Source organism: Prinia subflava, chromosome Z, assembly GCF_021018805.1.
Source record: "Prinia subflava isolate CZ2003 ecotype Zambia chromosome Z, Cam_Psub_1.2, whole genome shotgun sequence".
Lineage (NCBI taxonomy): Eukaryota > Metazoa > Chordata > Aves > Passeriformes > Cisticolidae > Prinia > Prinia subflava.
Window position 1 is genome coordinate 71,615,460 of NC_086283.1, and position 133,802 is coordinate 71,749,261.

At 39.7% G+C, this 133,802-nt stretch overlaps 3 protein-coding genes and 1 long non-coding RNA gene across 5 annotated transcripts in view; all 4 read left to right on the forward strand.

Annotated features, from left to right (window-relative positions):
• LOC134563823 (uncharacterized) overlaps positions 1-3,548 on the forward strand; it is an 8,146-nt gene extending 4,598 nt beyond the window's left edge. Inside the window, exons 3-4 of the long non-coding RNA XR_010083427.1 lie at positions 2,185-2,331; positions 3,478-3,548. This is a non-coding gene — a long non-coding RNA (uncharacterized LOC134563823). The remainder of the gene's footprint in view (positions 1-2,184; positions 2,332-3,477) is intronic.
• Positions 3,549-10,301: 6,753 nt separating this feature from the next.
• Positions 10,302-19,340, forward strand: LOC134564048 (protein-glutamate methylesterase/protein-glutamine glutaminase 2-like). 2 transcript variants are annotated; one of them, XM_063422647.1, is made up of 5 exons: positions 10,302-10,468; positions 11,681-11,797; positions 14,843-14,984; positions 16,486-16,590; positions 17,496-19,340. In XM_063422647.1, exons 1-5 carry the CDS (start codon positions 10,439-10,441, stop codon positions 17,549-17,551), a joined length of 450 nt encoding a protein of 149 aa, XP_063278717.1. In that variant the 5' UTR covers positions 10,302-10,438; the 3' UTR covers positions 17,552-19,340. The 2 variants fall into 2 exon arrangements, with proteins under 2 accessions (XP_063278717.1, XP_063278716.1); XM_063422646.1 differs by having other exon boundaries at positions 16,486-19,340.
• A 31,529-nt stretch (positions 19,341-50,869) lies between these two features.
• Positions 50,870-119,158, forward strand: FREM1 (FRAS1 related extracellular matrix 1). Its single transcript, XM_063423055.1, has 37 exons — positions 50,870-51,248; positions 56,072-56,580; positions 61,762-61,856; positions 62,853-63,154; positions 63,664-63,860; positions 64,526-64,849; positions 66,250-66,358; positions 68,208-68,339; positions 70,591-70,935; positions 71,620-71,762; positions 72,323-72,519; positions 73,642-73,732; positions 74,777-74,944; positions 75,476-75,684; positions 76,467-76,560; positions 76,935-77,187; positions 78,937-79,134; positions 80,355-80,540; positions 81,528-81,724; positions 82,501-82,729; positions 84,327-84,471; positions 86,830-86,971; positions 88,464-88,659; positions 89,746-90,010; positions 95,071-95,485; positions 96,701-96,902; positions 97,361-97,505; positions 100,011-100,140; positions 101,539-101,611; positions 102,512-102,661; positions 103,874-104,112; positions 104,809-104,856; positions 105,129-105,284; positions 105,477-105,602; positions 106,285-106,400; positions 113,645-113,730; positions 115,097-119,158. Exons 2-37 carry the CDS (start codon positions 56,350-56,352, stop codon positions 115,294-115,296), a joined length of 6,534 nt encoding a protein of 2,177 aa, XP_063279125.1. The 5' UTR covers positions 50,870-51,248; positions 56,072-56,349; the 3' UTR covers positions 115,297-119,158.
• A 5,313-nt stretch (positions 119,159-124,471) lies between these two features.
• CER1 (cerberus 1, DAN family BMP antagonist) lies at positions 124,472-127,121 on the forward strand. The gene is made up of 2 exons (XM_063423745.1): positions 124,472-125,741; positions 126,588-127,121. Exons 1-2 carry the CDS (start codon positions 125,214-125,216, stop codon positions 126,879-126,881), a joined length of 822 nt encoding a protein of 273 aa, XP_063279815.1. The 5' UTR covers positions 124,472-125,213; the 3' UTR covers positions 126,882-127,121.
• Positions 127,122-133,802: the final 6,681 nt, after the last annotated feature.

Below are 133,802 nucleotides of genomic sequence, written 5' to 3' on the forward strand. Positions count from 1 at the left end.
AAATTAAGATCAAACAGGGTAGTTTGGAGGACTAAACCTTTAGTTTGTGTTGTGTTTGTGGCACATCTGTAGTTTGAGTGGACATATCTCTGAACACAAAGTGTGTGAAAGAGAGGTTTTTTGCACATCTGTGCATATGTTTCATGACAGAGATGGTTTTTAGATGGTAACTCATATTAAAAAATGAGACTTACTGTGGAGACAAAAAGCTTGTTGGTTGTTTTAACTTAAATGATTGGAACAATGCTTTTAAGCCTCCTGGAAGTTAATGATCAAAAATGATGGAAGTTCATGATTGAAAATAAAGATACTGAAAAATGATAATGAATATGTTATGCTTAAATCAACTTTGTTAATCCAAAGCGCATCTCTCTTTTAAGTTCCTGCTGCCACATGTCTCGTATCTTTCACAAGAAGCAATTCTATATAATCCTTTCTTCAGAGAGCAATAGTAAGATGAAAACTGCACAAAGTAAACTTACTTATGTGAATATTTAAAACTCTGGGCCCATGACTGGGTAATTGAAGTAGAGAAGCATTCAGACTTCAAAGGAATACTCAAGGTTTTTGAAAACACATTTTTCAGCTCAGGTAGTGATATATAGGAGTCACAGTTACCTCAGGATAGAAATCCGTCAGAAATGGATGCTGCTGAATATTTGAGAGGAAAACACCATGAGCTTGAGAAAAAATACTTGCAATTAACCAGTCAAAACAAGCCAGAGTTAAGGACTTTGCTTGTTTCTTTGCTTTATTTTATCATTGCCATAAATGTAATTTGCTTCCTTAAATGCAATTTTTTTCCTTGAAATAATCCTCTCGTCGGGTGACTCCAAATCACAGTCACTAGCTGGGAAAAAACAAAGAAGTAGCACTGTACAGACCTCTCATGCCAGTGCACAGGAACTGATCCCACATTTAGTGTCATTGCTAATAGTTAAAGTTGCATGTAGGAAACTTGAGCACTGCACAACAGCAAAGTCATGCAGAAGAATATTTTGCACCCCCAGCTTTGGAATTCTCAATGTAAGATGTGGTTGATTTGTTGGAGTGTTTGAATCCCAGTAGTTCCAGGGACCCATTTTACAGAATCACCCCACCATTGATGGAGCAATGGGAGCACAACAAGAGCAAGTCATTGCATAAGAAGCAGGAATCTCTAGATCAACAGCTATGGAGCAACAAACTTGGCTTATTGGCTGTATTTAATCAAGAACAGATGAATGAGCAGCCACATCAGCTGCCCCTAACAAACTGCTAAGAGCAGAATTGTTACTTAGAGCAATAATAATAATTCAAACAAAAGGAAATTTTCATGAAGTATTTTCTCACTGCTATTTCTTTTAGGTACTACTTTGGCGCAGGAGTATCAAGGAAAAGCTTTGTAATGGTTGGATTTCTTCCATTTATTTATTTACTTACTTTGTTTGCATTCTGAAGGGAAGAAACCTGTCTTGCTGGACATGCAAAGCAAGAGGATTAGCTTAAATTTAGTCAAATTCATATGGACTACAGGGATTTTGCAGCAGTGAATTCACGGAGCTGCAGAGTCCAGTAATGTCGGTAATTCTCCCAGCTTGTAGCTTAGTTCAATTTCTGTATGCCGAAAATGACGTGAGGACCAGCTGACTGTATTCTACTGAGGACTTCATATTTCATGAGTTTTTGAAGTAATTCAGTTTCTAGATGGAAGAAAAATCCTTTTCAGAATAGCAGACATTAAAATTCTTTAGTCGGTAGGATTAACTGTTTCTGAAAACATCTGATTTGAAGTTTTAGCAATGAAAATCAGGACAAAAACGAACTTTTGTCCGTATGCATCATTTCACCAAATGCACCCTCTATCATTGCCATTAAGTTGGGAGACAGAAGAGATTGGAAGGGCTGTAGTCTTTTAGGGAAAGATTTCCTGAGGAGATCTGACTGCAATTTTAGTGTTACCACAGAAGGTCATGTTCACAGTGGTTTTTGAGCCAACACAGATTTCCTGGTGGTGAATTAAAAGTGTGTCTGCTGTTGGGTAAACATTCCTGTTGACATGGGCTGGCATCTTAGGTTCTAAAATTCTAACATCTTCTTCTGAAGCAGTCTCCACTCCTCTGTTGAATTCTCTACTGCAATACTTGATCTTGGAAAAAGTAGCTCTAGATGCATTTATTTGTCCATTTACCTATTTATCTTTAGGAAATGAATGCTGCCCGGCAAGACGTGCTCGGGCGGCTGATGGATGTGGAGGTAGAGCACGATGACTGCAGCGAGATGCTGGAGCTCCAGACCATCCTTCTGGATATCAAGAATAAAAGACAGGAGAGGCTCGTCGGGCAGCTGGAGGTAAAGCTCTCTGCCTGCTGCTGGGAGTCTCAGCAGGCACTGAGCAGTTTCATTTCTGAGGGGTGGAACCTCTGAGTTAGGCTATGAGTGTCTTGTGTCTGATGAACAAAATGCGAAGTGTCAGTTTTGCAGGAAAGGTAGATTCACAGGTGAATGCTGTGAGCCTGACCTGGGACTGGTGTTTGAGCAGCAGGTGGGAGAGGTTTATGTCACTGGGAAAATACTCATAGCAATATGGAGGTATAGGGGGAGTCTTTGTGCAGGATTTGTGGTTTTTATTTTTTAATTAAGCATGTTAAGCAGATAAATCTTGTGGGAGGAGGCAGAGCTGAAGCCTTTTGGCTGATGTTGTTGTGGAGCAGGTTTGGTAAGCTCTGTGCTGTTGCTGACTTTAATCGGCCTTGCACAGATCTTTGTTTCTCAAGATTATTTCCTTTTGTGAATGTGTGAGATTCTACAGAGTTGAACTTTGTTGCCAACAGCTTGTATTTTAAATTCTCTCTTTCTTTCTTTCTTTTTCTGGTAATGTTTCCCTAACTGAAGTGCTTAGAGTCAGGATTCAGTCTCACATCTCACATACTTGCTACTTTGCTTTAGCTGTCCAAAATCAATGACTTCACAGGTATCTATGTAACCTTCAGTGTCTTAGTTGACTTTTAATAGTCATGTCTTTTTCTTGATCTTTGTCGCATCACTTGAAGGCAGGAATCATTTTGGGGTGTCTTGTTCTTTTCAAATCAGTCATTGAGCTTAGTGGAAAGATTTTTTTGATAGAAAACAGTGTAGTTAAAATTACATGTGAATTCCTAATCTGTAGTTACTGCTTTTGCTAAAAACATTTTTTCAATTGAAATTCCATGTCCAGACCTTTATATGGAGATGGGCATTTGTGATTGTAAAATACGCAGCGAGAACATAATCTGACCTCGATTTCTTTAACGAAACAGAAAATATGATTTTAATATTCTGGATAGGTCTTTTTCTTTATTTATTGACATGAGTTTTCCCAGTTCCTAAGTGCAAGTAGTTCAGATATCACAGGCTGGTTTATGGTTTAGGTTGGCCTAAACAACTGAAGAAATACAATTGTCTTTGCATGATGTTATCATCTTTCTGGACTTAAATATTTTTAAAATGTACTTTTAGGCAGCTATAGAGAAAACAAAGGAACTTCAGGAAAACGCTGAAGCTGCAAGACTAGCACAGATAGAATGTGAACAAAAGACACCAATCATGCAGGTAAATTTTTTATCAAATATTTGGTAGAAGTTTAGAGTAAAACAGAAGATGAACTTGTGTAGGTACAATCGTCGAAAAATGTCAAGGCCTCCTTGCCTCAGTGAAAACACTGAGTAGATGTTTTGCAATGGGTGTCAAAACTGTAAAAGATAATAGAAAATACCTGCTTTTTTTTCAGGGAATTATCAAGCTAATAGAATAAATATTTTTTAAAAAGTCACATTCTTATGTTGGAGTATTCAAAGTAGCATTGAAATGGTGAGAGGAAAGGAAAGGTTTCACAATAGCTAAACAGTTAAAATGTCCTGTCCTATATCTTTGGAATGAGCACTTAGGTGATTTTGGAGATACAGTGAATACAAGCAGAGTCTCTAAGGTGTGAGATACTAATGCATCCTGAGATTGCAGTTCCAAACGTAGTTATTCAGATGACATTTCAGCTTCAAAGTTATTCTATCTGCAGTTACCAGAGAGGTTAGAATATATGAAAAAATGTAATATGTATACTTGAATATAAAATTCTTGTATTTTTAAATGTTATCAAACAGGGTTTAATCCACTAAAGCAGTTAGGGTTTATTTTAAAAAGCAAGGGTGAGAAACCTGTAAGATGAAAAATCAGTAAGATCTCGTACTGACTGACAAAGCCTTCACACTGGATTTTTGAAAAATTAAATGAGAAAACAAAGAGGAATTTCATCTTTTTTCTTCTTGTTTTCTGAGGAACACAAATAAGCATGGCCCTTCTTCTGTCAGTTCTTTTCTTGTGACCTGCCCTAAGTACAGGCGCTTAGATTTCTGAAGTGGTGGTTAAGTAAGCAGTGATAATTTAGTTTTCTTGATTCCTGCTCAACTTTTAGAACATACAAAGGAACTAGAAGAGTAGCATTACTTGAAGTTAGAGCTTTATCTTTTATGAGTGAAGAACTGGTAAGGTTTTCTTCCTTGTCTATGTACATGAACAACCTCCAGGTGAGGTTTGTTCTGAGTTCAAGTGTAGCTTTTCCTGTTAATCTCAGCCTTTTGCGAGTCTACTTAAAGGCAATAGAATTCCCCTGGAAAACTTCAGTAATATAAGTAATTGAAAATGGGAAAATCCAAACACGGTGAAAGGACAACAAAATGTGGTTTTGGTCAGCATATCCGTTTCTCTCTGGTTTGAACTCTAGGTATTAATACATTTTTAAATGTGTTCAGTGCTTTCGAATTCCATGTAGAATCAATAGAATAGATTCACCTGTAAAAAGCCGAACAAAACAGCGAACAGCATTAAAAACCGTGGTAGTCTTGCCTAACGTCCCTTAACTGTTTTCTTGCCACTTGGTAGTTAAGAATCCAAGAGCTTGAAGATGCTTTGAAGGAAGAGCAAAGCAGGAGGAGAAAAACTTTCTCAGTGGTAGGAGAGAAAGATTTCAGAGAGTCAGAAAATGCACGTGAGAGAGGAAAAAAAGTGTAAGTTTCTTTTTAAAGCCATTGTAAAATGGGAATAAACAGCTTGAGTAGAACTTGCAGTTTACATTGACTGCAATTTTCAGTCAGCATAAAATCTAGTGCAACATGCCAAACCGAAGCGAAAGTTCAGAACCAGGCAGTCCATTGACAACAGGCCCATATCAGATACCAAAGCTATTGTGAATGGGCACGGAGAGTAACTGGTCTGTTGCACATTATTTGCCAAACCAACAATTTTGAAATTCAGAGTTATGGTAGGGTCCATCTTCCAGCAGTGGTTGGGTTGAGTGTAGGAAAACATCTGCAACAGGTCCAGAAAAGATGGGGTTTTTATATGCACTTATGTTATGATGAAAGCACTGTTTTCCACTTCAGTGAGCCAGCTGAATCTCCAAGACTCTTGTCAAGAAGTTGTGTATCATTTATAGTGGGTAATCTTTGTTTTCAACTTCTGAATGGCTGTAGAAAGCTTTAAGAGGTTAAAAAATATTGAAATAAGTGAGAGCAGAGGAAATCACTTGGGATATGTTTTCTGCCCAGCACAGTCCACTGTGTCTGTGGTAACAGAACTTGGGTGACCTCTCTTTCAGCCTAGAACTGGACGGGTCTCTATACACAGGTGTTTATGTTGACTTATTCACACAAGGAGTGGTGGAGAATGAAAGAAACTGGCTTTCCTGCAGGAAAGGATGTTTGTGGCCTGAGCAACTCATTCAAGAGTTATGGAGTTGTTTTTAGTAAGATACTTAAAACTTACAGAAGAAAAAGAACTTTTGTCCCTGTGCATCATTTTACAGCTCAAAACTTGGGCTGTAAACACCTTTGTGATCCTTTGCAAACATCAATTTTAAGCAAGCTTTTGGCTTTCCTGACACCACGCCTGAATACTCAGGCAATCTCGTTAAGTTCTTCCTTGGATTCCTGTCTCCGCTTCTGTCTCCGTTAGGCTGTTGTTTGGCCTTGTAGTTTTCTCATCAGCTACCTGTTTAGTCATGCCAGGCTCTTGATAGATCTGTTTTCCTGACAGACAAGAACAGATTAAAATTCTGGGTAGTCTGCTTTAGAAGTTATGTCAGAGTAGAGTCAGCATGTAGAAACCTTAGGAGCAAGAACTGTACTCGAAGTCAGGGTTGATGATGCAAGATGTGACATGGTCTCTCTAAAGAGAGCCACGGTGTTCATTCAGATATGAAGAATTCTGTTTGTTATGTGCAATTTCAAGGCGATATCCAAAAAACCAGTTGAATTTCATGACATGAGACTTGATAACTGAGAACATAACCACTTGAAAGGTCCTGCTCAGAAGGAATACAAATTTCTTCATTCACTTAAAAAGGACAAGCAACTTCAGAAGCTATGTGGTGTGCTAACGTGGTATCTGCCATATTCATTGATTATCCTTTAAAAGAATATAGTGCATTTAATACAAGTAATTTTGGTTGAAGTATGTTATTGTGGAAACCTTCCAGCTTACAAAGACAGCATTCAAATGTGCAATGGAGAGAGGGGGCCGAGGAAACTGAAGAGCCCTCTGGGAGATTAGTGAATGCTGCAACCAGCTTCAGCCTGTCTGAAAGCCCACTGGTAAGGAAAAAAAGCCCATGGCACACATTGTTTAGGTTTTCTTTAACGTACTGTCAAAATATTTACTGTGCTGAGGATTTCCTGCCTTTGCTGTGCTGAGCTGTGGAAGAACTCTGCCCTTCTCTTACCCTGTTTGTTATTTGGTGGTGTGCTTTTTGTTGTTGTTGTTTTTTTTTTTGTTTTTTTTTTTTTTTTTTTTAATTATTTTTATTGTTTGTACAAAAGGAGTACAAAGGGAGGAAAGCAACTTTCTGCCCTAACTACAGATAGTAATTAGCTGAAATTATTAAATAACTATTTATAACTACCAAATAAAATTACAAGCTGAACATATTCTACTAGAAACCTTAAGTGCTTGCTAGCTGTTACTGTGGCAAGAGTTTTCCTTTTTATTTGTATTCCTTAGTAAAATATATGTTATATATGAGAAGAATTCAGGACAGGGTTGCATGCTGTTGTTGCTAAAATTTATTTATAACCTGAATCAATTTGTTATACCACTGATTCAGGTCACTGTAAGTGAATGAGGCATGGCTTGTGGAGTTTGAGGGTTGGAGCTGTAGGCCTGTTTTGGGCCAGCTATTTAATCATACCTAATCCACCCAAAACAAATTTTTAAAATAACTTTGAGTGTGTTGTGCTGCCAAGCCAACTGGACAATTTTCTGTGGGCTGTGCAGGTGTTGGGTCAGTTTGAATGCACCGGAAAGTATTAACGTGGGTGAATGAATTGCATCCACTAAGACCACGGAAATTTTCTGTTGCTGATTGACTTACTGAAACTGAACTGTGGCTTACTAAGGGTCTACAAGGGTTAATAAGCTATCTGCTAAAAATTTGAACATTGATCTGCATATTTTTCCTTCTAAATATTGAAGGTTTGCATCCTGAGGTGCTATTTGACTAGAATAATAAATGCTGGGACTTTAGATGAATGTTCTTTATAAATAACGCAGTCATTAATTGGTCTGCCATTTTATTGTTCAGTGATCTGTCTTTGTGTTAAAAAACCTCAATACCAATCCTGAACATGCATTTGTTTTAGAATTTGGTATGTTTGCAAGTGGGACTCAGAAAGTCAGGCAGGGAAACCACTGAATATAGTCACAGAATCAGACACAACTTATTTCTCTTTCCAAAAACTAATCACCCAAGACAATATACAAGAGGAATTAGATAACGCTTTGCAGCGTGAGCGTGAGACAGGATTGCTTTTACAAGAATTGGGGCAACAGCTTCAGGAGTTGAGTGACAGACTGGTATTGCACTCGAGTGAAGACACATGTAGATGCCAAGAGTCAAATGTATCTCTGACAGTAAGGTTATTCTTCTGGAACAGAAGAGCACCAGAATTTCACCTTTTGTTAAACAAGCCAAATAGTGCAGTCCTTGTGTAAATAAAAAAACACAGGAGTAAATACATACGCACTTCTCAGTCTGCTGGATTTTTAGGCCACCGAGAAAACACTTCAAAGACTTTTTTTTTTAAAATTCGAAGTGATGGATGTTTTATTCTTAAAAATGTAAGAAAAAGTCTTCAATGAGGGTTTGTTTTGGGTTTTTTAGCCTACAATCATTTTGTTTTCTAAAACACATTGGTACCTAGCAAATATACTAAAAACTGGGGGGGGGAGTGGGGTTCTGAGCCAGTAATATTTTTGCTAGGAAATTCATAAAACCTTAGTATGCAGTGGTCCAAATCTACTTCCCAATCAGTTTGTCTTCCACGCTGGTCAGTAGGCAATGCATAAAGTGCATTTCTTGGGGCTGATGAGTAACTCCACTCTCTGTCTGCTGGCAGAGCCCCTCTAAAGCAACAGAGGAGCTGAGGAGAAGAGACCAAGTTCTGAATCACCAGGAGAGACTCCTGGAAGACATGGAGCAGGACTGGCAGCGGCTGAGGGAGACTCTCCAGAAGGCAGAATATGCCCTCCAAGAGGCAGCAAAGTGAGCCCTGGGGCCTGGGGGATGTCACACAAAATGAACAAAAATTTCAATTCCTCCTTCCAAGACCTGGCCAGTGTAAGGCTAGAAGAGAAAAGTACATCAGCCCCTTTTTTTTAAAATTCAGGGATAGTCTTTGAAAACCAAAATTGTTAGTTCAAACTACTAGGTCATACAGTTTTTGCAGTTATCCCCTAATAGTGCTCCAAATTCTGGGTGCTGAAAGAACCAGCAAACAAAATGCCTGTGCTTTCTTACGGATCTGACAACATCTTTGGCAGATCCTTAAAGTTCTGGTTTTTTACGAAATGTGGGTTTCTTCTCTGTGTTTCCACACCATCTTTTTATAGACAGATACCATTTATTTATAGTCAATACAGAAGCATCAGCTAAGGGACAGGTCTTAGCTGCCAAAGGGACTGAAACCCATTCTGGACTGAGCCTTTTTTGTGGGACAAGATAGATCTTCCAGCTGATTCCAGGGAGTTTTGGATTTCGACCCCACAACATTCACATCATAACCTGGAGTGGAAAGAAAGGCTCAGGCACTGGTCTTGAAAAGACTGGTAGTCAAAAGAAGCCCCCTTGACTTGAAGGCATTTATTGCTGACCTATTCTTACAGTCATAGGGCCAGATTAAAAAAAATAAATCTTTGCAAACTTTGTTCCTCAGAGTATGAATTATGTATTATGAATATTGTTGTCCTGTGGGTAGGATCTGAAAAAAAATTAATTAAATAAAATTTCTCATCATACCTGGGATCATTCACTCTCTGAAGAGCAACACCTGAGAAGCTTTAAGGGTTTTAAAGGGAAATGCCCCAGGGAAATAATGCAATTTGTAGAGTCCCCAATGAAATACTTAGCAAGCTGAATAAAGTGCCAAATGTTCTTTAGTATGATTGGATCCAAGCAGGTGTGACCTGCGGAAGGATTTGTTCTAGAAAGCTTGCCCTTTTCGTCCTGCTCCAAGCTCTTTTGGATATTTTAGTCAAGACCCTTCTTGTGGCCATACATGTATCCGGAATGGGTTATTTTAATGGGAATTGGCTTTAAAACTGGCTTATTTCCCCCTGTATATAGCAGCTGAGTATCAACAAAGAAAACTACCCTTCCCTTCCTTCTAACAACTCTTCACAACAATTAGAGTTTTTTTCTCCCTTTGGAATATATAAGCAGAGCAGATGAAATAAGCAGAATCTGTTAGTGTTTTCCAATACAAGAATATAATACCATGCTGCTAGAGTCTTTTTCTGACCTCCATATCCAAACTATGATAGGTGTTAACTGGTAGGCCTAGAATTACATCCATTTCAATTGCTTATCTTCAACAGAAGCATTTTTCATATGGGAATGCACTAAACAGTGGTACATTAACTACTTTTAGGGTTTGCATTAGAGAGATGAAAAAGAAAGGAAAACCCTAACAGTCTGAGTTACCAACAAATATTTTACAAGACATGGTAGCCATAAAGTAGCAGGAGATAAATTTCTACATTGGTAGAGCTTCAGTTCTATAAAGTTATTGCACTGATCTTTCCCTTTCCCTTTCCCTTTCCCTTTCCCTTTCCCTTTCCCTTTCCCTTTCCCTTTCCCTTTCCCTTTCCCTTTCCCTTTCCCTTTCCCTTTCCCTTTCCCTTTCCCTTTCCCTTTCCCTTTCCCTTTCCCTTTCCCCTCCCCTCCTCTCCCTTCAAATCTCCTCAGATCTCCTCTCCTCAAATCTCCGTACCTCTCCAAACCTCTCCGAACTTCTCCAAACCTCTCTGAACCTCTCCTTTCCTTTCCTCTTCTTTCCTTGCTGCTCCTTTCCCTCCTTTCCTTGCTGCTCCTTTCCTCTTTCCATTCTTTTCTTTTCTTTCTTACAGAGACAAAGAGTTGATCCTTAATCATATGAAAGCTGTGGACGCCACACTGATTGCGGTAAGAATTTGAAGTGTTCCTTCTGATTTTCTGTGTTTCCAAAGATTCCAAAGCCTGAGAACTTCTTCTTCTCAGGGGAGAAGTTGGTGTAACGCACCTTCCTTTCCTTGGAGTTGAAATTTCCCCCCTCAACTTCTTCCGTCTTCAAAAACCACAGTGAAATAAAATGCAAGTTTGTAGTACTCAAACGACTTGTTCTAAATGTAGAACCTATGACAAAATTCACCTTCTTTCCCTCGTTGAACACCGTTTCTGGTTGCCACGTGAAGACTAATGGAACACACAAAGAAGGGGTAATTGTTGTGGAGTTAACCCTTTACTGAGTAATGAGAGGTCACATACTTGGTGGCTGTAAAACATTTGGCTTTGTGTCTGCTACTTTAACCTCTGAAACATCATCAATAGGAAAAGGCAGCAAGTCATAATCTGTCATCAGAAACTAGTGGGTTTTTAAAGCATATTTAACATTTAACAAGAATCTCGAGTTTTCTTTCTGCCGTGTACAATTGTGCTCTGGTATAGGACTAGTTAAAGGTCCAACAAAGCTGTCTATATGAATTATTTAGGAGGAAGGACTCTTTTCAACTACAGCTCTAATGGCCAATGGTTTTATACCTGTTTTCAATCTAGAGCAGCGGAGAGTAAAGAAAAGTGTTTTCATTACCTTGGAGTGTCAATTTCCCTTACTACATCTTTAATTCCTAACAACATGGGAATCTCTTCTTTATTTTAATTTCTGCATTCACCAAAATTTCTTTTGTTCATTTAATTTTCACATCTCTTTTTCAAGTCTCTTTCCTTTAATGTTCATGGGAAATGACACAACCTAAACTGTGTGTCTCACCTGCAGCAAACTGTGCTGATTAAAAATTTTCTTTGTGCCACCACCCTCTTCCTACTGGCTTCTTTCAAACTTTGGAAGTGGATGTCATGCAGCAAGTGCTGTGTTTTTACAGTAGTACATACATGCCATATCCTTGGCCTTTCCCTTTTCAGACCAGGGCAAGGTGCTTTTTTTGGGTAGCATTCTCTCCCAGCACTGTGAGTTAGAGATCTATTTCCAATGAAAATTCAGTCAGTTGTACTTTATTCATGGAGGTTAGGCCCAGCAATCAATGCAAGTCCACTCAGTGGGCTCAAGGGGACTCAGTTCATCCCAGCTGGTGTGTCTGAAGGAGGATTACCATTGATTCTGTGCTTTTTTTCCTTTAGGTCACAGACCAGGCTGTGGCATCAGGTGCTGCAGCAGCCACAGTGCTTCCCAAGCTGCAGCTGCCGATCTTCGCAGAGGAAGCAGTGAGGGACAGGCCAGAGGCTATAGCATTCCAGGTTCGTCTAAAACCAATCCTGTTTCATTTTTTTTAATTATCATTTTCTTTCATTTTTTGCCTCTGAGCTAAAATGAGCAGAGAGACTGCTCGGAGCATGTGGAGAGCAAAAAGCGTCAAAAGTATTGCAGTCAAGAGTTGAAAGACAGTTTCCATTGATACTCTTGCACATGGTATTTCAGAGATGATGTCAACTTTTAATTTTGCAGTTACAGCATTAAATAACTGATAGGAATACAAACACGGACAAAAGTATACCTACCTGAAAATTAATACCCCTCTCTCCTCTTCTCTTTTCCCCTTAATATACACAAGACTAATTTACAAAAACCACAAACAAAACCAAAACCAAGTGAGATCCCCACAAACAAACAAACGCAACCAAACAAAAAAGATAAGATTTTCATGCTCCTTCTTGGTTAGTATCAGGTTTTTTTCAACCCACAGTTCTAGAACTAACTGTGAACATTTTGAGCATTTCTCATTTAAAAGAAACTGCTCTTTAGAATGTTTAAATATAGAAGCTATTTTGCTCATGTAGGTTTGTTTGAAATGTGCAAAGATTTGCACATTTCAAAATACTGATTTTGTTAGGACAAAACAATGAGTTGAAAACAAGAAAAATTATCTGAAAATGTGCCATATTTTCAGTTCTGAGGATAGGTTCAGTACAATGCTTCCTTATTGATTTTAAGTTTGATGTCTTCTAGAGAAATTATCCCTTAGTCTTTATAGTTATGCAGAATATATTCGTGCTAAGAAAGAATTTTTTTCCCAATGAGAGAACAAAAGGCAGAGTGAGCACATATTTCTTTCATGGTGCTTTTCTGTCTGAATTAGAGAGGTAATCAAGCAAAGGGCAAGGAACTTAGCCAAGCTAAGTATTGCATACAGTGTGTACATTTCTGCAGTAATTCCTTCCAATTTGTTGTAGGTTTTCTGTTCTCATGCAGTATATAATTGCAGGGTCAGGGTCACAAAGTCAAGCATTCAAGAAAGGCAGATTCTAAGCTGGAACTTTCCCAGTGTTGCCTTCTTGCCTGCATATATGTGTTTCAATAGGATAAAGATGTAAGTTATTGCACGCATTAGCATCTTTGCACACTAAAATATGGAAATATGTAACATGTCATGCCATGAGATTCCTATGAAACTTAATTAGTGCAGATGAACTTTTCCATCAAGGGGTACAATTACAAATGTTTACCCAGGACAGTGATGATTTATTTTAGAACTGCACAAAAGGTCCCACGAGTGGCATCTTTTCACAGGAGGCATTGTGGCAATCAGGTTTTAAATCCTGCTTTTCTAATTTGGTAGCAGATGCTTCTTCTTTCTTTTTTCTTTGAATCCCATCCCAACTCCCATTCATGTTTGACCTGACAATGATTGCAGAAGCATCTGCAGGGCAGCCTGTTCCCTCTTTCTTTGTGGAAGAGAATCAGAAATACAAAACGTTGCATTTCATATTTGCACAAAGTGCTTCTGGTATAACTCACATAGTACAGTAGGTGCTGGGGAACTCACTGGCGAGGCAGAATTGTAAAATTCTTGTTCATCTGGCAGCTTCAGGTTCACTTGGTAACTCCAGACATATGCAAACAGCACCAATGGCTCACAGTCTGTGTCACTGTGAACTTCCTCGTCTCCTTCCTTTTTCCTCTTTCTCACTTTCTCCATCTCTCTTTCCCCCTTTCTCCTCTCTCTCTGCCCTGCCCTCATCTCTGGTTCCTGTCTGATTCCTTTCCAAGCACATTACTGAGGTTTTCTTATAAAAATTGCCTTTTATAGCCAGCGGTTACATCATGCATTTTAATTTTACTCTAGGCCAACCTGTATTAAGGGCAATCCTGCAATCTGAGGTGAAGTAGGCGGCTAGGAATCACTTTAGGGACACTTGTCACTAAAAGCAGTGGAGTTGCTTACAGGCACATCCTCTAGAATTGCCTTAGTCAGTCTGTGGCTAGCACATTTCAATTCAAGGCCTTACAGTCTGCAAGGATCCTCTTTTAGGACTAGAACCACAGCACCAAGACCTTTTGGAGACTCTTTCTGGTGAGAAAAGATGTGATATGGGTTAATTTGCCACTGCCCTTTCCTAGACAATGAAAGAACTTGATTGATTTTAGCTGTGTTAACATCTATTCTGAAAAGCAGCAGTGTGAAACCAAGGAAAGGAAAACTTCAAAAATCTTTCTAAATCCCTGTTTGTCGTACTAAGTTTTTGTGGTCCCGATTTTTATCTATACCACAGGTTTACATTCAAAAGACCAGTCTCATACGATCTGAAGGGAACAAATATACCAAATAAAATGTGATGAATCATTGTAAAGAAGACCAGTCATTTCAACAGTTAGCTAAGACTACTTGGATATAAAGTTATCAATATGGCGAAATCATTTGTGCTGTCTTGTCCTGCTAACTTTATCATCAGTCTAAACAATATAACAAAACTCTTCCACTACATACATGCAAACAGTTACCTTTTTTCCAGGTATATTGCAATCAGATTATTTGTTTTTAGAAGACTGTAGGTTTCTTTTATTACTGCTGAGGTGTTTTGCATGTGTTTTTGGTTGTTTTTTTCAGGTGTTTTGTTTTATTTTGTTTTTGCTGTGAAGTGGAAGGATTAGTAAATTGACTCCTTTTGGAAGTGGGAAAATCAGCCTGAAACTGCATGGTAAATTTTGTGAACAGAAATTGAACCTGCACTGAGTCTTGTATTGAAATAAAATGAAAAAATTGTATCAAGAGCTCAGTGCTGTACCGCATACTTGAAAGCATCTCATCAAAGCATCTTCTAACTAGGGTGTGGATTGTGAAATTTCCTTTTCCTCGATGATACTAATATTCAAGATTTTAAAAGAAACACAATGGCCTTTTTGATGTTTAAGTGCTAGGACTGAAATTCTGCCTGGCTTCCAAATGGTATTGGATTTCTCTACTAAAAAAATGGAGTCTTTGGTAACAAATTTGGATGTATGCTATTTGGTACTTCAAGTGTAGCTTGCCTGGAACTAATGATTCCTTTTACTTTTCTTTAAAGCACCTGCTTAGACATTTTATGGATCTCTACTCACTGGCAGCTGACCGAGTTGGAACATTAACAACAGGAAGAGAATCTTTGCCAGTTCACTTTGCACCCGAAGCAGCTGTTACGCCTCCCTCTCCAGCTCCTGCTCCTGCTGGTAAGCCTGCTTTTCAGGCACTTGCAGCCATTTGGATGTGGGTTCCTAGCCAGCACCTCCCTTCCCACTGCACAGCATCTGGAGGCAAACACAACAACACTTACTGCATTTCCTTGTTTCTTGAAATTTACTTGCACTGAGGTAATTTTGACTTTCTGTGAACAGACTCTTTTTGGGTTCCTGTTTTCCCTGAAGCACCTAGTCCACCTCCTGCTCCTGCTGCTAAGTCTGCCTTTCAAGCAATTATAGTCACTTGTATGTGGCTTCCTAGCCAGCATCTCACTTCATGCTACACAGCTTCTGGAGGCAAATACAACAATACTGAATTGCAAACACTGTGAAGCAGAAAAACTAGTGCTAACAGAAATGTTGTGAGACTTTTCTCAGAAGAGAAATGGCATGCTGAAAGCTAACACAGGGATTAAAATTACCAGTGCCATTTTTTTCTACTGATCCCCATATTTTAGATCTAGTTGGGTTGAGTTTGGGTATGGTTGCTTGCTTGGTTGGATTCTTGTTTTTGGGCAGTGGTAGTGGTGGGTGGGTGCATGTTTGGTTTATGGGTTTTTTGGGGGTTTTTTCACTCTTTTAAATTTCTTTTTTTCGTTGTTTTTTTTTTTTTTTTTTGCCACAGATCTTTTCCGTGCATTCTGGTATAAACCAATAGTACTTTTGTAACAGCTTTGATGGCAGCCACAATTTCTGTGCTGTGCTTTTCCTTGTTTTTTAAAATTTAAAAACATTTTAATTTTAATTTTAAAACTACTTTATCTGCATAGAATCTTTTTTGGGTTGCATTGGACACCAACTGGCCAAAACACCTCCTTCCCATGCTTGTGACAGTGATGGTAAAAGTCTGCCTTTCAATCAATTATAGTCACTGGGATGTGGATTCCTAGCTGTTGCCTCCCTTCACACTGCACAGCTTCTGTAAGGCAAATACAACAACAATTAAATATAAATCTAACTAAAGTAAACAGAAACATTCTGAGAGCTTTTTTAGAGCAGAAAGGGGATGGTAAAATTACTGCTGTAATGTTTCACTCTATTGGTCCCTTTCTGCTTGGCTATTTTAAGTTTGAATTTGGATTTGGTTGCTTAGTTGGTGGAGTTTTTGGTTTTGGGGAGTCAGTGCAGTGTGTGGGTGTTTGGTTTTTTTTTAATTTTTATTACCGTTGCCTTCCTTCCTTCCTTCTGCACCTTCCTTCCTTCCTTCCATACCTTCCTTCCTTCCTTCCTTCCACACTATCTGCACCTTCCTTTCAGACCTTCCACATCCTCCTTCCACACCTTCCTTCCACACCTTCCTTCCACACCTTCCGCACCTTCTGCACCTTCCCCACCTTCCTCCTTTCTTCCTTACATTCTTCCTTCCTTTCTTCCTTCCTTCATTCCTTTCTGTTACAAACACCTAAATATTTCTCATAGCCTTTCCTTTCGTTCATAACCATTTGCACTTTATCCATAGGTTTGCTTTTTAAAACTGGCTCTTTCTCAACAGATATCTTGCAGCCCCAAGTTTCACCCCAAGCAGCACGTACACCTTCTGCTCCTGCTGCTGCTCCTGCTCCTGCTACTGCTCCTGCTGCTGCTCCTGCTGCTGATGGTAAGTCTGCTTTTCAAACAGTTATATTCACTTGCATGAGGATTCCAAGACAGCACCTCCCCTCATGCTGCACAGCTTCTGGAGGCCAGGACCACAATATTGAATTACATAACAGAAAGTTAAAGCTGGTGCTGACAGAAGTGTTCTCAGAATTTTTTTAGAAGAGTAACGTGCTGGTTAAAGCTAAGACAAGGATTAAATTTATTACTGTATTTTTTCCCCCCATTACTCCCTATTTCCTGTTGGGTATTTTTTTGTTTTGTTTGAGTATGGATGCTTGGTTGCTTGGAAATTTTTAGTTTTGGGGAGTGATTCAGGTGGGTATGTTTTCGATTTCTAATTTTTTTATTCTTATTTTTAAATTCCTTCCTCCCACCCTTCCTCCCTTCCTCCCTTCCTCCCTTCCTCCCTCCCTTCCTCCTTCCTTCCTTCCTTCCGCGCCTTCCTTCCTTCCGCACCTTCCGCGCCTTCCTTGCTTCCGCGCCTTCCTTCCTTCCTTCCTTCCTTCCTTCCTTCCTTCCTTCCTTCCTTCCTTCCTTCCTTCCTGCCTTCCTGCCTTCCTGCCTTCCTGCCTTCCTGCCTGCCTGCCTTCCTGCCTGCCTTCCTGCCTGCCTTCCTGCCTGCCTTCCTGCCTGCCTTCCTGCCTTCCTGCCTTCCTGCCTGCCTTCCTGCCTGCCTTCCTGCCTGCCTTCCTGCCTTCCTGCCTTCCGCGCCTTCCGCGCCTTCCGCGCCTTCCTTCCGTGCCTTCCTTCCTTCCGCGCCTTCCTTTCATTTTCCCTTTTTCTTTCCTTTCTGTTACAAACACTTAACATTTCCAATAGACTTTATTTTCGTTCATACCTATTTGCACTCTCTCCATAGATTTGTTTCTTAAAACTGACTCTTTCTCAACATTTATTTTTCAGCCTCAGGTTTCACCCCATGCACCTCCTCCTGCTGCTGCTGCTGCTGCTGCAAGTAGGTCTGCTTTTCAAACAATTAGACTCACTTGCATGTGGATTCCAAGACAGCACCTCCCTCCATGCTGCACAGCTTCTGGAGGCCAGGACCACAATATTGAATTGTAAACATAACAGGGAGTAACTGCTGACAGCAATATTCTCAGACTTCTTTCAGAAGTGTAACCTACTGCTTTAAGCTAAGACAGGGATCAAATATATTACTGTAAAGCTTTTTATATTAGTCCCTGTTTCTTAGTGGGTAGTTTTTCGGTTTTGTTTGAGTATGGATGCTTGGTTGCTTGGAAATTTTTGGGTTTGGGGAGTGGTTGCAGTGGGTGCATGGGTTTTGGAATTCTGATTCTTTTTTATTATTATTTATAATTTTCTCTTTCTTTCTTTCTTTCTTGCTTGCTTGCTTGCTTGCTTGCTTGCTTTCTTGCTTTCTTGCTTTTCTTTTCTTTAAGGCAGGCCACTGGTATCTAAAAGGAGGATTGTTCACTTTTAGCATCATGTGCTCATCAGATAACAGTCAACCAATCATCTTATGTTCGTGAAAAAGACTTCTTGTGCTCCCAGAAAACTGCACAGTCAAATAAAGCTGAACTCAGATGCAAGTGTGTTCCTCACCATAAAAATGGCCAAAGAAATTATAGCTACCAGCGATACTTTTCCTGCGGTCCTGTTTGCCCCAAGTGTGTCTTGCGTGCTCAGACCGTTCTGGCCCATTGATCCAGGCCGGTCCCAGAGCGTCATGAACAAGGGAATGGAAGTTCAGCAGCATGTGCTCAATGTCGTGTGCTCTGCTCAGGGCTCGTGAGAGCTCCTGCAGGGATAAAGCCCTGCCAGTGGGGACCAGCTCCTGCTGTGTCAGGCACGCAGCCTCGCGTGGTGTTGGGGCAGCAGCCCATGCAGGGCTCGCTCAGCGTCAGCCCCACGCAGTGTGGGCACTGCTGCATTCTCAGCAAGGTTCTGCTGCAGGGTTTGGAGAAGTGAGGGTGATCTGTTGCATTGATCCCTGCAACCCCTCAAATTGAGAGCCCACAGGAAAGTCCAGCTGGGTGAGAGTGATCTTCCCATTTGTCCTGTGGCCTTTTTGGGAACGCTGCCAAAGGGCCCGACGTCTCTTCTTACCAACCTGGAGGCATAAGCACATTGCAGGGAACTGCCAGACGGACCAGGGTCAATCATAGGCTTGGAGACTTCTGCACACAGGATGTCAAAACATCCATTCACAAATTCCTCTGTGCTAATGCCTGTGCTGAATAGGAAGAGTGCCACATCTGTGAAAACCTCCTGCATTTTCACAGCAGCTTCAGCAGCCGTGTTTGTACACACATTGCAGTAAAGTGTGCTTGTGAATTCTCAGCCAGTCTGATAAGCATGTCAAAGGTTTCTGCAATCGATCGATCCATCATTATTTTTAAGGTTTAAAAAAAAAAGAAATTAGAGTAAGAATTTAAAACAGTTATATTGCCACAGCTTACTGATATCCCAAATGAATTTTTGCATTAGAATTTTTGAGGAGACAAACTCCTCACAAACTATGACAACTGTCTTTTCTCAGTAGGGAGACACCTTCCAAGTAAGGTTACTGCAGAGTTAATCATGTTTACTTTGCGGGTTCCATTAAACCTAGCCTAAAAATATATGTAACAGGAAACAATTGTAAGCTGAATTATTGAATTATAAAATGCAGCAGAAGCCTGTTGTACCTATGTGTACCTGTGTCTATGTACGTAAACACATTTGCTCTCTCATCTCACGAGTCATTCTGCAAGTTGCAATAACCAGCTGAGCACTCTCAGCAACTCAACCCATTCCTCATTCCATCCTGACTGGACAGGCAAAATTAACATTCAGCAATATAAACAACTCTTCAATTCCATCAAAATTTAACTGTTCAAAGATCAGTTTTTATTTTGCGTCTTCCAGGATGATATAAGTGAGTCCGCCAATTTAATAATTAAAGGAATTTATTAAATAATTGTCACCGTGAGATTTCCTAGTTTCTGAGCGTTCATATTAAAGTAGAAGGTTTTCACGTTCTCCTGCTCTTTCATGTAAACAAGGAGATGGTGCTTGTAAATATTACCATTGTTTTCACATTCTTCTCCAAGGAGAGGAGAGGTTGCGTGACAATCCTTTTGACCAATGTGGTTGAGAGGTGGGGAGTCCACTCTCCAACCCATGGTCACCTTTCAAATAGTATTTAAGAGCATGTAGTAAACAAAGGTCAGACTGGCTCTGCCCTGCTTTTCTTTCACAACTCCGAAGTCTCTGCGTGGTCATTTCAAGTGTGGCAAACAGCAACAAATAATCAAAGTAAAATTGGAAAAGCCACAAGCAAAACAGCCAGGCAATCGGCATTGGCTGAACCAGGTCCAGACTCCACAGTTCTGTACACCTGTAGTTCATGAAATACCACATTCACAGGGTCCCTTTTTATATGTTTTTCAGGCTTTGTGGGATGCCGGGGGGGTGGGGGGTGGAGGGGGTGGGGCTGTGTCTTCTTGCTTCCTCTCACTGATTTTGTCCTTTTTTTGCATATTAATGCATGTTCCTTTCTTGTGGCCCTAAAAATCCCCAGGATTTTTAGAAGCGGCCACTGTAGGGCGCCCTACACAAAAGGTAATGTGGCTGGATTACACCCCAGTCTGGGTACATCAGTGGGTACTCAGTAAGGAAAAACTTGAGGTGCTGGAGAAAATTGCAGAGGAACAATTAGCCAAAGGTCACATAGAAGAGACAACCAGTCCTTGGAATTCCCCAGTCTTTGTAATAAAGAAGCCAGGGAGGGATAGGTGGAGGCTCCTCCACGACCTCTGGGAAATAAACAAAGTAACTGAGCACATGGGGTCACTCCAGCCAGGGATACCTTCCCCAACAATGCTCCCTCAAAATTAACAATTGGCTGTCCTAGATGTCAAAGACTGTTTCTTCCAAATTCCACTACACCCAGAAGATGCCCCACGGTTTGCCTTCTCAGTTCCTACCATTAATCGAGAAGCCCCAATGAAGCGCTACCACTGGAAGGTATTGCCTCAGGCCTTAAAATGCAGCCCCATGATCTGCCAGTGGTTCGTGGCTTCATTGCTGTCTGCGGTATGTGCCAAAAGAAGAGAAGCCATCATCCTCCACTACATGGATGATGTGCTTGTGTGTGCCCCTCGTGACGCTATACTCCAACACTTGACCTAGTGGTTAAAGTTTTAACCTCTGCTGGATTGCAACTGCAGGAAAAAAAAGTTCAAAGGGTGCCACCTTGGAAGTACTTGGGCTTGGAGATCACTGAGAGAACTATTGTTCCACAAAAATTTGAAATCCAAAGTGATCCCAAAACCCTAGCAGAGCTCCATTGCCTGTGTGGGTCTTTGAACTGGGTCAGGCCCTTGCTAGGTCTCACCAACAAGGACCTAGATCCCCTCAACAATTTATTGAGGGGGGAGAGAGAGCTGCTCTCTCCCAGAGAACTGACCCCAGAGGCAAAAACCACAATAGAAAAAGCACAAAAAGCTTTGACCAAGAGGCAGGCTCACCATTATCAGCCCAAGCTGCTTTTCAAATTCATTGTTCTAGGAAAGTTGCCACACTTGCATGGTTTGATATTCCAGTGGATCAAAGGGCAGAGAAATTCACTCTTAACAATAGAGTGGGTTTTCCTCTCCTGCCAACGACCCAAGACTACCATGAGCCCACAAGAGCTTCTAGCTCAGCTGATCCAGAAAGCCATGTTGAGACTGCGTGAGCTGGCTGGTTGTGATCTTGCGTGTACTCACCTCCTGGTCATGCTTTCTGGGGAGGGAAAAAACACTCCCGAGAGGCTGACCAAAGACATGTTCCAGTGTCTGATCCAGGGGAATGCCAACCTCCAGATATCCCTAGACATCTACAGTGGACACATATCAGTCCATACCCTGTCACACAAACTGTTTAACGAGGACTCACTGGTAGGCTGCTCAAAGTTCTCAGTGTTCACTGACGTGTCCAGGGCATCCTACAAGTCAGTGATGACTTGGAGAAACCCCCAAACTCAGCATTGGGAAGCTGATGTAGAGTTTGTGGAGGGATCGCCCCAAGTCGCTGAACTGGCCGCAGCTGTGAGAGCTTTTGAGAAGTTCTCGGAGCCAATTAATTTGGTCACCGATTCAGCCTGTGTGGCGGGGGTAGTGTCTAGGGTGGAGCAGGCAGTTCTCAAAGACATCGAGAACGAGCGTCTCTTCAGGCTGCTCTCAAAACTAATTTATTTAGTTTCTTATCAAGAGCACCCATTTGATGTGATGCAGGTGAAGTCGCATACCGATTTGCCAGGTGAGATCACAGAGGGTAATCGCAAGGCAGATTCTTCATAAGAGAAGCATTGACAATTTGAACCCAAATTGTAATTCAGGAATTTTTCACTGGCCAAGTCCAAAAGAATTGCTGTGTCCATCTTCCTTCCATGGGTTGCAGCAGCCAAAGCTCTAGGTGAATTGTGCCACCTAGAGTGCTGGGTATCCTGTTAACTGGTCTGCTGTGACCAGCTGTACTCTATCACTGGAAAACACACGTGTGGTTTTGGTTACGGAAGAGGCTTTGGAAGTACCTTGCAATGTCTTGTGAAGAAACCAGGAGCTTCCATTGAAGCAGTGGCATCATATGGAGCTCCAGAGTGCCCTGCTGTGCCATTTAACATTTTCTTAGTGTAGGATTTTTTCTGGTCCTGTAGTACCCTGCTGGCAGTCAGGCTCTAGGAAACAATACACCATCAGCAAAAGCTTGCTTATATTGGATTAACTCCAACCGTGTTTGTGGAAACGAACATCTAATAAAAGCTCTTTATTAACAGTCATGGTACTCTGTCTGAGCCTTTCAGGGGCCAAGTTAGGACTGTTTTACGGACCAAATTCAAGTCTCAGCTATATGCATATCGATTCCTTCAAAACTGCTAAAATGGGCTCTCATAGATGCAAAAAAGGCATGCGTGTTCTAAACTAAGTAAGATTAAACGGCGATGGAAATAGTGTTCATTGCTTCTTATTTATTACAAAGAAGATACCATAGTGGTATCTGATGGTATCTGATGTGGTATCTGAGTGGTATCTGATCACAAACACATGCCACAAAAAAGTCCTTTCTTTTTGAGACGTTAGGTAGGAGTTTGAGCACTGTGCAATTCAGTCCAACTAGAATGCACAGAGAACAGAAGTTTTTCGCAGAGAAATAATAGTTACAGAACAAAACTTTGTTTACTCGATCTTATTTTGTAGGCATCTTGTCAGACTTCTGTTGAAAACAACAGGCCCTTCATCACTTGTAGATTTCACCCTCCTTTTGTGACTGGTGCCTTCTGTGGATCTTCCAGGTTTCAGATCTGGAAAAGAGAAGCTGGGAGGGGTGGTGGTCTTGCTCAAAGAAAATTTCCTGCTCCCATGCTCCACAGTCTTTGTCCATCCTCAATGGACCCTTAGCAAGACCTAGTTTATCTTCTCTCTCTTCTCCTAACTCCATGAAAACTCCAGGCTACATCAGCTGGTTTCTGCCTAGCTCTCTCGCTTTGCCAGGTAAATGGGTGAGCAGATAGAGTGGCAAAGTCCAGCGGCTGGCAGAGCAGGGAAATGGCACTCTGTATTGACAACAGAAGCACCAGGGGTACCACGTACAGCCAGGGGAGCAGCCCATAGCCTGCCCACCTGGCTTTGGCTGCTGTTGCCTCACATTCCCTCTGGCTTGGCTGTGTGTACACATGACCCTGGTTAATGGCAGGCATGCATAATGCCCATGAGCAGGGACAAGTGAGAAGACAAAGAGGATGCATATAAGGTGCCTTTGTTAAAGAAAAAGCCCAGCAAACTAGAACCCTATGTACTCCATCACAGACCTGCTTTTGGCAGCAACATGTGTACAGGGGATTGGAGGCTCACCAGGCCTTAGGCTGATCTGTCAGGGTGGTTGCTGCACACCTTAGTATGGAGTGAGCCTTCTAGCAGCTGGGGGATCACAGTCACCTCTGCTGGCCAGGTAGTGAACACTGGGAACTGGGCTAAGTAGTTTCTATGGTGAAACTTTCCTCTGAGCAGAGCACCCCAGGCTAGCAGTCTCTCCAGGCTTGAACTGCTGCTTTGACAACTTCCTGGACATGAGGTGCACCTCATAAGCCATTTCTCACACTCAGAGCATTTAAAATGAGACTGCAGCAGCAAAAATGTCACTGTGAGCTTGTTCAACTGCAGAACACGAGATATAGGATAGCCAGAACCATAGGTCAGCAGAGAAAACCAGCTTTTCTGCTGAATGTGAGACAAGCCACCATTGGTGAGAGTAACCTAGTCACAGCCCCCCACCTCTGTGTTCAGGACAGTGAGACACAGCAGCAGAGCCTGGGATGTGCCAGTTTCAGAGTCCTTCTCAATGACCAAATGTTTCTCCGTGCTGATCCCTGCTCACAGTTTGCAGGTGGAGCTGGTTGTAATCAGGATATTTACTGATGTTCATTTGAAAGTGGCATGCACATTCATGTGTGTGAAAACAGAGCCTTGAGTTTGAGATGTTCCAGACCTCTTAACATGCTGGTCAATATGAGTACAGCAGAAACTGCAGGCTTGTTGTGCTGCCCCAGACTTAGAGTGACTGGGCAGGGACATTGGAACAACACCAGTCATGGGATCTTGCAACCGCTTGATTTTTTCCTTCCCCTCTACTATCTTTATCTTGTTCCAAGAAAATAACTTAAATGACCACATCAGCGCTTCTTGGAAGGGGAAGACTCTATTCCTCAGGGAGGGCATTGGCTGCCAGAAGCTAACCTCACCCTTGACAACACAAACAACAAAGGATTCTGAAATTACAGGGGGGGGGAAAAAAGGAGGGTTGCTCTTTACAGAAGCGAATTGGCAATGGGAATACAAAATGCTGTGGGAGTTATTTGCCAGGATATGAAAGAAATAGCTGTAGCTGTAATAAGATTAGCAGAAGCTTGGAAATGTGTGCAATGTTACTGAGGACAGTCTTCTAATTGCTGGAGAATCAATCAGAGGACTGAATACAGACATCTGAAGGTTATAGAGAAAGGTTTCTCACAGAGAAAACAGTAGTCTAAAAGGCAGAAAGCAAGATTTGGAGACTAAAAAAATGCTATTGGTATCACCAAGGTCAAACTTCTTTAAAAACGGATGTCGTGGATTTGTGGTTCCAGAAACTGATGAATTGGTCATTGCCCTTTTGGCTGCATTGCCTGCAGATGCATGAGTACATGACAGGGCAGACAGCCAAAATCCCAGCTGAGAGGACATTCTGGTATGGAGGTCTGTAGGTACAGTACATGCAGATCCAAAGCAGGGAGCTGTTATGGGGGGCTGGAGAGCCTTCTTTGGACATTTAGGGTGGGAAAGGTAAAGAAGTATCTGAAATAACATCGGAGAGGGGGGTTGAGACAGACGGATGTTAGTTGTTTTCAGACCTCTCTGAGTCTTGTGCATTGCCCATTTGGATCTCGTGCAATTTACTCTTGGGCTCTGTTCCCATCTTGGAGAAGAGCAGGAGCCCAACTGTGGGAGGCAGATAGATCTAGACTGAGCATGGTGCTGTGATTGCACTTAAAGTTCCTGATGCACTGATGTCCTTCTCTACCTGTAGAAGAGGAAGTAAACATTGTAAAACTTGAAATCTGCCATTTTACTACTAGGGGATTGCAGATAGATGCTGAAAATGAGAGAGGAAAATAAATCAGGGGCTACTGAGAAAAGAGCTGTGCATGCTGTGAGCATGGAGGGCAGCATAGCAGTAACCAGCGAGGTGGTATCTCCTGAAAGCTCCTTGCTGCTCTTGCTATGAGCCAAAGTGTGTGGCTTGGAAGAAATAAAGAAGACCTGAAAAAAATATTAGCTAATAAAGCACCAGAGTCAGATGGGCATGCAGCTGATTTTATGGGACACTGTGTGGCAATTACTTCCAATTGTAAATAAAGATTTTAATGCACTTAAAAAACCAAAACTTTCTCTCCTAACTTAAATAGCCCACCAGAAAGAAACCCAAAGAAGTAGAGCATGTACAAATGTATATCATAATCTTGCATTGGCTACAATAATTTTAAAATTAATTACTTTTATAAGATTTTCTTAGCGCAGGTTTTCTAGGAGCCATTGCTATCTTCATCACTGTATGAACTGAGTATGTCAGCTTTGCTCTGGCATTACAATCTGATTGACCAGGAACATCTCAGCAGGGGACTCAATCTGCGCCCTGAAAAAGTGAGCCATTCACTCAACCAGTCACTTTCTCAACCTATATGCTGGAAGACCAGCACTTTTCCATTGGTGCTCCGGGAAGCAGAGCACTCCTGCCTTGCATGTGTCAGAGCCCCATGGGCTCTGTGCAGCCCTGCTGAGTGCCCTGCTGAGTGTGGGGCTCTGAAAACACTGACACAGAGGTTCACAGCAGTGGACACCAGCTCAGTGAGTAGTGAATTAAGTGTGGGGCTAGAAGCACACTGAGTCTGTAGTAATTGGTAAGTTTTCATATGCCATTCCCAGAGCCTTGCAGTAGAAACTTTTGTTGTTGTTGTTGTTAGGAAGGATTTCTGAGTTTCAGGTTGTACCAGCCAAACACAGATTTTCTATCTGTGTAGGATGAAATATATCTCCATATTTATCCATGTGGGTATTATTCTGCAGAACCATTTCTGTCAGAGGTGAAGATTTTGAATGATGTTACCCTTTAGAACCTGGGACTTTATTCAGCATCTTTGTTGTATTGTACATGTATTTCATTAAAATGTATTTGTCTGACATTGGTTGCCATGGGGTATATATACACATCCTTGCAGATACAGACATACACAGAAAATGTGTACATACGTGCTATTTAAACATGCATTTTAAATAAAATAATAATTATTCCACTTAGGCATCATTTCACATAGCAGTGTCAGCCTCAGGATTATAAATTCTTCTGTGCTTGGAGAACACTTCCCCTGTGTTAATGCTTGCTCTACAGCTGCAGCACAGGCGCTAGCACAGAGAGGGCTATTGCAGGAGGTGAGCCCAGCTGACACCCTTCATTCAGAGGGTGGTGGGGTTACTGTCACAGGCTCAGGCAGAGATACTCACTTGCTGTAGAAGTGGTGTGATTGCTTCTGGTGCAGGATGACCCTTGCAGCTCTGATTTCCAGATTCAAACAGGTGCCCACTAGGGGCAGAATACTTCACCCTGACAAAGCTTTGCTGCTTGGCCTGGAATCTGGTCAGAAGATACAAAAAATGCAAACCGTTTGTGGTGAGATGCCAGAGGTGCCAGTAATTTTTGGTGTTGGATGTCCTAAAAGCCCTCCTTGGCTTACCATCTTCGAACACAGGTCTGTCCCTTTGAAGTAAGGTTTGACAGATAAGATGCTACACTGGCCTGAAGACATATGACTGGTAGCCAAATTCTTTATGCTATAAAAGTCCAGCATGCTTTCATTCACTTAGATACTTCCATGTGAAGTATATGGAGTTTCTCCCATGGATTGGGATACCTCTTCATGGTTGTTTCCCAGTGATTGATATAAAGAGGAAGAAGTATTCCACAAAAAAAATTGTAGTGAGATACATCAAAACTTCTAGATAAAGTTCTTCTTTTGATAGCTGTAATACATAATTGCTATAATATAGTCCATTTTTGCCATTTTATGACATAGATGACTAGCTTTTTTGGCTTTTGTACTGTTAGTACTTCTGATACAAATCTTCTGTCTGTTATTTTCTCTTAATAAATAGCTCCTCTTTTATAAATATATCTGATTTGCATCTTTAAAACTTGTGGGACATAGTTATGAAAATTTAAACTGTTGACAGTCTGAAGCTAAAATGAGATCCAGCTGCCCCAAGACTCCTCTCTCTGAGTAGGCGTTTGGAAAGCAAGGGAGTTTTCTTGGCACCTCGTGACTCAGTGGCAGGGCTTCTTTAGTAGACTTTGACTGAAGCTCCCACTTCACCCACAACCCCCACCTGTGAGCAGCCAGGGCCAGTGATTTTTTGCTCCAATGGGAGGCTGATGAAGTCTGCTGTGCAGCTGTTGCCCTCTGCTGTGCCAGGCAGCAAACTCATCTGTTAGTCAGGAGGTAGCATTTTGATGAGGCTTTATTTCTACCCTTACGACCACAAGCTAAGGAAAACAAAAATGGACTTTGAGTCTTCTTCACCTTTTACATTCTGATTTTTTTTCCCATGGATCCATTAAGGTTATCATTAACATTTTTGTGTTTATACCTGTTTTACCTAAGTGAATGTGAAATGAAAGCAACCCTGTCATGCTCAGTGATGTCTCTACAGCCTGTATAAGCATCCTCTGCCTTGCTCCAGGGGTTTGTTATATTCTATGCATTTCACACTATAGCATGCTGAGAGATCTTTCCAGACCACAACAGATCTGTCTGAACTTTAACAGGTAGTATTTCTCAATGCTCCCGCTGTAAAGGCAGACTCTTAGTTTCTTACACAGTACTTCTAATGGGGCTGTGAGGTAAATAGAAATAAACAATATAATTTTAGAAATGGCTACAGCGTGACTTTTTATTACCTAGCAGCTTGTGACTTAGGACATCTAAACAATTCAGATCACAGAGAAATTATGTTCCTTGCTGAAGCTGGGAGTATTTTTTCAGTTTGTAGGCAAAAGGCATCTCTAGGTTTGTAAGGCAAAATCCAGGAGTGGTTTAAGGTAAAACACTGCCTTTAAGGCTTTACGTACCAAGGAGGAAAAAGAGGAGAAGTATTTCTATTGTTTATTTTGTCCTTTGAAAGCTGTATAGAGGTATCCAGAAGCCCTTACGGAGAGTCTATGAGAGGAAACATGTTTATAACATCTATTAAGTTCAGCAGAATTATTTTTTTTTTTCACTTTGCTTTTTCTGGTATTGCTGTGCTGTGCTTTCCTCAGTAGGTGGCAAACTTCACAAGCTGTAGCTGGGTGGATTTTTTTTTTCAGGCCTTTAGCCTCAGATAGAATAACATGTGCTGGGAAAGCTTTGCTTGGACCTCATCCAAATAATATTTGCCTTTTTTCACTTGCCAAAAAAGAGCCATTATTGCTCCTAATTCAAACATTTTCTTTTCTGAACTGATCTGTGAAAAAGCATATAGCTGCTACAATGGAGTATTTACTCTCTGTTTGTACTGCTCTTTAAGGTTAGTGAATAAGCAGCTGGAAAAATATCCCCTTTTTGCTATTTAAAAAGAAAAAAAAAATGTATCCATGAAACACAGGCCTGGTTTGTTGATATGAGAAATCAAGTATTAGTTAAAATAAGAAAAAAGCACTGCCTTTTTTTTTGGTAATAATAAGTATCCTCTGGTGCTACCATTTTTTTAGTATCATGAAGTGTGAGGGAGCACATGGCATCCTTCATATTACAGAAACAAGGATCATCTTGAAGAAACTTAAGGGGTCCTTCTGGCATACAACGAAAATTGCTTCTTTGTTTCAAGAACTGTGGAATCCAATTCAAGGAGTGGCACACAGAAAGCAGGCAGGCAAAACAGAGAGCAGGATATGCCTTGGGGTGGGCCAGTGACATTTCTGCTAACCTTCCATGGGCTTTGCAGAGGAACTTACGTCTCAGCAGAATTTGGAAGGAAAAGAGTGGGTTTCTGATGCACATGGGCACTAAGAAAAGAGCTGAAAGCATAAGAGGCTGTGACCTGGCTCTTTTCAAAAACCCTGGAAATGTTTGTGATCACAATCACGGTATAAGACATTGTGCATGTAATGTGCATATTTTTTCTGTGGATATTTTTTCTGTGGTGTTCCTTCACTAGGAAAAGGCAGTGAAGAAAAACATAGAATGAAACAAGCAAAGGAGAGATTTTAACAAAGATTTGCAAAGAAACAGGGAGGTTCAGTCCCTGAGATGACTGTTTGGTTTAAACTGTTGTTGCAGCTGTTCGGCTTGTTTTTAACGACATTGAATTTAGACAAAGAACAAAGGCCCTCTATTCCACTGCAAGCAACTCCTCTGTGGGAATGTTTCTGGGTCTGTGAAAAGAGATTGCTTCCTCATTAGCAAGAATGAAGTGTGTTGGGGGGGAAAACTGAAACCGGTCAGATTGGAAGGGAACTGTGCTCTGAACTAAAATTTCAGTTCTTCTGAGTGGTAATGATGACAAGCCACGCATCCAGTGGCAGATCATTTCATTACTCTGTGCTTGCTTGTTTGCATTTCCAACCATGAGATCCTGAAACAATGATAGGAGTTGTTTTAAAACCTAACATCTGCCTTTTGAACTGGAGGACCCAAACTTACAGCATCCATTTAAACTGAAAAACACATATTGTCTTTCTGTGGGAGAACTCTGTTAATGTTTTTCTCATCCTTAGATCAAGTCTTTACTCTCTTTTGCAACCCTTGCCCACCCCCTCCTTTTCCCCTGCCCTGTATTTCTTCATCCTTTAACCAGCAGGCTCAGTAGATCTATTAACATAATCACCTGGTGTGATCATATTCGTGATACAATACCCCAATTTTCTATCTCCTCATTTGTGCTCTCTCGTGTAACCTGTTGATTATGTCTGAATTTATGTTCATCTTAATCATGTGATCTCCCAAGGTTTAAGGTGGGATTTTCTCTCCATATTTTGGCCCTGTTGTTTCCTCCTCTTTTTCCCCACGTACTTTCTGCATGCAGCCAACTCCTCGTATTTTCATCTATGCCCTCAGTTTAGGATGTGGCAGTTTTATGTCCTGGGGGAAAACTGCTTCCTAACAAAGAAAAACAAAACACTAGGAGCTCACAGCCTTCCTTATGAGGCACAGGGATCTTTACACTAGCTCTGCTGGGGCTAAAATGGAAGACTAAGATGCATTCCAGTAAGGAATAAACTGTACTCCATGTGAAATACAAGTGCAGCACACTAGTGTGAGGAAAATGTTCCTCTCCTAATCAATAAAAGATGTTCAAAGCACAGAAATGGGGAGAGGTTTTGAAATCATGGTCCTTAAGGTCTGCCTCTGACTGTTGTAAGAAGAACGAGAAAGCTTGACCTTTATAACTCACCACCTGGGGGAAAAAAGTGGAAAGCAGAGATGATGCCTGGATATCAAGGTTTGGTATGTCCACAGACTTCTGGGTTACCAAGCCAGAAGGGAGACTGGGTCCTTTCAGGGCAATCCCTTGCAGTCAGCTCTAGAAGAAGAAAGAATAAGGGCCATCTTGCTCCAGCTTAGCTCCTGCAAGTCAGTTTGTCAGGCAAGATGAAGCAGACACTTAGAGGCATTAGAAAAATGGACATCAAAACCAAAGAGTTGCAAAAATATTTGGGGTAAATTTCAGGGAAGGGTGGAAAAAGATTGAGGTACATGTGTCAAACTGAACACTGAGAAAGATGATGGTGAAGAGGCACATCCATTGTAGAGGTCATGGAGAGAACCATGCCCTGTGGGAAGCCCAGCTGTGAGCATCTTGGGAAATACAGTATGATTTATAGGGTGGAAGAAGGTGGTGGGGACCATGGGAAGTAGAGAGACTGAACATAAAACATTTTCTTGAGGATTTAGCTGAAGCATACTCACTCGCCCATTGATATCCAACCAAAAGTAACTGGTTTCTTTCCCTCTCTAGTCCCTTCAGGCACAACCCAAGGTCTCTCAGAGGCTGGGCTGAGAACTGTGCTGACCAGAGGTTTACCCAAGCTCGTCCACTGTCACCACCTGTGCCTACACGGAGCTGCACACACGGCAGCTGTGGGGCAGTGGTGGGAGCGAGGGGAGGTGCACTGTGCCGAGGCTGCAGCCCCAGCTCCCCAAGGCACAGTCCTGTGTCTACAGGAGCCACCAGCCCGCCCAGGCTGCACCAGCCTTGAAATCCCATGTTTCCTGCCATGAAAAGCTGTATCAGGCTTCAAGGGTCTAGGTATGTCTCTGGTCACACTGACTGTGATCTGCTCCTCTGTCAGGACACCCAGAGCTTCACAAGGTGCTGGCTTGACTGGGCCTCCATTTACCGTGGCACAGGTTCGGGCTGATTTTTACAGCTGACAGCAACAGCGTGGCCCTGCCCATGCAATCTGTGCCTGCTGGAAGAAATTGGAGCAATATACACTGCTCTCACAGGCCAGGATCTGCTTCCCTGTACCCTGTCCTGGTGAAGCCAATGTGTTTACTGAAGGAAGGAAAGTTTGAGAAATGCTGATGAGTGTTTACTGACATTCTGTGCAATCTGATGGTCTCCTTGCTGGAGAAAGGGAATGCTTAGCCCTGGCTCCATGGGGGTTGAACATAGAAAATGCAACTAGCAGCACAGTGAGGACTTTTTCTGCCTTATTATGGCCATGTGATTTGCAGTGTGTAATGTCACATGCAGTTGAATGAATGTTGACTCTGATGCAAATTGTCTTTTCAGGTATGTCTCAGTGGTATCCCAATATTTAAGTCTTCTTTTCCACTGTGTGTGTTACTGTATAAGAGAAACTGTGGAAATTAATACACTCATATACCTGTGACTAACTTTTACCATTTGTGGTGTTGTTTAAATAAATTTCAAAATAACATTCTTAATTTAGATGACCTTCAGAAGCTCTGATATATTTTGTTTGGATTATTGTGTTTGGTGTTATTTGCTAGTTTGTTTTTAATAGATAATCTCATCCTTCAGTTTATCTATTAGCTGTGCAGCCTCTGCAAATTCAGAGTAGCAATCAACTGATTAACAATTTTCCTTGTGAATATCAAGCATGCCTCCTACCCTTTGCTGTGGCATTCTTGGGATTTCATGATCCGGTTTCCTCTCCCACTTGGATATCTGATCTGGCTACATTGTTGGAATTTAAAGCATGAAAGCACAATTGCCAGTAACTTATTGCTAGTCTGGTTGTAATTTCTCCTGTGACTTGTAGTTATTATCCATGGCTCAATTGATTGCTTTTCATCCATTAGTAATAGAGATGCATCATTCAAGTAATGAAACTATTCACAAGGCACCTGGCTGGTCATTTTTAAGATAGAAGGCTCTTAAGCAACATTTTTAGCTGCCTGTGGGATTTCATTGTTTCATTCTGTCACACAGATCAGAAAAAGTCACTTTACAGAAAATCTGTAGAGGAATTAGGACTTACACATAAATTCAGAAAGAACATCATGAAATGTCTTACCATGAATACCAGTAATTTCTCCACTAGGGAACAGGTGTTCTAAAAACTTTTTTTAATTTCCCTGGAATGGCTTTTTTCAGCAGACACTCTGTAAAAGCTACGGTTTTCCACTGTATTGCTCTCTTTGCTGTTAACCTTTGTGCTCATTCTCTGCATCAGTTCTTGTTACCCTTCCTAGGATAACTTAGATAATTTGAAAAAAAATATTTTATAATTAGTAATTATTCAAATTAGTAATTATTCAAAATATATGCAGGTTTGAATGGAAGGACCTGGGGAATAGAGCCAATGTTACGCTCATAACTAGAGGTATATTAGGAGTGAAGTATATCACTATGAAGGGATGAAGGGATGAAGGGATCACTACTCTAAAGGCAGACTTCTACAGGTGCTTTTTAGGGACAAAATGCTAAAGCAGTGTTGGCACATTACAGTATTAATTTGATTGAGCCAGCTGCACTTTCAGTTTGAGATGTTGTTGCGAGAAACAACTTCACAATCATAGTTTTGTAAATTAAAACTCAATATGCAAACACTTTTTAGGAGCTTTTAACCTGTGCACCTTGGTGAGATTAAATGTTTCAGTGTTGTTCATCTTTCTGATTGTGACCAGTGTATTTTACTTGAAATTTGCTAAGAAGAAAGACCAAGCACCCACTTTGCCATGGTAAAATTGAGGATAACGACTTTGTAAGCTTTGACTGCTTATGGTTTTCTGACCTCTTGCCATTGCATTTGCCTTAACACTTCCTGGGATCTGATATGAAGACAAAATTTATAGCCAATGAACCTTGTGTTTAGCCAGAATTCAACTTGTTTACTCATAAGTCTTTTGTTCCTTTTAATCAGAATTCCATTTTCTATTAAGCAGTCAAGCTCAGTCATCCAGGAAGACTGGCAATCTAATTTTGCAGATTTTACTCCCTCAGCTCCCATGGCTGCAGGTCTTGCTGATTACCTAATAAAGGGCTTTCTGGTCTGCAGGGTGGAGGAGGAGGGAGTCTTGTTGGCATTGTTCTTTCATTACAACCCAGAGATGTTATTCTCTCACACATTTTCCCAATTCCAGTGTAAGGTGGGAATCACTGCCCTCTCTGTGGGAGTTCTTGCTTTGTTCACTGCATGCCTCTAGGAAGTGCTGCAACTGCACTGTAATTCTGTTTGGATTTGTTCATCAGTTAATGAAATCTGTGCTGTACAGTGAGCTTAGTCCTCCAATGAGGGACTTTTACAGAAGTTGTTGTTGGGTCTACCAAAATTTATGGTATTATGTAAAACACATTCATTCCAAGGTCTGTCACGGATGGTTGCTTTTTTTTATGGCAGATATTTTCACTTATGACTTCAGAAGATGAAGTGACAACTGGAGTTTTCATACAGAAATTTTCAGGACAAGATTTTCAGTGTCGATTTCTTAGTTGTCTCTCAGCAAAACTGCAGCTGGAATTTTCAAGATATTTGCACAGTACCTGTTATTCAGAGCCTGGACTATGATACCTATCTGGAAAAGTTCAGAAATACTTAAGGGAATAACACTGAATCTTATTACATACATGGGGTTGTTTGAATCTATCACAGTAAAAATATTGCCCTTAACTAGTACTGGAATCTACCACTGAGCCTGGCCATGTCCAAGAACAAGAGTGGTGGGCTGGGGTTGAAATTCCAGAATCTTCTCTTGCATTTATTTCCTGCATCCTTCTTGTTTAGGAGCAGTTTTAGGCATATGTTGCCAGCTCTAGCAAATGTACATGTCTACATAGTGGTCAAATAATGGTGAGAGACAACACTCAGGTTGGTGTGCAAAAGTGTATCTTTCTTAGTTCCAGTTCAGCAATTTTCTGTCAGTTAGATTTTGCTTTTTATTACCCTCAATAGATATTTATTTGAAACTAAACAGGGGTTGGAGAATGAAGGCAAGTAGATTAACAAGAAATTGTGAAAAAAAAGGTTGTTTTTTTCTAAAAGTATGTTGAATATAGGCATAATAAGTTAAACACTGACAAGAGCAGTGTTTTAGATTAACACAGTTGCAATTTACTTGAGTTTTGGGGGGGTTTTTTGGTGATGCTGGTTTTTTGTGTTGTTATTTTTTGTTCATTTGGGGGTAGGTTTGTTTGTTTGGTTGGTTGGTTTTTGTTTAATTTGTTTGTTTGTTCAAAGTATTTTTTTTCAGAGATTAAAAATATTCCTAAGTTCTGCCTTGGACAACTACTGCAACCAGACAATGTTTATGTAGCTTTGCAGCTACAGCTCCAGATGTAAAATATCTCCATAAAAATGAGAAGACTTATTCAGAAAAGATACAGGATGAAGTTTCTCTTTCTACATCAGAACAAACACCAACCCTAATAAAAAAGGAACTGAATTGCTGTTATTAATGTCATTATTGGGAGCTATTTTTCTCATTCTCATTCTCATTCTCATTCTCATTCTCATTCTCATTCTCATTCTCATTCTCATTCTCATTCTCATTCTCATTCTCATTCTCATTCTCATTCTCATTCTCATTCTCATTCTCATTCTCATTCTCATTCTCATTCTCATTCTCATTCTCATTCTCATTCTCATTCATCTTAAAAGTGTATTTTCCAAAAGATTGCAAAAATATAGTAAATCTGGATTGGATCTGTGAAAGGATTCCATCTTCATCTGCACTTCCCACAGTTTCAAAAGAGGATGCTGAGGAAAAAAGGGTAGAAAAGACCAGCAACTATACATTTCAGCCTTTTTTGTTTCTCTTCCTGCCCTCTTTTCTGTCCAAGCTTTCCATGGACAATTGACAACTGCAAATTCTGTCTTACATTAAGCAGATCCTGAAGACAGTGTGGCCATATAATTTTTCTAAGCAGACAATCATTTTATACCTGAGTTCACTGGGTTAGAAAGGTGTAGAAACACACCACAAGGTTAGAGCATTTTTTTCTGCTAACTCTATGACTCTTGGAAGAATTTCTCCCCTGGTGGGAATGGCTCATTGCAATAACATTTTATTTCCATTATCTATAATTTTCAGTTTCCAGATCCACTAAGAATTTTTGATATTTTTTAGCTCTTGCCACGTAAGATACTGCTCTTGCCTTCCTTTGTCACAAAATAGCAAATATGGTTGCTTGAGTTTTAATATTCCCTTCTCTGCAATGCTTTTTCAAAAACTTAATTTTTAAGTGTGAAAGCCATATGTTTCTTGTCACACAGAAGACCATTAACCAAGCCAAACCTTTTGCCAAGTGTCCTGGACCCTGTGAGGCACTGTGTCTCTGGAGATGCTTTCCTTTTTCATCTTCTTGGTATCTCTCTGCCTTTTGCAGGGATCTGGCTGTAATTTATAGCTGGTTTAACTAAGAGAATGTAACACAGCTGGAATTTCATCTTAAGCTGCTCTAGGAATAAATCACATCCTAGGCGCCCTTATCAGCCGTGAATGCTGTTACTGACACAGAACAAATTGCTTTACCACTGCACCAGACAAGCTACGGGCAGAGATGTGAACCTGATATGCTCTTGTACATGCTTGAAATATCTCACGTGTGTATGTAGACTCACATGAACGGGGGTGAAAAGACAACTCCCTAAGACAATTTACTACTATCAGGTTTGGTTCACTCCAGTATACCTAAGGATTTGTTTAAATTATAAATATGAGCAAAAGATAATCAAATGCACCAGTTCACAGGATTTATTTAGAGGCCTTCAGAATCATTAAACATAGAATGTGGTAGGGTGCTTACTCAGGATTTTTTGTTATTAATGAGAAGTCTGTGTCAACTTTTGTTTTATAGCAGTGATCCATTTTATTATTAGAGTGGATAGTATTTTTTACCATCGTTTGTAGAAGAAAGTAATTTTGGGTCAGAATGAAGAGGACTACCAAAACTGGCAACATTCCGTGTAATTTCTTTAAAGAAAAGTTGAATTTCTGTAGAAGCATAAACTCTGTAAGAAATCCACGTACTATTGCATAAAGCACTAGAATCGGAGATCCAGTGAAGACACTGAGATTGCACATGAGCAAAGCAGCTTAGCAGTTTTTGATGGCAGAATATAGCCCTTGTGCTTGCCCCATGGGGTGATCTCCTCAGGGCAGGAACATACCAGCTACTTAAAAACACAGCTCAGGTACTGGTGTAGCCATATTTTACACATACATTTCCCAGTGATAACTAAGAGGTTTCTGCTGTATTTCTTTCCTCCTCTTTTAAGCTTTAAATTACTAAAAATTTCATGCATAGAAGTAAATAGCAAATCTTTACATGTGAATAGATTTCTCTGTTGGTGTGGAAAACAGCTGTCTCTTCTGAAACTGATATGAAGGTCCCAATGACAGAAGAGCAGTCGACTACTTCTCTGTTCAGCTGTCTTTCTCAGGCTCTGCCCTGTAAGTCAAAGATTGCTGGAGACTTCACGAACTTTGCAATTCTCCGGGAGTTTTGCATTCCTCCATGATTAGATTCAGATCCAAACTCCGTGACTTGGACCTGTCATCTCCAGTAGCCTCTGCCACTTCCATGGGAGCAAAGTGCTAAGATCTCAAAAATAATCCCACATACTAAAAATTCTAATGTTTCAGAAAGAAAACAGTAATGGTTTTGTAGAACACTCACCAGCCACTGTACCATTGTTTAACCACAAGAGAGGTTTGGGAAAAGAGACAATTGCTCATGTAGGCTAATGAGGTCTAAGGATCCTCCTGCTGAGCATGTCTAAGCACTGATATGACCATACCATGTATTGAAGATCACTTGTATTGGCAGCTTCTGGCAACTTTAATGTTGCAGCTTTGTCTCTGTGTTACCTGTGGATTACTTTTAATAGATAATTGTTTACACAGGTATGTGCTCTATATTAGCATACCCGTGTCCCTAATTGTCTTCTGTAAGTCTGTCAAAGGTTAATTTTTAATTATTTTATTCACTGTTGGCTTTTTCTTTCGCTCAGTACTTCATTAATATAGGATTAAGGTTCAAACTAATTCTGCCTGATTAATGTCTAGATGAGAATACGGTTTGTGGTCTACTTTATTTCCTGTTTGGTCTTATTTTAACTTTTTTTTCTGTATGCACAAAGCTCTGAACAAATATTGTTAAGTCTTGGAGAATGTGATTTTTTTTTTCAGCACTTAAATGCTTGCCTGGGAGAAAACTGTATTAATAAAATGCAATGCACTGAAAATGATTAATGGGGCCTTTACTTGTCAAGTTTTCTGGCCATCTTGGGAGTTTTAGTATCTGTCAGAAGAAACAAAGAATTTGAACTTTTTTTACTCCCTTCAGACTTAGTATGCTGAGTTACCCCAAAAGTCATAACACTTGCTTTATCACTCTTAACAGACACATGGCTTTGCTTCTGCCTGTGGAGAAAATGGTGAATGAGCAGTGTGTTAAAAACGATGGAGTCATATGTGTTCAATCACACTGAGAAAATTGCCAGTTTTCACTAAAACAATTAATGTAGATTAAGGTATGGTCTAAGGCAGATGTGCCTGATGCTTCATGGTTTTCTGTCTTTCATGGAATTGTCTGGGATACACTAAAATTAGGCTGCTTATTGTGAGAGCAGGTCTTGGTGCAGTTTCTTCAACTCTAGTTGTCTCTGGCTATGCTAATCACAGAGAAGTTTTAGTAGCTCAGGGTTCATAAGGTGACTTTTCACAGTTTTGTCTTTGGGCAAGGTAAGTCATGCAGCATGTTTAGACTCCTAAAACTTGCTAAGACTTTCCAGGAAAACATTTCTCTAGATGTGGATATTGCAGCCAGTACAATGTCCTGAGAGACAGACCATGGTCCTGGGGTGGACTAGCTACATCCATCACACAAACTAGGCACTATTTGAAAAAATAGGAGGAGTCTTTTTCTTCATCAGGAACTGAAAGTTCCAGTCACAGGAAAGTGACTCAAGATGAAACAATTAATAGCATTGCTGGAAGTGAAATACAAGTGGTTTTTTCCACCTACATCTAGATTTGTCCTCCTGCTCATTTTGCTCAAACTTCCAGGGCTACTACAGAAATAATGAATTGAGCATGGTGACTCCTTCAACCTACTAATGATTTTGAAAAAAGAAACACATGCACCATGCAGGTACAACACTTAAACTACTTAAACTGGGTATCTTATTAGCAAGTGTTGTAGTTTTTCTTTGTTGTTTTCCAAGAGGATACACTACACATTTGTGTTGAATTAACAAAACCACTCCACGTATTCTTTAGGAGAAAAGATCCATCCACCGTTCAGGTACACAAAGGAGATATGCTTACTGTATCATGCCATGTTATCAACATGTCACTTTATCAGCCTGCATTCTTCTTGCTCCAAAATAGGCATCTTCCAGTCAAGTAAACTTCTGTGTGTTTAAACACAAAATATACTGAAATGAGTCTATACAGTGAAATCTGACTAGTAAATATTTAATTCTTTTGAACAGGAAACAAAATATTTGTTTCCACAACTGCTAGTACAATTATTATATTATTTTGTGGTGGACTAAAAGATAACCAATAAAAGAGCTTTTAAATCTACATTTTTGACTTTACTGGTTGTTAGAAAGAACTGACCTTTTCTACTCAACCTTAAAATCTCTGATTTTAAGAAGAGTCTCTTTACTTATTTTCTTTCCTGATAAGCATCAGAAATAGCTGCTCTGCTCAGTGCTGGTTCAGGTGAAGGATATCCTGACACAGAAGAAGGCTCACATATGTGTTTTCAGCATGTATTCTTTGACTGAGGGGAAGAGATTTCAAAATGTTAGCCAAACCACTATTAAAATCAGAATAAAAACTGTCAACAAAAGTTTAAAAACCCCCAAACTTTAGAAGTTCCCCAGTCTCTTTTTACTATATCTTTTGCCTGGGTTTTCCATTTCTTGACTCCAGTGAGAAAACAATTTTCCTGGTTTCCCCTACATCTTAAATTTGAAGTGGTCAAGATTTAATGTTCTGACCTAAGTAGAAAAGAGTTTCTGTTGCAATAGACTTACTTCTTTCTCTCTTGTACACTTGCATCTTTGCAGCATTAGTTAAAGCATATCCAAAACCTCCTATTTTATACTTTTAAATTCCTATTTTTTCCCACATTCCCCTAAAGGAAATTTGAGGGAAAAGACAAGAACAAAGAGACACACAAAATAAGGTTGTAAGTTAAAAGGCAAAAATAGTACTTGGCTTTTCATACAAAAATATTCTGGATGGGCCCCTGACCCTTGAGATCCCTCTGCTCAGGGCAAAAATTATGGGAAATTTTACTTTTCTCATGGGGAAGGAGCAAACTTCTTCCAAAGTAAGCAGATGCTTCAGCAATGTAACCAGCAGGAGGTTATAATGCAGCATTAGCAATGAAATGTGTTCACAGTGAGTAGCGTTATGTTTAATTTCCTAAACAAACAGTTTCTTTTGCTGTTAAACTGTAAATGATGTAACAAGTGTCAACTATGTTGGCTCTTGCCTTTATTAACAGTCTGTTATTTTGGGGAACATTCCTGTCCAGCTCCTCCCACCTCCCATCTTTCAGAAATATGCTTTTAATTATCATAGTATCCTGTTTTAGGAAGGCTGGGAACGGCACGCTAAGTAGTCATATAAATGTAACACAAGCCTCCTGATTTTAAGAGTATTTGGTATAGGTAGTGAAGAGAGATTGTTCTCATTATAGAATCAAATTATATAGTGCAAAGCCAGTATGAATAGTAACTCTGGCGTTTACTTTGTTTTTGAAGGGTGATATACTTGCTCCATATCCTGTTGTCTCCAGAATTTGGCAGTGTTCTTAGCAAGAACTGGTTTGGCTAACACGGCAGAACACAAACCTGGGGCCCCTTGGACTGTGGATATTCAAAAAATCATGGTCTTGGTTTCAGAGAGGAATGCTGAAATAGAGGTAGTCCCTTTAAATACATTTAAAGACATTTCTTATATGCAATTTACTTCTGTTTACATGAGATGTTATCTAGAGGATGCTAAGAATTTAAACATCATTCTTCATTTGTGCTTACCAGGAAAAGCTGATTGTAACCATCTGTTGTAAAACAGACTCAGAAAGGAATGACCTTTCCAGTTTCAAGTTTTTGCCTGCCTAGCAAAATGAGAGAGCAGTGAATACACTCTCACATTGCTGGGACCTGGCTGAGTGCTAGGTAGGATAGATGAGATCCCTCAAAACTCTGTGAAAATGAAAGCAGACATTTATGTTTGACAGTGCTGCGTGGCTGCATCCAATTTTTAAATGCAATCAACAATCCATTTGGCATGGATTTTGGCACTGGTGGGATTTCTGCTTTGTTTGCTAATAGTATTTCTACTGAACTGTTGATAAACGATGAATTTTGAATCCCCTGATAAAATTTGAACAGGGAGAAGATTTATTTCGGTGAGGCTCCACAGGGGTGCAAAGATCCAAGCAGACAATGACCATCCATTGCAGGATTACAGGTTCGTCAGCTGGCCAGCAGCATAAGCAGCTCTTTGACTAGTGTTTAAAATCATGATAACTGAAGTTTTCTGGTTTTGAAGCACATTGACAGAATATGGTTTGAAATGAATATCCTGTTAAAAATACTACATCTGATCTCACTCTCAGGCTCTGATGGTGTGATGCTGTCACCTGAAATCCTTAACACCTGGTACTAGCAAGGGGCGATGCCAGATGTTCAGCACCTCTGCAAATCAATATATTGCAGGAGGATATCCAAACACAGGGCTGCCAATTGGCACATATGTGGGAATTTACTGGCCCTGTCTGACACAACTGAGCAGGATTCACTATGACCGACCTCCGCAAAAAGGAAGATTTGTGTCAGGACACAAGTTCAGGAGAGAAATTAGGTTCCAGAGGGTTTAATCTATGACTTGAAAGAAGATTGGGAAGGAAAAAACATGGGCTCAACACATAAATATAGACGAGACAGGTCAACAATTTGGATTAATATTTTTTTATTTTTTAAATTACAACTTCAGTAAGACCTTCTCCTTCTCTTTTTGGTTTGAAACATCATGACTTTCTGTTATTAATACAACATGTTTGGGCTACTCAACTAAATAGTTCCAAAATAGAGGTCTAAAATGTGTTTTGGCTGAGACTGGTTAAAGTCTTAAGAGACTTTAAAAATACTGGTTAAGGTTAAAAGGTCTTTCTTCTATTTGCACAATTGTCTTCTCTATGCTCAATAAAAATCTGTGAATCCTAAGGATTAAAGCCTGGTCCTAAAGGTAAAAAAAACACTCATATAATTGTCACAGGTCCTACTGATTTTAGCAGAGATCGTCTTCCATCTCAAAGCTCAAACCAGTTTTCTGTGGTTTTGTAGCTTTCCTGCACCCCTATGGATAACAGTCCTGATAAGGTCAGCTTTGGGAATAAAGGCACAGTATTAGAGATGAAATGATGTTTTCTCTCAGACTACTTCTTTTGTCAATTGTTTTGTTGGTCAACATCCTGCATAGTGCTGGAGAAAAAAGGGAAAGGCAGGAAAAAGGGAAAGGCATGTGGGGGGAGTGAGGGGTATCTGCTGCCCAACACTGACTTTGAATACGGAAGTCGACATATAGTTTACATTAAACACTGAGGTCTGGTCAAGAACTTGCCCTTAAACTTCAGACATTGCTTATAAATGTAATTGGCTATATTTCCCTGAGGGCTAGAAAAGCTTGACTAAACAATTCCCTGTTTCTACAAGTCCCTGTTTTTGGGAGGAAGTCTACTATATTAGGAAGATGCAGTAGAGAGACATCAAAGATGTAAAGAATAAATTTTTGTTAAAAATATGGAAGCCCTCCAAAATTTGCTAATGTAAAGTTGCAATTATTGTATCATTGGATCCCTCAATTGTACTAATGACCCTCCTCTCCATGTAGTAGTTTTGGTTTTGGTTCCAAACTCCATGCTGATTTACACTATTTTTTTGAGACCATAGCACAAGCTAGTTAAGAGCATATGTAGGTCATTGTCCTCTTAGCCACAAGCAAAACATCATGTCATGGCTTGTACATCTAAGCTAAGTGTTTGTAGGGTGAGGTTTTGCTGACACCTCAATTTTGTGTAGAAGTGCCATGGCAGTGTTGTGAATGGAGGGAATAGGCTTGGTGAAAGGAAAGAAAAGTGCAGTTAGTTGTTTTCTCATACTCTTCCCAGGTAGACCTGCCAGTTCACAAGAGGATGGTTTCCCTGTCATTTTGGGGAGACAGACCAGCCCAAGGCATGTGTGAGGAAGGAATGCTGTTTGCAGTCATTCACAGGAGCTAGGTCTGCCACAGCTGGGATTTCTGCTAGCATCCTGCTCCTCCAGCTTGAGCTCCCCCAGGCCCTACCCAACAGACACCATGTCCGCATTTATCACCAGCCCCTAGCTCTCTCTGTGTCCAAGCTGGTGAACACAAGATGAGGTTGTGAATTTCCCATTTTGGTCTGGAACCAATTCAGTGCACGTGGAAGGAGTAGTTCTGTCTGATTTCTTTGAAGTGTTGCCCTACCATGTTCTGGGCTTTTCCAGGATTCAAGCAGTGCACAAAGTGTCTTCCAGCAGTGGGAACAAACAGTGCTACTTCCTTCTGAAGTCAGTGTTGGAGGATATACACGATGGATACACACATGTGGTCTAAAGTCAGCAAGAGAAGGATCCTTGAGCAGTGTTTGCTGAAAACTTTATGGCCATGCAAGCAGCTTCAACTGAGGAATCCCCTCACTTATGAACATACTTCCCCTCTTCTCAACATAGCAGGCTCAAATTTGTTTGTTTATTTTAAAAATAGGGTCAACTTCTCTTGTGTTATGCTTTCAAAGTCTTTTACATCAGTAAGTCTTTTTGAAACTGTTCTTTCTCCCTTTTCTTGGGACGAAAGAGCAATTAGCAGACTACAATAGCCTCAGTGTAGTGAAATTTGCTATATCATAAAGTTTATGAGTCAAGATCTTATCTGTCACCACAGGTAAGAGGTCTTTGGTACTGCCTGTATAATTCCCTTCTGTGTGACTACAGACCTGAGTGTATGACTTAAAAAGATCAAGCTACAGTTTTTGGTTAGGTTCTTAATAGGGTTTTTGTTGATATCTGCAATGGCTTGTTTTAATAAAGCTATTTGCTGCAAGACTGAATAGCTCAGTAAGTGCCAGTGGTGAGTCTTTTGCTTGTCCTGGTTCAAACTTTTACCAGGAGTGAAGAAGAGTTTGGTACATTTTATAATGGTGACCCTATGATGCACATTTAAATATATATACTATTTAAAATTGTCTGCTCTCAGACAACTTTAAGTGCAGTCTATACATTTGTGGCATTAAAACTTTTTTTTTAAACCAAGATGTAGTTTTAAAAAAATGTCTTTTTCAGGTTTTGAAATCTCCTTAAATATCTGGTAGGGTTGCTTCAGGTAGTGATGAGTTAAATCCCTAGGAAGAATGTCCTGTCAGTCCTTACATCTGCAGAGGAAAGGATTCTCTCCCCTCAAAAGCTATAAAAAAATCATTTCAGAAGTTCCATCTCACTGGAAAAGGAACCAAGACACACCCACTGAAAAACTCTGTATATACTCTGGTTCGTTTGGGGTGTTTTTGGTAAGAGTTAAATCAGAGTCAGATGAAAACCCTGTTTTTGTAGATTCAAGTAGAGTTACATGCTTTGAATAAAAGCTTAATTCATGTCATTTTACAGTTCTAAACCCTCATCTGTTTTGGCTGGTCACCAAAAACAGCCTAGTTGCCATCTCAGTTCTTGTGCTGAAGCTGCTGAGGAGCTCTGAGGCTACGTCCTCTACTGACCCTGCTCCAGGGCCACTGAGCTCTGGACAGAGGTAATTACAGTCTACTGGAGCTGGGGTCAAACAGATGTCCCAAAGCTCTCCTGGGTGTTAGTGTAGTGCCTTAACTCGGTACTGCTATATCCTCCAGCACAAAGATCCCTGCTGACATGGCTACACATCAGTGGGTGTAAAGTGAACCCCTTCTGCACCAGCCAGGCATCGTTTTCTCAGCACAGCAATGTCCCACAGGATAAGCTTCCTTTGGGCATGCAGTGACACAGTGACACATCTCCAAAGAACTCAGTATTCTTGAATTTAAGGGATATTATTTTTTTCAGCTCATTCAATGTGACATTGAATTGAGTCTGGGAAATGCCATTTTCCAAAGCTGTGAGAAACTGAGACACGCATTCCAAATTTAGATGCATGCATCCCTTATTTTCCTAATTAGAGCTATGTACGCTGTAATGTTGTTAAGGCTGAGTTGGTCTTTAATCATTCTGCCCAGGGTCTCTTTGGCTTTCTCTTCTATCTGCACTAATAAAGTAATTGTATATTTCTGTGTAACAACACTTGAGGTTTGCCCCAGTCCACATTATGAAAAGAGGTTTAATGAGACTTTTAGCAACCTGATCTTGTAAAAGACACTTCTGTCCATGGCAGGGGGGTTAGGATAGATGATCTTTAAGGTCCCTTCCAAACCAGATCACTGTCATTCTGTGATTCAATGAGGTTTGTTGGTGGCCTGGAAACACTGCAGCTGGTTCAATTTTTGTGATTTAGTGCTCTCACAGTTTGTATCTAACCTTGGGTAACCTTGGGTACCTTTTGCTTGGGAAAGTCAGAAAATGGGACAGCTTTCTTTGTCCCTCATTCATATTTCTGTTCTTCCACAATATCCCAGCTCTTTCTGCAAACATCTGCTTTTCTGGCCAACACCCTACACTACTCGAGAGACTTTGTGCTTTTTCATTCAGACCTGGGTTGGCTAATTTAAAATTCTGTTCAGATAAACTGCCAAGAGAAAAGATACCTCTCCTTATCATTCACTGTCACTCTGTAAAGAACTTCAGCTGGAAAGTGGTTTTAAATTGAGTATATTTACTTCCTTTAATTTTTTACTAGGCTCATCTTCTGGGCAGTGCAGGGAGGATGGTTCATGCAAGAAAGAGACACTGTGAATAAAAACTAGGCACTTCTAGGTGAAACTGAAATGGAGTTACATCTGGTCATTTGAATACTTAGAAGAGAAAAAATAGTGAAAATAGTGAAAGAGGAAGAGGAGGAAGAACTGCTGGTTTGTTGGTTTTTTTTAAGAAGAATCAACCAACTATAGTGATTAGGTGCTGAATTTTTAGAAAGCCTATGTTCTTCATAGTATGTTCAGGTGTTATGTGATGTGTCTTTTTTGCCATTTCACTTTCCAGATATGGAAGCCTATGAAGTTAACACAACTCAAAACACCTATTCAACATTCTTTCTCAGATATTTAGAGGTTCCTGCTCAAGAATTTTTTCCTTCTTTTTGTATTACCTACTGTAATTCTGAGCATTGTTCTTAGAATTACAAAGAAAAGGAAATGAAAATATGATTCCTTGCTTTCAATGACCAAACTTTGTTGCATTACTTGCATAATTTCTTATAAAATTCTTGCTGAATTGTATCTGTTAGTACACATAAGGATACAGATCTGTGTCAGGCTGGGGAAGCACTTCTCTGGTCTCAACAGATCATATCTTAACTCTAATGTGCTGTTCAGTGAGAATGTTGACACAAGGTGTGCCTTGGGCTGTGTGAGGTGAAGCTGTTGGCCATAGCTGGCGTCCAGGTTTCCGGCTTCCCTTTCTAAGCCAGTCTTTGTTCTGCCCTTCCCTTTTCTTTTTGGCTGTACCTCTCGAACCTCTCACGTTGCCCATTCTGTTCTACCTTCCTTAGGTCTGTATCTGCCCAGATAACAGTGGGTACTGCTTGTGCCACATCTGGGCTTTATATTAAAGTAGAAATAGGAATACCCACAAATATGGTGGGGATATTCTGGAGAAATCTTTATTTTTCCAGTTTCTATGTTTCATTCATCACAAGCAAGATTCAGATCTGGTGCTGTTAGAATTAAAATAACACATCTTCCTAGAATTCATTAAGCTGTCCTTAGCTGCTGCAAACTAGTGTGGTTTCTTTTCTTCTATCTTGGAAGGCTCCCATCAATTTTTTTTAATTAACCTCTTGTCTTAATAATACCTTAGCTGAATGTGAAGATACAAAAATTCTTCAGAAGTAATCTTCCTGGAGGATTATAGCAGATTAAAGCACTATTCTGTGCTTAAAGACTTTTGCATATCTTCTGAACAGTTAGGGATTGCAATGGTTTTGGGAATATGTTGTCACAATTAAAGCACTGCTGTAGGTAAAAATGTAGACTTCAGAGGCAAGGGAGGTTCTTTGTGAGGATCAGCATTCCTGGTTTTCAGATTGCATGCTCCATATAGCATGTGCAAGGATAAGCATAGGATGATTTCAATATTCTAAAAAGTATGAGTTTTCTGGAACTACTGCTTAAGGTCAGGAGCAGTATCTCCTATGTGTTAGTCATACCATATTATGCTTCTGAGAAGTATTCTGCCTTTGCAACCCTTCTGTAGAATACAAAAATAAAATCTGTGACATTGTTTGGAAAACTCTTTTTGCAGACCTTTCATAGTCAGTGGCTAAGTGAGCTAAATAAGGAAAGTCAGTGAAACTCTAGAAACATTTAGTGAGATGAAAATCCATTTGTACCAGCTGTGGTCTAAATCCACATATGGTCTAAAGCCAAAATAAAGGCCCTACCCCACAAAAGGCCAAATTTTCTAGGACTTTGGATAAAAACCTCCAGAGTCTCATTAAACTCACTTTGATTGATCTCAGTTGAAACAACTAAGGAACCTTTCCTGAGCACAAATTCCTTTAATGGCCGTAAGGTAATATTTCCTGAAAGTTTTTCAGTTTGAAGGAAATTGGCTAGTGGTTTCATTACAAAAGCGATTCCCTCTTTGCATTAATGAGGACACGTGGTCTGTGGGTTTTGGTGGAATGATTGGAGATGGAACAAAGGGCTTTAAAGAAAGAGAGGGAGAACATGGGCATTTCAAACATGCATTTTGAAGCCCAGTTATGAGCACTGTTATAAGAAATGGGCAGACTGCCAACATGAGACAATCCTTCATATTTTTGGGGATTATTTTTAGCCTTTTTTTAGCCTACATTTTGAACACATTTCTCCTATGCTTCTTGATGTGTGAAAAATTTTTTTTTCTACCCCTTGTAAGGCACATAAAAGAACAGGCCAGCTCTTTTCAAGCAGGAATATAATTATTTTCTCTATCACAGGGACATTGCCATTCCTCCAAGGTCTTCATTTAAGTGTTGCTCTCCAGTGGTGCCAAACTGATGGTTTCCAAGGTGCTCAATCTGTCTAGAAACTCTGTGACTAGGATGAAAGGGTTCATCCTGACCTCATATGTGACACTTGTGTGACAGACCAGACCCTGGCTACCCTCAAAAGCTAGAAATGTTGATGGTCATCTTAGCTGCTGCAACTAATTTCATACCATGTTACCTGAAGATTTGAAAAACTTAACCTTTACCTTTTTACAGCAGATGAGAAGGGTATAGCAGCAGCTTTGAAGACAAATAATCAATACCTTTATAGGTGCTGGGAGCACAAATACTCATAATTTCTAGAACTGAATTCTTGTGATGAAGCTTACACATACAAACATGTCTTTTAGTGCTGCAGAAAGTGTCCTGCAGAATGGTGGATGTTCTCTTCCTACAAAATCATTATGTGTGTCTGCTATCCTGGTCGAGTGAGGGACAAGCCTCTCTGCTCACACAGGCCCGCAACCCCAGTGGCCATGCATGCCACAGTGAGGCTGCCCTGGAGGGCAGGGAGGGAAAATTTTACTGCTTTGTATCAAGCTGGGCCTAGTCCCTCTCACTTCTCTGAAAAGAGCACCATGGCCATGAGGAGGTGCTTTTATGATTTACAGCATATATGCTAATCCCTATGGAGGTATAATTTCCAGAAACCTTACTAGAGGTGACGTGCTGCAGATGCATGCAGGCAAAGGAGTGCAGGGGTTGCCAGGATGCCAAAGTCTTTGAAGATGTCCTTGACAGCCCTCTGCAATACCTGAAGGTTTAGCCAAAGATACAAATTCTTCTAGGAAAATGTCAAAGTCTTTAAAATTAGAGATAATATGGATTTCTCAAAGAAGCCACTCATTTTAATGGAAGCGTCATTCACATTTGACTCAAACATACAGGCAACATTCTGATCTTTTTATCTGCTTGACACAAGCCAAATATTTTTGTGCTCCCTTGTTGTATCTTCCATAATGCCATTCTCTATGTCTAATGCCTCTTCTGCAGTCAAAAAATTTGAATAATTTGTCTTTAGTCAGGAACTTTGCCATTAGCGGTTCTCTGCATGTATTTGCCAATGAAGCAGCTGGCAATGATGCAGTGCATTTGATCTTCTGGCAGCTGTGCTCCATCTAAGACATCAGTGCATTAGAATATTTTATTTAAAAGTTGTATGAAGGGTGGACTGTTGCTACCAGGTATTGTTGCTCACATAATAAAATTTATGTCATGTAGTGAATACCCGGAAAATAATTGTATAATTTTTCCCTCATGATGCAGCATATCTTCTTCTTGTATAGCCTCCAGGTTAGGACAAGGACAAGTCTTTTGCTCTTTTGAGAACCTCATCCTCCTTACAGGAGTGTTGACTGAATGTGCAGATACCAGACAATGTGGGTTTAGGCCCACATTGCTTATCAGTGCAAGTCAAAATGAAAGATGAGAGATGGAGCTGTGTGTGTGAGGTGCCTGTGTGTGTGTGTATTCTTGCCTGCTTTGTGCCTCAAATATGGTCTGCTTTTTTTAATTTTTCAAATAAAGGACTGTAAAGAAAGGGGTTGATTTTGCCTGCATCTTGTTAACAAAAGCTTGCAGAAAACTTTTAACTTACTACCTTCATATCAACAGTCTGGACTGGATGATTTTACTAATAATTGATTAAAAAAATATATATACTGTGCTCAAGTTTTATCTATGGGAAAGAGAACTACTCTTTTTCAGTGTAAAACACTGAATTGGAATGATTGAGTGTTTTACAGAAGGCTTGTCTTCTCTTCAGTGCTCTGGCATTTATCAAGAAAAGCTTGGGTAATTTTGCCCTATCCTTTAGACAATGTAACCTTGATAGATTGCAAAAATTAATTGTAGTTAAGGAATTCAATAAAAAATGAGATGCTAAGTTCATTGCTGCAGTAATAAAACCAGTTTGAAGACAGCTTCTGCAATGATATTATTGATTAATGTGTCACAAACTTTAAAATAAGGTGCCATTATTTTAATTAGCCTGTAAGGACAGTAATGCTGATGCTCCTAATCAGACCACTGTACAATACAGACAGGCCATTCATCACAGTGAATTAGAAGCTATGTTTCAGCAAGCAAAAACAGAAACACACAGGCTAACCCACAGCCATCTACATAACTCAGAGAAGACAAGTATTAATTGCAAGTTTTCCTGAAACCTGATAAAATGTGTAGTCTGAAATCCAGGACAGCATACCACCCTAATACGAGTAATGTACCTCAAGGAAAAGTTTTTTGGGTGGTGTTTTGTTCTTAGGGAAATACAGGCCATATGGTATCATATTACACATTGAGTAGCTATGAGTACATTTTAACTTATAACAGTCATCTGTTTTCTTCATGTGTACAAACGTCATGTCGCAGGAACATCTGCTCATTTTCTTTCTTCCTATTGACTTCAGTTTTGCGTTTTTATATTGTGGCTTTGTTTCTATATGAGGGTCAAAGCTTGCTTATTCAAACAAGGAAAAGGGGAGAAAATGTTACAGCACTACAGTTGTGCTGGATTTGACTCCTGCTTACTCCTGGAAGTCAGTAGCTCTTCCCCATGCTGTCCCTCTCGCCCTTGTCACAATGCCCTGTGCTGGGCTGAAAACACTTTTTTCCTGTATACTTAAAAACTTCTTTTTGTCCTTGTGCTGAGGTGGACATAGGGTAGTCTGTCCTTGTATTGTGATTTTGCAATACAGTTTCTGTGTTCTGAAAAGTAGGGCTGTCAGGTTTACTCCTCAGGGTGCATCCATGACTTGCTGTATGGTATCAAATTTTCCTTAGAATCCCATCAGACAGTTAAATCTGATGTGAATCTCATGACAGGAGGCATGAGATATCTTGAATCCTATGAGATATTTAATAACTGGTTAATTATTAATTTAAATAGATTTTGCCTGTACTCTTTGTCTTTCTTGCTGTTCTGAATGGGAAAAAAGAAAATTAAAATTTGAATTCTACTCTGGTGGTGGTGGTGGGGTGTGTGTGTGTGTTTCAAAGGGAATAAACTAGCAAAAGTGGAGACAAAAGCAACAAGAAAAGAGCAAACCTTAATAACAGCAGTTTAATTTTTAGTCCCAACAGACTTAACTAGCAGAAGGGGAAAAGAAGATCTGGGGCTGGCTAGCAGCGAAGCATTGCTGTGTATAAACACTACAAGGCATCTCTCAGTGCTCTTATCATACACAGCCTGAAAGTATTTGTAATTTGTGACTCTGCAGTCAGGAGCAGTTTTGCAAGCAAGGAGTGTTTATTGTGGATTTTCAGTACAGAGAAAACTACAGCCAAGCTGACCAGAAAGACTGGAATTTCATCTATCTCTCTCCCCTCCCCCTCTCCGCTTTCTCTCTGTCGCTCACTCATTGGATTTCTTTCTCTGCCAGCCTTTTAAAACAGAAATTACTGGGTCAGTGACATACATTTTTCCTCTTTTTCTAGTATGATCTCATGTTCAGCCTCCAGCAGAAACACTGCTACCTGTAAGTATCTTACTCAAGTTTGTTGTACACACTGAATGCTGTTGTTTTTGTGGTTGTAATAGTGCTTAACAGCTTGCAGAGTTCAGTTTGTTGCTGAATGTTGCAGCAGAGCAGCCAGGCAGTAATTTTTGAGCTCGAGATGGATGAAAGCTCAGTTCTAACTTCGAGGAAAGCAGGCACTGGGTTTTGCCAGTGGTTTAGCAGAAGATAACTTGAAAGTTTAGATTCCAAACAACTTACTTTACCCTAATATTCAAGCTGATATAGATTTCTCAACTATGCTGGCTTTTCCCCATCAGATTAATAAAACTTTGTGGCTTTAAAATCTTGGAAAAACTAAATAACATTTTTTTTCTTAGAATTGTCTTATTAATGAGACACACTAGAAAAAATGTAATAAAAAGCACTGAAACATATGCTAAAAACTTTTGATACTAGTAAGTAATTAAAAAGGATATATTTCATTTAGTTGGGATAACTTGTTTTTTAAATGTATGTTATAAAATTGTACACTTATTTTGCAGTAGGGATCTGTCAGCATTTTTACATTTTCATGTTAATTCAGACAGCTGATTCAGTTCATCTAAACTAGGCAGAGGTTTATTAGTCATCTGTATGCATGAAAGTTTACGTGTGTTCCTTAACACATATGTGCTTATAAAGGTTTTACATTTCCTTCTGATTTCTATGTATTTATCTGGAACCATGACCTTTTAGAAATAGCTTGCTTTCACTGTTTTGTTGAGACATACCAACAAATTCTGCAGATACTAATACACTGTTTCTTCAAATGGTTATTTAAAGTGGATATGGCAGGTTACGTATTTTCTAGTTGGAGAATTCTACTAGTCACAGTCTCAGCTAAGCCAGGATTGCACTTTACCTTAGGCAAAAGGCATCTTTGCTGTTGACATGGATCCAAGGTGTTCTACTTACAGGGTATTATCTGCCATTCCTTAACTCAGCAAATACCTTGCCAAATACCTGGCTTCTTGGTGACTTGTAATCCTTATTTGTAGTGCATGCAACAAAACCATTAAATAGCAAACAGTCCAAGGGGTGCATGTGTTAAATGCACATTCTGAAGTGACAGCTTCCTAATTTAATAGCTCATGATCCTTTCATTGCCCTGGGCTAGATTTTAAGTGCTGTAATAATATTCATCTTGTTTCCTAGAAATCATGGAAAGCTCTTACTTGTTTTCTTTAATCTGTCCTCAAAAAAATTTGTATGTTCTTTCTGTTTCTTGCAAACTTTTTCTGGTATTCATTAAAATAAATCAATCCAACTTTCTAACCACACAATCATTCTTCATTATCTTCTTCCAGTCCTGCAAAAGAATAGGGCAAATTTGATCCATTTGTTCAGGGAAATATCACAGGCAATGAGAGATTTTGTCACATACAAAGAAAATATTGAAGTCTCATACAAATCCCAATGAAGGCTTTGGGTGTCATTGAGACTTGGGTCAAGGTCACTTGTGATGACAGGCATTTTAGTCAAGTTTTAGGAATTAAAGCTGAGACTTACTGGTGCTCTTTCAGATTTTACTATCAGTTGGTTTTGTGTTGGTAGATAACTATCTAAATAATTTGTATTAATGTTTTACTTACATCAATGTAGCTCTGCTCAGAATCAGACTCTCTAGTTGTTATATTTGCAATTAACCATTGTATCATTTCTCACATGTGCACCAGCAGCCCTGAGGGAAAACCAGTTCTGGCACTTGGAGGAAATTTTAAACAGAAACCCTCCTCCACATAGTCCCCAGTTTGGTATGTCCCTCTGCCAACTCCCCAGAGTCACATTCACATTCACTGCCTCTTCCGAGGCCCCTTCTCTCTCTGCCTTCCCCCCAGGCTCATCTGCTGAGTGGGCAGGAGTTGCCAGCAGACGAGTAGCTCCTTAGAGATCCCTTTGCCAAGTATCCCTTGTTCAATGCCTTGGGCTCCTCTTCAGGACTGATCTTCCCTGCTTCCAGATCTCAGAGCCAGCTTAGCCAGTCTGCCTCTAATTATGGGAAAGGAGGTCTTTTTGCTTGTTGCCTTTTTTTTATACCTGTATGGGTTTATATTGGACAGGTGGCAAGGCATAACGCTGTTTTGCAAAAATACACCAGGTAATTAATTTAGATCCTAGCAGTCAGATGGCTCTGTCTTTTCAGCTTAGAGTCAATACGTGATTTAGGGTGAAAAGGACCTCTGCAGATAACTGCACCACCTCTTTCTCCAAGAAAAGCCAGTTCTATGGCAAATCTGGCTTAAAGTTACATCAAGCAGCTCAGGCCTTGATTAGTTGTTTATTAAATAAGCCTTGCGGTTTTAGTGGGTTTGTATGTCTCTTCCTTGTGCTCCAGGCATTCTTCTGTTAGAAGTCTAAAAATAAGCAATAAGGCCTCTCTTCTTCAGGCTGAACAAATCCAGCTGTGTCGGCCTCTCCTCATAAATCCTGTGCTCCATCCCCACCAAGGGATAACAGCTAGTATATGACATATCACTGAAATGACATGACTGTTTTACTTCTGGGACCAAAGCTGGTAGCTTTCTGCAAGCTTGTGCACCTGGAGTGGTTCAGGTGTTTCAGTTTTTTTAGTTGTTTTGGCACAAACAGACTCCTAGAAAATTGAAGAGAAAACAGCTTAATTTCACAATACTGATTCTCCTTCTGTGTTGTTCGTGAATACCATTATTTCATTAGGCCACTAAATATATCTGAAATATTATGGTGCATTTGGAATTAAACAGTCCCTTAGTTGTGTGCCCATTTCGGATACACAGGTAACATGGGATGGAATAGCAGAGGTGAATCAGGTTCAGCTGTGACATTAAGAGCAGAGAAGTAAGGAGATTTTAAGAAAGTCCAAAGCAGCCACAAAATGTGACAGTGTCAACACCAGCAGTTGTATATCTGCTGAAGAGCAGAACACTTTCAATCAGTGTAAGTACCATGTATCACACACCCGACTTCATTGAAGCAATGACCTTCTTCACAGATAGGGAGGATGTTAATGTCTTGGCACTCACCCCAAAACATCTCATTTTTATTGTCATCATGCTGAAAGAATCTCTTGCCACTTCATCTTGCTATGATTGTGTAAGTAATTGAGAAAGTTGTACCTCCCAAGGTCTTCACTTGGCCTCCTCAGGAGGCAGTCCTACAGCATCCAAATAGAGGCCAGTGGGTCAAACACATAGTGATACAGGAGCTGTGTCTGCAAGTTAAAGTAGTCCAAGCAAGTCTGTAATACACAGTGACAACAGGACCAAATTTATAGCAGAGAATGTCTCATACATCCACCATGAAACTGATCAAAGTTCTCCAGATTCCTCTTGTACACTTTCTGTTGTTTCTGATGCAGGGTAAGAAAGTGCAGCGTAGAAACCACTGCCTGCACCTGAGGTTTCCAGCTGTACTGGGATTTATGGGGCAGGCACTAGAAACAGATCAGCCTGGGCTGTAGCAAATCAAGATGCAGACATCTCTGCATGAGTGCCATTTTCAAGCTGGTGATGAAGCTATCTCTCATCTTTAGCATTGTTTTATGATAGCTATCCACACTGGAGTGGAGAAAGTCAAAACTATCCAGGCTTTAATTTTATAATTTCTGATGAGGTGCCATGTGAAAAAGTGCTGGTGCATAAAGCTGTTTTGCATCGTAACTCTAAACCTCATCCTGCTATTAAGGAGCAGGGAGTTATTGTCATGAGATGTAAACCACCAGGTCTATATGCCAGAGTCATATAGTGCCTCTTAGCACTTTGTCAGGTCCTAGTCTGAATCTAAAATTTCTAATTATTTTCTTATTTGAATGTTCTACCATGGATTTCATTCCTTTCCCACCAGCTAGAATCCTACATTTTCTCTCAGATTTTCTTCAAACTGGTATGGATTCAATATTTTAAACCAAAATGGAAAGACTTTCAGATAAATACCTAGAAAACCAGAGTTAAAAATTGCATTCCAGACTACATAGTTAACATACATCTAACTGTATGTGAGTCTCAATGTCTTCAATCTTATATATGTGGTGAGGCGAGTTGATCTGTCTTGTTTAATTTTAGGAAGTGAATAATTTTATAACAGAATTTCTTAACTGCCAGTTTGGGGGTTTTTTTCAGTGAAATTTAAAACTGGGTGGATATATGTGTTCAGTTATAGGCTGCTCAGAAGGTCATTCTGGTGGAAACAGTGGAGTGAGCACTTACCTGTTAAAAACAACATGGAAAATGAAGACATACAAGGATTTGTTTTTTTCATTTATTTTCAGGAAAGTTCGCTGTTGGTCATAAGGCAAATAAGTAGTCAGCGAATTAAATATTTACAAAAACTAAAGGAATGCTGGCACTTTACTTCTTGAAATTCTTATGATCTTCTCACATTTAATTAAATCAATATCACTTCCTATCCTTTGGGTTGTAGCTTCAGTGACTTTGGAGGATTAGAAATTAGAAAGTAGAAATTAGGCTTTTAAAATTATTTCACTAGTGCTTGTTTAATGTCAGAAAAAAAGTTCTTTTCTTATGAGGTTATAAACATGAAAGATTAATATTAACTGTAGCTAGGGGCATGAGAAACTTGTGTAATTTGTTTTCCATATTATCTTGTCTTCTTTATTTCCACTGAATTTTTCTCAGATTTTGGGGTTGTCTGCTATTTTCTGAGCATGTGTGCACTGAATGGTATTCAAAGGAGAAGTCAATCTGCTGCTTGAAATGAACTGCAGTTGTCAGAAATGGTGGAAGTTTTTTGTACGTTTCTTTTGTTTTTATCCCTATAGTTGCCTGATACCTTAAAGCAATTTTCTTTCTCTTATTTTTTTTCAGGATTGACAAACCTTGAAAGGACTCTGAGATCACGTTCATCATTTTGTCAGGCTTGACCAATGAATTTTATAAAAACTTAGGGATATTTTGTAAATATCTGTCCAATAATTGCCCAAATTTCAGTCAAGGAGAGCCTATCAATAGAAAACATGTCATACATTTTTACCTGTGACTAATAATGCCTTCATTATATGGTGAAAGTCTGCTGGTGGAGGAAGAAGACTCCTTTTGTTAAGAAATATTTTCATTGGTGAAAAAGGCTGGCACGCCTTTACAACATGAAGGCCTTTGAGAAAACCTGGGTGCTTCTACTGCTGTCTGTCATGTTAAGAGTTGTGTGCTCCTCCTTTATTAGTGTGAACCTTGGGATGAAAGTGATGAAGGGACGGTCTGTCTTCCTGTCAGAAGAAGACCTCAAGTTTTCCATCCCCAGAGAGAAGGATGTCTGCAAAGTAGAAGTTGTGATTAATGAGCCAATAACACAGAGAGTTGGGAAACTTACTCCGCAGGTATTTGGGCTCTGTTTTTCTGCTTTGAGTGTTAGTGTGTGCAGGTCTGGGAGAAACTAAAAAGAACTGCTTTATTGCTTTTTGTTCATCTTTTTGGTAGTGACTAAAAGGCATGAAATGAAGGCATGAATGGTGTGTGAGATTCAGCTTAAGTAGACAGCTAGTGGAAAACTGCAACCCTGAAATCCAAAAGCTGAGCTCAGTAGCATGAGTGCACAGAAGTGAGTCTGGTCAGAATCTCCTTTCAAAAGTGAAGTAGGGGTATTTCAAAACTTCCAGTCAGGAGATATCCTCCAGTTTCTCAGCTTTTTATTTTTCTCCCTTAGGGTAATAAGTGCCCCTTGAGTAATGCATAGCCTGCTACAGCATTTTGAATTCTAGTCACGGAGCCACTACTTAAGGAACAATTAAGAAAAAAATAATCACATACAATAAGCACATTGTGTACAGCATTGTTTGTTCTGCTCTGCAACAGCCAAATTTTTAGCAGATGGTAAATACATTAAAACTCCCCGGTTTTCTGTTCAAATGTCAAGATTGTAGGAATAATTAAATATATTTTACATATTACCATTCTTCTACTCATCTGCTTTACAAATCGCCCCATCTGAGTTATAGCATGAAGGACTTGAAAGCAGTTGTCATGAAGATATAGTGTTATAGATAAATGGTTTTAATGATTCATAACCAAGCAGGTTTTGGTGTTTTGAAAATTCTGGTTTGTGCCACAGCATACACTTTTGTGCGTTTGTATATAAATATAGTTTTTAACCTGCTTTCCAGGGTTTTTGGTGATTTCTGTGAAGTTAGGTAAAGGAGCACCACTCTCAATAGATTTTTCAAAACTCCTGTTGGTCATCAGTATTACTTTTGCAAACCACCAACAAGTACTTCAGCTGAATCAGCACTCTTAAGGAGCAGAGGCATACCAGGCAAAACAGGAGGTGATGGACAGGAAAATCTTCTCTAGAGACTGGCCTCAAGTAGTGTACTGCAGCTATTGAAACTACCCAGTGCTGGTTTTCTGCCAGCATGGGGGCACTGACCATAGTACCCCACCCCTCCTTCCCCAGTACAGGTTCTTGACTCATACAAACATGCAATCGTTAAGGCTGGAAAGACCTCAAGAAACATTGAGTCCAACCATTAACTCATCACTGCCACATGTGCTACTAAAACATGTCCCTAAGACCTACCTGTGTACAATTCCTGAATGTTTCCAAGTATGGTGAACCCGCCACTCCCTTGGGGCACCTGATTTAACACCTGACCAACCTTCCAGTAAAGAATTATTTCACAACATTCAATCTAAAGGAGAGGAGAAAAAGAGGGACTTACATGTGAAACCTATGGTGAGCCTCTTCTGTAGGCAATCTGTCTGGCTGAAGAGTAACTTTGCTTTCAATTTCTGCCTCAGCCTCTCTGTGCAGTAGGACCCAGGTATTTTGAAATAGCTGCTTCGTCCTGTGTCACCCAACATTTTTTGTGCACACAGCTAGAGGCTCTTTTCAAGAGATCCCAGGAGATGTGCATTTGGTGCACCTTAATTTCCAAACGACTTCCCCCATCCCAGCCCCAGCACCTATCCCTTCATGGCCCTGAATGTGTGCCCAGGCAGCTGAGCATGGAAGCTGCAGGCCCTCACGTAGAGGGAAGAGTCTGCTGGGCAGGTGGCCCTAGGGGTGGAGAGAGGCTGTGCCTGCTAATGCTGCCTGAGTTTTCACCATTCCTGAAAAAAGTCAGAAGTCCAGATCTCCTTGTGCCACTCATGATCTTTCCACAGGAAGTTCTGCAGCCACAAAATGTCTCTGGTATGATCTGGTTTACTACCATTAAAGTGAATAATGTTCTAGGAATGTGTGACAATTTAATTATAAATTGTAATTGAAAAGCAGTTGAAGTGGGAAAAACCAAAGCTCAACAGTAATTAGGAAAAGATTTAGATTTCCTTTGTCTTACCCAGTGAATTTATAGACAATTAGAGATGCCTGCTCATACAAAAGGAAAACATACAAGGAAATATAAACCAGATGTTTCTTTCTGCAAAGCAGATTGTGTCTCAGTACACATATAAACTCACTGTCAGTCAGTGCTAACAAACCTTTGTGGAGAAGTTCTAAATTTTCCAATACATTGTTACCAATGAAAATGTGGAATTAACGATGTCTTAAAAATAAGGACATTAATTCTTTGATATGATTTGATTCAGTGAGATGCATCCCAGAGTCCTTAGGGAACTGGTTGATGCAGTTGTGAAGCCACATTCCATGATATTTGAAAAGTCATGGGAGTTAGGTGAAATTCCAGTTTCCAAACTGGAAAAAGGGACGTACAGTGTCCGTCCTTAAAAAGGGCAGACCTTTCCTGGGGATTTCTGACCTGTCAGCCTCTGCTCTGTACCTGGGAAAATGCTGGAACAGATCCTCCTAGAAGCTGTGCTAAGGCACGGGGAGGACAAGGAGGGGATATGTGACAGCCAGCACAGCTTCACCAAGGCCAGGTCCTGCCTGACCAACCAGGGGGCTTCTGTGATGGAGTGACTCCATCAGGGCACAAGGGAAGGGCTTAGATGTCTTTTATCTGGACTTCTGTAATCCTTTGGTTTTGTCCCCCACAACACCCTTACGTAACAAAAAAACCTATTGACTTGAGGGCTCTGCACTGATTTATGTTAGTGAAGAATCTTACTTTTGGTGTACAATATATATACATTATTATTCTGAAACTACAATATAAGTGGGTTTTGTATATAATATACTTTTTTTCCTTAAGATAACATACCACATAACTACTTCTTAATTTTATTTTCCATTTTTGTAGAATACCACATAAGACTAACCAACTGATTACTTAAGTATCATGTTCCTTTATATTAGTTTTTACTATAATTTCTATAGTAATCTTTCTAAGAAAGAAATTATATTAAGTAAGAAAAAGACATATTTATTGTCTTTGTTTGAAAAAAAAATCAGAGCACATATTTCTATAGTATTTGAAAATAATACACAACAGAATAGCCACAACATAGTCAAAACTTTCATCATATGAGAGTAATTTTGTTTTCCACAAGATGTTCTTGTCCTTCCTTTCTACGCAGTCCCAAGAAATAAAACCAAGCGTACTTTCCAAAACACCACAGATTATTCCAAGAGGTTAATTTATGTATATATGTCTGAAAATCAACTAACTTATCACTTTAAAAAAAACAAAAAAACAAACCCCAAACCAAACAAACCAAGAAAAGGAAAGATTTTGTCTAATGCACTTCTTGATGAAAGTTAAAAGCAGGCAATAAATTTTAAAATTGCTAGGAATATAGAAAAATTATCACATTGCTTGAGCATTTGAGAATAACTTCAGTGGAAGTAGACTCTTTCACTAATAATGAAAGCTGAAAAGCTAATTATTCTTCCATTATAGAAGGATGTAAGTTCTATTCCATGTAACGGCTAGAAAGAAACAAAATTCAGTAATTCTTATATCCTTTAGTGGAAATCCACAAGATAGTCATGAGGTGATCATGCTTCAGGTAACTATGCATTAAAATTAATTTAGAATTAAATTATTACATAAATTTTACAGTAAAAGTCAGAGCATCCAAAGTTTTTCTCTATGAGATACACTTTCAGTCAACATTTTAGAGTCTTACTGAAGTCCCTCAGCCATTTCACCATCATCTAAAGTGGCTGAGAAACAAAGACAGTTCATGCAAGGCACTTAATTTGCATGATTCTTTTGCCGTATTTTATAAAATGACCACCATTAAGAAATTACCTCTTCTTTTTTTGAAAAAAAAAAAAAAAAAAAAAAGAGTTGCTAGTCAGTCAGCCATTTACATATATTAATTGCTATTACTTATGGCCTCATTAGGTCTGTTAGTGAATGTTGAACAGATTTCACTTTAGTCTGTAGAAGTCCACATAACAATTTGTGAATACTATCCCCCAAAAATGAAATGAAAACTGTATTTATATAGTAGTTTTATAGTGAAAGACTTAGGAAATGCAGTGATTGTGGTTTCTTGCTGGCTAGAATACGAATTTTCTCTCTGTAGATATGAAACAGGAGCATCTTCCAATCTCCATGGACTGCATAGGGATTCTGGGTTATCACAAGGATAACACGGACAAAGTCATGTCAATGCTAGGAGCTTTCAGCTGGTGTTTCAGTAAAGAAACAACACTGCCAGTCTTGCAAATTGCAGTATTTGAGAACATGAAAATTGTATACCCCGTAATCCAAGTCCTTTTTCCAAAGAATGGGTGTGTCAAAGCAATCTTTTTTCTATTTGTGTCAGGCATGTTTCCTCATTGCCTTGCTTTCCCAAGTCAACCAACCATTAAATAAAACAATATGCCTGAAAGAAGTGTCTGCCTTAGATGGTTAAATTGTGGCAAGACAGACTCACAAATTTTGCCTGTATCAGGTATGTTGTAAGAATTAGTCTATTTTGAATTAGCTGATAGAGAAATACAGATATCTGCTTGCTTTTGTGCTGTGACTTACGCTGATTTTCAGGATAGATGTTGGTATGGTGCAGAGATGACATCTGATCTAGAAAAGAACTACTGGCACAAAGTCAGTGTCACAAAAACTGGGAACAACTCTGAGTTAGCAAAGTTTCTATCAGAGAAATTTCACTGGGTTGAGAGAAATTTCACTGGGTCGTACTTCTGTGGTACAGTTGTAGTGGCCACAAAGCAAGATTTACTATATACTCAAGCTATTGTCATGAGCAACTTTAAAAGTCAATAATATAATATAATAATATAATAAAAAGTCAATAATAATAATATAATGCTGGACTTTTTGGCCTTTTCAGTGCCACTGCAGTTGTATGTGCTGCTAGATATATCTACACCCTTAACTCCACAGGCTGCAATGGTAAAGAAGGTGATGTCAAACTATTTGTTGTACTGGGGAGGGACTTGGCAGCCTGAAACAATCACATATGACCTTTGTCCTTCTAATTGTGGAGTGCTAGCAGCCCCATGTTTAAGTGGTTGCTCTGACTCTCACTGGGAGATTACAGTACAGGTGAATACCTATTCATAGAAATGAACTACATACTAAAAGTTTTTTAGTCAGATGTATTCCAGTCAGTCAGAGGGAAGTGGAACAGATGCTGTGAAGTTAACATCTTTGGCAGTGTGGTGCCAGTCTACTCTTTCTCCTTCACAGGTTTTTGACTGTCACTTCCTTCCTAATGAAGTCAAATATACCCACAACGGATGTCCGATTTTAGATGAAGACGTGGTCATGCTTAGGCTGTACAGGTAAGCAGCACCAGCAGATCACACTTCACTGTTACCAGGAGCCCAGCTGACCTTAGATAGAGCAAGTAGTCAATTTTTTACAGTTAAATCATGTTCTGCTGTATGTGTTGTAACTACTTAGATCCAGTAGCTGCATCATTAGTCAGCAAATGTTTACAGAAACATTTCTCACCGTGTATTGCAGATATGCCCATTTATGTGGATTATGTATTTCTGGCTTATTACACAAAACCGGTGATTTTTCATTATGCTATGGAAAGTGACAATAGTACTCTTAATGCCTTGTGAGGCTACTTGGAACAGAGGCTGGACAGTGTTAAAGGAATAAACTAGTTTTTAGTAAAAGGCCTTCAAAGGATACACCTCGGGCAGTACAAGGGCCCAGACATGGCTCCACCTTAAATGGACCTTAAGATGGGTTCTGAGTCATGAGTTTTCACACTTTTATAAGTTTTGGTCTACTTACATGTTGGGGTCAATTGTCCAATTACAGCTTCATGTTATGAAGTCCCATCCTCTCAGATTGCTCTCCTCAAGTTGCTGTTGTTTATACTTCATGGGCCTGAAGCTGAAATTATGTTCTTGGTTTTCTGGCTGGAAAAAGGATTGTTTTGTGTAATTAAACTGTGAAGAGAACTTGCTAAAACCTTTATATGAAGTTTGGAGTTATATACCAATGCAGTACGGAACCTGAAAACTATGAAAGCTAAAACTTAAGGCATCACTTCCAGAGTACTGGGTGTTCTCTTCCGTCCTGCTGATAGGGACAGACACTTTCAAACATACACAGAGAGTAACCTCTTCATTCACACAGACAGCCCGCTTATAAATAGGGGGATTTGGGCTGCAGGCTCTGAATTACGGTGATTCAAGGCTTGAGTACACAAGAGAGAAAGAGGTTCAAGTAATTCAGTTTTGACGATGAGGACAATGCCCAAATCACAGAGCAATAGAAGATGGGAAGATGCATAACTAATTTTCTTCTGTCACTTGCAGGTTTACAGAAACAGAAACGTTCACAGAAACATTCACCCTTCATGTGAAGTTACTTGAGCCAGACTGTAACATCATAAAAATGCGTTTCCATGCTTTGGAGGTCCCTGAATACTATGGTCTGTCTAGGGTGATTGACAAGAACTTCCTCACCTTTGATTATGACAGGAAGATAAACCTGGATTGCAGCATTTCCATAATCTCTTCCGAAACTCACCTGCCTGCTCACGGACAGCTTATTGCCAGGAAAGTGCAGCAAGAGAAGTTTCGTGGAGATCAGCCATGGAGGTTCTTCCCTGGCACTAGTATGATGTGCTTTTTGTTGTTTGCATTAGTGCATTCAAAGACACGCAGCAGATAAGGTCTGCAGCAGTAGGTTCTTTCTGACATGCTGTGTAACTGTGCGCTGTGTGAAGTTTAATGAACAGCTTGAGCTGCTGTGGGCATGAAAGGGACATGAAGTTTTAGTGAGGCACCATGCAGATCACAGACCCCATCGGGGTCAGTAATTCCTTGACTGGATTTTGTTTCTGGTTCCTAGACATGTGGACCCATGTGACAGCTCTGAGAGTGCCAAGACTCAGTAAAAACAGCACAGGTAGCTGCTGGAGGCAGCACCTACCCAGGACATCAACCAAGGGAGGATGGAGTTGAAAGACGTCAGTTGAAAACAAAATCCTGTAGGAGAAATTAAGTCAGGAAAGCGGCCCTACTTCTCAACACGCTCTCTCTCAGGGTTACTTTAGCTACATGGGCAGGTTTCTGTGTTGGTTTCTGCTCTGGTAACTGTTTCATTATTGCTGTTGGGTTACAGAACACAGCCTGGGTCAACAGTGCAGAAACGGGAGCTGTACACTGGGACTAGGAGTTATTAACAACAAAAACATGAGCTGTGAAGAATTTCTGAGGATGGGCATTCAGTATCGACACATTGACCCCTCCTCACCTGACACTGATTATATTCCTGTGAGGTTGGATCTCTCAGACAGCAGAAGCAAAACTCTGCATAAGGTAGATTTTTATGCAAGTTTATAATGTCTGATTGTCATCCTTTGCTGTTGTTGTTTCTTTTTTAGAAGTAGTTTCACTCCTTGTCACATTTGAAGAGAGTTAGGGAGCCTTTAAATTTGTACAGTTCTTAGAACTTCGCCAGATAAGCTAATGAAAGGCATTATCTCCATGCCTCTTTGATTAGACCACTATGGATACAGAGAAACACCCCTGGTTGATTACTGTCAGACATAAGTAGTTTATCCTGAGAGAAAAATTAATTCTGGCATAATTCCACAACTTTTATACAGCATGATCTGCACTGACTTCAAATATACGGTAATTAATAAGTTAAGAGCTCTGTGAACATATTCAGTTAATAATAAATAATAGCGTGTGCATGTTTCTGTCAGATAAAGTTATTAATTGAACTCACATCAAATTAAGTAAGTCATTTCAGCCCCAAATTAAGGACACAAATAAGACCAGTGAACCTGAAAGTCATATTCATGATGTCTCAATATTTACTCTAAGAATTTGCTAATTAAAAATATTTCAATTTTTCTTTTCAAAATAATTATTGCTTTTAACATGTACCCTGATTTGTTATGTGAAACGAAAAGAAATGGTATTTATTTTTTCACTTTCCTTTGCCTTTTCAGTTGTCTCCTTTTTTCCTGTTGCAGACGGAGTATGCATGGCTCCCTGTTCAGATTAGAGGTGCTGCTCCCAACCAAATACCTAAAGCTGCCCCAATGGCAAAGCTCATCCTGGAAGTAGATCAGTTTATTTTAACCCCTATTACTTCCACAACCGTTGATGCTGAAGACAATGAAACTCCAAAGTCCCTGCTCATATTCAACATTACCAAGCCACCTCCACAGGGTTTTATCACTCACCTCTCTGACCACACAAAACCTGTTGGCTCCTTCAGATGGAAGGATCTTCATGACATGCTCATTGCTTATCAGCCTCCAAATAACAGCCACACAGAGAGGAGGAATTATGAGGTAATAGTGGGTGTGAACATTTGCTGTTTTCCACCTCCTTAAGATCAAAATGTAAAACATATGTAATGGATATTTTTCAGGGAAAAATGTTTTTAAACTATACGCAATACAGGAGCAGAAGTAAAATCTTTTACCACTTTCAGCTCTGACACAACATCTTAACTAACACAAAATACATCTTTATTGCTCACTATATAAGAATTTCTTTGTACTGAAAACCTTTTAGTCCCTCTGACTGAGAAATATCTAAACTTTAGATTTTTTCTTTTTAGATTTTTTTTTTTTTTTTTTTAGTAAGAGGAATAATGAAATAACAGTGCTTGTATATCTACCCAAGAGCCTTTGGAAAGATCAGTGGTGCCTTTTCCACACAGCTTTTATCCCTGCATGATATTACTGATCCCTGTAACCTGTGCAGAGGTGACATATTTTAAGTCATGAAAGATGGACTAGTTAAAGGCCAAGATTGCTATTTGGTCTTACAGCCTACCTGCTGTGATAATGGTGGTTTAGGGATAACAAAAAGGAGCTCCCAACCGTTCCTGCTGGGAGTAGTAAATGCATGTCACTAACATAGGGAGCATGATGTAAATGATGAACGAGATCAGGCTTCTGGCCGCAGGTTCTTGAATAAGTTATGAAATAACTGTTTGATAAGGTACTTAAGGAATTAGCCAGTCAAAGAAAAATGGTTGGTACTAAAGTAATAAAACTGAAGGGAGAGAAAATCAAAGCAAGGTAAACTGAGGAAAGGGTTGCCTAGACAGCAGAGCAACAGCAACAGTAACTGGCAGTTGATGCTGACAAGGCTTCTCTCACTTTTTTTTTCTTGGCTGTCCCAGAAACCTCCTTTCCCTGTTTCCTTAATGTGAGGACCAAAAATGCTATCAAAATATCTGCTCTGTAAATGCCTCACCTCTGTTCTGCTCGCAACATTGTTTGATTGCACATTCAAGAATTTAGCAGCTCTGGAGTCCAACAACTCAAGAGTTTGATTTTTTTTTTAAAGCAATATTTCTTTCTATACTAGAACATATATTTTCTGTCATATCTGTTTTTCTACATATCTACACCTCTTAAAAGAGCAAGAAATGTCTCCTCCACTTCTTATAGTTAAAAAAAGCTCTATATTACTTGATGATTTAACTGTACCCCAAATAAAATGAAAATTGCACACATTACAAACTGAGCTTCACAGAATTCACTGCAAAGAGCAAAGAACACAGATACTCAGTTTTGTGCAGAACCTCTGTGGCTCTTTTTAGAAGCTAAATCAAGTTTTGTTTATTACCTTGTTATCAGATGCCTGTAAGATCTCCCAGGAGGGAATACACTACGTGTGTCTTGGAGTACATTTCATTTCCAGTTTTCAATAAGCAGTTTATCTATTTTCACAACAGGTGGTGTTTGAGGTGCATGACTTCTACTTTGAAAGGAGTTTACCAATCACTGTGCATCTTTCTATCAGAACAACAGATACAAACGCCCCTCGGGTTTCATGGAATACAGGTGAGATCTCTTCTCACCTAGAATTAATAACATTTTTGACACACAAATTTGACAAAGCTCTAAAATTCAGATTTACACCTGGAGCCTAAGGATCATTAAATTGAAGGAGCATAAATCTACTTTCCCTTATATCCCTTTTGGAGGGAACATGTTAAAACAACTTGAAAAGGATCTAATGTCTTAACTGGAATAAAACAATAAAGAAAAAATGGAGTTACAGGAAAACTGGGATTTATTTATACAGCATTCTCTTGAAAAATGAACTGTACATAAAATAGTATGAATATTAGGTGCAAATATATGATGGAATAGGAATACTGGAGCAGCATGTGGGAAAGATCAGGGCCTCTTGGTGTTGTTTAAAGTGGAAGTGTGCAAAAATGAACCAGTAGGAAAAAGGGCATTATATACCACCAGCCATTTAAAGTCTGGAAACCTTACAGGGTTAAGTCTAATTATAACAGAATTATAATGCTTGCATTGTAAAGGGACCAGAGTCTCTCATCTAGAGAGCATTGATATTTAATCATCAAAACGAAAATATATAAGATCAAACATGTCTAGAAATTAACACCAGGGAAAGCGCAGTTTTCCTACAGTAGAAAAGAAAAGGAGCTGAGAAGAAGGTACCTCATGTCTTCCAGAGAAACCTCACCTGAAATGAAGGTCTAAGTAAGAAGGAACACTGTCCTCTCTTAGGAAGATCAACGTGTTTTTAACTGCAGACTCACTAAAGAATCTAAAAGCCCAGTTTCACACATTGTGAGATTTCAAGTGCACTGCTCCTGTCAGTGCAAATGTCCAGAAATGTGCCCCATTTGATTATCAGAAAACTGGAACCAGATGCCAGGGAAACTTTCCTGCCTGACCTTTCAGATGCCCCTCTCTGTGAGCCAGAACTGCACCACCCAAGACTCACTGCTGGGACTGCAGCCATTCACAGCAGGTGGCTCCAGTGACCTGATGGATGTCCTGCCTGACTTCCTACACTTATCACACGCACGCACACACACACACACACACACACTAACAGACAACTTTCTGTGACTGGCTCAATCTGAGTTGCTCGTATCAGAATCCTAGCTGTCTGTTTCCTTTATGTAATTTAACTGTGGTGCAGCAACACAAAATTAGTGTAAACTGTGTGTCTCCAGGGAGGGACCCTGAACAAAGGAATCCCTGATTTTTACACCCCCACAGTCTGTGTGTACTTGTTCCAATGGTGATATTTGTTGTTGCTCATTGGATTCTGAAGTCTCTGGGTGAACAGCCACACCCTGTGCCCTTTTTTACATGAAGGGTCTATGCCCATTTATGGTTCTTTGCCTGGGGCTCCAGGTATTTCTCCTCACCCAGGGCCCAATGTGCAACTTGCACATGAAGCTACCTGCACTAGGTGTGTCCTGTGACATCTGAATTGGTTATTTCTCTGAAAAAGATTCCTTAAAGACAGTGAACAAATTCAAGTATGTCACAAGCTGTTATCAGACCTTTAGGTGGCCTTAGAATCATAGTATTATAGAAGTGTCAAGGTTGAAAAGAACCTCCAAAATTATCTTCATCTGAATATCTCCATGCCCACTAAACTATATCATGAAGTCCATGTCTATTTGTTTTTTGAACACTTCCAGTGATGGTGACTCCACTATCACCCTGGGGAGCTTGCTCTGAAGTTAAATTACTCTTTCAATGTAGAAACACTTTGTAATATCCAATTCAAACTTCCCCTGGAATGTCTTTCACACATGGATGTGTAGATAGAATCAAACATTCTGGGTTTTTTTCCTGGATGGAAACACCTTTATTAGTGTTAAATGCTGACAGTGACGTAACTCTGTGCTCTTTGCAGGCCTTAACCTCCTAGAGGGGCAATCCCGGCCCATCACATGGCAACACTTCCAAATTGTAGACAATGACGACATCCAAAATGTTCGCTTGGTCACAGTTGATGGCTTACAGCATGGGCGGCTGTCAGTGAGAGGTAGGTAATTTCAACTCCAGAGGCTGGAAAAATCTCCTTGGTCATAAAACAACAGCTCTGCTCCCTCTGCTGACCGCCTTCCCCTGCTACAACTATGCTAGGCATGGTTATTAAAACAGGAATTTTCAGAAATTCAGTATTCAAACCTTTACTTTGCTAATATATGTTTACACTCCAAAGGCAAAATTTTAAAGAAATCAGGTATGCTTTCATTGAGAAATATGATTTAGGAGAAACACAGTCAACACATTTTTAATTCTTATCTTTTTGCTTGCAGATGTTAAGGAATACCAAGTGATTTTGATTTGTTGGTAAATACAGATAACATTTGGATAAAGTTGTTACTGGTAGCTTTAAGGTTTATTTCAAAAAGTGAAATCAATTAGACTTATAATTCATTACCCTTCTGCATTATCAATATTACTAGTTTTGCTCTGCAGCACAAGTCACCACAGTGCTAGGGAAAAAGGTTATGTAATGGAAATCACTCTGCTCTTGGCAGGGTGGGAACATGTTGCCACTATCAGAGTTTTTTGAAAGTTGAGTGTGTTCATGTAAAACACACAACCTAAAGACGCAAAACTATTTAAAGAAAAGGAAAGGTGGTGTTTTGAATACAGCAAACACAGAAACTGTTCAGAAGTAAACTTAAATTCAGGACACTCCCGACAAGCAATCACTGTCTGCAAGATCACCCTCGTGCAAAGCTACAGACAGGAACTGTGTGGTGTCAGCAGTGTTCGGTGGGTTCATGTGGTGGTCCCTGGACTATCCACAGAAGACAATTCATTCCCGTGGAGAGCGTGCAGCCTCTAGACTACCTCTGCACGTAGTGGCTCCCCTTTGGGAAGCTTTCTAGGAAGCTTCTAGCTCAGGGTGAACAAAAATGCTTCAACCTTTGGGCAGCCCTTAGGCTGCCTCAGTTCCCAGGCACGCTCCTTGGGAAGTCCCTTTGAGAGCTTTCCTTGTGGCTCAAGGTGAGAAAAAATACTTCAACCCATGAGCCTTTGCAGCTCCACGTCAGTGTTTCATACCCCATGGGTTATTGTCCTTGTTCCTGGTTTTTACCCTCTGCTCCCCCTATGTTCTTTTTGGATCCTTCCCCTGGTTGGGACCTTTCCCAATTCCTCTCCCCATTGGTCAAGTTGTGAAACCCCGCCCCTGGCTGCCCTATATAATCCCTGTCCCCTGGGCCCATTTGGCTCATTCCCTCTGGGCTGAGTGGGATGGAGAGGTTCTGGAGATTGGGAAGACCCTGTCGTGCTGCTTTCACTCCTGCATTGCCTGGAGTAAATGCGACTCTGCTGCTCAGGCAGCCTCACAAAGAGTTCATCACTCTGCACCTGAGAGTGCACAAAGAGCACATCACTCTCTGCCTGAGAGCGCCTGTGCCTCCGTTGATCTCGTTGTGTTTTAAAAGACACTTCTAGCGAGGAAGGTCACGGCACCTTCACTGGTTCAGCCCCAGAGCCAGTCTTAGGAAGACTTTGCAGCCAGTCAGGACCCATCTCCTCGTGGCAGTCCTGCCCCTGCATACTGAGTTTGAGAGTTTCTCTGTCTACCATGCACTAGCCAGGGGTGGACATTTTATCTCCAGTGACTTACTATCTTTTGTCTGTCAGCATAGGTACATGCCAAGGAAAACATCACCACAATTTTTGGCAATTGTCTTTTTTTTGTAAAACCTTACAGGAATGCTTGGCTTCTTTTCTTGGTGGCCCTGGGGAGATCATACTTTTTAGCACCAGCTTGCAGTTCTTGAACCCTTTAGTTTGCCTGTAGGCAATTTGTCTGTATGCATAACATTTTTAGTGAAGCAGAGGTATACAACTGTCGTATTGCAGACAATAACTTCAATATACCCATGTAATTATATTTTACTTGCAATGAAATCCTGATCTTTAATTATAAATACTACATTCTTTGATGCCTAAAATGCATGTAAAATGCTCTGATAAGAAAGTAGAGGTTGAAATTAAAGTGGAAAAAATCACAGTTAAAAATCCTTGATGTCTCCAGTTACCTTTAGTCACATTTGGAGGATTTTCTCTGCTGTCACAGTTGCAAATTTTGCGTTCTTGTTAGCTATTCCAACTCCTACAAACTTATTTTTCGTACGTGAAGTTACATTTGATTTTTCTAGTTAGCAATATGTTTTTCATCTCTCTCCCTCAATAATCTTCATGTTAGTGGAAAGATACTTTTCTGGGCTGAACCACACATTTTTGCCATGTTTCCACTGTTTTGACAGGAGGGAAAGGATTCATGTTCACTGTCTCTGACATTCAGGCTGGAGTGGTTCACTACCATCATGATGACAGTGATTCTACTAAGGACTTCGTAGTATTTAGAATTTTTGATGGCCTCCACAGTATTCGCCATAAGTTTCCAATAAATATCCTCCCTAAAGATGATAGCCCTCCATTTCTGATCAGCAATGTGGTCATTGAAGTTCACGAGGGACAGACGATCCTGATTCAGCGCTCCATGCTTCATGCTTCGGACATGGATTCCAGTGATGACTACATACTATTCAATATTACCAAGCCATCACAAGCTGGAGAAATCATGAAGAAACCAGGACCAAACTTGATAGGTAAGGAAGCACATCCACAAAAGCACGGTTTTCTTTGTCCCTTCCTTTTAAAAATACAGTAAATGTTACAGTCAGACAGTTACAGTTATTTTGGCTCAGGACAAATAATAGCAAATTTGAACTTCTTTCATTGCAGTGTAAAACCCTGTCTTTAATTAATGCACTAGGATAACTGTCCCCGTGTACACAATTTATCCTGTAATTCTTCCATTCTAAGTCTATTTTCCTTTACGGTACTTTTCTCTGGAAAAATCATTGGGCTAGTCAGGAGTTAGTTTACATGCAAGGATCAGTGACAAATTCAGAGCTAATACATGATGCTAATTATGCTAAATTATGAGAAAGCTTTTCTTCATGTAACAACCCAGAAATTCTTGTGCTAGGCTGTAGAGGCTGCTAGTCCTGCAAATTTTCTTCTGACTTCTGAACAGGTCTTTCAGCCTGTTTGCTGTGTTTCTTTGTTTTTTGAATGATCTTTAAGTGACACAGAAAAGAAGTTGTTGGTGATCTTGTTGTTGGTGAGAATGTGGAAGACAATGAGAGACCATTTCAAGGACTTGCTTCAGTTAAGCCAAAAAAGAGGACATTATGCTTCCCCAGTTACTTGCACAGCTAATGCATAACTTTAACATAGTATTAAAATCATGGAGTGTTCAATGGAAGGTGTATTCTTCATTTCAACAGGGTATTCTGTCAACAGTTTTCTTCAGAAGGATCTTTTTAATGGAATAATTTATTACCATCATTTGGGAGGAGAAGTGTTTGAAGATTCCCTTGAGTTTGTGCTATGTGATAGCCATGACCCTCCAAATCTCTCAGAGCCACAGGTATGAAATGGAAGCATGTTTGCAGTATCCTGATTTTTTTCTTCAAAAGGCTGATATCTTACATGTTCTGACAGGCTTCCAAATGAAACTGGTATAGACTTTTTCTGATGACAGTTATCATCACAAACAGCATTCTTTGGGGCTATTTCTTGTTCTTGCTTTCAACAGGATAATTTTCTCCCTGGCTGAACAGAGACAAGTTAATCAAAAAGACTTCTTCGTATATTATAAAATGAAATGTTGCAAAAAAATTGTATTTGGAGACAGTACAAACAAACAATTCTGCTGATGTCAACTGAGAATAGACTATTTTTTTAATGCAAGAGTCGAACATACTGAATTTAACTTTGTATTTAAAGCGAAAGCTCTAAGATTCAAAATCTTTGCCTTTAACTGTTATATATCTCCATTACTCATGTGATGATGATATGGCATGACAGCCACCTCCTGTATCTTATGGTCCAGTGATCCACTTTTGAGTGCATGTTGGTAAACTGCTGCTTGTGACCATCTCCTACTGGAAGGAATGGCTGATGGTTCTACTGTCTCCCCAATTCCAGGTGATGATGATTCACATTATCCCTGTGGATGATCAGCTACCCAGAGAAGCTCCAGGAGTGACACGTCACCTGGTTGTTAAAGAGACTGAGATTTCTTATCTAACTAAGAAACATCTCCACTTCACAGATGTGGAAGAGCAGGACAGGGAGCTCACATATACCATAACTACTTCCCCATTTTTCTCTTGCACCCATGGGTAGGTGCAACCTGACATACCTTTCATGTGGGACAGGGGAATAACCCATGTAAGAGGAGCACCCTCAGTGGCAGTAACACACTTGTGCCTCAAGTTCTTCATCTGTTGAAAGTGCAGGGGACAATAGCTGGATAGCAGCTCTCCTGTTGATGATTAAGGATAAGCTAGAGCCTGAAGCAACAGAGTAATACACAGAGTAACAACAAATAGCTAATGCATAGTTGAACAGGAAATAAGAAGCAGAACATCTTGTGAAATATTTCCTTTCCTTTGTTTGATGTGCATTTTACACTGACTTGTGGGATCCCATACAGCCTTAAGCACAAGACACAACACCTCTCCTAAGTGTTAGAATGGGGCTGACCTGTGCCTGTCCCAGACTGAGAATAGGAGATGCTGCAGCTTTTTCAGGAATATGTATCAGGCACTCCTTGTTGTGGACTAGGAAGATGTGGACCAGAAAACAGGCAGAACATGCTGTGGGAGCAAGGGAGGTATGGAATTAATGGGTATAGTAGTGGTTTACATCACTCTTGCTGTAATCTCATTAGAGTGTAAGCAACAATTTGCTAAATGAAAAGTTTTAAATCCAGGCATTGTACCGTTTAAGCTGAAGATCAACAGTTTTCATTTTGACCTCAAGCAGTAAAGGATCATTATGTAGCTGAGGGAGAAGGCCGTTTCCCTAGTCAGTCAAATAACCACATGGTTATCTAGTTTGCCAGTTACTGCTGTTGGAAAGCTGTCTTGCTGAAAACTGGTTAATCTCAGAGTTTATAAGATTCATGTAACTAGAAATAGTTTATTTTTCTACTTAAGGATAAATGCAGGTTTGCAAGTAATATAAATGTGATGGACTAGACTTGCAGGTGGTGTAAATGGTATCTAGGGTGTGTAGAGACACACTTGAAGCAATCACAGAACTTGCCTACAAGTTATGAGATGATTTTTCGGAATCACTCTGAGAAGTATTTCTTTTGGTCAGTTTTCTTTGGTAATGTTTAAATGGATAACAAGTGGGAAGTGCAAAGCTAATTCAAAATGCAAGATTAGGCTACATGGCTATTTTTCTTGTTCTTTGGTATTGCTAGCTAAGAAGTGACACACATATTTTTTGTGTAGCTACTCAGATGCTGGGAAGCTGTTTATGGTGGACACCATCCCCAAACTGGTCAAGGATCCTGCTGCTCTTGCACTGCGGTCATTTACTCAGGTTTGCTATGTTACCTGATACCAGAATGAGTTCTGAATAATTTTCAGAAGGTCCAAGTATACAGCTTTTATTTGACAGGAAAACAGGAAGTGAAAACTGAGGAGCAGTACTATCACAAGCTCTGCTTAAGAAGCTCAAGACTCTGCTATTGCAATACCAGATTTAAAAAAAAAATTCTATCCTGCTTCAGATTTGCAATATGTAAACACAAATATCCTGAAACCACAAGGGGCTACAGTTGCTTGTGTTAGGTTGAATTTGGCTTCACATGATGTAAGAGGAATGAGAAAGTATGCAAAATGTGGAAATGAGACCTTGATCAGTTTCCTGCTTCATTTCAGTGTCTTCACTAGAAGATTTAGTACAGGATGGAATACACCAGAACAGGCTTTTTTCAGGATATTGTAGTTCAGTTTTCATACTTCTGCAGTTTGACAAATAACTATTACTAAAGTGTCCTGTTTTATATCCTGCTGTATGGGTAAAGTTGCATAATGATCATTGCAGTACCATAGTGAGAGTTCTGGCCCTACAGATCCTAAACTGTTTGCCTAATATGGGTATCTGGATGCAAGATTTTGGTGTTCTTATCACTGGCCTGTCCTCATCATGAAACACAGGACATGCAGTTACTATTCACACTGATGAGAGCAAATTCAGCTGCTATGGGAGATATTAGCTTTTATTGATTGTTTATTTTAAAGTCACAGTTAGAAAAGGTTCTTGAATAAGTATTTTTTAAGGAATATCTAAGAAGTACAGGCTATCACCTCTGCTATCACTTCTAAACCACATATGTATTTTTTGCTACAGGTTTGAGTACTTGAACCTGTAGTCACCTAATTTGTGCCTAAAGATGCATTTAATCAAGGTATGACTAGTAGCTAAAGAGTACATGCAAAATTTCTGAAATTTATTGTGATAGCTGGGTAACACCTGAATAGGGGATGATGATGGTCCTTATTGTCATTATGGATAGTCCCTAATGGGTTATGGATATCCCCATTATCTCCTCTTACATGCACCCATCTTCTCTTTTTGTAGCATGCTGTGAACTATATGAAAGTTGCTTATATGCCACCCCTGCGGGACATCGGACCTGAGCCTCAGCAAGTCCAGTTTATTTTTTCTGTCAGCAATCAGCATGGAGGCACTTTGTATGGGATCTGCTTCAATATTACAATTCTTCCTGTGGACAATCAAGCCCCAGCGGTAGGGTGGTGGTGAAAGTGAGAAGGAAAGATTTGGAAATTGCTTTGGGTAGAGACAGAAATGCAGAGAAATGTTGATTTTACTGAGATAAAAAGTGAATTTTCTGTGGGATCGGGGTTTTAGAGTTTTGCACACAACTTGCATTGGTATAGAAGTAGAAAGTAAAGTCTGGTAAGAGTGCAATGTGATTTTTTTGTGCTAAGATGAGGACTACCTTTGACATCTATATATCTGTACAGAAGCATGTGTATTGCATTTTGGTTAGAAAAACTGCATCTTTATATTTTGTGTTGCTTATTGCCTATGGCAGTTGGAAGCCTCCAGGAACGGGATGAGAATTAGGATGCACATATTATAGCCCATTGTTGGTAATTTCCTTTGCTTTTTCTAACACAGCAGAAAAGAGTATATCCTTTGGCATTTTTTTAAACGTATCACACATCCTTATAGCAGAGCAAATGGGAATAATCCTGTTTGATGTATGTTTAGAGGTGCAGCACACAGACAGCTCAGCATTTCTCCTTCCTGCAGGTTTTTACAACCCATTTGAGAGTTGAAGAGGGTGGCATGACCCCTATTACAGAGGGACACATTCTCATCTCTGATGCAGACACGAAACGAGAGCATCTCTTCCTGCTCCTGCAGAGGCAGCCTCAGCATGGGGTCATGGAAAAGGACAACATCCCCATGAATGGAGGGGACAGGCTTTCCTGTGAGGACCTGCGTACCCTGGCAGTCAGGTTAGAAGAGTCTTTTGTGGTGGCCGAGGCTCACAGCTGAATGAGCTAAAGCCTGAAGTGGTGCAGGGTGCAGAGGCTAGGGATGTTCTCCACAGCTCTGGTAGAGCTGCTGCAGGACAAGATTACTGGCTGAACCTTGGGATTGCAATGTCACCATGAAATGAGCTGTTGTGCAGCCAGGAAATGGGAGTCAGCATGCCTGCTGTAGATAGGTTTCTCTATAAAGCACTGCCCCAGGCAGGTAGGAAGACAAATTCTGTATTCAGCCATGCAGTTCCTGTGAAGAAAGCACTAGTCACCAGCTTTTTTCTTTTATGGACGTTGTGTGTTTATTAAGCTTGGTTAGTGTACAAGAAAACTTTTGTTAACATTGATTAATGTAGAGATGAAAATTTTGTTTCTTTGTTTGTGGTAAGAACAAGACACAACATGCATGCAGAGTTAGAGCTCCCTGGCTCTATTTCCATCTGTTAGAAAGTAGGCACTTACCACAGTGATGACCTATGTGTTTGGTAAACACCTCACAAGTAGCCAGGACGTAGATGACAAAGCCTTAGGGAAACCTTTTTCCTGACTGAGGAATGGTTTACTGTGGGTATTTTCTTCTTGTAGGAGACCCCAAAAGCTCTTTGGAGAAACTCTGATTCTGAATCAGCAGTTAGGTGGACAGGGGGAGAAGTTTTTTATACTGGGAGGGATACATATTGTAGGGCATGACCAGAAAGCATGGATTCTTTTTATCTGTGAAAAGTTTGTGTAGCTCTATAATCTTTTTTTCACAGATATCGTCATGATGGCTCTGAGACTCTCACTGATGATGTTTTCTTTGCAGCCACAGACGGCATCCATTTCGTGGAATTCATCTTGCAGGTCAAGGTCAGTGTGTTGCGTGTTTCTGAGAGCAATTGTCTGTGTGGAAGCAAATGGTTCAAAGCTTGACTTAGGAAAGTCCTTAGTCTGGGAAGATAATGGATATGTTAGACTTCCATTTCAACCCTAGGTTTCAGGTTCATGTGGCAAATTTAAGAGGAGCTTTGACTTGCACTTTGTACCTAAACTGTAATTGCCAGTTTGGTTTACTTATGTCTTCTGTTCTTAATACAGCTGGTTTCTTTTTGCTCATAGAGAAAGCTCAATGTGCTCTGACACTGGCATCATACTGTTTGTTTGAGCTGCAAAGCAGTGTCCTGAATCAACTGGCTTCCACTGAAACGGACAATAAGAAAATCTCAAATTATTTTTCTGATTAGGTGTTGCCTGTGAATGATGAACTACCTGTTATGCAAACAGGCCTTGTTCCCATGCTCCAGTGCCTGGAGGGTGCAGAAGTGGTCCTCTCCTCAGAGTACATTCGTGCCACAGACGCGGACAGCGATGACACGGAACTGGTGTTCGTGCTGGCCCGCCAGCCCTGCCATGGGGTAGTGCAGAGAGCTGGCATTGCCGTGGATCGTTTCTCCCAAGCTGATGTCATTGCTGGTGTAGTCACATACAAGCACACTAGTAAGTGAGAAAAGGACAGAGTTACACTGAAAGATGGTCAGACAAGTATTAGTAAAAAAAAACCACCTTAACCTGAATCCGTGCCTTTGTAGAATTCCAGGAAGAACTTTTCAGGAACCATGTGTTGCGACTAGGGAAAAAAATTAAACTGGCTTTAAAAAAGAGGGCTGATTATAGACAACTACCAAATGTTTTAGTATGTTCTCCAATCTCTGCTTGAACTGAAAATTGTATTTGAACAAGAATGTGAAAGCATCATAATTCTGAAAGAACTCTTTCACTGTTGCTGAGAAAATACCTTGTTTGCTGACAAATATTTTTTGTCAAAAAATATTTCTTGACAAAATTATTAAGTCAGCTACAAACTAGAGCATTTTGATGTATTTCATGATAGTAAAAAAACCCTTATGTACTTCTTGCTTGCCTCTCCAATCTAGAAGGATATCTGCTTCAGATATTTAGTAGTCTTTCCATACAACAAGATAAAGGAAGTTCTGACTTTCTTCATGAGAAGCACAACGTTAACAAGATTTTTTTTTGTGGTTTTATTGTTAGTATTTTTTTAAAAATTATTGGCAGAAATCAAGGGTTGGTTAATCCCCTTTCTTACTTAAATTTATCCTTTCATTGGGAATGGAAGGCTCTCTTTCTACATGTCTGTATGACAGCTTTAGTCCCTTTTCCCCCAAATGTTCTGGTTTTCTGTTTAATTATTCTGTAATTTTGTGTTAGCATGGAGAATAGATGTGATATTTTCAATCTTGGCACTGTCTAAAATGAACAGCTGGTATTTGAAAAGGAAGTACTTAATTGTGGCCACCAACAACAAACTTTTCCTCTGCATTCTAAAGATATCACAAACTGCATTTCAATGACAATATTTTGCAGGGGCAATGAAGCTTTACCTTCAGGAGTGATGTGTTTTTGGTTCTCATTTCTAACATTAAATGTGCTGTCAGTAGGTATTGCAAGAGAGTCTGGGGAGTCACTGCCTTTCCTTTGCAGGCTGCTTATTAATAATATCTTGCAGCAATGCAAGACACAGGCTGCCAGAATTCCTGACAGCTGGAATGCTCTGACCCACAGATGCTTCTTGCAAGGGGTGGCAGTTCCCAGTCCTGTATGAGCCCACATTTTAAATGAGATTGCATAGACACATAATATACAGTACCATAATAAAGTACAGCAATAAAGTACAGCCCCTGTTATATAGTCCATTTTGAAATGATAAGATGCACATAAGAATACATGCATTACTTGCTATATTAAAAAGTTTTATTTTGGAAGAGCATGGATATTACTATTTGTCATAGAGGAACATATATATAAAAGAAAGATTTCCTACATTCCTTGAGAAGGAGTGCAGAAAAACACTTTTTCTACACAGTATATATTTTGTATGTACATTAGTGCACAAAGAACAGAATCTTGAGGAGTATTAGTCATTTTATTACAGTATAATATCATAACATTGCAATTATAACATTATAATTACTATAAAAATACTAAGACTCTTTTCTACATTCTCTTATTGTATCATAGAAGTGAGCTGGTTAAAATAATTATAAACAACAACAAACCAAATCTCTAACCAAACAGCACCCCCACCAGCCAGAATTAAGAATTCTAGTAATTTTACTGCTGCTTTCTTTTTCTTCTAACTTGGTACTGAAGACTGTCCTTGCAGCATAAAAATTAGTCTTCATGAAATTTTGGTAAATCACTTCTGAACATAATATTTTTCCCCAGGTGGTGAGATTGGCCTGACCCCTTCCATTGAGATCTTAACCTTGATTGTCTCTGATGGTGAGGCTGGCCTAGATGTGAAAGACTGCTGTTATGATGGACCTCCTTCTCCTCCAGTCTCACGTGGTGATCCATTTCCTGTCTATGACCTTAACATCACTGTACTTCCAGTGGACAACCAGCCTCCATCAATTGCAACTGGTGAAAGCTTCCTCTCACTATAGCAGTACAAAGTGGGCTACACAGTACTGTAATGGCTAAAGACTCAGGGTGGCTTTTTTGTTGTTTGATTTTTAGCATTAGAAATAGCTACTTGAGGTCAGCATACAAAAGTTTTGGATCAGAATTTCCATCAATTTTATTTTCCTTTGCTTGTACAGTGCAGACACTCAGTCTGCCAGTGCAAGTGTGAGCTTGTTGCTCTTCAGCTGCACGTTTAAAGCATGTGGTTAGAGATGAGAGTGCTCAGATCTGCTCCCCACCATGTCTACATGCTAACTGCTGCATATGTAAGCTCTGTCTAGGTGAAAGTAATCAAACATCTTCTCCCCAAACTGAATTTTTAGCCCAACAGGTGTCAGGTTTATACAGGACAAAAACATAAACATAAATAGAGATATTTGTTTACCTTTGCCTGTAGAGTATAAAACAGAAATTTGGGCCTTACACGAAGTGATAGAATCATTGCTGCTGATATTACCGATATTTAATTTTTTTAACAAATAAAGACAAAAGCTATACATTAATAGATGTGAAGCCACATTTTCACAAGTACGTTTCAGAATCTAAGAAACTCAGCTAAAATAGAAATAGAATTGTTAATGTACATCTAGTCCACCTGGAGCCCATTATGTGAAATTTCTGTCAAATTCCTAGGCTTTTTAGTGCAGCCTGTGGTATACATATTAAAAGTATGTTTTCTATATGCTTATGTCTTTCAATGTCATTTGTTTGTAAGTATCAGGTATGTGTTATGTATCTCAGAGAATATTTAAGCATATGTATGAGTAGTTTTGTAATTTGCAGGCGCTCACCCAAGTAATGGTCTGGAAATGAGGCATTGTCCCAGCAGGGAAATAAGGCAGTGATGCATGAAAAATTGTTCATTATGAGCAATTCTTAACAGCTCTCATGTAATTAATGCTCTGACAAACAGAGGTAACAACTGTTTTTGAGCAGTGTATAAACCTTACCTAATAACTTAACCAGTAAAATAATTTCATTATCCCCTTTTCTCTACTTCAGTGATGGCAAAAGCAGATATACTGGTGAAAACAGAGGAGAAAACATTGAAACAAAACCCCTCAGTAATTCAGTATTTGTTGTATTCCCCACTTAGTGATTATTTCCATTCTTATTAACAAAAAGAACAGCAAAATGAGCTCATGACCAGTAATGCTTAACATGTATTTTCTGCACAGGTGCAAGCTTTGTGGTGGAGGAGGGCTCCTCAGCAGCCCTTACTACCAATCATTTGTTTGCCACTGACCCTGACACCCCTGCGGATGACTTAGAGTTTGTGCTGGTTTCTCCTCCCCAGTTTGGTTACATTGAAAATATACTGCCTTCTCCTGGGTTTGAGAAGAGCAACATCGGAATAAGCATAGGTAAATCTTAGCAAGTTATGACAACCAAGCAGATTAAACCTGGAGGGTTTGTGAAAGGCTCTGCAGTTGGGCTCTGGTGGTGCACACGCAGGTGTGGGCATTAATATTGGCTTATTGAGGAACTCAGGTGCTCAGAGGTTTACAGCAGAGGTTCAAAGGGAGATTGAAGCCCTGCAAATGTGAAGACTTGGTCTTGAGGTAAACAAAGCAAGCCTTGTTTTATGCATCCAGCTGAGATCTATTTGAAGTCATGATATGAGATATTAATCTGCTCCCCCTGCCTTTCTCTTCAGTGGCCCATTAAAGGCTTCAGCATCCCCTCACCTACAGACCTGTCAATTAAATGAAGTAGCCTGGGACCCACATTTGTTTCCAAGGCAAAGTTACAAAAGTGATAGAGATGGTGTTTGACTTAAATGGTGACTTCCCTTGTCCACTTTCTGACTGTGTAAGGCAGTTTCACCACCAGCAGAACAGACTGTGACATGCTTTGTAATGCTACCAGCTTTTACTAGCATCTTCAGGTGGAAACATGCAATTACTGAGTCTTTAATTTCTCATTTTTGTGGTCTGTCAGTCCAATAAAGTGTAATTAGAATAATATAATCATAGAATCATTTAGCTTGGAAAAAAACATCAAGTTCATTGATTAACACAGCACCATCAAGGAATCTCGGACCTCAGATATTTTCCTAGCTGTTATTTGAGTTGGTTTTATATGGGCTCAGTTTTGCAGTCTGAACTGAAAAGTGAGAAGCTTCAGAGTATCACCTGAAGCACAGTGATGCATTTTTGGGGGGAAAAAGTGCTTTTGTCCTACAGTAACATATATAATGTAACTCTTACCGTCAAAAAGTGACAGAGAGCTTAAAAAATTCAAGTTACTCATTCTTTGAAAAAAGACACAGTTTCAATTTTTAAAATGGCGGGTAAGACAAGAAGGTATGAAAATATTGTGCTAACTCATTTTCTCTTTAAAATCTGTAGGTTCATTTCAGCTGAAGCACCTGAAAGCCATGAATATAAACTATGTTCAAGCCAGGCACTTGAGAATGGAGCCAACAGAAGACAAGTTTGTACTTTATGTCACAGATGGGTTGCATTACTCAGCAGAGACTCCATTTTTTGTGCTAATCAGCCCAACCAATGATGAAGTTCCAGAATTCATAGCCAGGAATATTACTGTAAGGAAATAAGCAAAATGCCTGTCATAGAACTACTTTAACCAGAAAGTACTCTTTAATAGAAATAAGAATATTGTCCTGATTCCTGTTCTTCTGCGTATTTCTCTTACTTTGTGTAGTTCTGTCTACTTCAGGAAACAGCCCAGTGAAATTCCATATAAACCTGTAAGACATCTTCAGTGGGACAGGAGCAGGGCATAGCTCTTGGAAATTTGCAGTTAAGTAAAAAGAAGGGCTCAAATCTTTAAACAAATAAGTCATCTAGAAAGCAGAGAGATCCTTCTGCATTCTCAAGAGCTTTCACATTTTTTAATAGAGTATTTTTCATATTTCTGGCATAGCTCCTTCTGTCTCTATAGACTGTTTTTAATATAAATAACTTGGTAAGCACCGAGTGTAAACTTACTGTAAAGTAAAATTGGATGTATAAATTTACATGCATCCATATTTTTAGATACCTTTATGTATTTAAAGCTTATCTCCTTTGTGCATTTCTGAGCACTAGATTTGGCATTGGCTTACTTTCCTATTTTCTATTAATTTGGGCAAATATGAACTCCTTATCTCAACTTCTCTTTTCATCACTGTTACCATTTATTTTCCGTACGTCTCTTAAACTGGTTGAAATCGGTAGGTGGTTAGAAAGCTACTGGGTAAGGGGTGGATGAATCAAGAGATACACTTGTACACAAAACCACCCGACTCATGAAACCATCTGAGAATTCTATTATTTCTTTTTATGTGAAAGGATTCGATGTTTTTTCTTTCATGCTCAGGTTCAAGAAGGGGAGATGAGGGAGCTGGACCTGTCTGTTATCAACGCGGTTGATCTGGATGTGCCTCAAGATCCTCTGGTTTTTGGGGTTGTGGAGAGGCCCTCCTATGGGTTCCTTATTCATGGTGCTCATGGCAGTGATGTTCTACACTACAAAGAGTTAATTAATCATGATCACCACAGACGTGGGCTGCTTGTTCATGATTTTTCCATGGAGCTACTGAGGAGTGGTAGGTGCAGCATTCTTCTGACAATGGTCTTTCATTCCTTTAATGAGGCAAGTGGCATACTAAAGAAATCATCATCATTTATTTATTCACTTGCCTTGTGTTTATTCTCAAGACAATGTTTAGGAATTGAAGTTGTCTATTTTTTGCTATTCTTGTCTATTGATTTTAGAAGCTGTCGGTAAAATCATCCTGAGAGACCTCTATGTCAAAAAAGGGTAGTTATATGAGTAGAAAAATTATCTGTCCTGAAAAAAAATAAAGAGAATAATGTAACATAATGTAACATCATCAAACAGATTTGTAAATGTTTTACAGCACCTACAGTAGAGAGACAAGACTGATTTAAAAACACATTGACTGATCATAGGGCTAAATATTTCTTCAAATTATTACGAAATCCTAGAACATTTTGGGCTGCAAGGGACTTTTTGGGGTCAGCTAGTCCACCTCCCCTGCCATGGGCAGGCACAGCTTGCACTGGAACAAGTTGCCTAAAGTCCCATTCAACCTGACCTGGAACACTGTCACCATTCCACAGCCACTCTGGACAAATTGTTTCAGTGTCTCACTACTCCTACTGTAAAACATTTTGTCCTTATTTCCAACCTAAACCTACTCCTGCCCCTTTTTATGTCACTACAGGCATTGGTAAAAAGTCTCTCTCTGTCTTTCCTATAAACCTTCTTTAGACATTGAAAGGCTGCAATATACCATATGTCTAGCAATAAATGTACAGACTGGGACTCCACAGCTTAGCATGATCAGTCAGCCTGCTTTAAAGCAGCAAATCTATTCCAAGTATATGTAATGAAAAAGTGTATTTAACACTGCAAAGAATATGGTGGATTCCCGATAACTGTGCCTATTTAGTGAAACATGGAATCTATTAGTATAAAGAGGGGCATGAATTCAGTACTGTCACTCAAATTGCAGTTCAGCCCTCAAAACCCAGGGAAAGATTTTTTTGTCTCTCTGCCTGTCTAATATGAACCTCCAAAAATATCAGGTGTCCACTCCAAATTCTTCTGCCTTCTCAAGTATTGGTTTTGACTTTCTTTCTTGGCTTTTTCCTTTTGTTATCTACAATGGTGAATGAGCCACCTTCAGCCTAGAACTTCTGATTGTCCATGGTCATAGATACAAAGCCAGCTGTCCTTCCAAAGGCTGCTTCAAAGCTCCCACAGGACTATTTAAAGCACAGGAAAATATTGCCTTCCAGTCTCATCCTCTCTATGGTTCCCATCAAAGTGGTCTGGAATAAGGAGAGGAGAAGAAATTTATCTCTTTCAGATTGACAGAGATGCCTTTTTTGGAGAGTCACTCCTTATTTAGGTCAGGCTGGTGACCTTGAGTCAATAGTATGTTGTTCGATCATTGAACAGCAGTGACTCATCAAACCCATCCACTGATGGCTAAGGCAAGTTTATTGTTACCCTAGCACATGGGGAGGGGAGATGGAAGAAAGGTGATTGAAGCAGAGTGAAATGATGAGAGGGATTTTGCAAGAGTCAGATTAGGTTGTTCTTTCCATTTCTCTCACCCATTCTCACTCCCTCTCTTTCTCTCTTATTTTTCTCCCCGTTTCTGCCTCACATAGGAGTGAAGCTGATGTACATGCATGACAACTCTGAAAACCTTTCTGACAGCTTTAAAATTCAGCTATCAGATGGAAAACATAAAGTCCTCAGAACCATTTCAGTAAAGGTCATTCCAGTTAATGATGAAAAACCAGTGCTGAGCAAGTAAGTAATTTGTTCCTGTTTCTGACGGCAGGATGTGTTCAGACAAAATGATGGAAAAGTGAACAAAACACCAAATTATAGAATCATACCATTGTTAAGGTTGTAAAAGGCCTTTAAGATAATCAAGTCCAACCATCAACCTGGCATCCCACCATGTTCACTGTTAAAACACGTCTTTGGTGTCTGGTGCAAAGAGGAAGCCCTAATTAGTAACAGATTAATGTCAGGAAAAATGTTTCTGTGTAGATCTCTATCAGCCCATTTAACTTTTTTTTTTTTTTTTTTTACTGAAAGAAGATCATGCCTTATGTTGCTCTGTATTGAGCAAATAGAGGGAAAATAAAAGTGTGTGGGGAAACAGGTTCGTTGTTTCTTTCACAAGTTGCTTCAAGGTGTTTGCCAGGTGTTGCGCCTCTGCTGAACATGCCCACTGTGATACTGTTTTTTCCCTTCTCTTAAACAAACACCTGCCTAAAACATCTCTCTGAAAACAGCTCTGGATTTTGGCATGAGGAGAGCCATGCCAAAGCTTGGATTACAAGCATGAAGTAGGGGAAGGGCTTGCTCTCAGATTATAATTCTCTTCTTTTATATTCTAAAACCATTTTTCTCTGCCATAATTCAGCTCTGCAAAGGCACACACTAACTTCCTTTATGCTTCAAGGCAGGAGTTGTAAATGAATTAGACATGATCAGAAATTGCCTGGCAGACCATTTATAGATAGGCAGCTGGCTGCAAGAGAGCCAAACCTCCTGGACATTTTAAACAGGAGCTCATCCCTTGGGATGTCCAACTGATGTCTTGTCACAGAGCATCAGACCTCCATACTTGTGACTGTTTTCCAGCCCCAGACAGGCAGATGGGAAGCTAAGAGTCCAAAGGTTTTGTGGGTATAGCTCTGAACCTCTAAAGTTTGCATTTCAGACTCAAACCTGTTAAGCAGACTGCCACTAAGGAGGGAATTTCTGATCCCTCAGGATATTTGGCGTACTTTCAGATCAGAGTTATATTTCCCATTGCAAAGAATTTATAATGTTATTTTTTTACCAGGTAGAGCTTCCTGCAATAACAAATGTCAGTTTCTTAGTTAAAAGGTTTTCAATGACCACATAAAGCTAATATGAGCGAATGTCAATTTTCAGTTAGAATAAAGAGTATAATTTATGTATGCATATATCATGTACAGATAATTACTGATAATTGCCTATTTGTTCCTCACATGCTATAGCTTGATCTACCATTTTCCACCCTATCTCTCTGAAAGAAGATGATGAAGTGCAGGAAGTCAAGTTTTTTTAGCTTTCTCCAGCTAGATCCAGAAACTGTTGCTTCCTTGTCTGGCAATATTAGGTCTTACCACTTGCCATTCCTGTGAACGGCACAGATTGAGACATCACCTCCCAAAATAGCTATTACTTTATAAGAAGTTACTGCCTCTTGCCTGTTACTTCTCCACTGACATAAGGTGTGCTGCCAGTATTTAAGCAGTAGTTCTTTAAGAAAATGCTTCGTTTGGCACTGAGGTGATTTAGCTGCCTCATTCAGTCACTACTTCTTCACTAAAGGGTACAAAGTTACTTATGCCAGTGAAGTGTTTTAAAGTGGAATATTGGGCAGTATATGTAAACTTTTCTACCCTTTTCATCTTGGGGCACTTTCCACCCCAGGGATTTTCAGCTCTCATCTCTATTAGTTATGGTCAACAGACTGAAGAACCTGTGATGGGATGTTTTTGGCTGGCAAGCAGTGCCTCTTATTCACGGTGATTGCCAAAACCTCAATCTGTCACCTCTTGGACTGCATCCTGTAGCAGAGAGTGCCCTTGGGGAATGTAAAGCCTTCATACATTCCTCCTGAGAGCTTCTTCCCAAAATGATATGTGGGTGCTAAAAAGACCATAAAGAACCCAGTTAGACATGGTTGTGTCTCTTACAGATAAAGGTGAGCCTTGAAGACGAGTTGTTTGAAAAGACAGTCATTTCCTAAAAAAACAATCAATTCATTAGAGCCAGTATTGCTGTGCTCTATGTTAGCAATAATAATGCAGTGTATTTGTTTACATTGTCTTCTTCCTATAAATTGTATGAGAGTAAGCAGAACAGGGTCCAGGGGAATAAGAGAGATGTATTAAATCAGTTCGTTTTAGGTATCTTTGTTGTTTCTCACCACTGTAAGGAGAAGCTTGTCTGTACTATTTGCTTTCTTTTCTCTTTTGAACTGAAATAGGCACCCTTCTTCTATTCTCTCTGCAATTGTCATTTCTGTCAGGATTTGGTTAATCCATATTTCTGGCAGAGAAATTACATGTGGAAAAAGTTCCTTTTATTGCATTAATACATGACTTGTAATTTTTTCAGGAAGAATGATATAGAGGTGAACATAGGTGAAACTCAAATAATTTCTAGTGCTGTTCTGTCAGCAGAAGATAAAGATACCCCCAGAGAGAGAATTTACTACTTATTTGAAAGACTTCCAGAAAACGGTCAGCTTCAGCTCAAGGTTAGTCTTTGTAATTCAACAAAAAGCCAGCATGCAAAGAACTCTATCTTTGTAGAGCAAAAGAAGTTCATTTTCCTTTTCTCCCAAGTGCCTGTCATAATTTGAAGTAGACAGCTTGGCCAGTTTGATTGCTGGAGTGTTTGAGTCAAACAATGATGCTGTCCCAGAGGCTTTGGCACTAAAACCCAGGTCCTGAATAGGAGAAGATGGAAGGTAAAAAAATATGGCATATCATCTGAGGTGAAAACTGAGAGAGGTGCTGGGACAATCGTCCCACAGGCTGGGGGGAAATGGAGGGAAAATCCTTGGTTAAAAAAAACCAAAACCAAAACAAAAAAACAAACAAACAAACAAAAACCCAAACCAAAACAACCAACAAACCAAACAACAAAAAAAACCCCCACCAAAAACAAAACCAAAAAACAACAACAACAAACAAACCAACCAAAAAACCCCCCCCAAAAAAACCCCACCAAAAAAGCACCTTTACTTCAGTTACTTCAGGGTTCAGAAAGCATGGAAGGAGTTGCATGTGAAAGATGAAGTAATATCTCATCAACCAGAAGAAAAGCACAGGGGGAAGGAAGGAAAAAGGAAGATGATGGAAAAGATATATCAAGAGGAATGGCAAAAAATAAGATTAGAAATCGAAGATGAGATGACATGATAATCTGTTGACCAAAGATAGAAAAAAAAAGCCTCTTTTTTTTATAGCGTGCATATGTAATAGAAATTAAATTCTATTTCTAAAACTTGTGAACTTGGAAAGCATTTTGCTGCTTGATTTCAGCAACAATCTGTGGATCATATCAGACTTGTGAATTAAGTCTGAGGCAAGAGACAGCTTGTGACTGGAGTCTGTCAGTTTGAACATATAGAATACAGATATATATATATATCTTAGCTCTCCGTCCTTGATAACCTTTGCTCTAAATCTAGTGATGCAGTTACTGCTGGTAAATGCCAGCTTCATGGATCAGTCCAGTTTAGGGTACTAGGCTATTTTCAGAAAAGTAAAAAAATTTATGATGTGATTCAGTTGCTTTATTTTGCAGCCGAGGTCCTCTGGGGCTCTAAATTTCTGTGCTTCCATGGAGTTATTTCTGATACTCTTTTAGCTATGATTTCAGATAGAACCAAGAGAAGTTTTGTGAAATTAAGAAATAGAAAACATAAGCTGGGTCAGGAACTATTTAATTTCATCTTGATGTCTGATTGAGAAGTGTGCAGAAATTTATTTCCTAGAGTAAAAGGGGCTACACCCCATATTACTCTATTTTATTAATGATCATAGTATTTTCTCCAGCCTTATATCTGCTCGAAAAAAAATCAAGATATTTGCTGCCCTACAAAACATACTGTGAGGAAAGAGCCTATAGAAGGAAAGCCAGGTAGCTGCCACTAACAGTCTATATTACTACAAGGAAACACAATTAACAGGGAAGGATGTGTGGGTGATTATCAGTTAATGAAGGATGCTTATGCTTTTTAGGTAGGACAAGGATGGCTGACTCTCCAAACTGGAATGAAGTGCACTCAGGAAGACGTGGATATGAACCTTGTGAGATATGTCCACACAGGAACTGTAGGGTCCAAGAAAAAAGACAGCTTCACATTTTACCTCTGGGATGGGTTCAACAGATCCCCAGCTGTGGACTTCTGCATAAATATCAAGGACTTGGAGAAGGGTAAAGATCCACTGAACTTGATTCACGGTGCCCATTTCTGAAACCAAGATATTTGAGTACATGTCCTGCTCTTTTCCTTAGCACAATTTATGCCCTGGCCAGTGTCCCTGCAGATCCTGTAAGTTTAATTGCTTGGATTTCACTGTTGGCCAGGTCCTGGGATTTGAAAAGGCTCCACCAAATGCAATGTGTTGCACCTTGCCTCCCAGGACTACCAGCTGCTGTACAAATAGAGCTGAAAATATCTTTCTGAAACTAGCTTTATATCTGAGTAAATCAGCACAGAAAAATGGGAAGAATATAAAAAGGTAGGCAAAGGACTACAGAAAGACTACAGAAAGAGCACTGTCTCCCTGGTTATTCCTTACAGTCTTATGGTCTCTCTTTTTTTATTACATCTCTGTTAAAAACAAAAAGGATTACATGACACTGCTAGGATTGGAAGATATTGGAAAAAGTCAAAAGAGGCTGTGGTCTCTTCATCCTTGGCCCCAGTAGTTTTCAGGTTTCAACAGGAAGAAGCCCCAGCCAATGAGGCTATGGCTGATCTCATGGTTGACCCTGCTTTGAGCAGAAGGTCAGAATAAAGATATCCTGAAGTCCCTTCCATGCTGAATTTCTCTATAATCTTAAAGTCTTACACCTTTTCCTTTTCCTTTTCCCTTTCCTTTTCCCTTTCCTTTTCCCTTTCCTTTTCCCTTTCCTTTTCCCTTTCCTTTTCCCTTTCCTTTTCCTTCCCCTTCCCCTTCCCCTTCCCCTTCCCCTTCCCCTTCCCCTTCCCCTTCCCCTTCCCCTTCCCCTTCCCCTTCCCCTTCCCCTTCCCCTTCCCCTTCTTCCTTCCTGTCCTTTTTTCTTTCCTTCCTTCTTTCTCTTCTTTCTCTTCTTTCTCTTCTTTCTCTTCTTTCTCTTCTTTCTCTTCTTTCTCTTCTTTCTCTTCTTTCTCTTCTTTCTCTTCTTTCTCTTCTTTCTCTTCTTTCTCTTCTTCCTTTTCTCTTCTCTTCTTTCTCGGCTTTCCTATGAGTAAACAATGCAGAAGAGATCATCCAGTTCAATATGACTGTTAGCATTGTTTTGTCTATTCTGCAGGAGATATTGCTGTTTTTATGGAACGTCTCCGAGCGCCAAAAGGAGATCGCAGCTACATTACAACCGATGTCCTCCTTGCACTGGACGGTACTGACAAGCCAGAGGAGCTCCTTTATGTGATAACCTCCCCTCCCCAATATGGACAAATAGAGTATGTCAGCTATCCTGGCATCCCCATCACGAGCTTCAGTCAGATGGACATAGCACGACAGATTGTCTGCTACATTCACAAGGCCAAGGCAGTTGTTCGTGAAGATACATTCAGGTAAGGCATAGTACCCCACGCCCCCAAGCTCTTCCCCTTGAATTTTTTTGGTATTTAAAAACCTGCTCTACACAACACAAAACACCCAAAAAACCACAAAAGAAGTTATTAAAAGGAGCTGGAGGCTCTGTGTGAACTCCCAATGTTTGTATAGCACATCTCTTTCTACTGCAATAAATGCAGTTGGGAATGCTTTGGTAATAAATACATTTTCTCATTGAAGCTGGAAACATAACCAGAGACACATTACTCAATGATACTAGCTTCAACGTTATTATAGCACCCAGGCACACACAGCTGTTATGATTTAAGCAAGAGAGAAGGACTGAGAACATACTTGGTGGAATTTTCTTTTGGTTTCTTGCTACAGCTGGATGTGGTAAAGCTAGTCCATTCAGGTATTAAATAACAGCTTTCTTATCTGTTATAATTTATCATATTAATTTGATTATGGGTTTTTGAATCCCTAAGTATTATGGAATATAATGAAAACCGGTCCACTTAATCTATTTTGACACTACCATAGCTCAGAAATTCATGCAGACACTTGAAATTTTGGGGTAATTCCATAGGTTTACCTACAGGTCCAGTTCAGCAACATAATGATAATTATTTTCACCTGTTTCTGAAATTTTCCACTTAGAACTGTTAATACTAGGTGCATTCATTTTGTCCATAAAGGAACCTCCCTTGGTTATAAAGTAGAATGATACAATGAATTATCAACAGATAAAAAGCAGATGTACTGGTCAAAGTCTCATGGACAGTTTTGTGAAAAAGGTCAAAACTAGGCAAAAGGAAAAGCTCAAAAATAAAGAAAATGTTTCCAAAGGAAGAATGCTTGCTTTTTGCTAATATTGATAATTTTCTCTGAAAACAGCTTTTGACAGAAGATGGACTGTAGATTAGAAATTAGTCCATTTAAGAGATTATTAAAAATTAACATCTCATTATTTTTTATTTGACTAAGAAAAATTAAAGAGTTGTCTCCTAAGATCTGCAATTCAGAAAAGACCCCTTTTTACACTCTAGAATAGATTCCTGATCTGAGTGGCTTTTTTCATGAGGCATGATGAAGTTCAATAACATCATCCAGTTTGAGAAGTTTTTTGCAGGCAAGTCCAGCAAGTAGGGCATGGAGATAACAAATAAATCTCCCTGTGATATTGGGCCAGATAGCATTGGCCAGAGTTAACCCAAAAGATATTCTGAAACTTTCCTCAGATGAAACATTTTTAACTATCTCTTCCATTACGTTCAGTGTGGTGGAAATTCTAGTCAGGAGATTTGTCTGGTTCACTTGTACTCACTACAGAAAAAGTGAAAAAATATCCCCTGGTTTTATGTTTCTTAATTGTGAAACATAACACCAAAACTAGAATTAGATTATACAAGTCATGCCAGCCCTAGTTTGGGCAGTGTAGTATAGTGCCTTGTGTCACTATGACTTCTGTATCCTAATGAAAGCAGATCAAACAATTCTAGGCAAATCGCAAATGTGGATAAACCCACTGTTTTCTGTTTAGGCCAATGGTTAAGAACCAAACTAGAAAGTCAGCCTTATAAAAGTAAGGTTATTATGCTTTAATAAATACTGATATTTGATAATTATTTTTATCTCAATAATTATATTCCTTGATGTTATCATTTGGAAAATAATTTGGTTTTGTGTTGACGCATAAATATTCTGGCAGAATAGTATTATTATTTCAACAAGGAATTAATTATATGGGTAATTGTGGGAAGAGGAGGAATTAACTGACCAGATTTTTACTTCCCACTAAAGTACTTCGTTCAGACATAAATTTACCTGTATTGTTTGGTGCTGTTGGCCTGGAAGAAAGATTTGGCAGTGTTTGTTTGGACAGATGACTTGAAGTGATTAGCGACCTGACATCAGATGCTGGCAGCAGGATACTAAAAGAACATGCTAATGTCCTCCATTTTGACATGCTGGCTCGATTTTGTAATGAGTTGGCACTATTTATGATTCCATTTTTATCTTTTAAATGCCATAACAGATGGTAGGTCCTATTGCCAACTCCATTGCCATCAATCTGCAGAAAGCATGAAATGTTGGTAGTCGTGAAATCAAACCATGCATCATGTCCTCCAAACTTTGCCTGGGAATTGTACCCTAAATTTCATCAGAGTGAGAATATTGTCTGCTCTCCACTCCTGAGGAAACTACAAGGCAGACATAAACCAGAAATAAACAAACCACCAAAATCTCCCAAAGTACAGCAGAAGGACATCTTGGATGTAGGCAATTTCATCACCTAGGAAATGAGCAATGAATGAAATTCATGGTAAATTTCAGTCTGATATATACATGCAGGAGCTTTGTTCCTGTCTGGTATTCTGGAGAAGGGTGGATGAATCTTGAGTTTCGTGAACTGAATTATCTAAGTCTTTCACTAAGTACTGTTTGCGACATCATCCAAATGTTTTTACAGCAATCAAAAGAATGAGAGAACATGCACTTCTGCTGCAGTCCTCCAGGCCTTCTGAGAGAAGGTTAAGGTCTTGACTGAAGGTGCTTTACCCTTTTTTCTCCTAACACAGTATGTATCATCATTATTCTAGTTCTGTATTTGATTTCAGATAGCTTACAAATAGCACAACCCTTTTACCATTGGCACAATAGCTTTAGGTCACTGTAGACAGATGTCTCTAGGTTCCCAGCTGGGAATACCATCCTCAGTAAACATATTTCTAACTGCTACATAGTTCCTGGTCTGCCTATGCTCATTCCCATCTGTTTCATGGCACAGTGCCAGTTTACAAGTGATCAAGCTCTAATCATCCAATGTTGGTGAAGGCAATGAGGAGTTTTAGATGGACAGTCTGTGTGACACAGTAAGCTGCTCCCTGACCGATGGAAAGTCACTCACACTCAAGTCACACAGGAATACACTACATGTTGATATATATGTAATTTTAAAAATATATCTTCAAGGTCTGTGGTCAAGAGACCAAGGGAAAACAGATAATCCACTAAATGTCAGCCAGTCCCCATTTCACTGGTAGAAGAGTATTAGGTGGAAAGCAGCCAGCTAGGCTGGCCCTCATACTGTCTGAAACAACTGTTCCACTCTCGTAGAGACAGATTTCTTTGCACAGCAGACTCTGCTCTGACTCAGGCAGAACATAATTGTATGAAAACCACCTTACAAAATGTTTTTGCACATACTGTGCAGCAGAATCACTGAAATTTATGTAGAAAGACAGGTAACTCATACATGCTATAAGCTGATGGGACGTGAAGGATCATGAGACATTTTCAGAGCAATTTTTAGTTTTATATACCCTCAAAAGCTTTTTTTTTACTAGCATGAAAATGTTCCATGCAATTCGTTTTAGAAGAAAATACATAATGATCTTGCCAATGAAATCTAAGATGAATTTTAAAGGGTAAAGGATTGGTTTTCTCCACAACTAGATTTAATAATAAATTCCTGCAGACCATGCTGTCACTCGTATGGCAAAAGCCCATACCCAGCTGGTAGGCTTCTGTCATGGTTTAACTGCAGCCGGCAGCTAAGGACCAGGCAGCTGCTCGCTCCCTCGCCACCTGGTAGGACTGGGGATAGAATTGGAAAGGTAAAAGTGAAAATACTCATGGGTTGCGATACAGACAGTTTAATAGACAAAGCGAAAGCTGTGCACACAAGCAAAGCAAACCAAAGAATTCATTCACTGCCTCCTGTGAGCAGGCAGGTGTGCAGCCATCCTCAGGAAAGCTGAGTTCCACCATGCACAACAGTGACCTCGGGAGACAAATGGCCCCACTCCGAATGTCTCCGCCTCCCTCCTCCTTCTTCCTCAGCTCTAGACACTGAGCATGACACCAGAAGGTGTGGGATCTCCCTTGTGTCAGCTGGGGTCAGCTGTCCTGGTTGTGCCCCCTCCCAACTCCATATGCACTCCCAGCCCAGTCACTGGTGGTGCAGTGTGAGAGGCAAGAAAAAGCTTTGATGCTGTGTAAGCACTACTCAGCAGTAACAAAACCAAAGCATCCTTACGTTATCAACACTATTTACATCGCAAATCAAAACCAGAGCCCCATACAAGTGACTATGAAGAAGATTATCCCTACCCCAGTCAACAACAACAGAGCTTCCAACAGATTTTCTCTACAGCCTTGAGCCACTTTCTCTTAGTTTTGAAAAGAAAACTATCCGTAGTGAATAATCAAATCTTTAGTGTATATAAGGAAACTTCACTACTTGAGAGAGAGCTACAAGATACTATGTGGCTATTGATAGAAATTCCCAGCATGGAAGAAAAACTGTGCAGGTATGACCATTGGTAAGTTTATGCTATGGATATCTGGTTTTTAACATTACCCTATACAATTTATATACTTGTTTCTAATATCTTAGTATTTCAGTGAAGCTTTGCTTGACTTTTGTAAAGAAATATAAATCAGTTCCTCTGAATATATGGAAATTTAAAGATACAGTTAGTGCCTAAACAAACCCATGAAGTGAGATAACGCTGAATCTTTCTCCAGTTTGGTATTTCATAGTTTTGGGGGCATTGAGTAGAAAAAATTTGTGACAGCGAACAGAAAAAAACTCAAATCAAACTAAACCAGGCAGGTCATGTACTTCATATACCTCCCTCTGTAAACTGTAGGTGCTACTGCCAGTAACCAAGAGAAGATAAATTTTAAGGATGTATAAAATATGTATGCCAGAAGCATACGTACACGAAGCCTCCCAGGCAGTCTTTCCTTTTAGATCTGCTCCACCTGTATCTCAGCTAGAAGTCTAGATCAGCTCCATTATGCTTTTTGATCTTCAAGGCCTTTCCTCCGGCATCAGCTCAATCCCTTCCAGTGCATTGTAACTCCTGTCACATAGCTGGCTGTCTTCTTTTGTGTTTTTAAGTTTTACAGACTCTCCATTCAGTTTGTGCTCTGCTCCACCCAGCTCTTCTGCTTTTGCAGTATCAACATAGGCAAGTCCTGTAGTAAAGGTCTGCATTGTCATTTCATTTCAGTACATGGTGAATCAAGAACAGATGCTGAAGACTGCCTTGCCTCTCTTTGCCAGATTCATCATCAGCAATGGAATGAGGACTAAGCACGGGACATTCAAGATCGCCTTGGAGGCAGCTGACAAAGCTTTGCCAATTTTATCTAGGAACATGGGGTTAAGATTAATGGAAGGAGCTATGGCAGTTCTTACTCCTGAAGTACTGCAGCTTTCAGACCCAGATACTGCGAAAGAAAACCTTACTTTCCTCTTGGCTCAGCTCCCCCAGTACGGTCATCTCTATTATCACGGGGCTGTGCTACTGGAGTACAATTTCACACAGCAAGATGTGGACAACAGGGATGTTGCTTACAAGCACGGAGGTGGGAATTCCCAGATTGACAGATTCACATTTATTGCCACAGACAGGACTAACCAAGGCTTCATCGTGAATGGGAGGGTGCAGAGCGAGCCAGTGCCATTCATCTTTCAGGCAAGTGTGACCAGAGGCCTACTTAAGAGAGATAAATGCATGATAAGATCAAAAATGTAGCAGTTTTGATGATAGCTGGTTCTTGCTGCAGTCTCTGATTTAACTGTGCAGCTAAAATGTTTGCTTTTGTGTTCCATGAATAATTAACTTGACGAATTAACTACTTTCCAAAATGCATAAAGATAAGCAAGTAAATATATACTTAATACTTGCATGCTAAAAATTTTACATAGGAATCTCAACTATGGGAAGGATAGAACTTTCTCCTCTACTTTCCCACATGGTGCCTGACCCTGTGATTTGCACACATGGGGATGTGAGTGTGACTGCTGATCTTCATGTCACAGGAATCTTGAATTATAGCCACTTTGCTTCCCCACCTAGACATCCTGTCTTCTCTCTGAGAGTTTTTGTAAAATACCTGCTCCGATTCTTCTTTCTTTGCTAGAATCTTTTTGTTCACTTCCCATTTCCCCTGTTTTCAAGTCCTTCATACTTTGTCATAGGCTTAGAGATATTTGCTGTCATATTTTTGTATGTATCTATGTGTCGTGTTTCAGTACACAAAGTATGTCTGGTTGCATTGTGTATCAAAATTTTGTGTTTTAAAACTGTGATACTAATGAAGAGGCTGTTATGACAAAGTTCCAAGTTATATGATGAGTGGGGAATAATATTTCAGCAGAGGGTGAGATACGGGAACAGCAACAACCATTTTGGAATGCTACAAGATTCATCAGAATTTGTTAAAGATAGCATTATTATTATAAAACAGAGGTGACAAACCTTTGCTGCAGTTATCTTTTGCTGTGAAGAAAATTACATTAAAAATGAGGACTAAGGGGAATATGGGACATCAGGGCAGAGGTACATAGAATTTCTGTTACACTCCCCAGAGTGTACTGTACCCTGCTGCATGTGACAAGCAATGTGCAATCTGGGCCTGGAAACTTCCCATGTTTGCTTCCCCACCTAGACATCCTGTCTTCTCTCTGAGAGTTTTTGTAAGATACCTGCTCTGATTCTTCTTTCTTTGCTAGAATCTTTTTGTTCACTTCCCATTCCCCCTGTTTACAACTGAACTGGAACTCAGGGGTCTGCAGTGGACTGTGAGCCAAAGTGGCTGTGGCCACCCTGACCTGGCAACTGCTCTTCTAGTGAAAGTAGGAAGAGGATATCCTAATGTTGTTAAATGAATATCTAACTTTGATTTAGGTGGATCATTTGGACAAAATAGCACCAAAAATTATTCATCTCCATTGCTTTTCTGATGTGGAACTGCTGAAGAATGGCAATTATGGGATCTATATTACTGCCAGGTCCCTGAGGGCATCTGACCCCAATACAGAAGATGACAAAATAATTTTTAAGATTTTGCGAGGTCCTCATTATGGCTGCCTGGAAAATATAACAACAGGTGATTTCTTTTATAATCTCTATTTTGGGCCATACCAGACCAAAATTTCAATTCCTACCCTGTTAATGTTTGCTTGATAGAGAGAATCAAAATTTCATAGCAAACTTTGGGCAAAGTTTAACTATAGTAACAAAACTTTTACAATGAAACCTGAGTCTTAGGCTTGTTATGAATCCTCAAAGAGTTTGAGATAATTTTTAATAGCTTCTGTTGAGAACTTTTTTTATTTCCATCACAAAATAAAGTATTAATATTGAATTTAGCCTTTTGATAAACAGGTTACACATGAAGAAACTGGAAGGAGCTTATAAAGAACAGATGTTACTGTTTGACTATAAACCCACATTTCTCTAAGCTCAGATTCTCAACAAAATGAAAAGTTGAAAAGAGTCTATAAGAACTATGTGATTCTTATTTGTAGGCTTTTGGATCACCTGCATATTACTTGTCTTTCCTAGGTGAATTCATCAAGGAAGGATTTAGCCAAAAGGATTTAAACAGCAAAATCATACTTTATGTCATCAACCAATCACAAGAAGTGAATTCAGACAACTTGGAGTTTCTAGTGACAGATGCCAGTGGAAACTCTGCAGCACCCCAAAGGTAGCTCCACTCCTTGGTGATATGAGCTCTGCTGCACCGTGCTCACCATCCCCTGGGGCAAATGAACTTGTGCTGGGCTTGAAGCCATGCAGACATGGACATAGCTACAACTCAACCTGCCATTGCTTTTGTTAGACTAGAGAGGGTTTCTTCCCCTCAAGAAGGTGAAATACAAGGAGTGAGTTCCAGGTCAGACTGTGTCAGAGCTCTCAAGGGCCTTCAGGGCCTCACCACGAAACATAATACATTTAGAGGAAGTTGGGCATTTGGAGATCTGAGATGCTGCGTGCCAAAGGATGGGACTACTGCTTCATGAACATGGTCCTCCAGCTGCAGGTCACTCTTGCCCTTAGCTGATGGCAGTGTGTTTGTCACAAACTTGAGATTACAATGGAGGGGATGCTCTCACATAACAAAGCTTTGAGCACCATATTTCTGTAAAAGAGCACTGAAAGAAGGTGGAGAGCACACAGCATCTTCTTTGTTATCCACTGTACACTGTATTAGGCACATTATTCACTATCTCCTTGTGACATAAAATAAGAAAAATTAGAATGTCATTCAAACTGTGCTTTGATGCTAAAAGCTAGAAGTTGAGTAGCTCTTCAGCAGATGTAATGCTTCTCTTTATTTCTGAAAATAGGGCTAAATGTTCAACCAACTTATTTAATCAGAGGAAATCAAGGAAAAAACCCCAAACCCATGTGTTTGTTCTGGCCTAAACTAGCTATTCACAAACCAGGACTCATGCTTAAGAAAGAAGAGCAGAGAGCTGTACCCAAGGGCAGAGCACTTCCCTGAATGCTGCAGAGGGGACAGGGACTGAACTGAGCTGGAGGCAGCATTTAGGCAGTTATGTGCTGTGCCAAAAGATGTCCCTGTACACAAGCACTTCTGAGTTTGGACAGCCCAGCTGCTCTGTGCCGGCTTGCAGATGAACCAATATTAAAGCCACCATTTATTTGATGCCACTTCTCATGGGAAAGGACAACTCTTTGTAAATGAATGGCAATGCACAGCATGGCTTTAGGAAAAGAGCAAAGAAAAAGCTCTTTTTTGCAGAAAATAGGCATTGTAGTGAAGTTACACGCTAGCAGACCAAAGGGAGTTTTTTAATGAAAAAATAGTATGTTAATATTGGATTTAAAATTTTGTGAGATATTTTCTCAATTTAAAGTATTTATCACTTAATGTTCACTAGTTCGAAATACCTGATTTATTGTTCATGTCTCAGCTTTTATTTGAATGGTGCTGGACTACATCTGGTACATCTATCTTCTTTAGCAAAAATAAAGCAAATTGGTTCCTAAATGGGTTTTTCACAAAATTAGCATCAGAGGATAGAGGAGAACAGGAGGAAACTTCCACTGGTGATAGAGCTGGTCAGCTGTGAAAGGCCTAGAAGTTTGGTTTAAAGTTCAAATTGTAAATAGCTCAGCTTATTTTCTTTCTTTGCACTCTCATTCATCCTCTCTGACTCTCACACTTTTATCTCTGTAATTTTTATTACGGCTTTAAAAGAGGAAAGATCTTTATTGACTGTTTCGTGCAGTGTGCAATCATCTGAGGTTCAGACTCTGCCCCCGTCCTCCACAAACAATTCAATGCATAAGACACCTGGAATCATATAGGGGAAAAGTATGCAGAGTACTAAAGTAAGGGGAGAAGAGAAGGCCCTTGCACAGAGGCAGAAAAGTCCTAGAGCATACTCTGTGTGCTACAGAAGGAGAGTTAGAGGATAGATGAAAATAGATGGGTGGATGTTGGGCAATTGAAGAGGCGGGGTCTCCATGGTTTCCATCAATGAAGCCAATTTTATTGAATACACTGCTGGTTTATATACTTTTCAAGGATGAGCTAAAAATAACTACTTGCTTAAGCAATAACAACCATAACAACCGTATTTATGTTTCTTAGTAACATTGCTTAACAATGGGCTAGCACAGGCCTGTACTGTCTTGCATACCAAGCACACCCTTATCTCTTCCTCCTTCAGGGTCCTGCCTCGACTTGCCAGGTCTCGTGACCCACTAAATTCAGCACATCTACTTCTGTAATGAGTTCAGCAGTGTTTTGAGTCCTGCTTTCTAGCTGTATTCACACAGGTGGAAAGGAGGAAACTGCTGATAAAAGGCTGGGGAGTGAGAGTATAATAAAACTGCAAGGCTAAAGGGAACCAGGATAAACAGTGATAACTTGCCTTGGCCTATTGTTTTTATGGACAAACTGCTCTTCTCAAAGTCACTGCAGAATCCCTCTGGCTGTGAAACAAGGCTCAAGTGTGGTGTAGGGTAGATCAGCGCTGGTCTGGAAGATTTATTACCTGCCTCTTCCTAATCAGTTAAATCACACAAATGTGTTGATTTGGAGACAAAGAGTCAGTATGTGTATTGGGTAAACCAGCAGTCGGGAGAGAAGGCTCCTCACACAGCCTCTGAGCAGCAGGGGCTGGGGGTGGCTGGCCAGGTGGCCTAGCTCTACACTCACATTCCTTCTCTCCCACAGGCTGGAGCTACGGTGGTCTCGAATTGAAATGCTACAGACTGAATACGAGGTGTGTGAAAACAAGGGAGTGGTGTCTCTGAAAATCACCAGGACAGGACATGTGGGGGAGTCTGCCTTCATAACCGTGAAGGTAAAGCCAAAAGCCAGCAACCTAAATTAAAAATAAAAAGCTCAGCCTGTTGTTTTATTCCTCAGATGTAAAGCTAATTCAGTAATCATCAAAGAGGCCAAGTGATTCAATCCATACTTACTGGGACCTTGTCCTTGCTACTGCAGATGGCTGAAACATTTCTGACAATATTTCTTGAGTTTTAAGTAGAAATGCTAATTATCCAAACCTGGAATGTTTTGGAGCAGCATTTCAGTTTTGATGAAAAAACAGAGCAAGCAGTTTCCTCCAGCACTGTGCTCAGAAGCTGGGTTTCCAGATCTGCCAATTCAAAATCCAGACTTTGGGCAATCTGAGGCCTTGGAGCTTTTGTTTTGCCTCCTCAGGCTGGAGGAGCCCAGGAGGTATAGGAGATTCAACTACAAAGCCATGGCAGCCTTCTCCATTTCTCTTCCTGCTGCCCACAGCCTAGGAAAATCCCCAATATCTTCAGTGACTGCCTCTGTCCTAATGTCAAAAAGACTAGACTGAAAACTGCAGACTATAATTTTGTAAAACAGGTTTTGTGCAACTTGCCCTCACAAATTTTATCTTTCCTAATAAAATGAAAATTCCAGTATTTTATCAGCTCCGCTTGCTAGAGAAACACCATTTTCTCCCTCTCACAGTTTTCCAGGATTATAGCCTTAATTAGAAACACAATTTTGATTTTTCTTCTACTGAAGTTAGTGGGAATTTTGCTGATGATCCCATCAGGGGCCATCCTGTCCTGTGCTGCACAGACTCCAGTGATTCTACTCTAGCAGTCATTTGGAGAAACAGGCCAGTGAAATTGATTCCACATCAAGAGCTGGAACACATACACTGTGTGGAAACTGGTGTCCTCTGGTACCTCCTGTGAAAATTCAGGGAGTTGCTGGAATCCCTGTATTTACACATGCAGAGTTCACATCTATCCTAGTGAGTCTTTGGGGATGACAGAAGGCTGTGTGCAAAAAAACTTCTTTCAAGATACCACAAAGGGCCGAATAGGAAAACAGGGCCAGGCTGTTGCTGTGCTTCTGAGACGACAGGATGTGCTTGTCCAGGAGCCAGGTATGGCAGGGTATCCAGGCATGGTGAGTAGCAGTGTTACCTGGTGTCATCAAATCTGAGCAATCTGAGAGGGGAATGAGCAAAATTATAAGATAGGGAAGGTTTTTTTATGATGAGGGTTTTTTTAAGCCATGAGCAAGGACAGAATGACTCTTGCCCATAAGAAGGTTTATTCTTCAGGTCTTTATCTTTTTTTCCAGCTTGAGTATATGTATGGGTTGGCCTGTCTATTTGAGATGTGCAAAATACATTCAGCATGTAGCAGAATGCAGTGGTTTGGTGAAACGGGTCACAGCATGGATTTACTGTTTGATTTCTTCTCAGGTCAATGAAATATCTGCTAGGCTGGGAAAGGACTTCACGGTGACTCCCTCCAAGCTTGTTCAGTTTGATCCAGGTATGAAATAGTGCACTGAACAACTCTAAAATTAATTACCTGATTTTGGAAGAGTAAACTCGTTCTTTAGAGAGTGCAATCTATTACATCTATTACATATTACAATCTATTGCAGCTAGAGGACCTGAAGGGTATTTAAGACTTGGGCCCAGTTTTTGGAAGTACTGTGGGCTTCTTTAGTGAATTGGTATCTCTATTACTTAGCATGAGATTGTCTACAGTCTTTTACATCAGTTAAAATAGCAAAAATGCTGAAATGATATCTCCTAATCTCCCAACAACTAGGCTGGATAGGACTTACCCTGAGCTGAGTTGTGGGATGCTTTAAGGACTTCAGTCATTATAGGTAAAGCTCAGGACACAGATCAAATTTAGATTAAACTGAGAAGAACTCAGGTTATTCAAGATGGCCAAGGCCCTTTTTCATTCACATACAAGCCTGAAGTAACCCAGTAAAAACAAGGAAACAAGAAAACGCAATAGTAAAAAATGCCTAAAAGGTTGCACTTCAATCCAACACATTTTTTGGATGCATTTGCAGGTACTTTAAATAACTGTTCCATCTTCAAAATTAAGCTTTTCAGATAAAAAAGCTATGATACATTTTCTCTTGAAAATCACAGTGGAAGTCCTAAATCTATGTATTGCACTGCAGTTTTGCACATCTACAGCAGCTGTTTGTTACAATGTGCACTTCAACTGAATCATCATTGCTCAGGAACAAATTCAAACTTAATGTTATTTGGAAGAACAGCAGGAGTCCTTCCAGTCAGCAGGAGCACAATAGCATACACAATCTACTCCATTCTAGCTGCAGACATGTTAATTAATCTATTTCTTTGACACCCTGATTGATTGAAATAGCACTTAAAGAGTAATTAAAATGTTTATTTCTGTTAGGGGTGTCAACCAAGATGTGGAATATAGCAATTACCTATGACGGATTAGAGGAAGATGATGAAGTCTTTGAAGTAGTTCTGAACTCCCCTGTGAATGCTGTTCTTGGCAGACGGACAAAAGCTGTAGTGAAAATTTTGGACTTAAAAGGAGGTATTCTGTTTTGATCTTTGTAACTAAGGAGGTGGGGCAATCTTGGCTGAGTAGCTACCCATTTTCAACCACAGGTTGTTCCTAACACTCACCATTAGATCAAAATGCCTAATTTCTTTTCAGAGAAAACAGGCTCAACAGTTGCAGGCCCTTTATTCTCTCACAAAATCATATGCATCCTCTTAGGAAACACAGCGTGGAAAAAGAAACGAGTACCAAATGAGAAAAGAGCCAGGAAAGAAACCACTTTTCATAACAACATGAGTTCAGTTCTCATTTATTAAAGTGGGAAAAAATTGTTTTAGATCCATTAGAGTATTTTTCCAGTTATTATTTAGTTGTTACAAACCCGCTAAAAGAGATTTTCTTTCCTCTCAAAAAGGAAATGTAACAAATTAACCCATCTCTTAGCAATATATTTTTCAATGCTTAAAAGCTACAGTCCACAACTTCACAGTAAACAGTTTAGTCTTTGAAGGCTGCATTATCATTGTGGTTTTCAGTGATCAGTTGTAGCATGCCTAAAATCAGAGCAAAAAGGAGGCAGCTGTAGAAACAGAAACATAGGAAAACTGTAGAAAAAGAGAAATAGAAAAGCATCCACATACTCTGACCTCTAAAGATGTTTTTTTCTTCTGGTGTTTAGTGAAACAATATTTAAAATATCCACATTGCAATGAATTAGGCTTCATGTTACAAAAAGCCCCTTTAAAATTTCAGATTTGTTTTCTCCTAAACATTCCTAGTGTAAACCAGGACTTAATTGATGCAACGAGTTCCTTGATTGAGATAATGAGACTTCACTGAAACAACAGTGTCCTGGATTTCCAAGAAGCAGCTTCTCTGGGCACGATGGAAGTATCATCAATGGTAGTTAGAGATACCTGTGTATTCATGGCCAAAACCCCCAGCACTTCAAAACCCGGTATAAGCATGAAAACAGTATTTTCAGCAAATGCTTGGTTGAAATTCTGACCTGTGGGTAGACAGATGCATCACATATAAAATCTTACTTATACAGGTCATAGTTGGAGTTATAGATAACTCCAGAAATGCAAGTGACTGAACAAACAGCAAATCAACTACTTCAAGTGAAAGAATCATCCAACTTTTAAGGACAAGCTGTCGCCCATGACGTGTGCCCATGTCAACATGAGCAGTTATCTGCTTATGCAGTTAGAACTGACCATCTGCCATATTTTATGCTTTCAGGTCAGTGCAGCTATTCCCGTTCTTCTGGCCAAAACAAGCATGACTTCTGGGGGAGAGGCATGCAGTTTCCAGTTTCCTTGGGCTCCTCATCACCTTCCAGGCCTGGCAATGTTTCCTTGGAAGGGATCCCACTGCCTCCTTCCAAAGGGATGAGAGAGCATGGAGGGGACCTGCAGCAGGAGCACGTCTTGGTGAATCGGTCAAGGACCAGGATGAGAGTAACTGGAAATGGCAGAATAGTAAGACACTTCTGTGGTTCAGTGATGGACTGATTTGTGAATTTATTGTGATATCTTCCTGTAACTGTCATTTTTGTAGCAATTCTATCTGACCACACAATAATTATAAACTACATGAGTTTGCTCTGAGTCATATCTGGGGGCTATTGAAAAAAACTGTAAGTAAAAAGCCCAAACCAAACCAGCTTGATTTTGAGGATCCATGTATGCAAGAGAGGAATAAAATCAAGACTTGGGGGAGGAAACAGGAATGAAGCAACTTCAGCCATTATGAAACTTCTAATCTTATAAAAACTATGTGTAAGTTAGAATTTGGTGGAGCCAGGCAAATGTATAGAAGCTGTGCATCTGGTATCGAAGTTATAAAGCTGAAAATACTTAAACAGGAATAATTATTTAAACTTGGCCACTGATTCTCCTGCTTAAGCTACATTGATTTAGCTAGGTATTTAGTAACTTTCTGCTATTGATAACTTAAAAACTACTGTAATCTGTTTTTATGAACACTGAACATTACACTTGTAATTTGTACTGTTTAATGGGTCATTTCAGAAATTATATGTTTCTATGCTAAGATATAACTAAACCTAAGACATGCTCTGCATGATGTATAACCTAGTAGTAAATGTTACATAAAGTCTTGTTTCTATAATACATGAATATACCCATCTCATTTTGCTGTTCTACATTTTTCAGGTTCATCCTTCATCTGTATTTAGAAATGAAACAGATGTGGTTTTCAAAGTAAGAGCCTTATCGGTATTGGCCAGACAGTTCCATGATTTCATTCTGACTGTTATTTCCAGGCTTTATAGCTCTTAATAATTTGTTTTGTCCAATACTTTATTTTTCTATGTATCTTTTTTTTCTTTGGCGTAATTTCTCTTGACTTGCAATAATTTGTATAATAGTCAATTTTTATTATTTGTTTATTTAGTTTACTTAAGAGCTGCTTGTATGTACTAACCCTCTCTTTTCCTCTCGTGTTCTTGTGTGTGTGATGCTGTAAAATGAAGTATCATGGGATTGTATCACTCAAAACAGAGGATGACACTTCCTCAGCTGAAACCAACAAGACACAACCACAGACAAAGGTCATCTCCTCTAGGAAAACAGAAGTCCCACAGGCTGATAAGGCAGAACTTGCAGCTGACTCAAGATCAAGACATAAGGTATAAAACCTTTTTTAGCATGGGCATTTTCACCATCTGTTTTCAGTCATGCTGTTTTCCAAAATGATTTAACACCTAGAAGAGTTTTCATGGCATAAAATTCTAATGTAAGACCTAATTGGTCTGTTTAATTTCACTTGTTTTGTGTAATTATTTTCCTTCAAATGTTCAAATGACATTTTCTCTTTCCAGGACTTTCACTCTTTTCAAAAGGCTTGTACACCAGATTTAAAGGGTCTCTTGCATTACGAAGAAAGCACACAGAAGTTATTTCAGTGTGACGGGATAACATGGAAATTCTGGAATTCCCAAAGCAAGGTAAAAATGTAGCCATGCATAGCCATGTATCTACATCAGAGCATGGAGTCTATGGTTGGTGATACCCTGAAGCAGAGGACCTTCCTGTAACTGTTATTTACTTGAACAGGGAATAAATATTATCCAGATTCAGGTTTGCTTTCAGCAGAAACAAAAGTTTCCCAGGAATATAATGAGTATTTGACTACTGCAGTTGCCTTTCCTCTTGGTCATCCACAGGTGCTCCTGGAAAAAACACATGAGCAGTAGTGTCTTGGTGTTTCTGACGATGTGGGCATACACAGTCAGTGAATGAAATCTGTGGGAGAATAGGTGGAATTTAGTAAAATAAGCTTACTTAGGTATTCTGTAAACATACATTCCCCCCACCACTTAAGATGTCGTGCTGAATTTTGTTGCACTGCTTTCCCTGTACAGACTACAAGAGACAGAAAATGGTGTCCAAACTAAGGTAAAGTCTTTAGAGGATTTTTGGAACTGAATCCTACTGTCACTATTAAAGCTACTACATAAATTTCAGGATTCTCTGTCAGGCATTATTTATTTAAATCTTTTAAGCAATGCTGTAGCTTTATTTATAGACACCAAAGTTCATGCTTGGTTTAATTCTGGACACTAAGGTAAAGACAATCTGTGCACAGACACAGAAGAAGTCTGTTTTACCTCTTCCTCTTTCCTTTAGGAGGTAACTATGAAGAAATGTCCCTCTGGATGGACTTACCATGAGGGCACCTGCTACTTCCTGGTAGTGAATCACAAGGTCACCTGGAACACTGCTGCTCGGGCTTGCAGAGAACAGTAAGAGACCATCATGCATTTGCTGTGCAGTGCTGTTGCCCTGAGCTGAATGCTGCTCTTGAGGCCAAATTATTTGGATAAGCCCAGGTTTGGCTGTTCTGCACAGCTCCCCCCAAAATGGAACAGATCCTGGGATTCAAACACAGTGGACAGTAGAAATATTAGCCTCATAATGCTTCAGGTGGTGATGCTCTCTGAATCACAGCATGAATTCCCAAAGCTGTCCATCCGCAGTGAGAATACTTTCTTAATGGGAGAGTTAGTTTGGGAAAAGAGAAACTCAGAGTCAGTAGAGATTCAGAATTTCATCCTCTCTTACACACCACTTCCTTGGCACTGCCTCCTCTTGATATAGCAATGGTAAAATATCGCCAGCTCCCATGGTTTGGCGACACAGCTTTGACATATTTCTGTAACTACCTGAAAACTTTTACATTCATTTTAAGTGTGCATTTCTGACTTTTTAAGGATATTACAATAACAACAACAATAATAATAAAAACAGTTGTCTCAAAGTAGGAGATAAAAACCAAACCTGCCAGTCTTGCTTTGTGCACACTTTCTTTTAGATTTTGGCTGTAGGAATATTAGGTTAGCACTGGAGAAAATGTTAGCCATAGTAACCTGAAGCCTGTCTGAGGATAGACATGCTCTGTACCTTGTTCTGAATTGTGAGCACCAGGTTGAAAACCAGCCTGAAAAATAGGAAGGGGTTAAACAGACCTCTCCATTACCCCAGACCTCTCCATTACTGCAAACGAAAATTGAAGCAGGGAAGATTTGGAAATGATAGAAACAGAATATGTTCCATAAGCAGTGGAAGGACATGCTGAATCGTGAATCATGGCCAAGCATGCATAACAAGCATTGATTCATCCCACTCAGTTATGCTGGATTATGTTGTCTTGGTAACATGCAAAAAAAAGTCTTGATACTACTACCACCCAACTGATGGAAGATATTCTTCACTAAAATGTAAATGTTATGTGCGCTTGTGAGCTCACCCCAAATATTACATTGTTGCTTGGTTTACTTAAAATTTCAGCTCCTGAAATTGTTTAACTGTTAGTTATTATCTGCTTTTATTATGTTACTTGTTAGGAAACAAAGCTATAAATTGTTAATATTTTTATTTTTTTTTCTGAAGGCTTCAACAGTGAATTGATCTCTTGGAACCGTATGTCACTCTACCAAGAGGTGTTTCCTATTTTCTAAAAGATCTTTGTGAGCCATATTTTTTGTAGGTGGTAGCTTCTTGATGAAGGCTATAATATGCAATGTAGATATTAAACTGAATAAAGATAAATAAATGTAAACATCAGTAACTGAAGTACTGTTTAAAAAACTACACAATATCAAGGCGTATCAGTGAATCCACAAGGAAATGAATCCTTGGGCAGTGCTAATTCAGTTAATGTTATACTAGCATAGACTAAGGAAGATTTATCCTGGTAAATGGAGTACTCCTTACCTCCATCTGGAACTGATTTATAAAAGTACAGCTCTAGGAACACACTAAAATGTGGTACAAGAACATAACCTATTAAATTTTATTTTGTGCTTTTCCCCAGCTCCTCTAGCAATCATCACCACCACTAATTGCACTAGTTCAGTTATTAATACTGATTCTATTGACATTTAAATATTTCCAACAGGGAAATAAAACTACCATGGAGGTCAGTCCTCAATTTTCAATAGCTCAAACAAACTAGATATTAAATGAAAATATTATAATTGACTTTCAGTAAATCAGCCAACTTCCATGAAAAAAAGAGCAATTTTTTCTTCCTGCAGAAAATGGCATAATTTTAAGCTCCTATTTGTCTTGCTAGAATTTTTCTATTACGCAGAACAGGGAAAAGGGCCCATGCACTGTAAAAGTTGATTCAGTAAGAGTCTACAAGTAACCAGCCTTCTACCCTTTTTGATACAACCTTGCAGTCCTGAGATGACAGACTTAGGAACAGGCTATACAAAACGCATATAGAAGTAGGCAGGCTGAAAAGTGTCTGGAGAAGGGCCACAAGGATGATCCAAGGACTGTAAAACTTGCCATGTGAAGAAAGAAGTCATAGGAGAGCCCTTATCACCATATTTCAGTATTTAGAGGGTGACTCAGAAGAAGATGGAAACTCCCTTTTTACAAGGAGTCACACAGAAAAGATGAACAGCTACAGGAACAAGTTACTCCTGGGAAGATTCCAATTACACAAGGGAAATTTTTTTTCACTGTGCAATCAGCTGTTAAAAGACGCTCCCCAGGGATGCGGTAGATTCCCCAACACCAGACACTTTTAAGGTTTAGCTAGATAGAGTGCTGGCCCATCTTGTCTGGACTCTCCTTTTGCCAAGAAAGGTTGGAACCAGATGATCCTTGAAATTCCTTCTGACCTGATAGTCGGTGATTCTAGTCCATCAAAGTAATGCTATGAATTTGTTGTGGAAGCAGTTGTTGTCTGTACATAACTACATAAGCATGGACAGGCCTATTTGAGTTTTGTTGACATACATTGTACCTATCTGTTACATGTGGTATACAACCCTTTTCTTCAGCTTCCATGTGCAGCAGCAGAAGCAGACAAAAATGTGAGCCTGTCTTGATGCAAGTTTCTATATGTCAGTGTTAAACAGGGTATGGAGGGGACAGGGAAATCTCAGCGAATTGCTGCGAAAGTCTTGCACTATTTCTAACCCTTATCCAATTAAGTGGAGAGAAAGGTGGTTTAAGAACTTATTTCTCTAACTTTGTTTTCATGCATGAAGAGGCTCTTGGCAATGTGAAGAGAAGCATCTGGGGGATATTATGGCTGAGTGATCCCACAGCAGCCTGATTTAGAAGCAATTTTGATGATTTATGCCACAGCTCTTGTTTATCCAATAGGAACATGTCCTCCCCAAGGGTCAGTACAGCAGGACTCACTCATATATGAGATGGTTTCACTGCTGCCACTGAAGGGATGGAAGAACTGGGTAGATAGAACCCACAGTTGTGTCTTTTGCCTTATTAGTCATATTATACCTTTTTTGAAGTTGAACATTTAATTAAAGCTCAAATATGATTAGATTTCAGGTCCCTTATGCTAGTTGTGTAAGGCAGAACTTGTTTTTTTTTTTTTTTTTTGATGGTACTGTATTAGCTACATGTGGGCTCAGTCCTTGGGAATCACAGGCAGAACCACATCTAAAGTAATAGATTAGATCCTTCATGATGGCTCAGCGTTCCCTAGTGAAAAGCAGTACAGCAGCCCTCTTCTCCTAGTACTGGTTCTCTGAGTGACCGGTTTAACTCATATTATTGTGTGTGACTCCAGCAGGGGGATCCAGGTACCTAGAGTAATTCTAAAGGCCTTGTGTATGCTGTCTGACTTTCAACTGCCAGTCTGGATGTGCAGGGCTCCTGCAAGCTCTGTATCATGTCTGCCACTCTCATCTGAATGCTCTGAATGACACGAGGTGTTGTAAGCAACACTAGACACCTATTTCAAGGCGTCAGGATAACTCCCTAGGTAACCAAATGAAAGACTGAGAGAAGCACCCTGAGATTTCAGTTACCCTCCACTTCTTTCAATATCACGGATTTACTAGAGCAGTTCAAATAAAATGTTGCATGCTGTGGAGAACTTCATACCTAGTTAAGTGTGCTTTTGCCAATGTTAAATTTACTAAAATGGTACAAGACTCTTAAATGTACCAGACAATTTAATGTAGAATCAGTAAATTCTTTGTACTACTAAGTGTTTTCCATATAATATTTCAAGGTCAATAGTTACCCAAAATGTAATTTGTGCAACTGCTCTAAGATAAAGGAGACTCTTGACTCAAATCAAAAAATTATAAAGCATGCAGGAACAATTTTAAATGGATGGTTTAGCATAGAAAAAAAAATACGTGTGTGGGTTTGTTGTGGCTTCTTTTGGTTGGTGTTTGTTTATTTGTTTTTGGTTTTGTTTGGGTTCTTTCCCTAATAAGGCATTATAACCCCTTATCTTGACTAATTTACATTAGGAAGTGTTGGATGCACACAACTCCATAAATAACATTATCTTGTAATTTCCAGTGTCTGATGCTATGCCTCAAGGTTCAGTGAGTAACATTATGGAAGTGCTCTGCTCTTTCAGATGGTTCCCATTTCCCTACAGTACATAACTCCCCTAACCAGGTATAACAATTAGAACAATTGTTCTCTCTTCCCTAATGTGTTCCTCAAACTGAACTTATAAAGCACTCCTACAGAGAAAAGATTAGATTACATTATAATTATTGCAGTGCTTTCCTTTCACAGTGATGAAATCTTTACCCGGTACACGCATTGAAGTCTGAAACTGTTATTGCTCAGACCACGCCTGTATCTCATAAATGATAGAACAGTTACTGACACACATTGATGCTTTTTGGTTTCACATTTTCTAGGACAATCAGAAGTAAGATATGCTCACGTAAAATAAATTACTTAGTTCCTGGGTTTTGAGTGTCCTTAAACAGGAGCCAGATAAAACGCTCTATTTTTGTTCTTGCTCATCTGATACCACAGAAACTGCTGTGCAAACCTCTTCTCAGGTCCATTTGGTCAGTGCAAACACAGTCCCTGTGAGGCCTAAGAATGGAATCCTGCTACTGAAGTCATTAGCCCAGGAGGGCACCCTGAATTAGCTAAGCCTACTTTCCTGGACTCTACAGAAGATGGAGTACAAAACTTCCCAAGAGTGGTTATCAGCATAACAGCTTTGTTCCTAGCTCACCAGAGATTCTGTGCCTGGCAGATTGGCCCAGAAGGGTGGAAGCCTGTCACCCTTGGGACATACAGGCACGTCTCATTGTGATGAGAGGCACAGCTGAAGCCCTGCCTTCAGTGGTTGCAGTTTTGGGGGCCTCTACCACAGTGGGTGCACAATCCTGACCCTCACCAGACAGTTCTGAGGCTCTCCTGCCACACCTCTAGGTGAGGAGAGTGTACACAGGTGTCAGTGTGACCCTTTACAAGCTATTCTCTGGTGGCCTGGGAACTCACAGAGCCCCTGATGGGCCTGACGTTGCTGCGCGGTGTTTGCCCCAGGGCAGCTGTGAGTGCACGGGCGAGGGCTAACACCCAGCTCTCCTGCTGGCCTTGGCAGATCCACCATGCAGCATGGAGCAGAGGACAACTCCATCCCACACTGCTTTGGTCAGCCTGCAAGGATAACGGAGGAGGACTTTGCAGAAGAAGCACGTCCCCTCAGAAACACAATGAATTTATTTCATATCCTGACCCTGTGGGCCCAGAATAGGAATGGTCCAGATTTCGTGCAGTAGGCACTGTGCAGAATATTGGGGACTACTATGTTGAACTTCTCCTCATGTAAATTTTTCCTGCTTCCCTACCATATGGAATCCATGGGATCAGTACTCTTAGAAGACATACAGGGCAGTAAGAGGAATGGAGCTCCAGACATGGGTCTCAAACTAGGCAGCAGACTTAATGGTGGGCTTTCACTCTAACATCTGTTCATGGTCTCCATAGTGAGCTCAAGTCTGTCATGCCATTCTTCAGGCCTGGTTGCTGCCCCAGCTCTTAAAGAAGACAGTCATCACTTCATCTGGGACAATACTGATCTTCTGTCTCTGTTATCTGGCAAAAATAATGAATTTACCAAAATCCTTACAATACCTTTTACTTATTCTGATGTTAGAAAAGGTTTTTTGCTCTCTTAAAATGTTTTTATGAGCAGTGTTGTTTGCTCTGGCCTTATCAACTGTCACCCAGGATATTCTGGGAGGCTGAGGGAGCTGGCATCACTTTTAGACTGAGAAGCAGGCAGAAATATAGGACAAAATAAATGTCAGCACTAGAGGTTCAGCATCAGAGGGTGGCAACACCAGGTGTGATATGCAAAAAGGTGATACAGTATCAACACAGACTCAAGGATGGATAAATAAGAAAATGGAGCCAATGATGGCTGACAGTTCCCAGCAGATGTGAAGAATGGCATTTGTCTCTTAATGCCTAAAGATTTAGCCTGATCTCTAAATGGCTTAAGAGTAGCCTGCTGGTGCTTCTGTGTTTGGCAGTAGTTGGAAGACTTGTCAGTGGCAAGGCCACTGACAAGTGGCTAGAGTTTGCAAATCCTCCTTTGAAACTGGCCTACTATAAGTACCAATACAGAGCAGAGCTTATGCATTGACTTAATCTAGAAATAGTCTGCTTAATCTAAACCATAACTTCTCTCCAATCTGAACTAAGTGTGTAGTCACTGCAGACAGCCCTCTGAAGAACGCACTGCCTTTCAGACCCTTTTCAGATACCGAGTTTCTTGTAATGAACAACTGGGGGAACCCATGGGATACCTACATTTACTGAGTGCAGCTTCACAGGAGGATAGAGAACCAGAATGCTTTTGGGATGAAAATGCAAAAAAAGAAAAGGTTGGGATAGTGGGGAGGAAGGAAATTCGAGCAGGGCGGGGGGTGGGGAGGGAAATGTAACAGTCTGAATGTTGATTTTAGAGGATGTGTGTGTAACTGTGACAGGGGAGATTTAGATTAGCTATTATAAGAAGGTTCTTCACTCAGAGGGTGGTCGGGCACTGGAACAGCCTCCCCAGGGAGGTGGTCACAGCACCAACCTGATAGAGTACAAGAAGGGTTTGGACAATGCTCTCAGGCTCATTTTGTGATTCTTGGGGCTGCCCTGTGTAGGGCCAGTAGTTAGATTTTGTTCATCTGTGTGGGTCTCCTCCTACTCAGGATATTCTATGATTTTGTGTTTCCATGATTACTTCTCAGAACAACATTACCACTTAAATGTCTTATTCAAAGCTTCAGCACTGTCAAAACATGATTTTAAAACGATTCTCCTTCGCTACTCTTTTGTATCTTTCAGTGGATTGGATTTCAGTGTAGGAAGTTTATTATTTTATGGAAAATAAGGTATTAAAAATTGTGCCTATAATTTTGATACCTTAAGTCAAAACAACAGTTCGTGAGTATCAGGCATATATTTCCTGTATACTTTTCCTTCAGTTGCCCAGCTGATTTAATTTTTCTGTTAGAAAAATCAGGACTTTAGTTCCTCTCCAAGTAATCCATGATTTTAAGACTTCATCTTAAACTTCGTAATTAACTATTCCTTCATGCCAGCAGGTTGTCATTTTCCTGTGACTCATTATTTATATGCTTTATACCAGAATCAACATCCGTTGATGAGTTGATGGGAGATGTCTTTCACTCTGTAGAATGCTAATTACTCTGTCCTCTCTCATTGAGCCTAGATACCAGGGGAGTCTAACAAGTGTGGCTAATGAACAACACATGCAGTGGCTGTGGGACTTCAGTGGGAGGATGCCCTTTTGGATAGGTAAGGATATTGGCTGCAAGTTCCCTCTGCAGATTGCAGTTCCTGTACCCGTTGAAAAGCAGAAATTGCTGCAGCAGTTGAAGCCAGTTTTCAAACACTGTATTATCCTCAAATTTCTGCTGCTTTTATTGTTTCAATGCAAGGCATAAACCAAAAGTTATAATTTACCTGGCTAGTTTTGTAAGTCTTTATCAAAAGATGAGTTTATCCAGATATCTACTGCTGGACAGTTTTTGTCTTGAAACCTTTCCTATTTTGACACAAACCGGAGAAAATAGTTCTGGTGCAGCTCCTACAGTTTTGTTTATCTCATCTTTCTTTTGACTGTTACTTTATTTATCCCTAATTTAGCTTTTTCTTTTGTTTTGTTTAACCAAAATAATTACTTGTTTTACTCCTAATTTAATGGTGTAGTCTTGTGTTAGAAATCTTACGAATTAATTAGAGGATAAGCTAAAAAACATTTCATCCTATCATTTCAGGATTAGCTACTTCTTATTAGACACTTTACATTAAATGAGAAATTGAAAGAACTTGAATGGGTCTTCTTGGTACCTCCTTTCTGTGAATGACTGCCTTACCTCATATACTAGTGCTACTGCTTTTTTCTAACCCTTCTTGTTTCTGCTATACTGTCCTCAGTTTGGTTCTTTTTCTCTGATTCTGAACCACAGTTATTAGCTCTTAGTAGTTTTTTGAGATGGACCTACTAGGTATACTAAATTAACTTCAAAAAATACAGGTAGTTTTGGATCATTTTGAATGGCATCATAGCTCTGTTACCTTGAAATAAATTTGTTTGACAAAGATAAAGGCTACAAATCGTTATGCCAATGTTCTTATTTTCGTCCCTCCTAAGAAGACAGGTCATGTATGAAATGATGCCACACATATTGGTCTTAGTATCTCAGAGGCTAGGTAAAAAGATATGGTTTATATTGTACTAACTAACACAAGCTAATTTTACAACTGTTAATTTACAGTGTAAATCAGGTCCACAAAGATCTGCAGAATTTTATATTCAGAAGAAGTCTTCTGACTCCTTGCTGCCCAGACTCCTTGCTATTTCAAGTGTCAAAAGAGAAACTTATGAGGTGATAGATACGTAACAGATGAATGATGAAAAAAACAATTTATATATGCAGTATTGCAGTAAAGTGCATTTTCCTTTATTCATATGTCACTAACTGTGATTCAAGCAGACTAGTTAAATCCTAAATTGTGTTTTGCTTGTGTTCTACCAGATGATTTCTCTTTTTATCAGCATGCAATTGTATGCATTTTTTAATGAAGAACAATTTATAGAACAACATGACTCTCTTGGCATCTGGCTCCAGTGACAATAAACATCACTGATTTCACACAGGCTTGAATGACCAAGTCAATCCTGGACACTGGGAATGGAATGGAGGAGAACCTGTAACCTACATAAACTGGAGAAGAGGCTCCTACCACTTTCCAGTGAGAGGAAGAAATTGTGTATTTGTGCAGAAGAGAGGAAAATGGCAAGTAACTGACTGCAAGAAGGTCAAACCAAACAGCTATGTATGTTCAAGGAAGTTGTAATGGATGGAGGATGCCTCTGAAAGCATATGGACATTCATGCTATTTCAGTATATTAGCTGTGTTAGACAACGTTTCTAATTATCAGCAAGGCTTATTTTATATGCTACCAGAGGTGCAGATGCACTGTCCTCTAACCAAGGTATCAGCTGCAAAAATTAAGCCCAGGTTAAGATTTTGAAATCTCCCCAAAGACTTTGATCTGTCACTTATTCATGTTTTATACCAAAGAGCTAGGTCTCAAGGCTTTCATCACACTTCTGTGTAAAAATACTTTCTCTTCAGTTGACTTTCTTTGCTCTTAAAGGAGGGGTTGTGAATTGCAGTTTTACTCTGCAGTCACAGAAAGAGGAATACTGCTGAGGTTGGAAATGAGGGTAAACAGTTGTCTAAAACCAGATCTTCTTGGGTGATGATGGGAGTGATATAATGTAAGTACTGGAGTTTCTTTGGTGGATGCCCTAGTACATCTTACAAAAGTACCAATGGCTGGACATTGCCTCATGACAGAGTACCAACAGGAGCAAAGCCTTGTATTTCTTCTGCCTCCCAAAGCCAGCTTCAGAACCTGACAGATCTGCCCACACAGAGTTGCATCTGCTTCACCTTCCTAAGCAAAATTTTTCTTTTTTTTTTCCCATAATTGCAGGATGGTGCTGTAATTTTTAGCGTAATTAAATAATGGGACATCTCTAAAGCTAATGTTATAGCAAATGATGATTTATTTAAAAAAATATGCGAACTTAATCCTAGGATATTATCTGGGGATATTCACTGATACATGAACATCAATAGGATTTATATGTGTGTATAAACCAATGTAATCGTGAGACATATTTTGTAGTAAAGCAGCTATGGCTTTGAAAAGTATTAATCTAAGTCCCGATTAGGGATTTGAGGCTTTTAAAAATAATATTTGAAAATCCAGATTTATTTCTGAGAAAGAATTAAAACCCAGCAATTAATAGGAAAAAAACCAGCTGGCCAGAATTTATTATTTTAGATAAATATAGTTGCACTATAACCATTTTGTAACATCAATGGAGATTTATATTTGACCTGTCAAATGCTTGCTTTCAGACATTTTTACTGCCAGCCTTAAAATTACAAAACATCCTCCCAACTAAACATAAAACAAAAAAACCCACACAAACAAGAAACAACCCAACCAAACCGACCCCCAACAAACAAACAAACAAGCCACCACTAAAACCAAACATGAAATGAGGATCCAAGCACAGGCTCCTAAAAAAAAATTAAAGCTCCTCTCAACAGGAGCCAGTGTGTGACAGTTGGTTTGGAAGTGAGTAGTGTGAATTTGCCCTGTACCTATGAACCCTCATCCTTCCCATCTGCCTGCCTGCTGCCAGCAGTTGATCTCCCCCTTGCTCGCCTATTCAGCCAGCCTCTGGATCAATTTTGCAACAGAGCTGCAAAACCTCCTTCTTGGGTTCCATATAGCAATTTCTCAGTCTTGCAAGGGACAGACAGAGCAGAATCACCTCTCCTCTCTGTGCTGAAGGACAATGCTTCAGGGGTTATATATTCCTCCTCTTTGCCTCTGTCATGCATGGGTTACTTAATCCTTCCTCCTTGCCTGTGACAAGTTAAATCAAAATGTGAGCAGCTGAACAGTCTTTCTTTATAGGAAAGAACCTTCCTGAAAGGACTGTTGGCAATAAATGTGAGTGCATTGCAGAACTGGAGAAAAAACGTACCGGAGGACAGAACCTCCTCACATTTTTTCATTTCTCTCTCTCTTTTTTTTTTTTTTTTAATATTTATGACAAATTTCTAAGTTTCTAGACACTTCTGATAGACAGAAACTCTTTGGTTTAAGGAGTTTTCTAGGTCAACATAGATATGCTACTTGTCTCAAAACCAAGTACTCCTGAATATCTGGTTTTAGACCTGATTTCATTTCTAAAAGTTTTCATTACAAAAGAAAATAAGCACCCTCAATATCTCTCCGTGGTGTGTTCTGGAATTCCAGGGAAAATTGATTGAGACATAAACTTTTATTTCTTTAAGGCCTTTTTTAAATAAAAGTTGTAGAACATATTGGTGCTAATCTGATAAAGCCTATTGAGAATATTCAAATACCTCTCCCAATTATTTAATAAATTATATCAACAGAGTGGGGATTTTGCAAAGGTGCTTGTTACTTGATCAGTAACTAATAAATGGCTCACGCCATCTGACACGACAGTGACCTCCGGTTTGCTTTTGTGAGGGTAGGGAAAATTTTCCTTTTTCTGTTCTTCATTAGAACTACTTTAAAGTGATTGTAGAGTATGAAGATTTCACTACACAACGAATTCTTCATTGTGTAAACTGCATGAGTTTACTGGATTAATTATATCTAACACAATACACTAATGCAACTAAAATTCTTTTATTGCAGAGTAATTCTATTTCTGCCCTGAAAGGCTGCTGAATTTTTTTCCAACACAATTAACTGTTCCAAACATTTAATTAATAAATTTTATTTTTCCTGTCCTTAAATAAGTATTTTTCCACAGATCTTTATGTCTTTTATTTTTATTTTTAGAATACTGGACTTCAAAGAACAAAACCTACTCAAATCAGGGAAAGCACAATTTTTTTTTTCTGTTGACATAGGAAATTATTGCTTCTAAGAAGTTTAGTAATGGATGGACCTACAGTCCTGAGAAACTTTGGGGATTTTTTCACCTTCAGCATTTTTTAATTAGACTCTCAATAAACTCTGGGAAAAATCAGTATTTAGAAGATCAGCACCAACTGGAGTATTTTAAAAGGCTGAAAGTAAGAAAAAGCAGCATGTAAATTCTAGTGTTCACATATGGATGCCACACTCTCTGGATAAATAAAGGATTTATTTCACCAGAACTAACCATATATCCATACCCAAGAGCAACAGAACCAAGATGCTCAGTGAAAAGAACCTAGAATTTCTTTAGAACTTAGATTTACCTCAGATTTTACCTTACATTTCTATACAGGGATGGCCTATGTGAGCACTGTGTGTGCTTGTCGCTTTTAACCACTTTTAATCCCTGTAAAATATCTTTTAAATATGTCAATATTTCCAACAAATTTGAAAAGGAGGTAGTTAACTCAAAGCGGATGGTTATGAAAAAAATGGATAGGCAACAGGTCACAGGAGCACTTATTCTGAACCAAAATATTCTAAAACACTTTAGTTTTTACTAACTTTATATATCTCAAGTATTTAGTCTGAAAAACATCAGAATTTCTTTCCAGATCTTCTTTCTACACATGGATATTTTATTGAATGTCTTCAAGTCTTTATTCACTCAAATTATAAAAATAACTTTGAGAGAATTATGCATAAGATTCAGTGAATACTGGTGATTCTACATTATTTACATCACAAGATTGGTGCTACTGTAATTCTATTCAGAACACTATATATATTGTCATATTTAACTCTGTAATGTGTATTAATAAAACCTCCAAAATATACTTTGGTGAATATGAATTTCTTAATTTCAAAATCTTACAGAGGCTTGTTTTCTAGTGCTAATAACTTTAGTGTTTAGTATAGTATAAATGCACTTACAGTAATGTATAATATACCTGCGGTTTACTCTATGCAGCTTCTGAATTCAGTTTTCCTTCTGTTTGGGCTTTGAATAAATACTATAAGCACATTTGTACCATGTTAACCACATATAAAAGAGAAAATGCTGTTTATTTTGAGAAATAAATCTGAGAAAATGTATTGGTCTGCAAGCAGATATATAACAAGAAGAATGAAGTCAAGTAAGACTGTCAGTCTATAAAAATGAATTTTAATATGATTCTTGATTTAAAGAAGAATGTGAAAAAAGTATTGTCTGTCAGAAAGCTCAGTCACCTTCAGATGAAGTTTTCCTCTCTTGTTACCCTTTAAGAAGCTATGCTGATGGTGATATGGATAACTCTGCTACTCTGTTCTACTAAAATACTGTTCTGGGTATCAGAACACTTAAATGACACGAACAAAATGGGCTCTTGTTTTCAAGGCTTTTTTCATAGCATTAAGGTAATGTATTGTTTTCAATCAGAAGTAGTCCTAATCAACAGGACCTAATCAGAAGAATCCCATGGTTTAGAGGTATAGAAGACAAGAGAGTCCAAGAGAGTTGGTCAATATTCAGCATCCTCCCAACTCAAGACCAGCGTATCCCCATGTGTGAGAAATCAAACAATGCTGGCATGAGACCTACAGGGATGAGCAGAGAGCTTCTAGAAAATCTCAAGCAGAAGAAATTTATGGAGTGTGGAAACAGAGGGAGGCTGTATGGGAGGCTTATAAGAATATTGTAGGCATCCTGGTGATAGAAAATACAGAGAAGGCAGAGTAACTGAATTCCTTCTTCACCTCAGACCTTACTGCTGAGGCCATCCTTTAGGAATCCCAGACCCTGGAGGCCAGAGAGGAAGGCTGTAGAAAAGAAGACTTGCCCCTGGCCATTGAGGGCTTGGTTAGAGATTGGCTAGACAGACAAAACCATAAATGCATGGGCCCTGATGGGATGCACACACTGCTAAGGTGGCAGATGTTGGTAAGCCCACTCTGCATCTTCTTTGAAAAATGATGGAGGAGCCTGATGACTGGAGGAAACCCTCATCTTTAAAAACTTCCTAGTGTCTCTCCCATCTTCAAAAAGGGCAACAAGGAGGAAACTACTGGCCAGTCAGCCTCACCTCCAGCCCTGGAAAGGTGATGGCACAGATCACTCTGGAGGCCATGACCAAGCATGTAAAAGAAGTTTGCTGGTGACACTAAACTGGGGGCAGTGGCTGACCCACCAATGGCTCTGCTGCCATTCTATGGAGCTTGATCAGCTGGAGGGATGGGCAGAGAGAAACCCCTGAGGCTCAACAAGGGCAAGTGCCAGGTCCTGCCCCTGGGGAGGAACAGCCCCAGTGCCAGCACAGGCTGGGGCTGACCTCCTACAGAGCAGCTCTGTGGGAAAGGACCTGGGACTCCTGGTGGGTCACAAGCTGTCCATGAGCCATCAGTGCCCCTGTGGCCAGGAGGGCCAAGGGAATGCTGGGGGGCACTGGGAAGAGTGTGACCAGCAGGTGGAGGGAGGTGACCCTTCCCCTCTACTCAGCCCCAGTGAGGCCACACGTGCAGTGCTGTGTCCAGCTGTGGGCTCCTCAGCACAAGAGAGACAAGGAGCTGCTGGAGAGGGTCCAGTGGAGAGCCCCAAGGATGGTCAGGGGTCTGGAGCTTCTCTCTTATGAGGAGGGACTCTGTAGCAAGAGCAGGATGACTTATAGAATAAAGGTTGAGCTACTGCAAACTAGGCCTTGGATTTAGGCCTGCAAGGCCTCAGATTTTGGCCTGCCTAGAAGTAGATAAACCTGTGGCACAGTTAGACATTCACTTAAGGTATGTACATGCTTTAGCTAGGATAGTTAAGATGGAAATACGGTCGCTGCCTTAAACTGTGATAGCTTACATACTTGTTCACGCTGCATGTCAATAGAAATGTACCTGTTACTGTAAACTATTCTGTACCATATAAAACCATCCATTTCGTGAATAAAGGGGAGAACATATGTTATTAATCACATTGATTGGACCTGCGTTGCTCTGTCTCCAAACTCCATTCTCAGAGTCCTGAATTCTTTAGGACTCTGGGCACTGGGCCTGTTTGGTCTGGAGAAGAGAAGACTGAGAGGGGCTCTCATCAATACATAGCAATACCTCAAAGGTGGGTGTGGGAGGATGGTGCCAGACTCTTTTCAGTGGTGCCCAAAGAACAGACAAGGAGCCACAGCCATAAACGAAAGCACAAGAAGTTCCAGCATAAACTGAGGCAGAACTTCTGTACTCTGAGGGTGGCAGAGCACTGGAACAGCTGCCTGGGGAGGTTGTGGAGTCTCCTTCTCTGGAGACACTCAAAATTCACCTGGATGCATTCTTGCTGTAGGTGACCCTGCTTTGTCAGGGGGGTTGGACTGGATGATCTGTGGAGGTCCCTTTAAACCCTAATGATTCTGTGATTCTGTGACTAAGAATCTGGTATCTGAAGTACTGCACATAATCAGAATGAGCAAAATAATATAAATATAAATTTATGCGTACAGAAGAAATTTTAAGAGAAGCCTATATATTTTTATTTTAATAAAATGAATCTTATGTGCATCTTCCTTGGATTATACTACAAATTTTTTTTGGTGGTGTCAAATTGTTCAGTGAATAATATCTCTCTCTCAAATTATTCATAACAATCTAGGAAGATGTATCATCCTGAAGACTGAACTGTGTCTTTGCCCAGACTCCTTTTTCCCTGTCCTACAGGTTTTCCCAGTGTCTTTCTGCCTGTCCCATGCCTTAGCATGGAGAAAACTCCTCAGACTGGGTCTGGTATTGGACACACAGTCAATTAGGCAGTACATATGTGCCAGTATCATTCAGAAACAGAACCATGTGTCCTGTGTATGTACCTACAGCCAGGAGAACATGGGCCAATACCTGTGAAAGGATGCTCATCCTAGCCCCAGTGAAGACATTAAAAAAATATTCTAAAATGTGAGCACCCTCATTTTGGCTGCAGTATGAAACTTAATGCTGGTCTTAGTTCTGTTGCCAGAACACAGAAAAGACACAGAGAAATATGAACAGGAACACATAAATGAGAGAAGAAACAGTGCCTCAGAGGACTAGAAACAGAGGGGAGTTCCTGATGAAGACTAACTAAGGTTGGAGGTACAAAACTAAATAAAACCTATTGCCTGTTCTTTCATCTCATACCTATGAAATCAAAAGACTCTTGATTTCATAATTTAAAATTTCCCATAAGGCCTGTATGTGATCTGTTTTCGTGAAACTCACTAAAACAAAGACCACAGATGGCCTTCTTTGATAAATACAATTACTGGAGAATAAGCTGCATAGTGATAATTCATTAGTTCTGAGGTGCTCATATGGGATCTGTGAAAGATATATCTGGATACAAGTTTGTCTACATAGGATGTGTTTTGAAAATTATAACATATTGAATTGGACTATATATAAAATCCATTTTAATTATTTTATCATCAATCATGATATGATGAGACTATTTAGCTCAGCAGAAGGCAAGTAATTCAAACACTGCCCAAGAATTATTTTTAGGCATCAACTGGCAGCATAGAAAATGTCCATTAATGACTGAGTAAACTCCAGCTTTGAAACAAATGAATAATACCACTTTGCATTTGCATAGCACTCATCATCTATAAGCCTGACACTTTTAAAAGGATGGGCAAGCATTCACAGTGACTATTTCTAGTGAAAACAGAATGTCCTGAATAAATTGCTACTATGAAGGCAAACCAAAGCCTGCTTGAGAGACACTTCTGCATATAGCCATAAGATTTAACAACTAGAATACAGTGAAAACATGTTATGCTTATATGAAAGGGAATCAGGCAGGAAGACAAGTTTTCAGAAAGAAACAGCTCTTTTTTTTTTTTTTTTTTTTTTTTTTTTTTTTTTTTTTTTTTTTTTTGGTAGAAAACTGAGATTAGGTCTATTTGGAACATAATGATTATGTGCCTAGTCCAATCCCTATAGTCAATTATTAGTCTATGCAGACGATATCACCACAAAGAGACTTGCAAATGCTTGTTATTTTTAACTTCAGAATGACTATCTGAGCTTGCTGTCTGAGCTGGGATGCCTTCCCTGTAATGCAGGCAGGCTCTTGCCTAAGCAGAGAGGCCGAGGGGAGACCTGCTACCTCTACACAGTAATATAGGCAGCTGACTTCAAAACAGATGATGGCAACATTCAGATGTTGAACAAACCATGCTCAGATGTAACACATATGGTAAGATATGTTTTACCAACTTTGCCTCGTAGAAAGCAACCATAGCATCCTATTATAGGCATGAAGGAAGAGTATTAGACTTTCTCAGCAGAACTAGAGCTGGCATGCTGCTTTTGGGTCTCATCAGATCTTAGGTAAAACCATCCAAACCCCAGGAACTAGAACTGGCTTGACCTAGGAGTGAACAGAGCTGTTTTATCAGCCTTTGGGTTGTGGAGCAGTGACTTGCTGACACCATTTTGCTTCAGTCTTCTTACCTACCCATCTGTAAATAATAATTTGTGCATATACATCTGAGGGCCTCAAAGGCTTTTCTTCTTGCTTAATGTTACAGGACAGAATGATATATACCAAGAATGGATTCTGATCCTGAAGAGTATTTTTTTATTGCCATTGCCCTGCAATGTAACATTAGCAGCAAAACATCAAAACATCTCTACATATCTGTCAATACTAAGATATTTATATATTCCTTGTTCACATTTACACTAAAGCAATAACCCAGGCCAGTTTAGTTTAGATAGCCTGGGAAGCCAAATCATTCCAGTTCTACAAATTACTTAATTTTTATCTGTGCATTATCAGAGACATCCTTAGATGACCTGCAAATGTGTATCTTGCTTCAAACAGCTAAATTTCACGTTTGAAAGGCATTGGCAAATGTGTCAGATTCTCTGCATCAACATAATACAATATAATACAATATAAAACACAGGTCTGAATATCAGCCTAATCTTAGGGCTCTTCAGCAACTAAAACAGAGATGAAAAGAAGGAAAACTCAAAATTTAATATTCTTGTGATTGCTGAATAGTTTTGAGTGACTGTTACCAATACACATCAGATACAAGATGTTTCAGTTACAAAAGTCAACATCTTCAGTTCAAACTGTTGGTGAACACAGATATGGTGTGAGGATTCAAACTGCAGTTCAGGGCAATAAATTAAAGTCAAGTAACTTCATACATCTAGTACACACAAAATAATTTTTCAAGAATAATACGAACTTTAGAGTCTATTGATAGACTTCGGTAGGAACAAGAGTGTGGAGATTAAAGTACCTAAATGGCAAATTATCTGAAGAAGAATTTATTTTTTGCATTTTTATATTAGGATCACTGTTTGCAATGTTTGTTGAAAATAACTTTTTCCCAAAACTTTTCTCGATGTGCTGTTCTAGCAGATTTTTTTTTTACATGTTGCATAACATGATAAAGAGGTCTCTGTTTTAAGGTCTAGTAGTCTTTAGGCATTTCTGTTGAGACTTTGATAGCTACAATCATAAATGTATATTTTTAAACATGTTCTATTCAAATGTTCATTTATCATTATCACTTTATGGGATGGCTGGAGTGGCTTTGGTGCCTGAACAAAATGTGGCACAGTTGGATAATCTTTGAAAACCCAGGAAGCAGAGTATCTCCACCTCCACTCTGGGACCTTCTGCTCCGTGCTCGTGGCATGTCTGCACTCCAGCAGCTGCAAACCAGCTGTGAGAAAAATGAAATGTGCCTCCTGACAGATTCCTCTGACTGTCTGAGCAGCAGTCTGTTGGTCATGTAGACCTTGGGTCATATCCCAAATCTGAAAGCTCAAAGTTAGACTTTCGAAAACACATTCTCCAGACTGAGTTTACTGTTTTCAGCAAACTTTAATCAGCTTGCCTTTTCCTATTGCAATGAAATAACACTCCCTGTTTTGACAGTCTCTGGCTATATAGAATGAAAAGTCAAAATAAACAATGAAGTCCACATTGAACATTCTAATACACAACCTCAAATGTTTACTTCCTCAGCCTAAACTAGACACCTTATCCAAACATTTCCTCCTGTTGACTCCTTCTGTCCTCCCCAACATCCTGGGTTACTAGATTTTAGATAGGAGCTTCTAATACACATAACCTAGATTGAAAGCAGAGTTTAATTAGCACAAACTTCCCTATCATAATTGTAATCTACAGTAAATGAATGCAATTAGCCCCACCAGGGTCTTCCCTGAGCCCTCCTCTCCTCTGCCATAATCTGACTCTGGGTTCTTGTATAAAGCTAGCATACTACATTCACTGCAAAAGCAGCAGGTCTACAGGGCTGCCCTTTCCTGGATCATGTCACTGCTTCTCCTCCAGGTGTTAGTGCTCTCATGTCTTGGAGCCACAGAGCTACTGAGACATTCACAGCAAAGGAAAAGCAGAAGACCTTTTTACCACCTTCTCTACCTGGACAAAAAGTTGTTTGAAAGTCAAAGTCCTCCTGAGCTAGTAAGCGAGAGCCCAGTAGGAGTTGAAGAGACCCTGAAATTACCAAGCTTTTTTGTATCAGTTCCAAAGACAGCATCTGGAAGTGAGAAGAAAGAGGAGAAAAAAATGTCTAGATTCATACTTCCCAATGCAGGACTCCATACAAACCAAAACCCGAGAACCTGGGTTGCACCCAGAGAGACCTCTCCTGTGGAAAACTTCTCTCCACCCTATTATTCCAGCCAGAGAGAGTCTGAATTTCTCTACAGAAAAGATGCCAAGAAATTCTGGGACCATTTCATGTTAAAGAAAAATTCAGCATCTGAAGAGGTCGTGTTGCCAATCAAGACCAATGAAATGAACCAAGAAAACTGCAGGACCCTGCCTTTTGCTCAGGTAAGAACAAGTATCCAAGATCAACAGACATGCCTTTCCTCTGTCTCTTGTAATCAGCAACAAAAGCAACACGGGTTATTTAAGTGGCTTAGTCAAAGGGCTTCAGAACACTTGCTCGTGATAATTGGCTGAAAGGCACTGATGAAAAAGTTTTAGTCTGATGAGGCAAACTGCTAAACTGCAGCACTGGAAAGCTGCAGACTCAGTTTTTATAGAGGTGTTTATTATTTTTACGCACAGATATTTGGACATACTCTAAGCAGGCAGGGAAATGATGAGTAATTATCCATTCAATAAATATACATCTCAATTGTCTGTAGATTTGAATTATGATCTCTCTCTCCATATATATATGTATAAATAAGTATGTGTATACAGACACACACATGTGTGTGTGCATATAAAAACTCTCAGGACAAGTATTTACAGGAAAAGCTGCTAAGCAAGGACTGTTTTCTCCCGTATTAATTAGAAAACTGATGCTTATGTCTAATTCTGTGCTAAGAATTTCAGAGAACTGGTAAATTGTCCCATGCATAGATGAAGCCATTCTGTCACATTGTAACATCAAGACACACAAACAGTATAGGTAAAAGTGCTGTATTCCTTGTAAGTCAATATTCTCAGCGTTTCTGTAATCACGATCCATCAAGGACCATATCCTTTCAAATCCAGAGCTAATTTTCTCTGATAAGAAAAAAGTGCAGTGTTTCTTTTTCTTTTTTTTTTTTTTGGGTTTTTTTTTGGGTTTTTTTTTTTGTTTTTTTGGTTTTTTTTTTTTTTTTGTTCCAGCAAAGTCCAGGGGCCATTTCTGCATCAAAAACATTAAACTGTTTTCTGTTTCAGGTTGTTACTCATAACAGCTGTGAGAAGATGACAGTACAGAATAATCTGTGTTTTGGAAAATGTAGTTCTTTTCATGTTCCTGGTTCAGAAGATCATCTTTATACCTTTTGTTCTCACTGCTTGCCCAGCAAGTTCTCCATGAAGCGCCTGGATCTCAACTGCACTGATTCTGTTCCAGTGGTCAAAGAAATCATGCTTGTAGAAGAGTGTAAATGTGAAACTCGGAAGATTAAAGACCCTGTGACTGGATCTCTACTGTCAGACTTGTATGAAAATGTACATGAGCACAATTAACCTGTGCAAAGTACCTCTTAATTTGATCATAAGAACCTGCCAATGAAAAAACTCAAACAAGTTGTTTTTGTACTCTAGTACAAAAAAACATTAAACATGTAGTCTTTCTACAAGATGTTTGTTTCAACAATGACTTCACCTAAAATGTAACAAATGTTTCCTTGCAGCTGTTAAGGAAAAGGATGTGAAATTACTGGGCTTATGTGTAAAGGTCTTACTTTAACAAGGGAAAAGGTAAAAGTTTTCCACCCCTCCTATCACTGTTTCTAAGGTGTAAACAAAGGCTGAACTAACATGATTTTTCTGTGCAAAACCCGAATGTTGACTTGTTTTCATTGCCTTTGCTTGCAGGGAATGCCAATATAGCTCTATTGGTAACAAAGATTTTAGTCTGTCGCCTACAAAAATAGGTCTACTTTTACATCAAGATAATGGCTGGAGAGTGTTAAACATAAATGCACATGAGGTACATAGAAAGCTGTGACTAGGTAATGTCATACTGATTGATCCCAGTTGGAGTTCAGTTCTCACTGAAAACTAATACACCACACAATTTACACCAACAGATAATGGCAAAAGGTACTTTGCCATAGAAACCATTTGTTCTCTTTTCCACATGCCTGCATTCACTCTGCACCTTTATTTTTACTCAAAGTACTCATCTACAGAAGGAGAAAAAAAAAATTAAAATGCCATATTCCTACAGAAAACATCACAGATGAATACAGTGCTGTCATTTAAATCCACTGTGGAAAGACAATTCACATTTTCCAGTCCAATGAATTTTAATGTTGTCAATGAATCTAAGATAAAGTTTTAATAATGTTCTCCATGCTTAAACTAAAGCAGAAAAGGCATTTATGTGACAGAAGATCTGAGAAAGATCTTTCAGCAATACCTTAACAACTTTACAGGAACAGCTGAGACAACCCTGCGAGGAAGCTACTGGAGGCTACTGCTAGGCAACACAGCACCAGTGACTATTAGCTGAACTGCTGGCTTTCCAGCTCTCTCCAGCTGCTTCTTCCTGGATTTCTCTTGCAGACCTGGCACACCAGACAGAGATCAGCTTTCAGGAACAGAGTTCAGCATATTTCTATGCCAGTTTTTTCAGTCCTCTGGGAATCTGCTCTCATACCTTGGCCACTGTTCTTAAACTGTCAAAGCTCTTTTTTAGGGTATTGGAAATCACTATTGATATAGCTTATTCAAGGTCAAATTCAGAGGCTGGGTGAATGATTCCTTGTATTTGAACTGCAATGGTATTAGAAGTATCTTAATATTCTTTCAGAAAACATGTGCAACATGGCTTTGGTGTCCAAGGCCCATGTTGAATACACTAAAAATTTCATCTGAATTATGTTCTGATACTGGGTGTGAAGCTGTTTGCTTCTACAGGTCACTTGCAGTGAATGAACTGAAGATTAGTTCATTCATATAGTTAGCTTTCATTACATATAAACTGGTTTTTAAATAATAAAAAATTGCATACTAAAACTCAAAAAAGTCTTCTCTCTATACTTTTACATGAAGGACTGATGTGAAAACTATACATGGCTGTTTATATGCTATGGCATGATATATGATGCCATTCCAACTAGCTATGAAGGTCTTATAATCCCTGTATTGCGTGTGAAAATTTGTGTTCATTTTTAATCAAGCCTAAGGAAGAAAAGCACATACAGCATTAAAGTTTTCAACTATTTTCTCTTTATTGATGATTTTTTTTTAAATCTGAAAAGCCACGTGTTCTGATATGTTTTACTTTGAACATTTGACAAATGTTTTAAAGCTGTCTGAATATATAAAAATGTTCATCCACTTTTTTTTTTTTTCTTTTTTTTTTATTTTCCTTTTCTCTTCTGAAGAACATGTTTTTAGGCTTGATACTAGCAGGCAACCACTTGAAGGTAGGACCTACACACACTCCTACATGTCAATTAAAAAGAAAAATCTTCCAATCTTGTAATTTTGACAAAACTGACAGATATACTATGAGTTTATCGTGCGTATGTCTGAACCGAAGTGGACTGCAAAGTATTCAGCCTAATTTTTAAATTAGGCTTCTTCTCTGTGCTGAAGCATTATTACAGTCAAAGAAAACTATTCATGTCAGGAGTTTGCAGGACTAGATTCTTAGTGTGAATTTGCACAGCTTAAGAGTAGGTGAAAAGAGGTAATGACAGCTGTAGTAATTGCTAATTAGATTAGTGCTGTAGGTTTTTTGGATGCTTGTTTAATTAACCCAGCAATGACTGGTTGCATGTAATTAGCAGAGTATTTTGCAAAATCAATCAATGTGTTAATTGGATCAGATTCCTCAGTGTTTAAAAAATCCATATTAGGAATATGTTTTATCCAGGGCCCAACAGGATTTTGCTCTCTGTGCATAATGACCACCTCTACTGGCAGAACACTGTGTATCAGAAAGGTGAATGGTGTGATCCCTATCACTATATGGATGCTTTCAGTAGTAATATTATAGCAATAAACCCTGGTTGTGTCTGCTTAGAGCTTGCATGCTTTCTGTAACAAAAGCTTTTCCAGTGCAGCTATGCTGCAATGGAAATGTTGCTGATTCATTCTATTTTAGAGCATCCTTGTGCAAACCTACCTTACAGAAACAGAATACAGTTGCACAGCTCTTAGAAAACTAATCAGTTCCAAGCAGAGTATCTACACTTCTGCCCTTTTATTTGTCCCACTGTCTCTTTTTCAAATGGGTGTGCTTTGTGTGGAAAATAACTGAAGTGCTGTTTTGTTCCTACTGCTTTAGCAAAATAAATCTTCAGTCCAGGTTATTCTTTTAAGTGTGGATTTAATGCAACCAGCTTTAATGCCTGTAAACACATCAAACACCAGGTTTACATCAAACACCAGGGTTACATCAAATTTTTATTGAATTCTGCATAACCACGTATTCTAGGGAAAAGTCTTAGAAGCTGCACTTCATGCTGTGCTTGGTACTTTGCTCACCATCTATGAAACATTCACAACTAACCCCAGGGCTCTCAGCTGACTAGCTTTTACTGGCAGGTGGTGAAATCTCTTGCAGTGCTTTCTCCTAAACTTAAGGAGTGAGCTCTCACTCACTCCATGCTTCAAGAGCAAAACAAGACTTCTTACTCAGACAGAAGCTCTCTGCCAGTCTATACAGCTGCATAATCATGTCTGGAATCTTAATATATTGAATTGGATGGGATGTCCAAGGATCATTGAGTCCCACTCCTGACCCTGCACAGAACAGCCCCAGGAGTCACACCATGTGCCTGAGAGCACTGTCCAAACACTTCTTGAACTGTCAGGCTGGTGCTGTGACCACTTCCCAGGAGATCTTTTCCAGTGCCCAACCACCCTCTGGGGGAAGAAACTTTTCCAAATACCCAACCTCAACCTCCCCTCAACACAGCATCAGGCCATTCCCTGGGTCACCACAGAGATGTGTGTCTACCCCTCGCCTTTCCTTCACAAGGATGTTCTCATCCAAAATTAGGTCTCCTGTGAGTCTCCTCAGTCAGGCTGAACACACAAGTGACCTCAGCTGCTTCTCATAAGAGTTCCTCACCCTCAAGAACCTTCATCATCTTCATTGGCTTCCTCTGGATGCTCTCTAAGAGCTTAGTACCTTTCTCATATTGAAGTGACCAAACTGCCCCCTGCACTCCAGCTGGTGCCCCAGCTCAGAGCAGAGCAGGACAATCCCCCCCCCTTGCCTGGCTGTGATGCTGTGCCTGAGGCACCCCAGGACAGCGTTGTCCCTCCTGACTGTCAGGGCACTGCTGACTCATGTTCAGCTTGCCATCAACCAGCACCCCCAGGTCCCTTTCCATGGCACTGCTTTCCAGCATCTCATTTCCCAGCCTGTCCATACATCCGGGTGTGCCCCACCCCTGGTGCAGAATCCAGCAATTTCTCTTGTTGAACTTCATATGGTTGGTGATTGCCCACCCCTGATTTGTCAAGGCCTCTCTGCAAGGCCTCCCTGCTTTCAAGGGCATCAACTCCTCACAGGTTTGTATCTCCTAGGAACTTGCTTAGTATCCCTTCCAGGCTTGCATTCAAGTAATTTATGAAGATGTTGAAGAGCACAGGGCCAAGGATGGAGCCCTGTGGAACCCACCAGTGACAGGTCCCCAGGCTGATGTCACCCCATTCCTGTAACCCCCTGTGCCTGACTCAGGAGCCACTTGCTTGCCCATCACACGGTGTGTGTACCCAGCTGTGTGCTGGACATTCTGTCCAGAAGGGTCCTGGGAGAGACAGCACCAAAAGCTTTGCTGGAGCCTAAAAAGATTACAGCAACTGTCTCCCTTTGATCAACTACATGTGTGTTACCTTGTCATAAAAGGAAATCAGCTTTGATAAGCAGGAATTTCCTCTCATGAAGCCATGCTGGCTGTGACCAATGACTGTGTTGTCCTTCAGGTGTTTTTCAGTATCTCCCACAGAAACCACCATAACTTTACCAGGCACCGAAGTGGAACTCACTGGTCTCTGCAGTTTCTGTCTTCTGCAAGACAAGTTCTTTGACTTGCCCTTCTTAAAAACTGGACAATGTTCTCCACCTTCCAGTCAGCTGGGACTGCTCTGGATTCCCAAGACCACTCAAAAGTCATTGAGAGAGGGTTTGCAATGACATTGGTCAGCTCTTTGAGGATGAATCCTATCCCATAGATTTGTAGGGATCCATCTGGAGCAGCAAATCCTGCACAATGTACCCAGAAGTATGTGCTGTGCCAGATGGTGCATTTTTAAGAGTTGTGGAACTGGGGCTACTTTGGGTCCTCCATCAGACAGTTTATCAGTAGAGAACAGAAAACACTGGTAATGAATTATAAATATTTTGCATTTTCTGTTGTGCTAAACTTAGCTCCTTGAATATCTGGCATGTAACCACCAATTTCAACTCACCTGAAATCATTCCCTGACAGCTGTGCACACTCCTGTTCAAGTGAGAAAGAATGGGAATTAAGACTGGCCCTATTGCAAGAATATTGATAAGTTAACTATCCTCATTGAGATCAAAATTGTCCTGTTTCCAGTGCCTCAGGCTCCATGGCATCAGCAAACCGCATTTTCACTTGAAAATTAAAAAATTAACCAGAAGCTAAATACTGCTACTGCTACTAGTACTAGTAAATTCATAATGATAATGGTAATGATAACAACAATAATAATAAAAATTATAAAAATAATGACAATTAAAACAAAAATTACAATAACAATAATAAATAAAAAAGTCAGGGCTAGCCTGATATTTCTCTAAGAGCTTTCCTGAGGCATTTTCATTTTTCCTGGTCCAATTACTGCCTTTACCAGTCATTTAATCTGACATTCTGCTGGTGGCTGCAGCCCACAGTTAGGGTGTTCAAACTGAGCAGGCATGTACCTAAGCTGTCTTGTGAACAAGGCTGTATCAGCTCAAGCTTCTTCAAACTCACTTCACACTGCATAGATGTGGAACATTCAAGCAGTCTGTTGCCCTGCCTAGTCTTTAGACAGCAACTTTTGGAGGAAGAGAGGCATTAGAAGAACTAATACTAGGACATCTGCAGCTGGACACTATCTGAGGAGAGCTCCTCACACCACTGAAGAGCCTAAGATGAAAATTAGCTCCCTAAATTAGATTACTGCCTGGTCTACCTTAGTACTCCACTTAATCTATCTGGGCTGCACGATCAGGAGATTTCACCATATCTACTATGAGGCAGGGAGATTAGAAAACATACCTTTATTAGGGCTTTTATAGGGTTATTAAGTGAGACAATGAAACCTGAGACACATTTTCCTTTAATACCTACAGCCTCATCCTCAATATATCACATTGTGACTGATAAAACTTGTAGGCCACAACAGGTTTTGCTTCAGCATGATGCTTCAGCATGCTTCAGCATGCTGACACAGACTTTTTTCTTCGTGGTGCAGATCTTCATGACATCAATAATTCTACTCCCATTCTAGAGTTTACAAGTGTCTTCTATGTATGGTACCAAGGTTTACAAGAAAGCGAGCAATGCAGCTGTGCTGCAGGAATGCGGTAGCAACAAACTTTAGAAGGACTCAAGAAACTTAGTACTGCTGAGAACACTGACTTCTCAGCTCAGTATGTATCTGTGCACAAACAATTCTGCACGTTGGTCAAGAGGCACAGTTGGGCTAAAAATGACTCCTGGAAAACAGTTCAAGAAGCAAGGGGATTCTAAGTCACAGGGAGTCACAGTGCACACCTCTCTCTTGCATGTGCTCTCCATAACAGAGCCTCAGCTGTTACTGCACATGGCTTGATTTTAGCAGGCTGATTTAATATTTACAGAGTGCCAATAAAGTTTATAGCATGACAGCTGGTGGCTCCTGTGGTAATTCATAAACAGCAACAACAACACAACACAGACATCAGAAAATCCAAGAGGAATTCTATGCCATTGTGCAATATTCAGCACTGAAGAAAGAGAATAATTTTGCAGACTTCTAATGATCTTTCTGTAATACATCCATATTGGACTTTATGTAAAGTCCATATTAGGCAAAGCTAGTACTCTCATAAGTGTATGTTTTTCCACACAGAATGGAATTTACCACAAAGACTCATTATCTATCTATCTGGATTTGATATTCTGGCAAAAGAGTCTCAGGTAATATCTCTAATTTAAGACTTTTCAGTTGGGAAGTCCAGCATACAACAGCCTGCTTTTCCTCCTGTACTGTGCTTTCTCAAAAAAAGCATTAACAAAAAGGGGAATGATGTGTTATGACTAAGCCAGAAAAGACCACTGCCCTTGTTCCACAACCTGTGTTTACTCCACATTCCTGAATGGAAAATATACAACCTGTTTGGCAGGACTACAGCTCTAAAGACTGGCTATTATCAATGTACCCCTGCATAAATGCAAATTCTTGGTACTCAAATGGAGGATAATATTA

Coding starts and splice junctions, on each gene's coding strand:
- CER1 (XM_063423745.1), top strand. CDS start 125,214: ATGTCACTGCTTCTCCTCCAGGTGTTAGTGCTCTCATGTCTTGGAGCC. Junction 125,742..126,587: donor GGACCCTGCCTTTTGCTCAG/GTAAGAACAAGT, acceptor TTTCTGTTTCAG/GTTGTTACTCATAACAGCTG.
- FREM1 (XM_063423055.1), top strand. CDS start 56,350: ATGAAGGCCTTTGAGAAAACCTGGGTGCTTCTACTGCTGTCTGTCATG. Junction 64,850..66,249: donor CAGAGAGGAGGAATTATGAG/GTAATAGTGGGT, acceptor TTTTCACAACAG/GTGGTGTTTGAGGTGCATGA. Junction 82,730..84,326: donor CATGGAGCTACTGAGGAGTG/GTAGGTGCAGCA, acceptor TGCCTCACATAG/GAGTGAAGCTGATGTACATG.
- LOC134564048 (XM_063422646.1), top strand. CDS start 10,439: ATGAAAGCTGTGGACGCCACACTGATTGCG. Junction 10,469..11,680: donor TGGACGCCACACTGATTGCG/GTAAGAATTTGA, acceptor TTTTTCCTTTAG/GTCACAGACCAGGCTGTGGC. Junction 11,798..14,842: donor CAGAGGCTATAGCATTCCAG/GTTCGTCTAAAA, acceptor TTTTCTTTAAAG/CACCTGCTTAGACATTTTAT.